At 39.7% G+C, this 144,179-nt stretch overlaps 5 protein-coding genes and 1 long non-coding RNA gene across 7 annotated transcripts in view; 4 read left to right on the forward strand and 2 right to left on the reverse strand.

Moving 5' to 3' along the window:
• The first annotated feature begins 6,551 nt into the window (after nucleotides 1-6,551).
• rfwd3.L (ring finger and WD repeat domain 3 L homeolog) lies at nucleotides 6,552-19,649 on the forward strand. The gene is made up of 13 exons (XM_018258069.2): nucleotides 6,552-6,711; nucleotides 7,761-8,142; nucleotides 10,919-11,151; nucleotides 11,661-11,776; nucleotides 13,523-13,717; nucleotides 14,147-14,238; nucleotides 14,360-14,474; nucleotides 15,076-15,304; nucleotides 15,605-15,755; nucleotides 16,462-16,638; nucleotides 17,225-17,436; nucleotides 18,600-18,817; nucleotides 19,104-19,649. Exons 2-13 carry the CDS (start codon nucleotides 7,769-7,771, stop codon nucleotides 19,245-19,247), a joined length of 2,256 nt encoding a protein of 751 aa, XP_018113558.1. The 5' UTR covers nucleotides 6,552-6,711; nucleotides 7,761-7,768; the 3' UTR covers nucleotides 19,248-19,649.
• A 4,419-nt stretch (nucleotides 19,650-24,068) lies between these two features.
• LOC121403030 lies at nucleotides 24,069-28,873 on the forward strand. Its single transcript, XM_041590247.1, has 2 exons — nucleotides 24,069-27,909; nucleotides 28,592-28,873. Exon 1 carries the CDS (start codon nucleotides 24,645-24,647, stop codon nucleotides 26,400-26,402), a length of 1,758 nt encoding a protein of 585 aa, XP_041446181.1. The 5' UTR covers nucleotides 24,069-24,644; the 3' UTR covers nucleotides 26,403-27,909; nucleotides 28,592-28,873.
• Nucleotides 28,874-34,003: 5,130 nt separating this feature from the next.
• glg1.L (golgi glycoprotein 1 L homeolog) lies at nucleotides 34,004-92,626 on the forward strand. Its single transcript, XM_041590248.1, has 26 exons — nucleotides 34,004-34,414; nucleotides 55,853-55,885; nucleotides 57,622-57,708; nucleotides 58,990-59,205; nucleotides 59,508-59,711; nucleotides 60,996-61,067; nucleotides 62,237-62,420; nucleotides 63,939-64,153; nucleotides 67,279-67,400; nucleotides 69,094-69,195; nucleotides 70,145-70,298; nucleotides 70,733-70,870; nucleotides 75,910-75,996; nucleotides 77,122-77,184; nucleotides 78,236-78,349; nucleotides 79,589-79,677; nucleotides 79,892-80,009; nucleotides 80,681-80,773; nucleotides 81,226-81,363; nucleotides 81,793-81,916; nucleotides 84,883-85,025; nucleotides 86,303-86,404; nucleotides 86,481-86,588; nucleotides 86,776-86,896; nucleotides 88,790-88,896; nucleotides 89,748-92,626. The coding sequence occupies exons 1-26, from the start codon at nucleotides 34,124-34,126 to the stop codon at nucleotides 89,913-89,915; spliced, it is 3,393 nt and encodes a 1,130-aa protein (XP_041446182.1). The 5' UTR covers nucleotides 34,004-34,123; the 3' UTR covers nucleotides 89,916-92,626.
• Nucleotides 92,627-100,487: 7,861 nt separating this feature from the next.
• On the reverse strand, nucleotides 100,488-104,940 carry LOC108714146. Its single transcript, XR_005966984.1, has 2 exons — nucleotides 104,401-104,940; nucleotides 100,488-102,351 (listed from the first exon to the last, which is right to left on the reverse strand). It is a non-coding gene; the product is annotated as an uncharacterized LOC108714146 (long non-coding RNA).
• A 371-nt stretch (nucleotides 104,941-105,311) lies between these two features.
• Nucleotides 105,312-137,511, forward strand: pdpr.L (pyruvate dehydrogenase phosphatase regulatory subunit L homeolog). 2 transcript variants are annotated; one of them, XM_018258071.2, is made up of 18 exons: nucleotides 105,312-105,427; nucleotides 110,499-110,774; nucleotides 113,700-113,833; nucleotides 113,935-114,016; nucleotides 114,590-114,753; nucleotides 115,471-115,592; nucleotides 115,805-115,922; nucleotides 116,978-117,127; nucleotides 117,295-117,487; nucleotides 124,630-124,754; nucleotides 125,305-125,460; nucleotides 126,707-126,840; nucleotides 128,919-129,067; nucleotides 130,965-131,077; nucleotides 131,503-131,597; nucleotides 131,779-131,868; nucleotides 132,249-132,431; nucleotides 134,584-137,511. In XM_018258071.2, exons 2-18 carry the CDS (start codon nucleotides 110,560-110,562, stop codon nucleotides 134,956-134,958), a joined length of 2,598 nt encoding a protein of 865 aa, XP_018113560.1. In that variant the 5' UTR covers nucleotides 105,312-105,427; nucleotides 110,499-110,559; the 3' UTR covers nucleotides 134,959-137,511. The 2 variants fall into 2 exon arrangements, with proteins under 2 accessions (XP_018113560.1, XP_018113559.1); XM_018258070.2 differs by lacking the exon at nucleotides 105,312-105,427 and adding an exon at nucleotides 107,090-107,244.
• A 4,118-nt stretch (nucleotides 137,512-141,629) lies between these two features.
• The window catches only part of LOC108714147 (fibulin-7), an 8,648-nt gene continuing 6,098 nt past the window's right edge, over nucleotides 141,630-144,179 (reverse strand). Inside the window, exons 6-8 of the mRNA XM_041590249.1 lie at nucleotides 143,919-144,056; nucleotides 143,694-143,832; nucleotides 141,630-142,089 (exon numbers count right to left, since the gene is read on the reverse strand). Coding sequence (XP_041446183.1) covers nucleotides 141,732-142,089; nucleotides 143,694-143,832; nucleotides 143,919-144,056 — 635 coding nt within the window. The 3' untranslated portion in view covers nucleotides 141,630-141,731. The remainder of the gene's footprint in view (nucleotides 142,090-143,693; nucleotides 143,833-143,918; nucleotides 144,057-144,179) is intronic.

Below are 144,179 nucleotides of genomic sequence, written 5' to 3' on the forward strand. Positions count from 1 at the left end.
CCAGATAATTTCTTTCCACTGTAGCAAATTACATTGCCTAGCAATGTGAAGTACTATGAGAAAAGTAAAAGCTGTGATACAAATTACATAACAGAAGACAAATAACAATAACAAATAAAAATGCTGTCTGAATCAAAAAACAGGGAATAAGGAAATGCATGGGTGAGCTGTGGCGGAGAATAAGTTTGGAACCTCTAGGTTAAAAGCGACACTATGAGATGCTCCAAAAAAGAAAAGAAAAATGATTTGTTACGAATACCTCTGTAGGCTAGACAAGGGTTCCAGACTTTATTGTGACGTTTCAGTTTACCAGTGCGACGGCTAGTTAATTGTTCAAGCACAAGAAAAGAATCCAGTTTAACTTTTACCATTTGAACGTCTAAGAAAGGGGATTTCCAAGTTTTAGCAATTATCTGCTTTGGGGCAAAGAATATATGTTCTGGTAAATTTATTTCCCCCTTTAATATGTTTATTGAGGAGGGCTTCTGCTCAATCTTTTCGTAATGGAAGACCAGTAACATTAGTGATCATAGAATAGATTCTGATCCAGAATCTTGAGACTTTTGGGCATTCCCACCAAATGTGCATAAAAGAGCCAACTTGTCCGCAATTCCTGAGGCAGAGAGACGATGATGATGGGTACCATTTAGATAAGGTGGTAGGAATTAGATACCATTGATGAAGCACCTTTTGGGAAGTCTCCTGAATCAGAACATTAATAGAACAATGTGTGGAGGCAGAAATAATGTTGGACCATGTACCGTTGTCATAACAAACTTTCAATTCTTCTTCCCAGCGACGGACAAATGGCAAGTCTTTAATGTCAGTTTGATGAACCATATAGTTACTGTATATAATGTAGAGATTGATTTTTTCTGAGGAAGAACTTGCAGAAACATAAGTTCAAATGGGGTTGGGCGAGGAAAAGTACTTTCTTTCCAAACAGACCTTATGTAGTTGCGAATTTGGAGATAATGGTAAACTTCTTGGGAAGGCAAGTCATAGTGATCTTTAAGTTGTTGAAGGGTAGCCAAAGATGTTCTTTGTCAATGAATAAATTGTAGTCAGGCTGTGTTGCTTCCACCAGAGAAAGTCTTTTCGAGAAAGTCCTGGTATGAAATTTGGGTTTGCAAAAAACTGAGAGCAGGGTTAGAGATAACATATTGTATCGGGTCCTAAATCTCTGCCACAGGCTCAAGGGAATGAATAATAATCGGATTACAGGGCCGGAACTAGGGGTAGGCAAAGTAGGCACGTGCCTAGGGCGCAAAGCTGGGGGGGCGCCAGGCACGCACCTCCTCTGTCGCCTACCCCCAGTCCGGTGCCTGACTCTTTGTGGTCTTTACTTCTTCTTGCGCTCCTGCGAATGCGCCCGAATGTATTTCCAGGCAATTTGTGCATGCACACATTCGCGCATGCGCAGAAGCGCAAAAGAAGTAAAAACTACTGCTTTTCTTGCACATGCGCACGCGAGCGCCACCTTGCGCATGCGCACTTGGGCTAAGCCGGCGACGCGTCCGCCGGCTTGCCTTGGGCGCCTGTGCGGCGCGGCGCGGCCTGGCCCTGTCGGATTAGCTTGATTACTTATAGGTATACATTTAAGCCATAAGACATTTTCAGTGTATCCAGAATTCAATTCCTCTAACTCAATATCAGCCCCCCCCATGCCATATGGTCAGTTGGCTGAATTGCGCTGCTAAATAGTATAGATGGGGGATATACCAAGACCTCCCTTTTGCCTATTACAGGAAGCAACAGTAAAGCTAAAGCGGGCCTTCTTATTGTCCCAGACAAATTTGTTAAAGGAATTTTGTAAATGTTCTAGCATGCCATTGGGAGGGGCAACCGGGAGGGTTCTGAATAGGTAAAGCAGTAGGGGAAAAGCTGTCATCTTTAGTGCGTTCACCCTACCTAGCCAGGACAATCTTAATTTTGACCAAGAGGCAATCATGCCTAACACTTTCTGAGAGACGCATTTGTAATTACCTGAAGCGAGGGAGCTATAATCTGGAAAAAGGTGAACCCCCAGATATTTAATGCTCCGCTTTTGCCATTTAAAGTGGAAATTTATTTCAAGCAGTTTCACTATATTATGGTACCTATGAATTTTTTAAGAGAAAACTTGCAGATTCTACTCCCTCACACTTTTAGGTATTTATTCTAACTAAGCCAGGTTTTTATTGCACAATTTGGTATGGTTAATACACAGCTCACTCAACCGAATTTGAAATTGCCCCATCTCTACATAAAACAACATCTACAATGTATATTCCTGTTGCAATCCACTTCCCTGCCTGTTCACAAAGACTAGAAGAAAACGCTGATAAGTGTCTCATATCTCACAGAGAAAGACTGTGAGGAGGCCATTAACAGAGCTAACCATAATTTATTTTCCATAAGGGATAAACTTATCCTGTTAAAATGGACTCATCAATTTTACCTCACAGCCCATACGAATTGAAGTCTGTGTATATGTGATAAGGAAGGGGCAGAGTTTCTACTTAAGGCCCAGTCATGTCCACAGGTAGCTCAGTTCAGGTCATGACCCTTCTAGTGGACAAATTATCTTTTACTAAAGTGTTAACACCCCACGTGTGCATACTTGGGGTTCTAGATGAACTGATTTCCATGAACCATGCAAGTTAGATATAGGACATGCCAGGAAAATTACTGCAATGATGTGGATGGTACCCAAGCTTCCTACATTACAAAACTTGCTAACATTGTTAAATTATACCCTATCGCCGCCCTATTAAGCTAAACCTATTAACCAGGGCTTCCTTCAAAAGATTTGACAACATGTGGGTGCATGGTGGGAAGCTGTATTGGGAGGCCAAGGATCTTCTGGACTGAGAATCAAAATAGGCCCTGGCATTTTAGGTACACAGAGGTAGAGTCTTGACCAGACCCCGCGACCCAAACCTGTATATTTACCCACTTAAATCCGCTACTGGACCTCAGCCAGCAACTACCTTATCCGCAATCCACCGGAAGTGATATTATCAAAAGAAAAAAAAAGTTTTGTAAAGTTTTAAAAAGAGTAAAATATAGACTATTTAGCATAAGATATAAAATATAGATGAGACCTGAAACCCACATCTATACCCAAAAGAATGGTAGGGACTGGATGACAAAGCAGACATGGAAAGCACAAGATGGACTGTGTTCTAATGAATAGCTGGACTTTAGATGATTTAGGTGGGGAATGATATATGCAGGATGGCAGAACTGGAAATAGGGTGTGCAAAGGCCTGGGATAACTGGATAGGTAATGAAACATAATGCAGAAACTCAGGATTCTTTGGCACATAAAAAAGAAATAGAAAAGAATTAAATAGCCATGGTGTGGTTGTACTCTTCATGGGCCAATACTTTGATAAATGTATAGAATCTAGACCCTACAATCTCAGAATTTGTAAGGAGTGTCAGTGATACAAACATGCTCAGTGTGCTCTAGGCAGCTGTTGAGAAGCTAAGCTTAAAGGTCACCGCAAACGATTAGCAAAAAAAAAAAAAAAGGTTTGCCTGTCAAAGAAGCGGCTTATCATAAGCTAATAAAAATTTCACTGGGTTCTGAGCTATTGTGTAACACGAAGCAGGTGATCTAATGGGGGCATCTTCAGAGGCAAAGATCTTCACTACTAGTTTAGTTTCCGGTCAATAATATCCTAATTAATGACTGGAGCCCAAAACCGTACTGCATACTCAAATTGAGGCTTTACTAGGGACTTATATAAAGACAAAATTGTTCACCTTTGAGTTAACTTGTGGAGGCCTATTTATTAAAGGTAGGATTTAAGTGGTTTTAGAGGTTTTTGAAACCACAACTAAACTCACAAACTTTAAAACTACAAATGTCATGACATTTATTTAAAGTTCTGAATAAAAAAAGTATGAACGGAAAATTACGCTGAATGACCCCATCCAGGGGCACCCTAGGCAAGGGCTCGAATCAGCGTCCTAACCTCCCCCCCCATCCTGCATTAACATTTTCCACCTTACCATTACTTTTTTTAATAAAGAAAACACATTAATGAAAGAAAATTTTCATTTATGTAAATATAAATACAAACAAAAATAAGGTACCCAAAAAAATGTAGAAAAAACAAAAGTTTTATCCTGTTAAACAAACAAAGTACAAATAAGGGGTTCACTTAACACCAATACTGGAATGTTTTTGCTTTTAACACAACTCCTATGAGGAAAAGTACCTGTGCCAGCAGCCATTGCTCATTAGCCATCAATATTGCCTCCAAGGCCCAAGCCCCCCATCTGTGCCAGTAGTCTTTGCCCAATAGCCATCAATATTGCCCTCAAGGCCCAAACCCCTATCTGTACCTGCGCCAGCAGCCATTGCAAAAATTAGCCATCAATACTGCCCCCAAGGGGCCCAAGCCCCCATCTGTGCCAGCAGCTATCACCCAATATGCCCCAAGGCCCAAGCCCCCCATCTGTACTTGTGCCAGCAGTCTTTGCCCAATAACCGTCAATTTTCCCCCCAAGGCCTAAACTCCCCATTTGTACCTGTGCCAGCAGCTATTGCCCAATAGCTATCAATACTGCCCCCAAGGCACAAGCCCCCCATCTGTACCTGTGCCAGCAGCAATTGGCCATATTAGCCACCAATATTGTCCCCAAGGAGCCCAAAGCCCCCATCTGTACCTGTGCCAGCAGCTATTGCCCAATAGCTATTACTACTGCCCGCAAGGCCCAAGCCCCCCATCTGTACCTGCACCAGCAGCCATTGGCCATATTAGCCACCAATATTGTCCCCAAGTAGCCCAAGCCCCCCCCCCCATCTGTACCTGTGCCAGCAGCATCACAAATCGCATCAATAGAAAAGCCCAGCAGGTATTCTGTGTTTCTTCATAATGAGCCGCGAACTCCGTGATGTACTCCGTGATGTACTCTCTCTGCTGGCCAGATGTCTGATGCATGGACGTGCCACAGCCTACAGCGCATGTGCGCCAGCGTATTATCACATAGTGTCAGAGTGTTATCACATAGCGTCAGAATGGAAGACTTCAAGTACATGCCAGGGGACGGGTGGGGAGCACCTTCAAAACACTCAGAAACAGAGGCCAAGCATACCAATGTGTAATTTTTTTGTTTTTCCCCTGAGAATTGCCCCCCCCCCGATGACTGCGCCCTAGTCGGGTACCTACTCTGCCTACCCCTTGTTCCGGCCCTGACCCCATCTAAAAAACAAATACTTGCAAAATCTTCTAAAAGTCCAAATTAATTTAAAATAATTCCAATAGGATGAGCGCAGCTCCCGCTGACTTCTATAAAACCTATAGACATTTTGTATTAGTGGTATTGTGTTTTTTACACTTAATAAATCTCAAATGTTTACAGCTTTTTAAAAAAGATCGGAAAACCACACATTTTTAGAGATTCGTAGAAAAAAACAGAATTCGATTGTTAGTAAATGTGCCCCTTAGTATAATGTAGAGATTTTTTATTATGTGTGTGTTTTGAATTATTTAGCTTTTTATTGAGCAGCTCTCCAGTTTGCAATTTTAGCAGTCTGGTTGCTAGGGTCCAAATAACTCTAGCAACCGTGTACTGATTAGAATAAGAGACTGGAATATGAATAGGAGAGGCCTGAATAGAAAGAAGAGTAATAATAAAAAGTAGCAATAACAATAAATTTGTAGCCTTACAGAACATTTGTTTTCAGATGGGGTCAGTGACCCCCATTTGAAAGCTGACAAGAGTCAGAAGAATTAAAATAAAAAAAAACTATAGAAAATAAATAATGAAAACCAATTGAAAAGCTGCTTTGATTTGGACATTCTATAATATACTAAAATGATGAACTATCCTTTTAATGTCTAAATAAAAAAGTCTTTTTTCTTCTTCTTATTTTGTATTTTTTTTCTGAAGTAAAAAGTCCAAAAAAGTTATTGGCATACTGGGTTTCAGGCAACTTTTGTACAGGTCCCAGCAGTGGGTATAATACCTCAAGCATACCTCCCAACTGTCCCTTTTTAGGAGGGACAGTCCCTCTTTTGACAGCTCAACCCGCAGTCCCTCATTTGTATTGGAAAGTCCCTCTTTTCTATGCACTGAACAGCCAGAAAAAGAAACAAAGTTTCTCACTTAATTGGCTTTTAGCCCAGAACAGGTGCAAATAAGATACTTTGAAACAATTTTGAGACACAAAAACACAGTTTAGATAAGGAGAAATATTTTCAAACTTTCATAACCCAAATTTTGTAAAACAAACATGGTAATTAGGGGGTGTGGCCACAGAAAGGGGTGTGGTCAAAAAATTGCTGTGCTACGTGCGGAAAAAAATTTTTTGTCCCTCTTTTTACTTCCAAAATGTTGGGATGTATGCCTCAAGGGCTTCCGTAGAGACCTGTCACACAAAGCTTTTTTTGCCGGTGTCCCTCTGTTTTTAACTAACAATATTACCAGACAAAAGCTGTAGCTAAAACACGCACACACAAAATAATTCTTGCGCCAGCCAATAAGCTCTCACTCCCTGTAGCCTCGGAAGTAAATGTCGCCGCAGTGGCTTTCTTTCTGTTTCCGAGGAGATCAAACTGACCTCAGGATGTGTTTTGTGTGGTTGGCCAATCAGTGATCGGGGTAATTGGTAGGCGGGACCAAAGCGGTTGGCGGGGAGAATAATCTGATCTAATGGGAAGGTTTTTGCAGATTGCCGGGCTAATGGTTTGGCATTCGGGCACCCGCAGTGAGGTTAGTAGTGAGCTTGCTGCTTTATACAATCGAGGAGCTGCAGAATCATTGCTTCGTTACTAGTCTGTATCCGCTGACAGTGTATGTCATACCGGCCTTGCATAGGCTGGCGCTTCTCTCTGCCACAGCGGGCTGAGGATTTCCTACTCCTTGCGCTTTAGATCTATTTGGCTGAACGAAACTCGGCCGATCGTTTGTGCCTAGAGCAGCAAGCGAGTGCAGAGGGCGTTGTTGTTCGCAGGGACCTTGCATTCCTCTAGCATAGGAGATCGCATACAGGACATGGATTTCCCCTTTCGATGTCCTAAAATGCGTTCCGTACAGGGACTTTAAATGTACCTCGAATGTGGCCAGCTGATTCGGTCGGCATTACGTAAAGCTTATAGTATAAGACTACTTGTTTCACTTATAGAACGATAATTTACTGTAGTCAGGTGAGATCTAATGGCCAACCTTAAATGAGTAGCTATAGATTGTAACTGGTGTGTGTAAAGCTCTACAGCAGATCTGGACTGAAGGTCAAAATAGGCCCTGGCATTTCAGGTAGACAGAGGCTCAATTAGCCCACACAGAAGCCCAAACAGCCCACTAAATACTGACTGTATATGGCACCTTATAGCAGCCCCTCTGGCATTTGCCAGAACTCACAGATTGCCAGTCCGGGCCTGCTCTACAAAGCAGACTTCCAATAGGCTGAGGCTGCGTCATACAGGATGTTTCATTGGTCAGCACAATGTCACTCACAACTTAGATCTGCTGGAAGCTGTGTTGAGGCTCTCATATATTAATAACAGCAAGGCAGGTGAAACCTTTAAAGGAGTGATTAACTTGCCCATTGATCTATGTTGATTGGCAACACATGGCACAGTAATTGTGTAAAGAGCTTAGCATCACATATCCCAGAAATGGTTCACCTTATGTGATACTGTTCACATGTTAACAGTTAGTTGCCATGGTTTAGTGCACCAGGGCAATTTAGTACATTATTATTACATATGGGGGGTAGTGCCTTGCTAAATAGATTTATGAATTTGAATATTTTTTTCTAGCCCTGAATATGGCACAAGAAGAGATGGAGGTGGATCTTCCAAACTTATTGGGTCCCATGGATTCAAACAGAGTGAGCACATCACATCAGCCCCTTGGGAGCAGGCAAGTTCTTTTCCTGCCACCCCCAATTACGTATTCAGATGACTCCGAGGAGCTTTTCTTAGGACCAACGGAGCCACATGATGTTATTGTGTTAGATTCTGGGGAGGAGGCCCCTGCGCAGGTTGTAGCACCAACTAATCCTCTACAAATGCTCCACGGTGCTCTTGAACAGCTACGGCAAGCTGCTGAGCTACGCTCCTCTGTACGTCGTACAAGGGTTCAAAGAAGGAGTACCAGGCGGCAGCAAAGAGGAGGGTCACAGCGCACAGCTGGAACTAGGTATCTGCTGGCAAAGCCCATTTTACTGTGTTTATTTTTTTTAAAAATGTCAACACGATTTCTAGTATTATTGCCTGTTTCTTGTCAGATTTAATTTAAAGAGGCGGTTCACCTTTAAGTTAACTTTTGAGTACTGTATGTTATAGAATGGTCAATTCTAAGCAACGTTTCAATTGGTCTCCATTATTTATTTTTTATAGTTTTTGTAATTATTTGCCTTCTTCCTCTGACCTTCCAGTTTTTCAAATGGGGGTCACTGACCCCATATAAAAAACACTCTATTGTTGTTGCTACTTTCCATTACTAATATTTCTATACAGGTCATTTCCTATTTATATTCCAGTCTCCTATTCAAAGCAATGTATGTTTGCTAGGGTAACTTGGACCCTAGCAACCAGATTTCTGAAATTACAAACTGGAGAGCTGCTGAATAAAAAGCGAAATAACTCAGCCACAAATAATAAAAAACATTTGCAAGTTGTCTCAGAATATCAATCTCTACATCATATTAAAAGTTAACTCAAATTTTAACAACCCCTTTGAAGGGCAGTTAAAAAATAATTTACCATTAAGTTAAATAACCCTAATTAAAGTTTACTTTTGTTTTGTTTCTAATGATTTTTATTACAACTGGGACAAAGAGCTTTAACTTTTCTATATATTTGTATTTATATGAATGGCAGTTTCTATACTACTTAATTAAAAGGGACCCGTCACCCAAAAAAAAATATTCCAAATCCTATTTTATCTCATTAGTCAAGCAAAATGAACTTTAATTACACTATATAAATTATTTGTTTCCTTTGGTCTGGGAACTCCTAATTATAGCTAGGAGGCAGGAGCCATTTTCTGGGCACTGTTATTTAGACAAGCCTTGTATCATCTCAGAAACTTGTTTGTGCACCAGAATTGGGGACCTGATGTTCCTGCCTCCCCATGCACCGGTTACAAAATTCAATGAAGAGAGCAAGGGAAAGTGGGGATTTGCAGTGACGTCTAGTAAGTACTGAATGGAAAGTGAAAGCAATTCTCTGCCTCACCTCTATGCCTAAGGCATAGAGACGTGGCAGGCAATATTTTATTGACAGCCGAGATTTTCAAAGTAGTTTACAACTATAAATGCTTTAATAATATAAAATGTCATGTTTAATTTGAAAAGTATCTTTATTATACAGTTTTTTTTATGTCTGGGTGACTGGTCCCCTTTAAAGGGCAATTCTCATAAAAACAAAAATTGTAATGCGATCAATTAAAAACAATACCCTTTCTAAAATAATAGTTACAGTTCATTATCGGCAATCTCTGTCTCTACGTGCAGGCTTTTCATTAGAGCATGAACAAAGTATGCTTCTGGCATCAGAGTACCCTTGTTTAATCTTTCTAATATAAAGAATAAATCACTGATCAGTAATTCTCGTGTACTTTTAGTTTTTTTTTTATTAGGGATGTGCTGAATCTATTATTTTTAGCGATGCACCAAATCCACTATTTTGGATTCAGCCAAACCCCCAAATCCTTCGCGAAAGATTCGGCCTTCGTTCTATACTTCCCGTCAGTAATTTGCATATTCAAATTAGGGTTCGGCCAGGCAGAAGGATTCATCCAAATCCGAATCCTGCTGAAAAAGGCAGAATCCTGGATTCGGTGCATCCCTAATTATTTTGAGATTTCACTGAATCACAAATTCTCTGCAAAAGATTTAGCCGAATATCAAAACAATCTGAAACAGATTTGCACATTCAAATTTGACAAAACCTACAAACTTGTGAATAAAAAAAGTCCAATCAAGTTGTTCTGGACTTTAAAGGAGAACTAAACCATACAAATGAATTGCTAGGAGTGCTATATTTTATGTATTGAACTTTTTGAGCCTAAAGGTTCAGTATCTCTATAGTAGTATTGATTCAGGCCTTCAAACTTTTCACAAGAGTTTCCCATCTTGGATTTTGTTATGAGTACATGCACAGTGTTCTGTGAGCAGTTAGGGGTTGTCACATTTTCAAGCAGAAAATGAGGTTTGTCTGCCATATGAGCTGAGGCTACAGGGCTGATTATTAAATTCTGTCGCTCATTGTGCTGCCATGTACCAATAATTTACTAATCAGCCCCAGCTTTTTATTGTGACATTTTTTATTTTATATATATATATGTATATATATATATATATATATGTATATGTATATATATATATATATATATATATATATATATATATATATATATATATATATATATATATATATATATATATATATATTCAGTATTTGTGTCTGTCCCTAAGCCAGCAAGTGACCGCAGCACAGAGCATGTGCAGTGACTCAGCAGAAAACAAGATGGGGAGCTACTGGGGCATCTTTGGAGGCACAGATCTTGACTGCTAAAGGGTTGTTCCCTTGGGCTGGTATAAAAGACCCAAACATAATGTACAACTTTTCTGCCTTCATTAACTAAGCTTTAGTTCTCATTTTAAACTGTCATTACTTTAAGGATTGGATTCTGTTTACCGAACTCTTGGGATTTGGCCAAATCTTGCAAAAAGTGCTAGGATTAAGCCAAATCTTGTATTTAGTGCATCCCTAATTGTTACAAATAGATATTCAGAGTGTTGAAGTTCTATTCTATTAAAATACCTTCAAAATTTATTAGAAAATTTTTTTTTTGGAACTTCTCTACCAAAGGCATGGTTATAGGACTGAAAATGTAAAGATTACATTTCATTGTAGGTTAAGAGGTGCAAGATCTAATAATATGAATGTCACGTATTTTGTGTTCACAGTTCTCGTGCTGCATTGAGTAGCTTCTTCCAGATAAACAGAACCCAAGGCTTGGCTCCTACCTTAGAAAGAGAGGAGAGGAATACTGTTTTGAGGACAGAATCTTTAAGAACCTTACCAGGGGACAGTTCCGATGAGACTGTGGAACTGAGTGAGGAAGAGGAGGGAGAAGGAAGTTCCACGGATGTTGATGAAGTAGAGATTAATGCAGGAGCTGCACCACCTGCAGAGCCAGGTCTGTCTATGTCTTAGCTGCAGACTCTGGTTATTCTTCACATTACAGCTCAAAGGAGGTCTCATGCGAATGCAGCACAATGCTGGTTATTACACCGAAAGCAATATTCACAAGCAGGTTGTTGCTTCCTGATGCATCTGCATCGTGTCACCTTATTTTCTTTATGGTTGTTTTTTTTTTCTTGCTTATTAATTTTTTACAATTTCCTATTTTCTATGGGTAATTCCAGTTTTTGGTGCTTTCTGCATAATGGGTTTCCTAATAATTCACTCATACCTGTGTAAGCCCTGGCCTCAATTTTCATAACGATTAAACATTTTCTAGTTTGACTGTTAACTCCTGCTAGATAACCCTAAAATAAAATATATAAATAGACCTATTGCAGTGGGCTGTTACCATCCTAGTAATTCTTTTAAATCACAGTTTATTTTATGTAATTTCTTACTACAATTTATCATTGTGCTTTGTTTTGTTAACAAGTGGCTGCTTTTGTTTGATATTTTTTTTAGCCCCTGAGGAACTCCAGATTAATGTTGTAGAGGTTCAAGCAGAGGCCTCTGCAGTGTCTGACTCATTACCTATTCCTGAAAGAGTCACATTACCTCTTCAAATACAAACAAAACAGGTAAGCATCAGTGACCCATGTGTTATCCCTAAGTACTATTGGCATACAAATGTGTATTTAATTTGAGTTTATATTATTTTCAACTTATTATTACACATTGTATTAATCATTTACAAAAACAGTGAATGGGGGTATATTTATCAAAGAGTGGAGTTAGAGGTCGCCACAGTCCTCTAGAGTGAAATTCCGCAACGCTCCATTAATTTCTATGGGATTTTGAAAGGTGTATTTATCAAAGGATGAACTTTCACCCGTTGATAAACACTCTTTTAAAAATCCCATAGAAATGAATGGAGAGTGTTGGAATTTCACTCTAGTTGACTGTGGCGACCTCTAACTCCGCTCTTTGATAAATATACCGCAAGGTGTCTAAGAGCCCATGTTACCCTTCCCTTTGAAATATTCTGTAATTCTTTATCCAAAAGAGGGGCAGAAGAACAATTGGCTTAATAACAAGTTGAGCACTCCTTATCAAAAGAAACCTTGTTGCCCTCTCACCCGTAGAAGTACTTTTGCTATCCTAGAGCCAGATTTTCAGTCTTCTGTTTCAGTAGGACATGTAAAACATGGGCTTAATACCCACTCTTAGCATGTTATGTATTAGACAATGCTATGTCTGATTGTATGTATGATTGGCTAGGGTCTTCTGAATTATTTTATATGCATATAGCTTTCTGTGAGGAATCCCTTTATCTTTTATGTCAGCAGCTGAGCCTTCAATAAGGGGGGGGGGCATTTCTACCAAGCCACATTTAAAAAAAAATAAAAAAACAAACCCTAACCCCCACCCCATGTAGGCCCTCCCCCCCCCCCAGCCTAGCTGCCCCCCGGGGAAATGCCCCTAACTCTATACTTACCCCTCGGTGCAGATTCAGGCTTTGGAGTTTTCCGCAGTCATCTTCCGGGTCTTCGTGTCTTCTTCTGGCTCTTATGCAATTTCCGTCTATTTCGGCGCATACTCAGTTGTCGCAAACCGGTAAATTGCTCCAACTGAGCATGTGCTGTTTCTCCAGTATCCCACTTGACTTACTGAAAACCCGGAAGATGGCTGCAGTGAACTCCAATGCCTGAATCTGCCTCGTGGGGAACATATAAAGTTAGGGGCATTTCCCCAGGGGGCAGCTAGCTGGGGGGCAGGAGGGGTGTCTACGTGGAGTGGGGGGGTAGGGGTTTTTTTGGTAAATGGTTGAATTCTCCTTTAAATACTGATTTAGAAGTTTTGATCCCCTGTTTTTTCTTTTAAATACACTAGTCTGCTTCTAATACTACTGAAATATGTTTGTTGACTAGTTTCTTCCTTTAGCCTTGTACTGCATCACTTTTTGGGGGCATAAAAAAAAAGAGGATTTTATCCTTACCAATCTGTCTTTTCTAATTCCTACTGCAATATAGTGGATGGAACCTCCCTGTTTTTAAACTCATGGTCAGGGGTGGCATGTATATGGTTTAGAGAGGAGTGCTTTTATGTTCATGTACATTCTTCTATACATGTGGGGGTTTTACACCTGTTCACTTCTGGATGATAAAACATGTGGGAGAGTGTCAGTGGGTAAAACAACGTATTTAATGAGCTGGGATGGTCTCCATAGGAATGAAATCACATTAGGTATGACCGATTTTAAGACAAGGGGGTTGTTCCGTTGTTTTTGATGTTCAGCTGTTAGAACATGGAGCTATGCTGTGTTAGCTATTTTTGCTTCCAATGTGATTTTTTTTTTTAAATTTTTTTTTTTTACATTTTTGCAGAAAACACCAGTGAAACTGTTGTCGCCAGTGAAACCTCTGCCACCTGAAGAAGATGAAGGGGACACATGTGCAATCTGTTTTGAGCCATGGACAAATGCTGGACAGCACCGTCTTTCTGCCCTGCGCTGTGGTCATTTGTTTGGCTTCACCTGCATAGAACGTTGGCTGAAGGGCGGTGCTTCCAAGTGCCCACAGGTCAGCGAATATGCTATTTACATTTGTTACTTGAAATGTCTGAACTTTTGAATTTAAAGAGACAATTGACTGACTTGCATTGCTTCTAAACTGCCCAGGGATTGCTAATGGAAACATCATCGGGGTTTTTAGACTTAAAGTTCAAAATAAATATTTGTTATTGTACTGCACTGGAATAGTCTGAAAAGTAGTTTTTCCGATTAATCTGGCCTCAAGGCTGCCAAAGTCCTGTATGACGATATAATGGAGAGTAGGGAGCATGAGAGTTTTTTATTTTTTATTTTAATTAAAACTAAAAATGGAGGAACATTTTTTAAAAGTGATTTTTAGCACATTGCTGTGAAAAAAATGCTATCTGTAGTTCTTTATATTCACTTGTATGCACTTTAAATTCTTTAAAGTATCTTTTCTTTGGTTTTGTATTTTCAGTGCAATAAGAAAGCGAAACGCGCTGATATTGTTGTCCTTTATGCACGATCACTGAAAGCCCTGGACACAAGTGAGCAGGAACGAATGAAAAGGTACTTTTGCTTCACTTTGATTGCAGAACTGTTATTAGGAAAGGAAACATGTGCTTCTTGTGTTTAATTATAAATAAAGAAATTCATTGGCTATTCTATTAACAAATCTTCCATCTCTTAGCTCCCTGGAGATGGAGCAGAGTATGCGCAGGAAAGCACAGTTGGAATCTGCACAGTGCCGACTGCAGGTTCAGGTGCTAACAGATGAGTGTGGAAAATTGCGCAACCAGATTCAGGTATGTGTGGCAAAATGTTTTTGAAGTTCATCAAATAATATGATTTTGTTATGACTGACCAGGGAAAGGGATCTGGTTAATCTATAGCAGTGATCCCTGACCAATGGCTCGTGAGCAACATGTTGCTCACAAACCCATTTGATGTTGATTCCAGAGGCCTCAAAGCAAGTGCTTATGTTTGAATTCCTAACTTGAAGGCAGGCTCTAGTTGCATTAAAACCATGTGTACTGCAAAACAAAGCCCCCTGTAGGCTGTCAGTCCACATAGGGTCTACGAAATAGGCAATCACAGCTCCTATTTGGCAACCCAAGAACTTTGCACATGCTTATGTTGTTCTCCAACATCTTTTACATTTGAATGTGGGTCACTGGTGAAAAAAGGTTGGGGATCCCTAATCTATAGTATAACATGAGATGGGTAACAACTTGTCAATCGTAATACAGCAGAACAAAAGCACAGAATGGCCAATAAAAGTAAATTCTGTAGTATGAAGGGCCTTGTTTACAAGTAATTTGGTATGAAGGCACTGTGCAGAAGACCTGAAAAAGAAGCCCACAAGTGCGGAAAAGGATCTAAAATAATTTCTTTAATTTCCTCCAGGAGTTGAAGATGCTGATTGCTCAGCATGGCACCGGTACCTCCGTGCAGGCTTCTTCCTCTCGATCCACTATCTCTGGTAGCCTGTCCTCTAGCCAGGGCCAGCACAAGTACAGCTTTGAGAAAGCCATCCTAATCTCTCAGACTGGGAGCTGTCGTGTCATGTCTTACTGTGAAAGCATGAGCTGCCTAGTGGTATCGCAACCTTCACCTCAGACTACACTTATTCCCGGTAAGAAGCAATTTAGATAGGGTCTATCATAAATCTTGCTTCTTATTTCTGTAGTTGAAGTTAAAGATAATCTTACATTGCATTAATTGTTGCAAAAGGAGGATTCAGTTACTGAACTGTTGCTATAATTATTGCAAAAGGGTAAATTCACTTTTTTTCTTTCAATTCTTTTTTTATTCTGAAGCAATCGGCTCCGGTAGGTTCACTAACCCTAGCAAATGTGGTCTTCGATGCTATCCACTGCTAATTTTGCTCCACAAATAGGAACTAATGTTGCTCTGGTTCTATGTGTTTTTTCAGGTTGTGGAATTAAGAAGCTCAGTGCTGCAAATCTGAAAAGCAGCCAGTATGTTCCCATTCATTCAAAACAAATCAGAGGCCTTGCATTCAGTAATCGTTCTGAAGGCCTGTTGCTCTCAGCAGCTCTTGATAATACCGTAAAGCTCACCAGGTGGGAATTATGCACATTAAGAAAATCTGTGTTTAAAAAGCTGTGTACTGCATATGCAATCTGGTTAATTATACTGCTGTTAAAGCAAGGAAATTGTTACTATGAGATGTAATATTTAGTTTGTTTAAAGGAGATAGGAAGCTACCAAGGCAGTTTATTGCCAACAGATTAGCCACAATAGTGCAAACTAGAATGCAATTTTAATTTTTTAGAATGCTTTTCCATACCTGAGCAAACCACTCTAGACACTTTCTGTTAGTTTAGGATAGTAGCTGCCATATTAGCTTGGTGTGACATCACTTCCTGCCTGAGTCTCTCCCTGCTTGCTCAAAACTCTGGGCTTAGATTACAGCAGGTAGGCAGGAGGGAGGGGAAGAGCAGCAAACTGAGCATGCTTAAACCCAAACCCCAGAGGTTTAAGATGAAAAAATTAAGTCTAATCTAGAAGCCCATGTTCACAATAGAAGGAAAGCAATGTGGTGTTTCTTTTGACAGAGGGCTCTGAGCAGCATTACTTTGAGGTTTTACTAGTGCATTTATATAGACCTTTTTTTATAAAGCTTACTTAGTTTTAACATTTCCTTCTACTTTAAGGGTTAGCTCAACATGTGTTTTCAAAATATGGTGATTAGTTTTAACTTCCACTAATTTTGAACATTCATTTTTAGTCTGTGCACAAAGGCTAATTTCTGCTTGTTTCCCATAGCTTATTGACCAATACTGTGGTGCAAACATATAACACAGGACGACCAGTCTGGAGCTGCTGCTGGTGCTCTGACAATAGCAATTATGTATATGCTGGATTGATCAATGGTTCAGTGCTTGTATATGATCTCCGAGACACAAGTAATTGTGTACAAGAGCTGGTGCCACTAGGGTCTCGGTAGGTAGCCTTTTTCAATAATTTTGTGAATTTTAATATATTATTGTCATGGGAAAACATGTTTTTTTTTTTTTTTTTTACAAAATTTATCAGTTAATTCTGCTCCTCTAGAAGAAGCATTGAAATCCATTTTTCAAAGAGCTAACAGATTTTTTTGATTTAGGGCTAGACATGTTCTTGGTTTCCCATGTGCCCTCAGCCATGTGACATGTACTCTTTTGTCACTCCTTACTGCTGCAAAGTGACCCCCCCCCAAGCAGCCTATCATCAGAACAATGGGACCTCTGCATTGCTAAAAATACCCACCTAGCGGTAGATATGAGTAAATCATTCAATAGTAAAAATCCAAGTCCAGCCAATATTCCAGGAGAATAGGAGAACCAATAGCTTATCTGAAAGCAGCTCCACTGAGCAGTGCTAGCTGAGATGGCTGCCTACATGCCAATATTACAACTAAAAAACAATACATTTATTGGTTAAAGAATACAATTAATTACTTGCAATGCAATGTAAGTTAGTAATAAAAACTATACAATAAAAATCATGATAAAATCCCTTTGTCATTGGAGTGTTTTTTTCTTTTCAGGTGTCCTGTGGTATCTTTGTCTTATGTGCCACGGGCTGCTTCTGAAGTTTTTCCTTGTGGAGGTGTGCTGGTTGGGACCTTAGAGGGTGCATGCTTCTGGGAAATGAAAGATGATCAGTATCGACCACATGTTCTTCCTTTGGAACCTGGGGGGTGCACAGACATACAGATAGAGAGCAACACAAGGCACTGTCTTGTTACTTACCGCCCTGGTAAGTGTGTGTTTCTAAACTATTGTTACTTCAAATTTCAACAAATGAGTATTCGTTACTGATTTTTGTTAATGGGACTCTTTAAAGGGGTTGTTCACCTTCCAAACACTTTTTTCAGTTCAGTTGTTTTTCGATTGTTCCACAGAAATAGACTTTTTTCAATTATTTTCCATTATTTATTTTTAAACTTAGATTTTGGAAAAACAGTAAATGTCCCTGTCTCTGGTGTTTGAGTCTGGCAGCTCAGTAATTCAGGTGCAGACTCTAAACTGTTACAATTTTGCAACATTTAGTTGATACATTTCTCAGCAGCATCTCTGGAGTAATAGCAACAATTGTATCAATTCTAACAGCTGCCTGTAATAAAAACCCAGAGATTCTGCTCAGCAGGGACAAAGAAGAAATGTAGCAACTAAGTGTATCCATTTAGAACAGTTTACAGGGTCGACAACCCCCTCCCAGAGCTGCTTCAGAAGGTGAAAATGACAATTTACACTTCAATATTGGAAAAACAGTCGCACATAAAAAATAGAAAGTCATTGGAAAAAGTCGTTATTTCTGGTGATCTATCTGAAACCAACTAGTTGTTTGAAGGTGAACCACCCCTTTAAGCAGTTCTGTAACAATCAAAGTTCATAACACGAGTTCATATAATTTATCTCTGAACTTTTAAGCAGCTCTAGGGTCTAGGCTCTTCCACTGAATTAAATATTATACTATTTAAAAAAAAAAAAAGAATAGGCGTTTTGGTAAGGACCAGCACTCCAGTTTTTCTTCAACATGCTGTATCCAATGTTTCGGTCCCCATCGGGACCTTTTTCAAGGAAATGCCTATAATACAGATTGACTGTGTAGCAAGAAAATGCAAACACTTGGACTAAATATATACAGGGTCGGACTGCCTTGGCGGGACACCGGGAAAAAACCCGGTGGGCCCTGACCTGCATGGGCCCCCGCTGGGCCAGACCATCTCCCAATATCCGGAGCTTAAAAAAAAATATATATATTTTTTTTATATATATATATATATATATATATATATATATATATATATATATATATATATATATATATAATTTTTATATTTTATTTATATACACACATATATTAAGCCTTATATTTATGTAGAAAAAATAGCCTTTATTTGTGTGTATATTTTACAGGTAAAAACTATAATTTTGTACGTGGCGTGATGATGGAGCTGACCAGTAACCGGCTGAATGACTCAGAAGATGAGTACAGTTGTTCCTGTTACCCTGTTCAAACTTTTAATGCTGGTAGCACTTGCAAGCTTCTCACCAAGAATGCCATATTTCAGAGCCCTGAGAGAGATGGCACTGTTCTGGTTTGTGCTGGCGATGAGGCTTCAAACTCTGCAATGGTAAGTACTGCATTGTAATTTAGGATATGGAATACAAGGTTGCATGCAGTAGCCATAATGCTACAATTAAACCTAATATAGTGTCCACACCTGTGTCTTTCTCAAAATCCAGCTAGTCACCCTAGTATCCCTTCATCAGAGTTTTAATTTTAGTCCATACTAACAATGCTTGTGCAGCAAAGGGATACCATTATTATTATTATTATTATTATTATTATTATTATTATTATTATTATTGATACCTTACTCATTCAGCCATACAATTTTGTTTTCTTTTTGTTGAAAGCTTTGGCATTCAGGAAATGGTACTCTTCTTCAGAAGCTGCAAGCGGACCAGCCTGTTTTAGACATCTGTCCCATGGAAGTAAATCAGAGCAGTATGCTGGCCACTTTAACAGAGAAAATGGTAAAAATCTACAAATGGGAATAACATGTCCCTTCAAACGTTTACTTTTTCCTTATCTTGCTGGCAGCATGGTAGTCTTCTAAGTCTTCATCCTGATCTTACCTGTGACACAGCGGTGTTCCAGGCTTCTAACCAAAATGTTCAGCTGAGATGCGCTAATTTCTGTACAGCGATCTTATGCTGCTTTTCAGCAGCTACATATTCCATTAAAATCCTGCAAAAACTGAGATTGTGTCACAGCATAAAATTGAATGGAATCATTTTGTAATGTTAAAGGACTTTGTTCCCGGGAAATAACTGTCCATGGGCGTTCTTTAAAAATGATGTATGTTTGTATGTCTCTTGTATATATTTTCATTGTAATTGTAAAACCATTTCCTTTTTCCCTTCTGTCACAATAAAGAATAACTCATTTTAATACCAAAATGGTATAAAATATGTTTTTAAGTATTTGTACAATGTTACTAGATATCTATTTTAATTATTTGCAATGATTAAAAGGATGTTTCACCTTTAAGTTAACTTTTAGTATGTTATAGAATGGCCAATTCTAAGCAACTTTTCAATTGACATTCATTTTTGTAAAAGTTTTTAAATTTGCCTTTCCATCTTTCAAATGGGGGAGACTGACCCTATCTAAAAAACAAATGCTCTATAAAGCTACATATTTATTGTTATTGCTACTTTTTATTTCTCCTCTTTCTATTCAGTCCTTCTCCTATTCATAGTCTCTTATTCAAATCAATGCATTGTTGCTAGGGTAATTTGGACCCTAGCAATCACATTGCTGAAACTGGTGAGCTGTTGACTGAAAAATATAAATAACCCAAAAACCACTATAAAGAATGAAAACCAGTTGTAAATTGTCTCGGAATATCATGATCTACATCATAGTAACAGTTAAATTAAAGGTGAACAAATCCTTTAAAGGGAAGCAATGCAGAATGAAACTCCACTGGAACAAGCACAAATGAATGTGAACTAAAATATTTTACTGTTTCCTTTAGGTTGCAAAATGTGTTTAGTAGCATATAGGCAAAATATCACCTCTCTATATTATATGGGCCATCTTTGCTAAACAACCAGTTCCAGTGAGACATTTATTTTGTGGGGGGTTTTCGGGTCACTTCTGCCTGGCTGTCAACAACTACACATTGGTGTAGCTGATCACAGCACTGTCTCTCTTTATTTGGAATAGGTAAGTGCAGCACAACTACAGTGAGTGTCACATGTGACTTCAAATGTATTTGTAGTACTACAATGATTCTGAAAAGCTTGTGCTAGACAGTGATCCCCAACCTGTAGCTCGTGAGCAACATGTTGCTCCCCAAACCCTTGGATGTTGCTCTCAGTGGCCTCAAAGCAGGTGCTTATTTTTGAATTCCAGGCTTGGAGGCAAGATTTGGTTGTATAAAAACCAGATGTACTGCCAAACAGAGTCTCCTGTAGGCTGCCAGTCCACATAGGGGCTACCAATAGCCAATGACAACCCTTATTTGGCTCCATCCAGGAACATTTTTCATGCTTGTGTTGCTCCTCAACTCTTTCTACATCCGAATGTTGCTCATGGGTGATAAAGGTTGGGGATCCCTGTGCTAGAGCTTCCTTAGAACATGATATATACAGTATGTTATATTTAAAGAACTTTCTTCCTGATTCCTGATGCTTCAAACATCGTTACAATGTTTGACTTCTAATAAAAGGAAACGAACCGAAAAATGTTACTTGTGACCAGTTTTACATTTTTACAAGTTGTGACCCTCCAGTATCTGGCACAATATATTGTACCTGATTGTAACAGGTGCAATTAAAATGGAATTCTTAGATGGAATGTTAAATTGTAGGATTAAATTATGAGAAATTGCACCAGTTTTTGCATTGATTTAGTAAATTGCAGGCATGGGATCATTTATTCAGAAACCCGATGACCACAAATCTCCCTTATAGTTAATTTTAAGAAAACAAATGTTTGCTCTGTAATAATAAAACACACTGTGCTTGATGGTAACTAAGATGCATAAATCCATATTGTTGGCAAAACATCTATTGGGCTTGTTTAATCTACATTTTTAGTAGATTTAAGGTCAAGGTGATCCAAGTTACAGAAAAAAAACAACCCATACAGTACCTGTGTGTTTAAAGCAATAGTGGAGAGAGAGGCCATATTCCTCACAGTATTTGCATTGTTTTAAACGTGTTCTCCAATTTCTCTTATGTTGAGAGGGCTGGCAGAATATCCCAATCTCTGTTACACCTATTCCCTTGGCAGTAGTAGAATCAGAAGTATAATAATAATAAGGTGAATGGATTACCTCCTACCTTCATTGTCATCATACTTTTATTTGGAATTACTAGACCCTGCGTCGGTCATTTGGCATAGATTAATATAGTGCTCAAGTAATTATCATAAACTTTTATGGACCAACTCATCTTTCAAAATAACAGGCCAATATAGAACTGGTGTATTAAAGCTGCATCATTTCATAAAGCAGTAGGTTGTTCCTATTTGAATTCAGTGTGCTCTCCAGATAATACATAAAGTACTGCTCCCACCTTCATTTCCTCAGAGTATAAATAGCATTATGAACTGTCTTCCATCACCAGAAAAGTGTTCTGGTAGCTCCACTATGGCATGTGAGGGATTGCTGGAGCTGGAATTTTGTATCAAGAACTGCAGCTGGTGCTGCAATGGCAATCTTTGGAATTGTGTCTGCATTTGCTGACAGCCCCTTGTAAACCGCATCAGAAGGCTTCATGGTGACATGATAATGACAAGTTATACAGAAGGATGCACATTGACGCACCGGTGCTACAGGTGCAGGTTAACTTGCCTGCACCAATGCAGGCACACCTGGTACATACTAGAAATTACATATAATAGATTAACTTGTGCATTACAAAAGTACTACCAAAATGGGGTTAGCAGTAATGTACACTGTTAAAAAATTGAGATTCAAGAAGGTGGTATAGGGCACTGAAGATATCTGCATTTGATCAACTGTACTTCAGTCAATCAACTGTAGACTGCACTGGGGGTGTAGGATTTCCATTTGGCCAGCTAGGTCCTTGTAATATCATGACAATTTGAATGGCGCTGCACACATGCATTTATATGCAGTTGGTGGTGTAGGATTTCCATTTGGCCAGCTAGGTCCTTGTAGTGCAATGACAATTTGAATGGCGCTGCACGCACATTTATATGCAGTTGGAGAGCTCATTTATTAAGCCATTATTATGACTTAAATTTATTAGGCTGTTAACTTTACCTTAATCGTTTTGCTCTCCCCACCAGCAATTCTTATCTGTGAAGGGAAAGGTAAATGCCATCAGTGTTATTGAAGACAAACATTCTATAAAAAAACATGTGAGACTAAAATTTTCTTCTAGACCTTTTGGAAATAGTGTGCCAAGTCACCATATCCAATATGCTTCACACTTTAACAGGGAAAACTTAACATCATTACCTGTACTTCTATTCACAACCTCCAGAATGTGCCATCTGAGCTGAGACACACCATGTTGGACTTTTTCATCCCATTAAGGACTAATTAGACAATGAGGGACTCTGGGCTAGGGAGGCAGAAACTTCTGTTGCTTTATGTGCACTTGATTGTGATTCTGAAAAGTTGATACTTTGGTTAATTAGTAAATGGGGTAAGCTCCCCAACTGCATAAAAAATGTGTGTGTGCAGCTCTGTTCAAATTGTCATTCCATATTGATTTTAGCTTGGCTAATAGCTTTTTTGCATGATTTATTGGCCTCCTTGTACCTGATAAATGTTTTGGCTGTCCCAGCTAACTTAAATTTTTTAAAACACATCTTTTCTTACCCACTTCTATTGAACCACAGAGGTTTTGTTTTGCAATGATGAACGGGGAGTGACTTAACCTCCCCTAACATGGGAGTGCGGCAGCTCCCCCCCCCGTTTGATGTATTTTTTTTTACTTACCTCGTGTAGTTCTGTGGAAAAAACTTACCTCTCTTCCGATTGGTCAATTTTCAATCCCAAGCCTTCTGATTGGTCGATTCAAAAAAGGGGCGTGGCTTCACAGGAAAAGCCGCGAAGACCGGCTATAAAAGGACGAACCGGCGAACACTCTTCATTCTTCGCCGGCAGCCGACGTGAGAGGATCGTCTTGGAAATGGCTGAAGAGAATCCCGACGGCAGACTTCGCGACATCCTTCGATGGATCCAGGCGGAGGCGGGACATGAAGACATCCAGACGCTCCTTCAGCAGTGCCAGCTCGCATCATCGACGACGACAGCGGTGACATCACTTCCGACTGCAGAGCCTCCAGGATCGCCGTCAGAGGAAGCTGCGTCATCTTCAGGAGCCGCATCTGACGTCGCCATCCAGCGCACCCCAGCTTCACGCGGACCAGGAAAGAGGCGGATCGTCGCCGTCAAGAGGAACACCAGAGGGAAACAAGCGGCGAAGAAGAGAACCCAGATGACGTCAGCGGTCTCCGCCAAGAAGAGGATCGTCGCTGACCCGCCGCAGACAGGAGTTTGGCCGTCGGCTTCCCCCCCTTCATCGCGAGTGAGTTCCGCCGCTGTTGCAAGTGGTGGGCCGCTCCATCAAAAGAGCTTTAACACTTCAGGGCCCTTTCCTTCCACAGGGTCCGGGGGAGGTCCGGCAGCTCCTATGAGGGGCACCAGGTCAGCAGGGGCCCCCAAAGCCGCCCAGAACCGGGGCCCTCCAGCTGTAACACTATAGGGCACCCGGTTCTGCCACCTGCCATCAGGGGTCATACATCACCATCTGTCACCCACAGCGCACCCCAGCCTGCTGGTTTTACCCCTCAGGAGGAGAGTCAACCCATCCAAGTGATTGGTAACTATGCTGCCACTGATGTCATAAAATCTTTGTTAGCTTTGTTAACCCCTGGTGCGGCGTCAACGCATACAAGCACAGGGGCTGTGTCTTCTCAAGTAGCTGAAACTGCTTTTAGAGATTCAATACTCTGTGATGCTACACCTTTGGGTTTGCACTTGCCACAGGCCATAAAGGAAAAAATCACAAAAGGGGAGTATATTGACATGCTCTCACTGTTGCCATCATCAAAGGAATTTTTAGGCAAGCAAGTTAAGCAGTCAGATCCTGAAATGGACAGACGCAGGCCTGTGGCAAGGACATTCACTAATTGGTTACAGGCATTTTGTATTTATTCAAATGTATTGTGTGAAAAACACCCACAATTAGGTCCAGGCCTATTTAAACACATTGACATTATTCTGGAAGCATATAAAGCCTATGGGGGTATTTCCTGGTTTTTGTATGATGATAGATTCAGACAGAAAATGTCCATTCAGAAGTCAATATCTTGGGGTTCAAAGGATATTGACCTTTGGATGGGAATGCTTATTCCCAAACAGCCATTAGTTCCATTACCGGGGAACAAGACTCCTGTGAAATACAATGCTTGCTGGGCATTCAATGAGTCAACTTGCCGCTTTCAGGCAAACTGTAGATATAAACATGAATGTGCTCATTGTGCTGGCAACCATCCTGCCTTTCGTTGCATCAAACGATTTGCTACAAAGCACAGTGGTAGGGACTCCAGTAAGTCAGATAACCCCAGTGAGGTTACCAGAAATGCGCCAATACCTAGAGCTATATCCAAAGCGCCAGATGGCCTGCCTCTTAGAGAAGGGTTTTGAAGTTGGCTTTTGGATACCATCAGCAGATCCTGTAACCCTCATATCATTTCCCAAGAATTTAAAATCAATTGAGCTAAACCCAAAAGTAGTTAAGGAAAAAATTGAGAAGGAGCTTAGATTGGGCAGAATTGATGGCCCGTTTGATGATCCTCCATTTGAGGATTTCAGAGTTTCGCCTTTAGGACTTGTACCGAAGAAGGAGCCAGGAAGCTATCGCTTAATTCACCATTTATCATATCCTTCGGGGGCATCTGTCAATGATGGAATTGGTCATGAATTATCTTCAGTTTCATATACGACTTTCGACCAGGCAATATCGATAATTCAAGAATTTGGTCAAGGTTCATTATTGGCTAAAAGTGACATTCAATCGGCTTTCAGGCTACTGCCCATACACCCTGACTGTTATAAGCTTTTAGGCTTTCATTATGAAGGCAGTTTCTATTTTGACAGATGCCTCCCAATGGGCTGTTCCCTTTCCTGCTTTTATTTTGAAGCCTTTGCATCCTTTTTGCAATGGGTAGTTCAATGGGAAACTGGTTCTAAGGGGGTTATTCATTATTTAGATGATTTCCTATTTGTCGGTCCTGCAGATTCTAGTTCATGTGGAATTTTGTTAAGTACTTTTACGTGGTTTGCTAGGAAATTTGCCATTCCACTAGCTGTTGAAAAAACAATACCCCCTACTACAACTTTAGAATTCCTTGGTATTCAGATAGATACTGTAAATCGTGAATTTCGCTTACCCGAAGGAAAAGTAGCTAAGCTGAGAAGCATTCTAAACGCAACTTTAAAATCTAAAAAGGTTAAATTAAAACACATACAATCCTTGATCGGACATCTGAATTTCGCTACACGGGTTATTCCTATTGGTCGGGTTTTTAACAGGAGACTTATTGCACTTACGTCTGGCCTAGATAATCCTAACTGGCACATAAGAATCCCTCAGGTGGTTAAAGATGACCTGATTGTTTGGCAGGAATTTCTAGAGAATTTCAATGGCATTTCTTATTGGCAAGGAGAATTGTTCGAGAATGCAGCTTTGAATCTGTATACAGACGCCGCGGCTTCAGCTGGGTTTGGTGCTATCTTTGGCACACATTGGATTGCGGATGCGTGGCCATCTTTCTGGGTAGAACTCAAGCTTACCAAAAATCTAGTGTTACTGGAATTTTTTCCACTGTTAGTTGTTTTGGAAGTGTGGGGCCCCCAATTGGCTAACAAACGTATTGTTTGGCACTGCGATAATATGGGTGTGGTGCAAGTTGTTAATAATCTATCTTCTAACTCCCCCCCAGTACTGAGATTACTTAGGCAGGCAGTATTCCGAGCTCTTAAATTTAACATTTTGATTCAAGCAAAGCATATCCCTGGTTGTACCAATGTTGTGGCTGACGCATTATCTCGATTTCAGTTCAACGAGCTCTGGGAAATCGCCAATTATTTGGACAAAGAAGGAACACCATGCCCCCAACATCTGTGGAATTTAGTATTGCCAGAATTTCAAAATGGTTAAGTATGTCATTGGCAGACAAAACCTGGCATGCTTACATCGCAAGCTGGAATGAGTGGATGAAGTTCAAAACAAGTTTTCCTAAAGAGCATTATCAAAGGGACAGTGACGTCTTATTGTCTTTTGTACTGGAGCAAGTTGAGGCTCAGTACTCTCTTTCAGCTATAACTAAAAAATTAGCAGGCATATCTTTCTTTTTAAAGGTTCAAGGTGAGGCTGACATAACTAAATCCTTTTTGGTTAAACAAATTCTTCGGGGTGTTGGTAGGATTACACGATCTGTAGACATTAGGAGACCCATCACATTATCATTGTTGAAAGATCTCGTTTCGGTCCTACCTCAAATATGCTATTCTCGGTTTGAAACAATGTTGTTTACGTTGTTATTTTCTGTGTCGTTCTTTGGTGCCCTTCGGGTAAGTGAGTCGGTCTCTCAGAGTAAAAGATCCCCAGGGGGTATTGGGAGTGAAGACATTCATCTGGTTGAGGGCAAATTAAAGATTATATTAAAAAAATCAAAAACGGATAAAGTAGGAAGAGGGACAACCATTTGGCTTGGTAATAGCACGGAACAGTCAATATGTCCAGTATTAGCTTTTAGACATTATCAGCAAGTCAGACCCTGCCTTCCTGGCCCTTTCTTTATACACAGTGATGGATCTTTCCTTACAAGATTTCAATTTGTGAAAATTCTCAAAGGAGCTGTCAGTAAGCTAGGTATACCACCTGACCATTATAACACACATTCTTTTCGCATTGGAGCTGCCACACAAGCCTCATTGATGGGTTTAGGAGAAGAGTTCATCAAAAGGCTTGGCAGATGGAACTCCTCTAGGTATCAACTTTATGTCAGACCTACCCTGGTTTAGTAAGTGTTACCTTTTTTCGTTACAGTTTCTCCTCCTTTGGTCTGGATTATTGGACACTCTTTCGTCCACAGAGCGAGAGCTAGAGCAGAACAACGAACCTACACAACTAATTTAGGCATTAAAGATGTTAGAATTGTCTGGATGGGCATTCGAGGCCTTAAATGGCCAGATTTATTACCAATAATTTTGCAAATGAAATCTCGTTGGGGTTTCCCAGCAATTATTCTGATCCATTTAGCTGGAAATGACATTGGAAAGGGTAGAAACATTGATTTAATTCGTAATATAAAAAGAGACCTTGCTCAGATCAGATTTATTTTTCCCAATACTGTGATAATTTGGTCTGAAGTTGTGCCCAGATTAGTCTGGCTTCAAGATGCAGGCTTTCACCCCCTTGAGAGATGCCGCAAAAAACTCAATTTTGCTATCTCAAAATTTTCCAAGACAGTTAATATTTTGGTTTATAGGCACTATGAGTTGGAGCAAGGTTTTGAAGGCCTGTATCGTGCGGACAGGGTACATTTGTCAGATATCGGTTTTGACATTCTGAACATGGGATTCCAAAGTGCAATTGAAAGAGCTTTACATGTGTGGGGAATGGCCAAGGCCAATGTAATGGTTTAATTGGCCTTGACGTGGAGGTATGCTCCTGGCTAGGTAAAAAAATTGGCGGGGCTTAAGGATATTTGTGGTCAAGCTTTAAGGCGGTCCGCTGCAGAGATCTGATGCAGAGGCTGGCTGGGAAGATATGTATGAACAGGTATTAGTATCATTAGCAATATTAATGTTCTGATTGATATGATATTTAATAAACAACAGCTGCGGCCATTCTCCACCATGCAAGTGTCCGTGTCTATGATTGGTTGTTGTAATTGGGGTTTTGTAAGCAAGTAATGCTGTCTGCAACTCCCATGAACGGGGAGTGACTTAACCTCCCCTAACATGGGAGTGCGGCAGCTCCCCCCCCCGTTTGATGTATTTTTTTTTACTTACCTCGTGTAGTTCTGTGGAAAAAACTTACCTCTCTTCCGATTGGTCAATTTTCAATCCCAAGCCTTCTGATTGGTCGATTCAAAAAAGGGGCGTGGCTTCACAGGAAAAGCCGCGAAGACCGGCTATAAAAGGACGAACCGGCGAACACTCTTCATTCTTCGCCGGCAGCCGACGTGAGAGGATCGTCTTGGAAATCCCACCCACCCACCCTGTTATGGTATATAATATATGAATGCATATATAATAAAAAAAAAAAAAAAAAAAAAAAAAAAAAAAAAACAATATTGTCGCAGCAGTTAATTGTTGTTTATAGTGAAGTTTCATGTGGAGGTATGCTCCTGGCTAGGTAAAAAAATTGGCGGGGCTTAAGGATATTTGTGGTCAAGCTTTAAGGCGGTCCGCTGCAGAGATCTGATGCAGAGGCTGGCTGGGAAGATATGTATGAACAGGTATTAGTATCATTAGCAATATTAATGTTCTGATTGATATGATATTTAATAAACAACAGCTGCGGCCATTCTCCACCATGCAAGTGTCCGTGTCTATGATTGGTTGTTGTAATTGGGGTTTTGTAAGCAAGTAATGCTGTCTGCAACTCCCATGTTCCTTGCTTTCAAGTGGAATATACTGACAAGTATATTTATTAATCAGAATTAACCCTGTGAAAAGCCTTTCCCACTTAATATGTTGCAGAGAACCCTACCCATACTGTCAAAGTTTGCACGTCTAAAATTTAGGGGCAGATTTATCAAAGGTCGAGGTGAATTTTCGAATGAAAAAAATTAGAATTTCGACCGCCATCTAAAACATGTCGAATTGCTGTTTTCGCCTATGGAGGACCTACTAGAACCTATTTGGAGTCAATTGGTGGACTTTGAAAAATCAATGTTTTTTTTAGGAAAAACTTTTAATCGAATTCGATCGAATGCACTATTCCTTCGATTCATATGATTCGAATTTGGCCGAATACAGACCTATTAGATTGAAAACTGACCTATTCGAACAAAAAAAAACCCGTCAACTTAATTTCGGTTGGTCTTTTCTGTATTTTTTTGGTATTTTTAGTTATTATATGATCCAAAAGAGAATCATTCCTAGTAGGTTCTTGAACTAGCTGGAAAAAAAGTTGTCATTCGGCATATTAACAAACCTACTAGCGTTTTCCATCTTGGCAACCACATTGCCCTAGTCAATGTCTTGATAATTGAAGTCACCCGTAATAATAACTTGACCTAATTTCGAAGCCGCTTCTATTTGTAAAAGTAGCTGGGCTTTATTCTCGACACTTAAACAAGGTGGTTTTTAGCATACACAAATGATAATTTGCTTTGTAACCTTTTGCCCAGTCTAAATCTCTACCCAGAGGGATTCCACACCCTCCACAGTGCCATCTATGGTTATTTATTAATGCATGGCTTTAATTCAGGCTTTACATACAAACACACTCCTCTACCGTTTTTAATTCCTCTGTCCCTCCTAAAAACCGGGTAACCATTTAAATTCACAGCCCAGTCACATGTTTTATCCCACTAGGTCTCAGTGATACCAACTACTGTATATCAAAATTTTTAGAGAATGCAATGAACTCTAGCTCTCCCATTTTACTTACCAGACTCCATGCATGTGCCAGCAAACAGCAAAGGTTACTACTTTTCCTTTTGAACTTTGCATTGCTTAATGGAGAATTATATCTTGGGTTAGTATTAGCCTGTTTTCCTTCTAACAGAGGGACCTCCTTAGCTGGTTAACTGCATGCCTACCTTACTCCACCACCATGACCCCTTACTACTTACTAATTCCACTGCCCCATCTACTCTAGCTTCCTCATAATTATATATGTCACCCCCCCCCCTTGCCTAGTTTAAATATTCCTCCAACTTCTTAGCCATTCTTTCCTTTAGCACAGTGGACCCCCTTCCATTGAGCAATCTGTCAACTATATAGGTTGTACCTATGAGGAAAAATCAGCCCTTCCTTCCTACACCAAGACTTGAGCCACGCATTTAGCTCCCTAAGCCCCCACTGTCTTCCTAAACTTGCACATGGTACGGGCAAGATTTCAGGAAAAATGACATTGAAAGGCCTTCCCTTAGATAGAAGATAGAACTCCACGAGTGTTTTTCGTCTGATCAATGCTTACCCGATCAACCACATGATGAACCCTGGCACCAGAAAGACCGCAAACTGTTTGGTTGTATTGATCCAGACGACAGATTACCATATCCACTTTCCTAATAATTGAATCCCCTACATCCACAATCTGCTTAGGTCTTGCTCTGCTCTCCTCCCCACCTCTACTAGAGAAACTGGTCTCCTGGCTGATAGAGAGATCAGCCCCATCTAGAACTGCCAATCCAGAGTGGCAATTTGCTCACAACCCCCACAGAGGTAAGCAGTTTAGAAATCTTGTTTCAAATCTGCATACATATGGCAGACTATGCACTGGGTCAGACCTTCAATCTTTCTAGAGCTCATTAACCCAGTTACAGATCAACAAACAAAACCAAACCAACAAAAAAAAAAATTAGAGACTATAACAAACTTTTGACCTAGTTTTGACCTCCTTTAGTTTGAAACTCCTGTGTTTGTAACTCCACTTACAGAGCACTCACTTAAAGAGCAAACACTTAAAGGAGAAGGAAACCCTGTAGAAAATAAACTGTAACCCCAACCCACGTAGACCCCCCCTCCTTCCTCCCCCCAGGCTAACTGCCCCCCTGGGTAAATGCCCCATACTTTATACTTACCCCTTGTTGCAGATTCAGGCAGCGGACCTCACAACATCCATCTTCCGGGTCTTTGGTAAGCTGATTGGGTGAGCAATCTCCGTAAATTTCAGTGCATGCGAAGTTGTCGCAAACAGGCAAAGTGCTCCAACTGTGCATTCGCTGACATACCGATCTCCCAGTCAGCTTACCGAGGACCGGGAAGATGGATGCTGTGAAGTCTGCTGCCAGAATCTGCGGCGAGGGGTAAGTATAAAGTATGGGGCATTTTCCAGGGGGAGGGGCAGCTGGCCTGGGGGGAGGAGGGAGAGGGGTCTACATGGAGTGGGAGGTACAGGTTTTTTTCCTACAGGGTTTCCTTCTCCTTTAAGCGCAGGAAACCACTAGAGCTGGCTCACTAGGCCCACTGCCGTTCGACGCCCCTGTCCCCTCCCCTTTATTCATGCAAATTGTCATCATCTGGACTGGAGCAATGGGGATTAGCACACAGGAAATTTAAAAAATGATTGTATCTCCAGTGCATCCCCAGTGTTTTTGAACCAATGTGGGTGTGGTTGGGCAGCATGCCGCCCCCCAATAATCCTGCCGCCCTAGGCCCGGGCCTAGGTGGCCTTTCCACAAATCCGGGCCTGCTGATATAGATTTGCTTATTTGACTAAAGGTGGCCATGTAATGTGCTGATAAAACCTGTCAACTTGGTCCCTCCAGCCTTGTGTATGGGGTCTTCAGGCAGGCCCAGACTTGCAATCTGTGGGTTCTGGCAAATGCCAGAGGGGCTGCTGTAATGCCATAGACAGTCACTATTTAGTGGACTGATGGGGGCTGTTTGAGCCTTAATGCTTTGGAATGCCATGGCCTATTTTAATTCCCAGTACAGACCTGCCTTCAGGCAGGTGCCTCCGACTGATATGTTGAGACAATTGCCCATATATGTATTGGGCTATTTTGAAAATTCTATTGGTTAAGTCCAACAGGTCTCTGTAGGATCACTGTATGATTGTTTTCCCTAGGGTAAGTGATCAAATTCTGCAATACTTTACTCATTCAGCAACCACACCAAACAATCAGATCTTAAAGGGATTCTGTCACGAGAAAACAGAATTTTTTTCAAAACACAGTTAATAATGCTGCTCCAGCAGACTTTTATACTGAAATTCAAAAGAGCAAAAAGATTTTTATATTTAAATTTGAAATCTGTCAGGGCTAGACATGATGTTAGTTTCCCCTGTGTCCTGTCATGTGACGTGTTCTCTGATAAACTTCAGTCCCTCGTTACTGCTACACTGCAAGTTGGAGTGATTTCACCCCTCCTTTACCCCAGCAGCCTAACAACAGAACACTTGGGAAGGTAACCAGATAACAGCTCCCAGGCATATATGAGAATAGCACTCAATAGTAAATCCAAGTCTCACTGTGAATCGTTCAGTTACATTGAGTAGGTGAAACAATAGCTTATCAAAAAGCAGTTGCATTGTGCAGTGCTAGTTCTTTCTGAAAGCACAGAATCAGGCAGAATGACCTGGGATAGCTGCCTACATTTACACCAATATTACAGCTAAAAAATACACTTGTTGGTTCAGCAACAAACTTTTATATGGTAGAGTGAATTATTTGCAGTGTAAATAGTATAATTTAGAAATAAAAATGACACTATAAATATCATTACAGAATCCCTTTAATGCCTCTATCCACTGTATCACCAAAACAACGTGGGCCAAATTGGCTTATCCATCACGAGGGGACTGCACCTACAGGCCAATATTGTTCTCACTGTACAGGATTTTTTTTTTGGCCAGATATTTGTCACACAAGACCAGTAAACTGCTAACTTGTATTGGTGAGATACCAGCCCTAATCAATGTATTGGAGTTGGTTTGCAAACGATTTCTACCCGTTGTCCTATTAACATGGAGATTACATATCTCCCAGCTGTCCCGTTTTTCGCAGGACAGTCCCGATTTTGACAGCTCAACCCGCAGTCCCGGATTGTTACTGAAATGTCCGGACTTCCTTTGATCTGCACTGAACAGCCAGAAAAAGGTACAAAGTCTCCAGGTGCGCTCCGCCAATGAGGCGAGCTGAGGCGCTCGCCTCAGGCGGCAGCGCCAGATGAGTTTCCAGGGGCGGCAAAAAGCCGCTCCTGTCACTTTAAAGAGCCGAATTTCCGGTTTTGAAACCGGAAATTTGGCTTTACTAGTGCGAGAGAGCGCAGTTGCGCTCTCCGCACTAGTGTTTCTGCGAGGGGAGGGGCGGCATTTAAGGAGCCGCTTCAGGCGGCGTCTTCATTAGAATCGGCGCTGAAAGTCTCTAAAAATGAATTGGCTTTTGGCAGAAAGCCCAGAATATGTGGTAGGTGCTCTTCAATACATTTGTAATAATTTAAGATGAGCAAAGAAACAATTGTAACTATTTAACATAAGCAGGTCTCTTGGGGAAACTGCAGCATAAAGGGCAATCCATTTGCATCTGCAAAACTGTAATAACACATAAAACCTGACCCTTAAAACCACAGAAACGTGTTCAAACTTTCATAACCTGACACATTTTGTAAATGGTATTTAGGGGGTGTGGTCATAAAATGGGCGTGGTCCTTTGTGTCCCTCTTTCTGTTTCCAACATGTCAGAACTTGGTATGTCTGAGATAATTGACACTTCTGAGCGAACCTGACTTAAAAAAAAACAAACGTTTTTCTTGTTTCCAAAATGTAACTGATTAGCAAAAAAGTAAAACAATTACTTTATTTTTTTTAAACATAGGAAGGAAACTCTAATTCAAGTTCAACGGGCCGAAAACCTCCCAATATCGTTTTCTGTATAAAGACACTGGCATTTCAAGGGCAAAGAAATTGTAGCCTTGGGTTGTTTCACCAGTAAAAGTCAGTTTGCGCCGTGATTCCTTTTTTTTTTGTTTGGCCTCCGGGCACAATAGATACGTCACACAAGACAAGCTTTCTTTTCTATACCAGCGGCCATCTTTGATAAGACCATGGAGAGCAATGCCCACACACCAACCCAGCGCGCTAACGCATCCACCTAGACAGCGTGACGTGATTGCGTCATCAATACGCGTGCGCGCTTGGATCTTCCCCGGTGGGTAGTAGCTTTGCGAACTGCTTCTTGACTAGCACTTCCCAAGATGGCGGCCTGCGGACGTGTCCGGAGGTTGTGGTACTTGTGTGTGATCACTGGGCTAATTTTGTTAAGCTCCGTGGGTTCCGGAGCTCAGCCTGCTTCGCTGGATGGAGCTGCAGTCGCGGCTCCGGTGGGGGGTGCTGCAGCACAACCTGCGGCCTCGCAAGCTCGTAGACTCCCAGGCTGGAAGCTTGCAGAGGAGGAGGTCTGCAGGGAAGACGTGACCCGCATCTGCCCCCGACACACCTGGAACAACAATCTGGCGGTGTTGGAGTGTTTACAAGATGTTAGAGAGGTGAGTGATTTTGTGTTAGTGTGTGCCGCTTGGATGCTGTACTTGTTTGTAGAATGCAATCCTTTCAACTGCAACTTCTTCCTTTGCTGGAAGTTGTAGTTCAGCAGCACCTGGCTTTGGTTTCATATTATACTCTTGCAACTGTCCAGCATGTGTTTAACCTGGAGCTGAATATATGGCCATCATCTCTCTGTGCCTTAGGTGGGATATTGGGAATAACTTTTTCTCTTCTGGATGTTCCATCTGTTCTTAAAAGATCATGCCTAGCACATACTTTCCAACAGAATCTCATAGAAACTGACCAGCTGATTGACAATAATCCCTAATTGTATATATTAATACGTTGACTTTGTAAAACTATAGATTGCTGTGGATTTGGTTGTGCAAAGCTTTCTTGCTGTGTAATATGTGCACAATTCTATTAGTAGCGTTGAAAAGTTGACTGCTTTTTCATTCTGCGCAAGCTTTCTGCCACGATCCATATAGTACGTCGGCGTTTTGTTAAATGTCTGCTGAAGATTTTTCTTATTACTATAGACGCAGCTACTCTGCATCCATAATTGAATAAGACTGATGTCAACCTTTCATTAAATATTAAATCGGTTATTAGAAAATGATTTAAAAAATGCAAGTCAGTTCTCCTTCCTACTACTTTGTTGAGAGAGCCCCCTCCCCAGTCACGATGCCAGTGCAGCCGTTTGGAGAAGAAGAATTTCTTCTGACCGCAAAACATTAAATCAATAACTATTAAGTTTAATAAAATATTATTACTTTTCATTCTTATAGGGGACTTATAACATGAGGAAAAAGTATTTGCCATCTATTGTAGTAGAAGGAGAGTGCCTTTAAATATGTTGAGGCTCATTCACTAGAGTGGGGTGCCATTTTCTTAGGTATCCCCAGTGATTATAATCTCTAACTTGTGACCCGGCCATCATGTTTCTATTCCAGGGACTGCTCTGGGTAGTGCTCATACGTAATAGAGTAAAAGTTTTGATTTACTTAACAAGATGGTGCCACTTAATAGTATAGTACTCTACATTAATGCATTTTTGGCAAAGCGGAGCAGCAGCCTAGTGTCCAAGATTAGCACTTATAATTTGGGTTGCCTAATTAAGAAATTAATACCCACTGATTAACCCTTTTTTGTTCCATTTTAATAATACAAAAACAACCCTAAAAACCCTGCCATTACCAGACATCTGTGCAACATCCTGGTGTTTCCCAGGCTGGAGAATCTGTGGATCTCAACACATCACAGTTTAGGATAGCAGCCAATCGGCAAGTAAGCAGATTTGGCAGGTAACTACAATTTATCTGTGTGAAGGCTACCCGCATCCTACTGTGTTTTGGAGCAAGGTTCCTTTGGACACACCCACCACCAACACACAGACAGGGACCAAAAAGGATCCATAGAAAGCTTTGATAACCATCCTTTTTTAGCCAAGAATAAAATGATGTGCCATTAATTATTCATCATGACCAATGATTTTTAAAAACACCAATGATTTTTAAAAACCCCAGAAAAGTCCTTATACCATTTCTGCTTGTTACTAATAAATAATATGGTACAAATCAGCAGTTAGGCTGACTTAGGAACTGAAGACTCTTTGCTTGTGTGGCTGCAGAGCTGTGATTGGCTGTCCCCTCTCCTATTTTGCTTTTGGTGGGGACAATTAGGACATGCCCAACACTCATTTGAACTTTGACTGTAACTGTAGCAGCTCTGTAGAGAGGCTCCAATAAAAGCACCAGCTCCATATATTATTCATTATTGCCTACAAAATTACTTTAAGTATTGGTGGAATGGGTGCATGCAAGGTGCATGGCATTGTGATTCCTTACTGCCTATGAATTAGTGATCTGTGGGCTAGCACGAAGCCCACGGTTCAGGTGGGTTTGTGCCAACTTTCGCACATTGTCTTTTGGGTGCGGGCTGAACTTTAGCCTAAGAGCACCCTGTCTGCAACCTTTTACTGCTGCTTCTTCGTGTGCCCCTTTTATATGCTTCCACCAGCCGTGCCACGCCCCCTTCTGTGACGGCATAGAAATGAAGGCGTGCAATGGGTTAGGGTCAGATGTGGCGCTGCTTGGCCAGGTTAGGGTCTGCTGCAAGTACAGATTTGGCGACCCGCACATCACTACTATAAATATAAATACCAGAGTGTACTAGACACACAAGGTGGAGCGGCATGGGGTCTGTATGTCATTTTTAACATTATGATCTCTCTAACATTTTAGGTTTTTATAATTGGTGTGGATGTTTTTATATATGATTTGGATAAAAAAAAACTGTCATGCAAAAGAGCATCTGCTGAAAAAAATGTACTACACTTTACAAATTCCTGCTTCAAGAACTACTGTAGTATGTAAAAAATGAAAATTAATCCTTTTAACTGACAGCAGTAATTTCTGACACCTTTTGGGTAAGAATTTAACCAAGTGTTTGAGCAAAAGGTTGATCTAGATGAGCATGTGCCTTTTCAACCTTAAACAATTCCTACTGAAATTCAAGATGACCCAAAAGATCTAGTTAAAGGAAGAGTAACACCAAAAAATTAGTGTTTTAAAGGAATGACAATATAATGTACTGTTGCTTTGCATTGGTACAAATGGTGTGTTTGCTTTAGAAGGAATACTATTATATAAACAAACTTCTGCGTAGCCATGGGGCAGCCATTCATGGACAGGATACACCGTAGATAACAGATAAGTTCTGAAGAATCCCATTGTTTACTACAGAGCTTATGTTATTTGCTGTGTATCCTGTGTCGTTTCTCCTTTCCAGCTTTGAATGGCTACTCCCATGGCTACATAGCAGCTACAGTAGTGTTTCTAAAACAAACATACTACAGTGAAACCTCAATTTTACATCCCCTGATTTTAAGTTTTCCCTCATTTTACATTGTTATTTTGTGGTCCCACCTATATATTATGCATAATACATTCCCTGATTTTACATTTTCCTGGATTTTACACCATGTTTTTCTGGTCCCCTGAAAAATGTAAAACACACAACAGTACATTATATTTTATTGTTTTAAGACACACTTTTTGGCTGTTCCTTTAAGCACAACCCCCTTTCTGGAACATGAATTGGACCTTCATGTCTCGCAGGGCCTCCCTCTGCCACTGGAGCTCCGACTAGACTCTTGTTGATTCTCTGTTTACTGGTTGCATAGTTGCCTACAATGAATATAGCTAGAAAAACTGTATTTATTGTACTAAGTTTACTGTACCAGCCCAGAGTTTTAGTAGCACTAAAACCATAATGATCCAGGCCTTTTAAATTGCCCTACAACAACTTCCCATCTTGTATCCTGTACATGCTCAGTGTACACTGGACTGCTGTTAAAGCTAATCTTAGTGGTTGTCTGTAAATTATCAAGCAGAGAATGAGGTTAGTATCCAATAAAAACTTGAATAATTAGCCCTGTTGAACAATTGTGATGCAGAATGCACTGGTTTCTGAGCTCCTATGAAACCAGATGTGAATTTAATTGATGTGAGTTTAATTACTATTAAGCCTTGTGTGATAACTTCCCTAGGTAACTGACAGCAGCCCAGAGGATGTGTTGTGAATAAATGAAAATGGGGAGCTACTGTGGCATCTACAGAGACCTGGATCTTACCTGCTAAAGGGGTTGCTCAAAACCTAATGTGTAACATTTTCTTTATTAAGCTTTGGCTCTAGTTTAGTTTAGGCATAAAGTATGTTCAGCACAAGCCATATTCATTAAAAAAAAAGAGGGTATACTACTCTTTTTAAAGCAGAACTAAGCCCTAAAAATGAATATGGCTAGAAATGCCATATATTGAACCAATGTTCAGCATCTCTATGGTAGTAATGATCCAGGTCTTCAGAATTGTTACATGAGTTTTCGCATCTAGGATTTTGTTAGGAGTATCTGCGATATCCAAATTCTTAGTGTGCTCCAGGCAGCTGTTGAAAAGCTAAGCTTAGGTGTTGTGGCAAATTATCAAGCAGAAAATGGTTTGCCTGTCAATTAAACTGATGCCACAGAGCTGATTATTAAATTCTGATGCTCGTTTTGCTAGTTTCTGAAATGACATGCCAATAATTATGTACTAATGAGCATTATATTGTAATGTATATTATGCAGATTCTGTAGTCGAGCAAGTGCACCGAATCAGCTGAAAAGAGGGTGGGGAGTTAGAGGAGTATGTTTGGAGACACAGATCTTCACTGCTGAAGGGCTGTGGTTGCCTTGGTTTGGTATAGAAGCTCAAAATATACTGTACAATTCTGCCATACTATAATAGCACTATCCAAGTCGTGCTTCCTAACCACACCTAATGGTAGACATGAGAATACCACACAAGCATGAAAAAAAAAATGTTGCTTCGTTGCAATTCTCCTGTCTATCACTAGGTGGCGATAGGGAGAAATGCAAACAAATCATTCAGCAGAGTTCTCAGGTAGTGGTGTGCGGGTTAAGTTTTTCTCGACCCGGCCCACTATGTCCACTCTATTTTTAAACCCACCCCTCCTTGTGGTGACATCACGAAAGGGGTGACATCTATAAATTGACAGGCCGGCAGTGTGAGGTTGCAAATGGGGAGAGTGGAATAAACGCTCAACCTGAACCCACCTGTGACCTGAAGATTTTTTTGTGTTAGACCCTGAACCCCCCCCCGACCCACTAGTGTCAGGTAGCTGCAATCAGGTTAGCTCTTCATTGTTCTGTTGAGAAACTGCTGATGGGTGATATCACACCAATTTGCATTGTAGTAGGGAAGAGTGACTGAAGTTTATCACAGCACAAGTTACATGGTTTGGGGGCACCTGGGAAACGCTCCTCATGTCTAGCCCCATGCCAAATTACAAAATTAAATTTGCTCTTAAAAAATAAATTGCGGTGCAGAATTCTGCTGGAGCAGCACTATTGTCTTTTGAAAAAAAATATGTTTTCCTGTGACAGTATCTCTTTAAGTATACCATTTCTCCTAGTGTTGGCCAGGCTCTTTTGTAAAGGGCCCAAAAATGTTAATGTATGTAAGTCATTTTCATTTTTTTTATTCATCTTTGAAGGCCTTGCTACTTCCATTCTAAACTTCATTTAGAGCTGAAATCCAGTCTACTAATGGAGCCTTAGATTTTATGTTATTTCCGTATAAGATTAAATAGAAAACTACCTACCCTTGCATATGCGTCATTAAAGAGATTTGGGGTAGCAGGCTGCTTCTGATAACATTTAGTTTGCAGAGTTTTTAAACTTGTCCTTGTGTAGGACAAAATGACGTTCACTAAGGTTAGCTACCAGGTTGCTGTTGGTTACTGCAAATTTACCTAGTACAAGTATGGAAGCTTTTCTTGAAAAACCTATATCCGGAGAGGCCAAATATGGGAAAGCCATCTTCCATAGAATCCATTTTCAAAGGATACAGGTTATGGAGATCCAAATTACAGAAAAAATAGATAACGGGTTCTATACCTATAAACCTATCTTCTAGGTTTAAAAGACTTCTGCAGTCTCTAAAATCTTCCATTTGTAACAAAACCGATTGCCTCCATCATAAAAGTAATTTCATATAAGTAACAGTAGTTTATAACTTGACCTAAATGGCTTAAAGGAATTGTTCAGTGTAAAAATAAAAACTGGGTAAATAGATAGGCTGTGCAAAATAAAAAATGTTTTGAATATAGTTAGTTAGCCAAAAACGTAATGTATAAAGGCTGGAGTGATTTGATGTATAACAAGTCAGTCAGGACACTACTTCCTGCTTTTCAGCTCTCTTGGTTTACACTGACTGGTTACCCTGGCTACCAGGCAGTAACCAATCAGACTTGAGGGGGGCCACATGGGTCATATCTGTTGCTTTGAATCTGAGCTGAATGCTGAGGATCAATTGCAAACTCACTGAACAGAAATGTACCATGTGGCCCCCCTTCAAGTCGCTGACTAACTCAGAGTTATAGAGTTGAAAAGCAGGAAGTTGGATTCTGGCAGTTTTATTAGACATCCAGTCACTCCAGCCTTTACATATTACATTTTTGGCTAACTAACTATATTAGAAACATTTTTAATTTTGCACAGCCTATTTATTTACACAGTTTTTATTTTCACACTGAACTGTTCCTTTAAAATATTTAAACTATCTTGTCAGAAGTCCGTTAAAGAAAATGGGGACACAATCATGGGTTGATCAATATGTAAGCACTATGGGGGCAGCAGTTTACAATTATTAAGAAGAAATACTACCTTATATTTCTATCAAGTAGATAGAAGTCTTGTCATGTCATAACCTCAAAGCTACTGCTTGAACATACCTTCTATACCTTTTCCCTTTGTTTATTTTATATATGAGCACACACTGTTAATAGTCACCTCTGATATCGTCTCTTATCAATGACCAGCTATACAGCTTTGTTCCGTCTTCATTTCCTGCAGTGCACCTGCTCCCTTTTATTGGCACTCACAGTGAGCTGTCACACCCAAAAACATATTGTATATTTGCCAATTAGACATTTAAATCATTTTGTATCCAAGAAGGGTTTTATTGCTTTTAAAATTAAATGTGTAATTGGTTTTGCTTGGGGGAATGGGATGGTTTAAGTGCTAAAAAGCACACTAGTTTAGCAGCTGCATTAGCTCTTTCAGTAAAGGATCATTGGAAGCGCACTTGCGGCTTACCAGGACATATGCAGGACTTATAAATATAGTTGCATAAATAAAACTCAAAATTTATTGGAAATTCAGGATAAAACCATTGCTGGATACAAACAAATACAACGGGCAGGGGAGAGCGTTTCGTGACTGTGCTAGTCACGTCCTCAGAAGCCTTTAGCTCTTTCAACAGTGTCTGTATGTTGTAACTACTTTTTTTTTTAAGTGTTAATTTTGTTTCATGTTTATTGTACATGACCTAAAGCCTAGAGGCTTTAAAGGTGTATTCTACATGATATTTGCTCCAGCCAGATGGATGAATCGTTTGGGTGTACTAACTTACCACTGGAAAAGACATAAATATTTATGTTTATTTGTCCACATATATAAAACCAGTTTTGAAGAACAGTGTAGAACTTCCTGTGTTTTATAAAGAAAAGTCATTTAAAATAGCTATATACATTGGATTCAGGATGGAACCCCATGTTTGATTTTGTGATCCAGACATCATTGCCAATATGGGGCAGATTTTGGCTAGAAAATTGTTCAACCTGCCTGTTTTTGGAGTGTTGGAACAAACCAAATCACCCATTTGAAGCTCATGCAGCATACCTCCCAACTGTCCCTTTTTCGGAGGGACAGTCCCTCTTTTGACAGCTCAACCCGCAGTCCCTCATTTGTACTGGAAAGTCCCTCTTTTCTCTGCACTGAACAGCCAGAAAAAGAAACAAAGTTTCTCACTTAATTGGCTTTTAGCAGAGAGCCCAGAACAGCCACAGGTGCAAATAAGATACTTTGTAACAATTTTGAGACACAAAAACACAGTTTAGATAAGGAGAAATATTTTCAAACTTTCATAGCCTGCCAAATTTTGTAAAACAAACATTGTAATTAGGGGGTGTGGCAACATAAAGGGGTGTGGTCATAAACATTGCTGTGCTACGTGCGGAAAAAACATTTTTGTCCCTCTTTTTACTTCCAAAATGTTGGGAGGTATGATGCAGACACAGAGAACATTCAAACTCCCAAGCTGGAATCAAACCCGGGACCACCAGTGCTGCAAGGAGCAAGCGCTACCCACAGAGCCACTCTGTTAAACTACACTGATGGTCTTTTAGGGCTCACTTTAAATAGCAGTTAAATGAATCATTGTTAACTTTTAAAATGTACTATTCTTAGCATCTCTTTAATTAGTCTTAGTTATTTTTTTTTTATATAGTTTTGTGAATTATTTGTCATTTTCTAGCTTATTTTCACCTGTCCGATGATGGTCGCTGACCCCCTTCTGCCACAATGCTGTTGTTCTTTGGGACTGCAGTGTTGTTAATGGTTTATTGTTCCCCATTTTATTCATGCCTTCGCCAATTAATTTTCCAATCCCTCATTGAAACCCGGAACTGTAGAGAACTGCTTCTCCATTTCTAAACTTGGTTTGCAACGCATGTCATAAATGAAGCTCGGTAATCAGCATTTTCTTACAGTCTACTGCAGTGTGCATTATACCGGCTGTTCAGGAGTTGATGTGAATTGCGAACCTTGTTTTGGTCTTTGGAAAGCCGTTATGGTGCTGGAGACTGAAGTAAATATTTGAATTTGTAAAGTTTGAATTTGTCTTGGCAAGATGTAGAGGAACAAGAAGATTGCTCAGCAGTTTCCTATAGGGGCTTGTGTTGACTCTTCCTTTTAAACAGGAGTTGTCTGTAAATAAGGTAGCCCTTCCTCTTCCTTTGGCAAGCGTTTAAGTGTTTACAGTAAACAGCACAAGGTGTCATTTTGTGTTGTCAAACTGTTTATTAACACTGATCACTCAGTCAAATACATTTTGTTCCTATGCACATGGGGGCTAAAACCAGCCTGCTGAAATAAACAGGGTGATTTAAGCCCCCGTGTGGCACTAGCCTAAAGAAAAACTACATTTTTATATCTCAATTTACTCTAAACAGCCCCCGCCAAACGAGCGGATCTTTCCCCGATATGCCACTAACGGCATGGCTATATCGGGGGTAATTTGAAAGTGCGGCCTTATGGTATTACGATACGCCAAGGGGCTTCGACGGGTCGGTCGGGTAAAAATCAAACCTTCCCGATCGATATCGTGGCCAAATATCGATCGGGAAGCCCCCATACATGGGCAGATAAGCTGTCAAATTGGTCTAAACGACCGATATCGGCAGCTTTATCTGCCCGTGTATGGCCACCTTAACATATATTTGTCACTGCATCAAGATTTATTTAGCATCTCTATTACAGCCAGTTCAACTGCAGTTTGTTTAGTTGCTTATGTTTTGTCCCCTTTTGCTTATTTGGATTCAATCACCTGTATACACAGTATCTTAAAATCGCTCACAAAGTATGTTTGTGTACACTGCAAAGAGAAATTAGGAAAAAATACCTTGTGACAGCTGCAGAGAAAGCAAAATGCTTGTTAAACTGAAATCAACTGATGGAGTGTTTTTTTGTTGTTTTTTTTGGAAAGAAATAAGGAAGGCCTCTTCAAACCCACTTCAAACTCAACCCTAGTATGTTCTCCTCAAAGCAGCTCCATATAATGGTCCGGGTGCTCAGCCTCCAGCGCTCCCACTGTAATTAGACATGGTCAGTGAAAATGAAAAAGGCAGAACTCCGGATAAAAGGATTGTGGTTTATTGCAATGAACCAAAATCCTTTTATCCAGAGTGCCACCACCTTCTTTTTCACCAAGCATTTTTTTTCCTGCTCTTGAAATAATCTTCCTATGTAATTTATTCTAAAGTTAGGTAAGTGGTTTTTATATATTTTTTTTTTTTTCATTCAAAAATGGAAAACAGACGAGCAGAATATGTTTTACTAAAATATATCAAATAGGCAAATAATTTCTTATTTTTTTTCATTTAAGGTGCTTTTATACAAATTAAAGGACAGGGTTTCTTTTTCATTTTCTCTTCTCACTTGTGCTAATGCGGATGCAGTTGTCAGATAAAAATATATTGGGGGGGGTTCTCTGTTACCTAAAGGTAAAGAACACGTTATCTTCCAGTTATACAGCCTAAGGGAGGGATGCTCAGCTTCTGATCAAATACCTAGGATAAAGGCTAGTTACAGCATGTTTGCTTTCCCTGTGAAAATGCCAAATGCCAATCCCTAGAGCTCCTGCCTTTATTACTCAGAATGAATTCAATAGCTCTCTTTCACACTTTCAAAGACTCATGATTTATGTGTTTATAGCCTTGGCCTTTGAGAACCAGTAAGTTTTGACTGTAAATTTAGCAGTGCCTAGAGGTGTGGGGGGATTTATCTTTGTAGAAAGCAAAGGTATTTATGGTGGAAGCAAACCCCCTCCTCCTTAGAACCCATCATTTATACCGGTACATGTGGTCCTGTAGCTGTTTGCACGCTAGTCAGTAGGGGCTTTTGACGAATAACTTTTTTGTGTTAAGTGTTCGTTGGTAGTAATAAACTCCAGTTCAGGGAAATTACTTTTAGGGCCTGTTACCTGGCACACGCATACACACACACACACACACACACACACACACGCACACACATATATATCTGAATACAAATTTCAAGTCACAGTTTTCTCCCGTTTCTCCACTTTTTGAGCTTTTTTTATTTTCGTCATGAACTCTATGGCTGTGTCTAGTGCATATGTACAACCCTATTTACAAAAATAGTAAAATATAAAAACAAAAGATTTGCAAATAATTCAAACCCTGTATTTAATTGCAAATAGTACAAATACAGCATGTTGAAACTGAGATTATTTTCTGAAACGTGCTCATTTTTGTATTTGATGCCAGCAACTTGTATCCAAAATGTTGGTGCATGTTTCCCACTGTGATACTTTGTAAATGTAAACAGAGGGACCAATTACTGTAGTTTTGAAAGTGAAAGCTTGACTCATTTTTTTTTCTGGTATAGTACCATCAGTTTGGGGTCTCCTTTGTTGTATCTTTTGCTTCACTAGGCACCAGATGTTTTCAGTGGGTGACAGGTCTTGGCTGTCAGGCCAGTGTAGCCCTGGACTCTCTTACTTAAGATTCATGCAGTTATAGTAGTAGGTACAGAATCAGGTTTGGCATCGCATTGCTGAAATAAACAAGGCCTCCTTTAAAAAAAAATAGATGTTGGCTGAATGGCACCATATGTTGCTCCAAAACCTGTAGACGTATATCATTCAGCGTAATGTGCACAAATACACATATCTTCACAGATGCTGGTGTGGAGTTTTTAGCGTAAATATGCACACAATGAAGCCAACATCCACCACACAACACCAGTATTTGTGGCTTTCAGCAGAAACGCCAAGGAATCCCCATACTACCACACCATGGGATCTACACTTTGCTGAAATACACTGCATATTGTCAATATGGTGGGCAAATTCCTCACGAGATGGATTGGGCATATGCATATTTGTGACATTGTATGCTGGTGACGGTTATGTTGCGTATTGACGATCAGCATGGCTACATTTTGCATGTAAATTGCTATTCCGCTTGGCTATTTTTCACAAAAGGTTACTAAAATTCTTCTTAGTGTAATTGTGGGGGAACAAGAAAAAAACCAAATGCATGTTGGGAAAAGAATGAAAGAATGAAAAATGCATGTAATCATATGTGTGTGGTTTCATTGGAGAATATAAACTCGACCACTAGTTTTTAAAAACGCAATGTAAAAATGCCCCATGTGACAGCCCGTAGTTATGTAAATGCTTCATTAGTTTAGTTATGTAAATATCCTCAATCCCACTTGCGCATGGTTCAGTAATTTCTGATTTATTTTTAGTTCTGCATCCTCAATCCAGATTAATGCTGTGGGACGTATTTATAACGTGCCATTTTACCAAACATTGCCAATTTAACCCCGTGGTACAAAGTGCAATGTGTGTGTGTGTGTGTGACCTAAGCAGCTCTTTTTATTGGATGTTTCCTCTATTGCAGCATGCAGTTTGGTATTAAAGTTCACAGGTTTTATCTAGGAACTCGGGGTTTAATCCTTTATTAAAAAAGAAAAAGTTATATTCATACTGAAAAAAGTATAAGGTTCCTTTCATGTTTCGGTAGAAATTCAAAGTGTGTGCCTGAAACCAGGCAAGCGCAATGGTTTTGTGTGCAGACATGCACTGGATTTTAATCTCAAAAAGTGATTTTTCGTTTCAGCACCAAAATCAGTCACATGTGCCTGCACCAAGCCCAACACAATGGGACTGATTCTTGGGATGGAATATATCTGGTAGCTGAAAAGAGCCACGCCTGACATTAGCCTAAACACAGCTTGCTAGGATCCCTTGTCTGCAAACTTCTGCTATAAAGTCCATCCTGTGTGATTCATAACTTTTAGGTCAATAACACACAGGGAAGTTTATGATGTTTTAAAATGACCCTTCATTGGCCCCTAGAAACCCTCCTCCTAAACTACAAGAAACTGTACTTACGAGGTTACAAGGTCATTCTTATCTGTCACAGGAAAATAAATATGGCCATTTAAAATAACCTATTGATAGTTTAACCTTTTAGGTGTGCAGAAAATGCATATCTTCACACAATTGTTGGTAAAACAGAATACTTAATAGGAACAATAATACCATAATCATATCTCTGCTCTGCTTACATGTTTAAACCTTCTGATTACTGGTTGTGCAGGTTCACCTTTCTTAAAGAGGTACTGACACCAGAAAATAATCTTTTTTTTTTTTTTTTTTTTTTTTTTTATATCCACCATAATATTTTTTTTTTTTTTTCTTTTTTTTTATTATCATTGAATACTATTTATAATTTTGCCATAAAAGTATTCGCCTGATGCTTTTCCATTACCTTTTTTACCCCCATGTTCCTCTGTAAGGGGGCTGCCATATTTGTGTAGCATCAGTCTGTTTAGAAACTCTTAACTGACAGGTTAAAAAGGGACAGTCAGGTTGGCAAAACAGTCAGGTTAAGGAACTTCAAGTAACAATTACTTACAAAAACTATCAGCAAAAATTATCAAGGTGACCTATAGGTAACTTGTAATGTAAGTTAATATTTTGAAAAGAGAACTTTTAGTGTCAGTATCACTTTAGGTCATGTCCTCCCAAGTGATTTCAAACTCAAAAACTGGCACTGTTGGACCTCTACATTGGTTTGTAGTACTAGTATAGCCGTGGAGAATATACCCCATGTGCTATATGCCTAAGTCTTTGACATGACAACCATTGCTCAGTTTCTGCTTTGTTGTTTCTACAATACTTGCTATGCCACAAGCCTTGACCTGTAAAACACACAAGCCTACAACCAATTTAAAGGCAAATATTGATCTTCCCGGTCTCCCTGTGTGCATATATGATTCAGAATGTTGACTCTGAGGGAAAACTGGGAAATATATGCTAATTTAAAGGAGATCAATATTGGACAGTAGAAAGGTATGAGGCATATGGTAGAAACCAGTTTAACACTTTCACTGCATTGCAGACTTTGGATCTCTCCCCTTGAAGGTGGGCGATATCAGGCTGATCTCTCCGTGGGCAGTAGGGCCCAACAATTGTATTATAATGAAGCAATGCATGTGGGCGGTCGGATTACGGGACCGCGTTAACAAACAGATGCGGCCTGCGATCCAACGGGATTACATTATTACAATTTTTCTATTCCTGCTACAGACGCCACAGTTTCTTTCATTTTAATTGGAAACCCCTATAGGAGGGATAGGTTAGATCAGTGATCCCCAACCTGTAGCTCGTGAGCAACATGTTGCTTACCAACCCCTTGGATGTTGCTCCCAGAGGCCTCAAAGCAGGTGCTTTTTTTTTTTTAATTCTTGGTTGCATAACAACCAGGTGTACTGCCAAACTGAGCCTCCTGCCAGTCCACAGAGAGACTGCCAGTCTACATAGAGGCTACTAAATAGCCAATCACAGCCCTTAGTTGGCACCCAAGGTACTTTTTTGTGTGTGTTGCTTTTTATATTAGAATGTGGCTTGGGGTTAAAAAAGGTTGGGGATCCCTGGGCTAGATATACCACTGTGGTGCTTCCTGATGGCAGTTAGGTTCATTGTTTGGACTGTATCTGTGCAACATGGAGAGTGGGGCAGTTGAATAATAGAATCTGAATGTGTGGATTAGAATGTGTGCTTTCCACCACAAGGCCACACAGTGGCAGATTCTTGGCTGCAGGCAGAGAATTAGCCCCTAGACTCCAAACAGGTTTTTTGATGTGTCTGCGCCTGGAGCCACTGCGTCAACATAATCAGAAAGCTGCAGGCCGAGAATTTGACACGTGACATTACCCTAAAAAGATGACAGGAGTCACTCTGGAATATTTCTGTACATTTTTAGATTCTTTTCTAGGCCTCACCATTCCACTTCTAGATGTGCTGATATTAATAAATTGAGGCATCTGCTTTCAGGACACTGAAGGTGGATGTGCAGGGCTGGTTTAGCACTTTTAAAATGTAAATTTTTCCCCAAAAAAAACGACAGCTTGGAATTTGCTCTGTCTGAATGAGTGTGCTTTGTAATATAGGGTTTATGTGCGATTCCTTGCTTATGTGACTAGCTCCTACAGCATTTGAAATCAATCTCTTAGCTTGTTGTTTATCTTGGGAGTTGGTGGGGATAGTCTGGGGAGGCTTCGGAGAAGGGATGGGTAAGAGGCTTTGAGGATAGATGGGAGAAGGGGGAAGAAGAAAGGGACAAGAAAATGGGATTAATAAATTCCATAAGAAAGGCGTTTTTCAGGTGGAACAACAGAATGTATGCTGGGTTGTTTGGGATAGCTGATCCCAGTATTTCCTCAGATTTGTAATATTCTTTTCCAGTATAGGTAAATTCTGGGGCATTTCCAGAAAAAATGGAACCATATTTTTGTTCCTTTTTTTTTTTTATTTATTTTCCTTGCAGTTGTAGTTATTTCCTTGTGTGAATTGTATCATCCAGGCAGTGTCTAGTCATCTGTCTTGTTTATATAAATGTTTATTGTTAACTGCCATTTTAGATTGCTTTTCAAAGGTTACAATTAAGATGTGTGAAGTAAATTGTCTAATGTTAAGAGCATTATAAAATTCTAAGCAGGAGGTCATCGTCCTGTTACTCATGAACAAGGTAAAGGTGCAAATCAACAGTATAAATTCAGTAAATTGCAAATAGTACATAGAGTGCAATGAAATTATATTCTGCCAAGCAATGCAAGTAATTTTCGATTAATATAGATATATATGTGTATGTATGTATGTATGAATAATATATACATACATACATACATACAAAGAAGTAAACTAAAACTGTAGGATGGGGGCACTTGGAAGTTTCCATATAAAGTTATTCATATTCATAACAGGACATAGTTTATTTTACGTTTAGAACAGGGCCTTTGGCATGCATAATATAAGCAAACTCAACTGTGGTATGAGTATTACACCTGCCCCCCCTTCCCCAACCGTGCATATTTATGTTGTTCCGGGTACAAAGATATTTTAGGTGACTTGTTCCCTGAAGGTGACAAATCACCCTGTGTACAGTCACCCAAAGAATAGCTGGCCATAGACTCAAAGATTTGATCGTACGAATCTCCGTTTTTGTGCGATTTTTGACCCATGTGTAGAGTGTCTCGTCATTTTTCGTGCCATGGCGATCGGTCGTTCAGTTGATTGGACAGGTTAGAAAAGTTCTGTCGGTTACCGATAATATCTCTGCATGTATTGCCGATCTGACAATATCAGTGGGAGTCTGTCACCGGCTTTTGTCAAAAAAAAACTTTCGTATGATTGCTGTCAGGGGCAGAACATAGTCTGATCTGTTCTTTTACTACTTTATTTGATCTGAATGGTTAGTGGCAGGTCTGGAGATGGCACCGAACAATCGTTCGTCCGATATGAAGGTGAATTTGCACGTCTATGGCCAGCTTAACTTTGCTAAAAGATTTTTATCATAATGACAAATCAGGAGTATGATACTGGTGGAGGGCAGGGTCTGCAGCTGTCAAAGTAATACTGCTTTGGATTCTGCATTGGATATCCCACATAGCGACTCAATTCATAGACCACCGCCCTACAGAGGAGTGCAGAGAAACATATCTGATTTTCTCAAAAGTTACTTAGCATAGCCTTTCCTTTCCCTTTAGCAAAGCCCATTAAGTAACTGTTTGGCACTTGTATATTTTCCATGTGATTATTATTGAACATAATGTCTTTCCAAGAAGGAACATTGGACAATTCAAGTGTGAGATGTTACTTTGGGACCTAAAATATTTTATGACCCATAAAGCTGTTTCTGTTTAATCTGCTTTGTTTTATGCTCCTCCTTTGTGCCTGTTAATTTCTGTAAATACATATAATCCAGCCTGTGTGAAAGAATATAGCATCTATGTTTGGTATAGACAGGCTAGTTTCCAAAGTTATTCTGTATACTCAACTAGGGCATGGACAGAAGTTCAGTGCATTTAAATCGATACAGACACGTTCCAATAAAAATCATAGGAACGTGTCCATATCTAGGAGGTGCTGCACGCCGAATAGTTTCCACTAAAAGCCCCCCTCCCCAAAGCCGCCCCCAGCCCCGTGAAACTTTGTGAAGCTGACTTTCTGACACAGCTAACGGATCTTCTGCATTGCTACAGTGATGCTGGGCTGGGGATGAAGCTTTGGGGGGGGGGGGGCTTTTGGTGGAAAATGTTCGGGGTGCAGCGCCTCCAAGATATGGACACGTTCCTGTGATTTTGATAAGAATGTGTTGGTATCGCTTTAAAGAGCATACATACAACATTGTTACAAACAAATCATTCACACACAATGGAACAAAGAAGCATGTGGAATGGGGTCAGAATGCCCTGCCTGTGAGAGATTGCACGTTAAAACAATAATTCACAACTGGGCTGCAAGGTAACCAGCCTTAAGCACAAATAGCATGAATCAAGGTGAAAACGTTGTTAAATTGGGTTGAAAAAAAAAGACCAAAAAGTCCAATCAGTTCAGCCCCTCCAAATGAAACCTCCAACTGAATTATGTATGCCAACATCTATATCAATTGTAGATTCTAGTATTACTATAGCTTTGTTTATTATCCGTGTCCACAAAATCATCCAAGCCACTCTTAAAGGCATCAACAGAATCCGCCATCACAGCAGTGTCCGGAGAGCATTCCACAACCTCAATGAAGAACCACCTACGCTGCTTCAAGTGAAAGTTCTGTTCTTGTAGGTTAAATGGGTGGCCTCTGGTGCAATCATCCTCTTTATGTAAAAAAAAAAAAAAAAAATCTCCCACCATTTTTTTTTTTTTCTTGGAACTGTGGCTGAACAGCAATTCACAATTAGTAGGACCCTGCTGCATATTGACTTTTTTTTTCTATCACAAATTGTAGATTCTCCAATTTTTCCCACAGAATGTGCCACGTTGTTGTGGGCTTCTGGCTTAGAAAGTGGTGCTCTCTCTTTATTACCCATGCATATAGTCTTCCCCCACATTTACAACCACAAACATGTGTTAGTTTGCTGCTGGTCTACTGATGTTCCTTGAACTCTAAAGCTGGCCATAGATGTTGAGATTTTTAAAAGATCAGATCCTGATCGTGAGACCACGATCTTCTCAGAACGATCGTACGAATCTACCATCAACTAAAAAGACCAATTTACCAGGAAAACAAAGGGGAGCTGCCTGCTTGGCCCTGCAAACATAGAGAGATTGCACTGGGACCGACAAAGATTTTTTGACCTGGCCGATCAATTTCCCGACAGATGTCGGCCGAAAAATCGTAAGATGTACGATCGTTCGAAAACCACTAACCGCACGATAATTTCGAAGGATTGGTCGGGCTTCCCTAAAAGCGGTCGTTCGGCAAGAAGAATCGTCGCGTCTATGGGGACCTTAACTCCAGTGCTTTAGTGAAATTAAAGCTGCTGCTTGACAGCCCTCCTGGACCCGTGTGTGGTTTCTTGACAAATGCCTCTGCAAAAAGTAAACAAATACACTTTGGTTTTTCACACACCTTTACCACATTTCTCTCTCTCTTTTTTTTTATTTGTTGCTTTTTGAACACTCGGGCACACACACACTCGGGCACACGCACACTTCCTTATTAAACATCCATTGAGCAGTAAGGCTGGACTATCATGCCATTTAACTACAATGAATTGGTCAAATTGTGCTTTCTATACTTTAAAAAAAAAAAAAAAAAAAAGATTTGGCTAAAATAATTGTTTACCCATGTTAAATTTTGCACAAAGTGAAATTTGTAGTTTTGCAGGAACTGAAGTTTTAACCATAGATTTTTATGAATTTACGGTTTCTAGAAATGTTCTTTTGTTGAATATTTAGCTGTCCCAATTTAGGCATGTGGAAAATAATGCTGTAAATATGACTTTTTTTGGAATGTGGATATATTGTTCACCTTTCTACACTTTTTCAGTTCAGGTGTTTTCAGATTGTTCACCAGAATTAAATACTTTTTACTGTTCTACATGGCAGATCATTTTCATATCTATGACCCTGCTAAGCAGAATCCATGGGTTTCATTAAAGGCAGCTGTTGGAATTGATACAATAGTTGCTAATTTTCAAGAGATGCTGCTGAGAAAGGTATCAACTAAATGTAGCAAATTGTATCAGTTAAGAATCTGCACCTGAATCTCAGAACTGCCAGACTGAAACACCAGAGACAGGAACATTAAAATTTAAACTTACATTTTTGAAAAATAGAAATAAATGATGGAAAAGAACTGAAAAAAAAAAACTTATTTCTGCTGAACTGAAAAAAGTGTTTGAAATATTTGGGAATCTGTTTTAATAACTTATGTTGCAGTGTGACACAAAATATAGGGGCATTTTATGGAATCTACAATGCTTATTTTTGGGAAATCTACTATACATTGCTTTTGGCGCACACAGTGGATGTGGGTCTTTCAAATCACTTGTGGTTTCATGCTTTTTTTTAAAAAAAAAAAATTACATTTTATTTCTCATGGAAAGTACAAGGTACCGTTTTATAATCAGAGAAAAAGGAATTCATTTATTTAAAATTACTACTTGCTTAAAATGGACTGTAGAAATGGGTTTAAATTTTTACAAGATATCAAATGTTTCTCTACATTTCTTTTAACACTACTTGGTTTCACTCATGACTGATCTTCTCAAATACAGTGTGCATGTTAATCCAACCAATCCCAGTCTTTCCTATAGCAGCTGGCAGGGCTATTTATAGTGGCTGCGTTTGAGCACAAGCCTAAAAATAACCACAATGTTTTGTTTAGAATTAAAATTAATTTTTTTTTTTTAAAGTCTTCTGTGTGACCTGGACAGAATCAAATCCTCTTTCAGCTTTGGGACTTAACGTCCAGGGGTTTTGGCTATGAAAATGATTTATTTATTTTGCCTATAACTTATTTGCATTAGGAATGCCATTGGCTTTTCGGTTTCAGCTCTGGTAAACTTGACCAGACATTGTTGCTGCAGTTTTCCATTCCATAAGGCAGTAAACACTGTTTGAATGCACATTATAAGTAGTAGATATCCTCATTTATGAAGTTTCCCTATTACAGGTGTGAGTAGGGGCGTAACTATAGAGGAAGCAGACACTGCTACTACAGAGGCACCCAAGAGATATAGGGGCCCCACAAGGCCCTAATTCATATACAGTTTCAATAAATATTGGTTAAACAAGCCAACTTCTAAATATTTTGGGGGCCTGAAAAATAATTTGCTGTGGGGCCCAGAGATATCTAGTTACTCCACTGGGTGTGCGATCTCTTATCCAATAGCCGTTGTTCAGAAACTCCAATTTAGGGGGAAGCCATTTCCCATAGTATCCATTGTACGCCAATAATTCTAATAATGATTTCTGTTTTCTAATAATAAAACAGAACCCTGTCCTTGATACTAACTAAGCTCCATAAATCCATATGGGTGGCAAAACAATCTTGTTGGCTTTATTTAATGTTTGAATAATTGTTAGCATACTTAAGGTATGGAGATTCAAATTACAGAAAGACTCTTTATCTGGAAAACCCTGGGTCCCAAGCATTATGGATAATAGATCCCATACCTGTATTAAACTACAAAGTATATACGCATCTGAAACCATGTGGATATGCAGTTTGTAAGAGTTGCACCCCTACTCTTTAATGCCAGACTTGATAACAATCTTCCTGCCGTCAAAAGATCTTTTAAAACAATATATTACGTTTGCCCTTGTTTACTTTATTATAACTTCAGTGCTCACTTGTAGATTGTAAGCTCTTTTGGGCAGAGTTATTGGTTGCTTTGTATATAATTCTGTATGTTCAATATACAAACCTATTTAGTATACAGTGCTGCAGAATATGTTGGTGCTTTATGAATACATAGTTACATAGTTAAATTGGGTTGAAAAAAAGACAAAGTCCATCAAGTTCAACCCCTCCAAATGAAAACCCAGCATCCATACACACACCCCTCCCTACTTTTAATTAAATTCTATATACCCATACCTATACTAACTATAGAGTTTAGTATCACAATAGCCTTTGATATTATGTCTGTCCATATACACGTCAGTAATAAATGATAATGGTACTTGCTCATTGGACAAATGTCTAATCAGACTCTCATTGTCTCTTGCAGCATTATGGGAGATGGATCCCAGACTTCTACTTAAAAAAATAAAGTTGTTGCTGTCTTCTTTATATGCAATATCCAGCTCTGTTTTCACTGCTTTATTATTAATGATCATATCTACATCCTCGTGACCATGTTCCGTAATTGCCAAAAATGAATCAATATTGTATGCCAACATCTAACTATTAAAGTCTATATGGCACAGGTTAAATAGTGGATAACAGATAACACCATTATGTTCTACAGAGCTTATCTGCTGTGTATCCTGAGCCTTTTCTCCTTCCCCATTTCTACACAGCAGCTTATTTATATAAACTATAGTAGTGTTTCTGAAGCAAACACAGCGGTTTTACCAGTGCAGGGCAACACTGCATAATATTGTATTACTTTAAAACACTTTCATTTGGGATCTTTCTGTTCCTTTAATATTGAGAACAGCACAATCTGTCAAGGGTCTCATTATGAAACCTAAAGATAAGATGGCCCAAAGTTCACACACTTATCTATGGCTCAGTATGGCCAAATTAATTTCATTTAATTAGATCCAGTGTACTGTTATCCATATAAAAGCATGGATAACAAGTGCAATGCTGCAGTCTTGTTCTTACTCTTATTAGGAACAGTCTGAACATATAGCTGCTAATAAGAATTTTTCTTGTTCCTCTGGTCTCTCTTGACTTTAGCCATGCAGTGTGCTTCATACTGTCGCAAGTCATATGAGCAACTTGTCAAAGTAGACAGACACTTTTTTTCTCATTCCATAGTTACATGCAGGGCCGCCATCAGGGGGGGACAGGGGGGAGAGTTGTAGGGGGCCCGAGGGTAAGGGGGGCCTGGCCATGCCACACTTACTTGATTAGCCAGGCCCCTCCTTCTTTCTGAGAGCTGCTGACTTCGGGAAGGCATGGACGTTTAAGGGGCCCTGGCCACCAATTTTCCTATAATGGGTGGGGGGGGGGGCCTGGCCACCAATTTTGCCACCAATTTTTTTTCTCATGTGGGGTCCTAGCCACCAATATTTTAAATGGGGAGGGCCCTGGCCACAAATGTTTTTTATGGGGGGTCCTGACCACCAATAGGGGGCCCAGGAAATTTTGTTGCATGGGGCCCTGCGATTTCTGATGGCAGTCCTGGTTATATGTACATGTATTTATAATTTCTGACGCTTCAAGTGATTGCATTTAAAAACTAAAATTAAAGATTGTGTTCCTTTTCAGGATTTCAAGGAGACCCATTAATTGCGTTTTTTGTTTTTTTTTTTGCTTTGCAGACTGATAATGAAATTTCCTCTGACTGCAATCATGTAAGTATTGAGATTTTGATTAGTTCCCATTTACACTAGGGATACACTTGTGTGCCATCAATCTTTGTAAATATCCGATACATATGCTATAGAAATACGCAATGGCATTTGGCCGTACAGAACTAGTCATTTAGTATATTCATATACATATACTTTTAAATATGTTTAGGTAGGCTTAAAAGGATCTTAACACCGACAAGGAACTGATAATATTTAGGGGGTTATTTAGTAAAATCCAAATTTATCTCATATTTAATTTAAAAAACAAAAAAACATGACCTAACTCCCTGTTGGTCAATTTGACCTTTATTTATTATTAAAATAACCTTAATGAATCGGATCGTGGAAAAACTCGATAAAACCAAGAAAAAACCCTAATCACTCGGGCTTTTTCCCCGCAAATTATTATTATTATTTTTTTAAATATAGAGTTTTTGCCTGAAAACCCCGCAAAAATCAGCTTTTTGGGCTAAACCCAGCACAGACCACAATAACTTCAAATTGAAATAGGTGCCTGTCCCATTGACTTACACAGGACCTCGACAGGTCTGAGATGGTGGATTTTCGGATTCAGACTTTTTGCCGCATCGGGCTATAATAAATCTCTATAAAATTAGAGGGAGTTCCCCCCCTCCCATAATCGAGTTTTTGCTCCAAAAAACACAGACCAGATAAATTCAGGATTTAGTAAATAACCCTTTTAATGTACAGGGTTTCTTTTAGGTTCGTGGCACACACTGTATTTTAGCAGATGTCAAATTTGTGTTCTCAGTGACTGGATTATAGGCCTATCAATGTGCCATAAACCAAATTTGCTTTTCCAAATTAAAATATTCATTGTAATTTTAAGCAAGGTATTTTCTGGCGTTTTGTAGCTGTGACAAAATGCACTGTGTGTCAATGCTCTTAGATTCCTGGTTATCGCCAGGTCATAAAATCATTGTATTTTAGGGATGTGTTAATGCATCCATTTAAAGTCCGAGTATAATGGGCCATTCTTTTCAGATTTGGCTAGCTTTAACAAATTAGAACCCTTGAAGCCAACTCCTGTCAAAGTCCTGCCAGATGCTTATTTATTTTAACTTTTGTTCACTTAAATTCATTTAAAGGGGTTGTTCACCTTCAAACAACTAGTTGTTATCAGATAGATCACCAGAAATAACGACTTTTTCCAATGACTTTCTATTTTCTATGTGTCACGGTTTTTCTAATATTGAAGTATAAAGTGTCATTTCTCTCCTTCTGAAGCAGCTCTGGGAGGGGGGGTCGCCGATCCTGTAAACAGTTCTAAATTGATACATTTAGTTGATACATTTCTTATCTTTGTCCCTGCTGAGCAGAATCTCTGGGTTTCATTACAGGCAGCTGTTAGAATTGATACAATTGTTGCTAATACTCCAGAGATGCTGCTGAGAAATGTATCAACTAAATGTTGCAAAATTGTAACAGTTCAGAATCTGCACCTGAATTACTGAACTGCCAGACTCAAACACCAGAGACAGGGACATTCAACTTTAAACTTAGATTTTGGAAAAAACGTAAAAAATAAATAATGGAAAGTAATTGGAAAAAGTCATTATTTCTAGGGAACAATCTAAAAACAACTAAATTGAAAAAAGTGTTTGGAAGGTGAACAACCCCTTTAATAGCTTTTATTTTATTTTTGTGTTGTGTTTTACTTGTACTTTAGTATTTGTTGCAATGCAAGATATATATTGTTTTTTTATTGTCTACAGCTCTTATGGAATTATAAATTAAACCTGACAAAGGACCTCAAATTTGAGTCCGTTGCAAAAGAAATCTGCAAGTCCACTCTGTCCATGGTAAGTAATATGTTACTGTCCTGAGCTGTTGGTTGATTTTATATTCAGCAATTTATTTGTGTCTTAAACCTAATGTTATTTTGCGACTGTGTGCAACATTGTTGTACTGTGAGTCATTGTATGAATTTGCCTCTACTAATTGGCTGGTTCCAGCATAGGTCAGCATCTAGCATGGTTCAGTTGTTTATAGTAGGCAGCCTTAAGTCAAGGAAGAACACTCATAAACCATTTATATATCAAATAGAATGAGAAAAGAATAATTAAAATGATTTTATGAAAAAGAATTGTTCATAATCTACTATAGTTCTGGGGCAGCTTTATATAAATGAGCTTCATGTTGATCAGGGTTAGAATATTTTTCAGGGCTGTTAAAATGGAATCTTGCAGGCTGGATGTGGCCCTTCAACATTTCTGTGATTACTGTTCTGCTCAAGTGCTCCATTGATTACAATTTTTTTTATAATTTGTCCTGGAATACGTAGTATAGTAAATAACTGATCCACTTGCAAAAAGTTGGTCAGCACTGCCCTAAGGCTGCTACAGTGCAACTATTTTACATTACCTCAACTGAAACGTCTTATCCTTTTTTACTGTCCAGGCAATAACAGTGTCACATTCAAATCTTGTAAAATGCATGGGAGGGAAAGGTATTTTCTGGCATTTTGAAGCCATAACAAATAGCACTGTGGGTCTTTGTCCCCCTGGTTTAGCCAACAGGTGTTCCAGTTATCAGCATAGAAGAAGGTTGTTTACCGTATCTAAAAACCCTGCCATAAAGCAAGATTGAAATAGAAATAATAAGTACCAAGAACAAGATTTCCCCCCTTGAAAACACATAATACCAATAACTTTAAAAACCATGAATGAATACATTTAAAGATGACATTGTTTTGCACAATATTTCACTATTTTCAGGTAAAAGAAAACACTTTTTAGTTTCACAGCAAAATCGTACGTGTGTGGATTCTCTGTGTTAATAAGAGGAGTCCTTTAAAAGGCAGACTTAAAAAATAAATAAATAAATAAATAAAAGTTTGGCCATAGATTTAAAGATTCGCTTATTTGGCGACTTCACAATACGAGCAGATCATTCACCAGTATTCTCACCTTGAGGCTTTTTTTTAGTATGTACAAAGGGCCACCATACAACCCCCCCCTCCCCCCCATGTATATTTTCTCTCCTGCTGTTCAGCGTTGTAGCTGATACTGTAACAAGCAAGACTGTTCTACTTGCTGCACAAGCTAGCGGTCATCACATAACCTAGTTGTATTTCCTTGCAGCTAACAGAATGTGCAAATGAGACTCCAGGGAAGGGATATATAGTTTCCTGTCTGGTTGATCACCGTGTTAACATCACAGAGTACCAGTGCCACCAGTATATCACCAAGATGGCTGCTATTATCTACAGCGATTACCGGCTTATCTGTGGATTTATGGAAGACTGCAAAACTGAAATAGATACTTTGAAGTGTGGCAGTATCAGACCTGGTGAAAAAGTGAGTGTGGCAACTGGAATTTATAATGACTTGATTATATGTTGCTTGGAAGTTCATATATATTATATGACTGTTACAATACAGACATTATTGGCTACAGTGTAGCCATTTTTTTTAATGATGCAAACCATTAAACGCGCATTTTGTTCTTCAGCCATCTTGTTAAATTCTGTCTGTTTTCTTGTGTGTGTTGAAATTTGTTGTTTACATTTTTTTTTTTATCTTAAAGGCTTTTTATTATTTGGTTTAAGTAACTAGGTGGTCTGAATGAAGTTTGAAGTCTAACTTGCTCTTACTTTTAGGACCCTCATTCTCAGGGAGAAGTGGTATCCTGCCTTGAGAAAGGGATAATTAAGGAAACAGAGGACGTAAACCCTCAGATGCACATTTCTGATAAATGCAAGCAGGCTATTTTGCGCGTGGCAGAACTTTCATCAGATGACTTTCATTTAGACCGTCACCTTTACTTTTCTTGCCGTGATGACCGTGAAAGGTTCTGTGAGACCGTAAGTATGTGGTTGGTGTTGTACAATCCTAAGTGTGCCAGATTTGTGTTTTTGAGGGTCAAAAAACGTTATAGTCTTTCTCGAGTTTTTTGAAATTGACTAATAAGCATTTGAAACATTACCGTGTTGCTTTCGCTCTACTGCAATTAGTATGTTTTGTGAAGAGATAGTTGGTAAATTTCACGTTTATATGGGTAGATTTTGACATTGGACTTTTTTTTATCAACAAAAAAAATAAGATTTATAATGAATGTAGGAGAAAGTTGGGGAAACATACATGCACCCTTTCATTGTATTTTACCACTAAATGTACATTGTAATAGCAATGCAAGTGGAGTGGATCGGCTCACCTGGTTTAACTTCAGTAATATCAAATACAAGTAATTTCACTTTGATTTCCATTGAAATTTTTAAGGAACGTTGCCATTTTTATTACTAAAAATTAATCCAGTTCTGTTTTTGTGATAAAACAATAGACAAAGGGTATGCTCTATTAGCCTCCTGTTGAACAAGAGACTATAATGCCCCTTTAAGGGTACTCCAATCAGAAAATGGTTTTGCACAGTGCAAGAAAATGTTAACTTGCCAGTCTATTTTAATGTGAAATTTCCAGTTATTTAAAAGTGTAATAGTGCTGAAAGCAGTATATGTCTGATTGTTTAGAGTTTCTGCACGCCAGGCTCTGGATCCTAAAACAATGTTACCAGCCAGCTGACTACAGCAGATTAAAATGCCTAAAAAAGACCTGACTCTTGTTATATTGTTATAGTTGAACCCAAAGAACTGAAAATGATAAACAAAGGCTGCATTTAATATCAATTAATTTTACAAATAACTTTAAAACCACTGACAGATTTTAATTTATGTATATTGGAAAGTTGTGTAAAATTGCTTTTTTTTTCATTTATTTGGAATTTTTGCTATATCAATAAGCTGATAATCGTATCATAGCTTCATCGTAACTTAGTGTCATAGTTGCTGAGATTGGAAAAAGACACATGTTCATCCTTTGATGAAACCGACCTTCCTTCTAGCTGATCTGGAGGAAGGGAAAATAGTCTGTCTGAAGACTCAAGGCAAAATATACCTAACTTTTGTGCTTTCATATAAAATCACAATTCACCAATTTTCCATACTGAGTTCAGAGCCTCATCAAACCTACCTTTCACGTTGTTTCTCATTGCTCCTGCCCTACAATAACTTGTTATAAAATGTACTGGTTGTCTGGCTGTCTCAACAAGCTTAAGTGACTCATTACATTATTATATTTTAACCACCCAACAGGTCCAAGCTGGAGAAGGCAGAGTCTATAAGTGTCTATTCAACCACAAGTTTGAGGAATCTATGAGTGAACGGGTATGTTTCTGGGAACTGCTGCTGAAAATCCATTAGACACATATATTTCATTCTAATCTTTCCCCTGCTAACAATGTAATGTAAGCAACAATTCTGTTGTTGGCATATAGGTCAACAGAAAATTGATGTTTTAAGTGAGTAGTAAGACATTATTGCTCCATTTATATCCATTGTATGCTAAACAGCTTTATGGGGATATCTTATCAGAAACCAAAATCCAGAGTTCTCAATTATAGGAAGGCTCGCATAGAGTTCATTTTAGGCAAAAAAGCTAATTTTTTAAGGAAGTTCCTTTTTCTCTACAATAATACAGTGCCTTTGTTCTCGATCCTAACTAAGGCTAAGTATTAATTTTATGTACATAAGCTGTGTTAGAGATTTTGAAGCAAGCTCATTCTTTTACAAATGCAGGGAACAATTACATTATACTTCAAGGGCCAGTAACACCAAATAGTGGACAAAATGTTATATTAATGTATTCATTATATTTGTCTCTGCCACGTCTAAAACCAAATCATTTCTTTGCAGCAACAGTCCTTATTTATATACAGTAGATAATATTTTCCTTATGTAGCAATGCAAAGAACCATGGATAACCGTGCATATTCACTGCTAAAACTTTGTATAGGAATGGGACTTGTTATCCAGAATGCTCTGGACCTATGGTTTTCCCATTAAGGGGTCCTTCCATAATTTGGATTTCCATATCTCCATACCAAGTGTACTAAAAATAATGCATTAGCCAACAGTGCTGTTTGCCTCCAATAAGGATTCATTATAGCTTAGTTGGAATCAAGTACAAATATTGAAAAAAGTACAAGGTACTGTTTTATTATTACAGAGAAAAGGGAAACATTTTTTACAAATTTGACTTATTTCATTAAAAATTGTGTCCATGAGTGGTGGCCTTCCTGTAATTCAGTACTTTCTGGATAATTGGTTTCTGGCTAATGGATCCCACACCTGTATTCTATCCTATCTGTTATTTGTCATACAATATGAGCCCTACATTACAGTGTGGCTATTTGCATTGAACACATTATTTATATATCTATGAAGTAATTTCATATTTTTTGTATATGTCGCATCATTTTTTTTTTTTATTTGCTGTTTAAACCCTTACTTGTTTTATGACTGTTTTATGACTGTTGGATGTTTTCTGTCTGCAGTGCCGTGATGCTCTTACCACAAGACAGAAGCTGATAGCTCAAGATTACAAAATCAGTTATTCATTGGCAAAGTCCTGTAAAGCTGACCTGAAGAAATACCGATGTAATGTAGAAAATCACCCTCGTTCACGAGAAGCACGACTTTCCTATCTATTGTTGTGTCTGGAGTCTGCTGTTCATAGAGGTATGCATAGGAGGGAAACCTGTTCTTTGGTAGACATAAAGTAGATACAAACAGCAGCTTCTAAGTTGAAGAGGAGCCTGATCAGTTTTCTCTGATGCTGCTTGGGGGAACACAACCATTATTGTAAAGCAAATTACACGTCTGCCCACTGCAAAGCAAAATAATAAAAACAGAAATGAAAAACCATTCTAAAATAGTAACTGCTTATCGTACAGTGAAATCATTTTATCAACTGTAGATTCCAGTCCCCTTGTATTCTTTTGGGGCCTCAAGCTAATCCAACGTGGTGGTTTCTACACTGTATGTGTATTTTAGCCAACCATGACAAGTCTGAAACCACATATAGTACAGTGCTAGTACAGGGGATTGTTGAATCCAAAACATGTGTTACAGCATTTTCATACTGATAGTTGACTACCAACTCTGTCAGGGTTTCCAGTTAATTAGAGAATTTGTTCTTCAAGTTCTAGTTTACATAATTCATTTGACAGAGTTCTATGGGACACAGGGACCATGCGTATAGCATCCGCCACTAAGAGGCAGGACACTAGAGACTAAAGGAGATGCCACTTCTGCTGCTGTACTCCTCTACCGTAGTATGCTCTAACCAGTTATTTCTAGTGTCCTCAAGGAGACGGGACCCTTTTCTGTTCATCACACCTGATTGAGTTTTCTGCAGCCAGGCTACTGACGGAACCAGGGATTGACATTTAATCTTTTTTTGTGTGGTTGGGTTGTGGGCAGTATATTTGTGAGTTCTAGCAAGTTACGCAAAGAAAATAGATCCTCTATTTAATCTCCAAACAAGCCTGCATTAATTCTGCCTTTTCATGTATTTGGTTTGCCAATATTACCTTAAAGGAGAACTAAAGCCTAACTAAATAAGTAGGCTAGAAATGTTGTACATTATGTTTTGGGGTTCTGTACCAGCCCAAGGCAACCACAGCCCTTTAGCAGTAAAGATCAGTGTCTCCAAAGATGCCCTAGTAGCTCCCCATCTTCTTTTCTGCTGATTCACTGCACATGCTCTGTGCTGCTGTCACTTACTGAGTTTAGGGACCAAAAAATACAGTACACATAGGATATAAATGTCACAATATAAGACTGATAAGTAATTAATTAATACAGATAATTACTACATGGCAGAATAGAAACCAGTGCAACTAGCATCAGAATTTAATAATCAGCCTTGTAGGATCAGCTTATATTACAGGCCAACTTCATTTTCTGCTTGGTAATTTGCGACGACCCCTAAGCTTAGCTTCTCAACAGGTGCTTAGAGCCCACTGTGCATGTGAGTGTCGCAGACACTTTCCAAGATGCTGAATCCCTGTGACAAGTTTGAAGTCCTGGATCATTGCTGCTATTGACAAGCTGAAACTTTAGACTGGTGCAATAAATTCAGTATATAAATTATAGCATTTTTGCCCATATTCGTTTTTAGGGTTTAGTTCTCCTTTAAACAATTGGTATAACATGGACCCAGTTGTTAATTTGTTTCTATCCCCATCCTTTCAGGTCGCCAAGTGAGCAGTGAGTGTCAGGGAGAGATGCTGGATTACAGACGTATGCTGATGGAAGATTTCTCTCTGAGTCCAGAGATCATTCTCAGCTGTCGAGGCGAGATTGAGCACCACTGCTCTGGGCTACATAGAAAGGGACGGACTTTGCATTGCCTAATGAAAGCGGTGCGAGGTGACAAAGGCAACATTGCAGAAAGGTGTCAGCAAGCAGTGAGTCTTCCTATTTGCAAATACTTGTATGAGTAATTATTAGTAGACAAGTTTGTTAGAGAGCTGCTCAATCAGTATTACCTGAATATTATATGTTTTTCACTTAATATTTCCATTAAATATACTGTGCTGTCTTTTCTCCTGTACTATTTATTGCAAAATATATAATACTGCATAGGTAAGTAGTGCCATATAATATATAGCTATACATACAATTTTGCACTGTATTGCCTGTTTTAGTTACTTATTTTATTTGTCTTGTGATAGTTTTCTGTAAATTTTTTTTTTTTTTTTTTTTTTTAATCCCAAATCAGCCTAAGGCAATGGGCAGATGGAGTGTTGGCTCTGCTGCTCTCAGCCTGAGAGAGAGAGCTTTTTATACTTACCATTAAATATTTTCTCTTGGAGGACACAGGCACCATGGGGATGAAGGTCCTGCAGCTGTAGAGCGGACACTAATATGTTAAAACTGACTCCTCCTCCTGCTGTGGGCTTCATCCCCTGTTCTCCTCCTACCGGTTTCAGTTGTAAGGAACAACAATAACCCAAAACAGAAAAAGGAGTCTCTCAACCCCCTCAGAACTGTCGTAACCATAAAGCTCCCAACGTGGAGTAACTTATTGAGTCGACAACTATAAGTTGTCCATTTTTATTTTAATCAGGGAAGGAAGTTATGTGTCCACAATGTAGGTCAAGAGAAAAAGATTTAACAGTAAAACTCTCTCTGGCCTATATTGGGGGGCACAGGCACCAAGAGGATCTCCCAAAGCAATCCCTGAGGGTGGCACACAATCCTTAAGGTGCTCAGTTAACCACCGTCTGTAACACCTTCCTCCCGAAGCTGTCTGTACGCCTGTACGTATAGCATGTGAGGCCCAAGTCGCTGCTCTGCAGACCTGTTCGCTGAAGTGTGGTGCCTTACTGCCCATGAAATGCTGAGCGAGCATGTAGAATGAGCTCTGATCTTCAATGAAGGTGCTTTCCCCTTCATTGCATAGGCTCTGATGATAGTGGAACAAATCCACCTCACAATGGTTATTTTTGATGCTCTAGTTCCCTTTTCTTGGGAAACTTGGGAGAATGAACAGGGCATCAACCTTCCTTATGTCTTCTGTGGCCTGTAGGTAGGTTTTGAATGCTCGGACCACATCCAACTTGTTCAATCTATTTTCAATTTGCCCTTTCAGCTCTGGGCAGAGTGAGGGTACTGCCATATCTTGTTTGAGGTTGAACTCTGGCACCAACTTTGGTAGGAAGTCCGGTGTTGGTCTTAAAGGAGAAGGAAAGCTACAGAGGGATTTTATTGCCAATAGATTAGCTGCAATAGTGCAAGCTAGAATGCTATATTTATTCTGTAGAATGTTTTACCATACTTGAGTAAAAAGCTCTAGAAACTCTGTTTGTTTAGAATAGGAGCTGCAGTATTAACATGGTGTGACATCTATTCCTGCCAGAGTCTCTCCCTGCTCTGGGCTCAGATTACAGTAGAGATGGGGCGGGGGGGGGAAGAGGAGCAAACTGAGCATGCTCTTGCCCAGGGCAATGAGGTCTAAGCTTGAAGGCAGGAAGTCTGATACAGAAGCCCATGTGTACACAATAGAAGGAAAGAAGTGTTTCTTTTGACAGGGAACTCAGAGCAGCACTACTTTGGGGGTTTACTGGTATATTTAGATGGACCTTTCTGATAAGGTTTCCATAGTTTTAACCTTTCCTTCTCCTTTAACACCACCTTATCCTGGTGTACAATAGTGAAAGGAGATTTGCATAAGAGTGCTGCAAGCTCTGACACTCTACGGACCGATGTGATCGCTTGGAGGAATGCTACCTTTTCCGTGAGTGTAGATAGCGGAACCTTGTCTATTGGTTCATACAGGTCCTCTTGTAGGGTTGACAGCACCAAGTTAAGGTCCCAAGGTTGACCGACATCTTTATGGGGGAACTAGTCTAGTTGCCCCTTGAAGGAATGTTCTCGCATTACTGCAAAGTGCTCGTTTCTCTTGGTAAGGAATGGAGTGAGCGGACACCTGCACTTTCAGTGAGATGAGGGCCAGACCATTGGCTAGTACTTCTTGGAGAAACGACAGTATGTCTGTCTGTCTCTCCTGCCTTCTGTGGGTCCTTGTTTTTGGACTCGCACCACCCAACGTCTTCCACACTCTATGGTAGATATTTGTAGATACCGGCTTCCGTACATGTAGCATTGTGGGAATGGCATCTACTGGTGCTCCTGTCCTCCTCGGGACTAAAGTTTCAAGAGCCACGCTGTTAAAGCCCACTGTTGTGAATTCGGGTGGGCAATCGGCCCTTGAGTTAGTATGTCTTCTCTCTGAGGGAGGTGCAGTGGCATGTTTACCCCCATGCCTACTATCGCTGTGACCCATGACCTTCTGGGCCAATAAGATGCCACTAGGATGGTCTGTGTGCCCTCCCTTTTTATCTTCTTGATAACTCTTGGTATTAGCTAGTGGAGGGAAGATGTATGCCATTATGAAATCCCTTGTGATCTTCTTGCTACGAATCTTGTGGTTGTTGCGTGATGGTATCTAGTCCACCCTCCGGGAGTCCCCACCTTTCCACCGTGGTCCAGGGTTTCCCTGCTTAGGTAGTTTGCCATCCAATTGTCTACTCCGGGAATGGGTATCGTGGAGATTGCTGGTATGTTGTTTTTTGCCCATACTAATATTCGGTTTGCTTCTTGTACCGCTGTCTGGCTGTGGGTGCCTCCCTGATTTACGTAGGCTACCGCTGCCACGTTGTCTGATTGTATTCTCACCGCACTCCTGTGGAGGAAGTCACGACATAAGAGGTAGAGGAGAAGAAAAAAATGGTAATCAGAAGCGGGGCCTAGGTCAAATGGTATCCAAATGGTACTCGGGCACAGAACAGATCCACTTCTCTCAGCCTGAAAAAAATATGCAGCCTGAGAGCAACCGAGCCAGTGCTCCATCTGCCCATAGCCTAAATATGTGATGAACAGCTTTGTGTTACTAGTACCTTCCTTTGCAGTTATTGCTGTATGCAGTCTTAAATATTTTGAATATGTCTGATGCAGTATTAATAGGCTGAATTACATTTGCTGTTGAAAAGATATGTACAGTTTTTGTTTAAATGTTTTCCCTATGTAGCTTCAAACACTGGTACAAGAGACAGACCCTGGAGCAGATTACCGAATAGACCGTGCTCTCAATGAAGCTTGTGAGTCTGTCATTCAGACTGCCTGCAAACATGTCCGTTCAGGAGATCCCATGTAAGTGCCCATGAGCTGCAGGTATACGACCACTTTTTTCTGTGTAGGTAGACGTTTTCAGTGGCTGTGAATCTGTGTATAATATATATATATACTGTATATATATCTATATCTATATATCTATATATCTATATATATATATATATATATATATATATATATATATATATATCTATCTATAAATAGATATATATATCTATCTATAAATAGATATATATATATATATATATATATATATCATTTAAAATGTTAAAAATGTTAAAATTGGCTTAATTTTCTCTTATTTATTTGATGGGGTAGTTCACATTCAGATTAACAATTAGTATGATGTAGGAAGTAATACCGCAAAAAAATTTACCCTAGCAACTGGTGGTTTCAGTGATTGGAAGACAAATAAGAGAGAGCCTTTAAACAAAAATAATCTATGAAAAGTATGAATTGCAATAAAATTTTAGCGAACATTTTTTGTTACTTTGACAACCCTTTTACGGGTATAGTTCTGAAATGCTGAGGCCTAGGGTTTTCCACATAAGGGGTCTTTCCATAAAATTGAGCACCATGCCTTGAAGGGGGAATTTTAATGCTATAAATTTGCACCCAAAGTGTAGAGAATGCTTAACAATTTTTCACAAGCAGATAAACAGCAAATCAGTTAAACATAAAGAATTGTGGTTAAAATAAATTTCCATATTTAAATTAAATTTCCATATTGTGGGGCTTTCTGGATAAAAACTTTATATAACGGATCCCATGCTTGTAATACAGAAGCTTCGACTTGCTAATATATATCAATGTAAGGCATGTGGAATGCTTGGGACCAGTTTTTTGTAATTTGGATTACTATTCTTTCAACTAAAATGATCAAACATTAAATAAACCCCATAGGATAGTTTTATCCGTATGGATTTAAGCAATTTAGTTACCATCAAGTACAAGATATTTTAAATGGACCCTGTGGGATGTGGCCTTCCCTGATTTCCTGAGCTTTCTGAATGAGAAATCTCATACATGTAATTGCCATCTTTGAGCTACATACCAATAATATGTCCATATGTGATGTACTGTAGAAAATGTTTGTTGAGACAAGTGGTATGGAAGCACATCCTGTCTTGTATATTGGCAAAAATATACAGAAAGAAGCGTTCTGTGTGTACACGGTTAGAAAAATTACACTTTGTTACTTGAAAGCTGATTCCTACCTGATTTTATTATGCTATAAAGCAAGTAAAGATGGCACATGGCTGAATTCTTTACTCTTCGGAATTCAGTTCTTTGAAACCAGCAAAACTTTTTTTTTTTTGTGAAGAATTTATAAATCCTTAAGAGATATTGATACTGTTTATGGCCATGTCACATCAGACATTTTCTCCGCTGTTTGAGCTTGAGGGGGAAAAAGCAGATCTGATCGCTTCTGCTCCCAACTTTACTGTGTACTAAGAGGCACTGTTAGTGCACAGACAGAATCGATTTCAAGCCAAAAATAAGTACTTTCAATTTTCACTGCAATATTGGCCATGTCTGTTCACAGGCCGGTGCTGTGCTGGTCAGGGCAGAAGGAAGTGGAACATTGTAGATACACTGGCGTAGGAAACACCTGGTGTGACATCGCTCAAAGAATTTTTTGGCAGTCACACCCCACGTTTAATGTTCAAGGATCCATGTGTTTTATATGTATTATTCTTTGCCCCTTCAGGATCCTGTCCTGTCTCATGGAACATTTGTATACTGAAAAAATGGTGGAGGAGTGTGAGCATCGTTTACTGGAACTACAGTACTTTATTTCTCGTGACTGGAAGTAAGTACTTTTGAATAACCAAGCAATGCATATGTGTGCACAGAATTATTTGCTCTCCCTAAAAAAAACAAGTGATATAAGTGATAGTAATCTAGCTAGGACAGCAGACAAACATGACCATACTTGCACAATAGTTGTGCTCACCACTATTTTTTAAAACCATTAGGCGGGAGTGCAATGAGGGTGTGACCACAAAATACATATAGTCAACTACAAGAGGTCCTCTGCACTCAACCCATTATCAATATATTTAAGACAGAGACATTTTGTGCATACTGCTACTAAAAAATGCCTTACCCTTTAAACAACACAGGGATTGTTTGTCCATATATTGCAATATATTTAAGCTGGCCAACTACGTAAAAGTCATCCCATATCTGGCCAGTCCTACGCTTAATTTTCATCTGATTCATTAAGAATTCAATTGCTTAATTATAAGTATGACCATACTTGTGTCTGTCTGTGCACAGTGGTGTCCACAGGATCAACGACTACATTCTTTAATTTGGACTAAGTAAATCAATTCCAAAGTATACGAACCTCTCTTTTTAAAATAAAATTGAATAAATGGGAGCTGCAGACAGATGTGCCTTTAGGTTGTATGTCACTGTATATCCATCCTAAATGTCATGTTAACATTTTATATAAATGTGAATAAAGTACCCCTTAAAATATAAGGATATTATAAGTTACTGAGGACCGAGTGTTTTTATACAGGTCATGGAACTCCGAGGTGACTTCTAATATCCTCATGTTTTGCAACAGGGGTACTTTATTTATTATAATACACAAGTTTTAGAGATTCATGTGACAGAAATGGCATCACTAAGCTCAGATTATAATAATTATATGACACAGGCTTTGCAAGTAAGAGGGGACTACTAGGCATGTGTTCTTATACTCCTTTCTGCCCTGAAATAACTTTCCATTTCTTATCTCCTCTTCCAAGACTTGACCCTGTCTTATACCGCAAGTGTCAGGGTGATGCTTCACGTCTATGTCATGCCAACTCTTGGAATGATACCAGTGAGAACATGCCAGCTGGTGCAGTTTTTTCTTGCTTATATCGGCATGCCTACCGTACAGAAGAGCAAGGAAGACGGGTAAGTAAGAAAAGTACCTGAAAAGTGCAGCACTTTATTCTACTCTCAGGTCAAATTTTATGGGATATTAAAATATGGAATTTTGGACTGCGTAAACGTTCCACTGCCTCTGTTTTATATAGATGATAAATAGTAATTGCATGTGTTTAATGTAAATGTGTTTTAATCTTTGCAACAATGAAAATATGATTATTTGTACATAAACTATATATACATCCAAGGAGTACTCCCCAGAACACACTCACAAACACATACATTTTTTGGGAGGTAGTTGTGCTTGCATGGTGCTGTTTGGTTGATTATTGTAGGAGTTTTATTACCCCCATTCATTGTGATATAAGCTTTGAAATTTCATAATGTACAAATTTTTTGTATTCTTATGCTATACAAAATATTAAACTGTACTATCTAATGCCCTGCATTCAATATCTCAGCTATCTCGTGAATGCCGTGCCGAAGTACAACGCATCCTGCATCAGCGTGCCCTAGATGTAAAATTGGATCCTGCCATGCAAGCCAAATGCATGACTGACCTGGGAAAATGGTGCAGCGAGAAGACAGAGAGTGGTCAAGTAAGTCTGATCCATTGGTGCACTAGAAATATAACACATAATTGCGGATGTTTTTTGTTTTGTTGAAAATTGATAAATTTTGTTTAAATTTATTTAGAGAGAAGGCGAAATATATAAGCTACATATTTGTCAAATATGTCCTCAAACCGTATTATATCAATACTTAGTTGAGCCTCCTTTTCTAAATGTAACAGCCTCTAGACGCCTCCTATAGCCTTTGTTGAGTGTCTGGATTCTGGATGGTGGTATTTTTTTTTTTATAACTCTTTATTTATTAAACATAGAGTTTTCATTTTCATCTGTACAACATCTATGCAATGACATTTATAGACCTCAGATCAGCACATTATTTCACAATATACAGAAAAAGTAATATAAAATAGAATAAAAAGGCATGGCATCCATAATATGGAAAGAAATCATATGCATCCTAGGTGTACCTGTTCCCAATAAAGGGAAAGTTCTTCGGGATAATTGCAAACAGTGTCAGCATTCCGTACATGTATACAGAGAGGAAAAGGAGAACAGAAACAGCAGGTAGGAGGAAAGAAAGAGTAAGGGAAGAAAAAGAGAAGGAAAATAAAGGAACATCATAAAAACAGCAAAAATGACCGAGCTCGGGGGTGAATTGAAAAAAAAATAAAAGGGTCCCTATCCGGGAACAAGTTAGCATGTCGTCGGGGGATGTAAAGTGTCCCAAGGAGACCAAACTTTCTCGTACATTGGTAAACGGGAGGCATGCAAGGCAGCCGTATATTCCATTCGTCGTATATCCTGGATAGCTGTTTGCAATTCGGTTGCTGTGGGAGGTTGAAGCTTCTTCCAGTTGCGGGCTATAACCCGTCTAGAGGCAGTTAAAATCAAATTAGCTAATTTTTGGCTATGTTTCTTAAGCCCAGGGAGTGGAGATCCGAGCAAAAAAGAAAGTGGGTTTCGTTGTATATCGGTACCAAACAGTAGAGCCAACATGTCCCGCACTTCTTGCCAATAATGAGCCATGAGAGGGCACGTCCAGAAAACATGGTAGAGAGTCCCCACACCGCCACAGTGCCGCCAACACTCCGGGGATACTGTCGGGTAAAACGAGTGGAGCTTACTCGGCGTCAAGTACCATTGCATAAGAATCTTATAATTGGTTTCCTTGTGAGTCACACATACCGAGGCCCTTCTGAGATTCTCCCAAATTAGTGACCATTGCGGGAGGGTTATCACTTCCCCAAGCGCCTGTTCCCAGGCCAGCATATAGCCATATTTTAAAAAAGAGGGTTCGGAGTAGGTATTGAGGGTGCCATAAATGTCGGATATAAGCCCCTTCCTGGATCCTCTAGTGGTCATAATCGAATCCAAAGGACTGAGCACCGAGGGGGCCTGAGAGCCCACCATTGCCAGGGCAAAATGTTTAATTTGAAGATATTGGTAAAACAACGAATTACTAAGCTCATATTTGGCTTGAAGTTCTTGAAAAGAATACAGTTTACGAGTGAGCGGGTGATAAAGGTCCCTGAGCTGAGTTAGACCGGCCTGTCGCCAGGGCTGTGCAAAAGAGTCCGTAAGCCCAGGAGGAAAGTAAGGGTTGCCCCAGAGAGGGCTTAGCCGATATGGCCCTGGGAATGTGTTAAACTGTACTTTAGCATAGTTCCATAATGACACAGTCAATTTTACCGAGTTCAGTACACAGTCCTTGACTTTCAGCAACTTCTTCGAATCCCATAAAAAAGAGGAGATGGCAAAAGGAGAAACAGTATCATTTTCCAAGGATACCCACTTCCCACAGAGTGTCCTGGCCGACCATGCCACTGCCTGCCTTAAATGCGCAGCCAGATAGTACCTAGTAATATCTGGAGCCCCCAGGCCCCCCCACTCCCTCGGAGATGTGAGCACCCTCTTAGATATTCTGTGGGATTTAGCAGCCCATATAAAGTTAACTAATTTAGCCTGAATCTGCTTCAATATTGTAAATGGGACTCGTATAGGCAAGGTCTCAAAATAATATAGCAATCTGGGAAGAGTTACCATTTTTACCGTGGCAATCCTGCCAAGATAATGAATGGGAGGTCCATTTATCGAGATCCGCACAAATCCTAGCAAAAAGTGGAGTATAATTTTCCTTATAGAGGGTGGCATAGCTTGGAGTCAAGCGGATCCCCAGATATTTAATATAGGCCGTTTTCCAATTATAATTAAAATTCAATTGCAGGAGCTTGAGTTGCATACAGGGGATATTTATAGGGAGATCCTCGGACTTGTCCTGGTTAATTTTATGGTTAGAAAGTCTACTATACGTAGCTAAGACAGCATGCAAATTAGGGAGAGATGTCATTGCTCGAGTGAGAGTAAGGAGTACATCGTCGGCAAACAACGAAATTTTGTGAGTTTCACCCTTATGAGTGAGGCCCATAATATTAGGGGAGTTCCTAATTGCAACAGCTAATGGCTCTATTGACAGTGCATAATGGATAGTGGTATTTTTGACCATTCATCCATACAAAATCTCTCCAGTTCAATTAAATTTGATGGCTGCCGGACAGCCAGCTTCAAATCATCCCATAGATTTTCCATGATATTCAAGTCAGGAGACTGTGACGGCCATTCCAGAATATTGTACTTCTCCCTCTGCATAAATGTCTTTGTAGATTTCAAGTGTGTTTAGGGTCATTGTCTTGTTGGAATATCCAACCCCTGCATAACTTCGACTTTGTGACTGATACTTGAACATTATCCTGAAGAATTTGTAGATTGGGTTGAATTCATCCGACACTCGACTTTAACAAGGGTCCCCGTCCCTGAACTAGCCACAGAGCCCCACAGCATGATGCAACCTCCACCAAATTTGACAGTAGGATAGGTGTTTTTCTTGAAATGCAGTGTTCTTCTTCCGCCATGCAAATCGCTTTTTGTTATGACCAAATAACGAATCTTTGTCTCATCAGCCCAAAGAACTTTGTTCCAAAATAACTGTGGCTTGTCTAAATGAACTTTTGCATACAACAAGTGACTGTTTGTGGCGTGAATGCAGAAAGGGCTTCTTTCTCATAACCCTGCCATACAGATGTTCTTTGTGCAAATTGTGCTGAATTGTAGAACGATGTACAGATACACAATCTGCAGCAAGATGTTCTTGCAGATCTTTGGAGGTGATCTTTGGGTTGTCTATAACCATTCTCACAATCCTCCTCCTATGCCGCTCCTGTATTTTTTTGGCCTGCCAGACCTGGGTTTTACAGCAACTGTCTGTAGCCTGATTACATTCCTTACAGTTGAAACTGACCGTTTAAACCTCTGAGATAGCTTTTTGTAGCCTTCCCCTAAACCATGATACTGAACAATCTTTGTTTTCAGATCTTTTGAGAGTTGCTTTGAGGATCCCATGCTGTCACTCTTCAGTGGAGAGTGAAACAGAAGCACAACTTGCCATTGGCCACCTTCAATACCTTTTCTCATGATTGGACACACCTGCCTATGAAGTTCAAGTCTTAATGAGCTAATCCAACCAATTTGGTGTTGCCAGTAATCAGTATTGAGCAGTTACATGAATTCAAATTAGCAAAATTACAAGGGTACCCAAATTTTTGCCCAGCGAGTTTTTCACGTTTGATTTAATTTCATACAACTGAATACCGCTTCACTAAAAATCTTTGTTCAGAAAACACCCCAGTACTCAGATGCTCCTGTTATCTTTTTTTTTGTTGAAAGTGGAGTAATTTATTACGCATGCTGAGAGGCGTTCCCGAACTTTTTCATATGACTATCTCCTCCAGATGCTTTCCCACTGGCAATAATGCAAATTGCAGATGGGGAAACCATATGCAATGCTTAATTTTTCTAAAATTGGCCATAGTTTAGTCGCAAGCAACTTCAGGTGACTTCGGAAAGCCAAAGCAACTTGTATGTTTTGACAGTAGAGGTTTAATTCTGTAGTGTATTTTTTCTGGTAAACGCACACACACAGTGACACACACACACAATCGTACACAATTTTTATACAGATCATAGAACTCTGAGGACATATTCTGAGGACATTCATTTTAAGATACTGGGTGTTCTCACTAAACACCAGTTATAACCAATGCCATGTTTAAACATATTCAAGTTTATAGAGTATTTATTGCTCTTGCATATTATATAGTGTATTGGGGTCTTTTTTTTTTTCTTTTTCTCCAAAATAAAAAAAATTCTAAGCATCTTTCCAATATGCATTCAAATTTTTTTCAGTTGTAGAATGTAAAGCTATACAAAAAATCAGGTCTGCACACTCAAACACGAATCTTTAGACTCAGGTGGTAAGATTGAAATATGTTTTACTAGTTAAAAAGAACAAGCAAACAAAAAGCATAATGTTTAACAAAAACAGAAACATTTCACATGATGCTAATATACATACCACCCTTAAGGTACAAGCAAGGCAGAAAAGAAGACTACAAGGAGCGAATACACCTGCCAAAATGAGAATAACCCCTCTCATTTTGGCAGGTGTATTCGCTCCTTGTAGTCTTCTTTTCTGCCTTGCTTGTACCTTAAGGGTGGTATGTATATTAGCATCATGTGAAATGTTTCTGTTTTTGTTAAACATTATGCTTTTTGTTTGCTTGTTCTTTCTAACTAGTAAAACATATTTCAATCTTACCACCTGAGTCTAAAGATTCGTGTTTGAGTGTGCAGACCTGATTTTTTGTATGTACTATATTTGGTTGCTCTGTAGGGGTGACCTAAAGGTTATTTTGCACCTCCCACTGCATTGTTTTCTTTTGTATATTTTGAATAAGGTGTGCCCTCCATTTATCTGTATTTCCGTAGAATGTAAAGCTAGCCATAAATGTATGGAAAATAGTTTTCTACAGTTCTGAGTACGCACATGGCACTGTAGAAGTACTAAATATTTGTTTGTTTGTGGTTCAAGCATGTTTAAAAATCTCCTATTACTGTCCATGTATGGTGTATTGGCAGATGAGGAAATGAAAAGTAGTTGCAACTCCTCCTTCTGTTCTGCTCGATCATGCTGTCTGTTCAAAATGTAAAGTTCCTACTTCTTTTCTCTGCAGGAACTGGAGTGTCTCCAGGATCACATGGAGGATCTTATTGTTGAATGCAGGGAGATTGTTGGAAACCTGACAGAACTGGAATCTGAAGTAAGCATAAAGTTAAAACTGTATTTTACCCAGTGTATTGTAGTGATTACTTTCTGCCGTTTCATTCAAAGCTAGGGCTTTTGTTACAATATCTGGACATAGCTTGCACTGACAAAAAATAGGTTTGCTTGAAAATTGTTGCCAGTTATCATTAAACTTGTGAATATTTGCTTGAATTTACTGCGTAATAATTCTGAAATACAGATACTGGAATGCCATTACTAAGTTGTAATTATCAGAATATGCTCCTTTTAGGTTAAAGGGATTTCGTTTTTTCACTATGTATCAGTGAATAGTGCTCCTTCAGCAGAATTCTGCATTAAAATCTGACATGGGGTTAGACGTTCTTAGTTTCCCAGGTGCCCTAAGTCATGTGACTTGTTCTCCGATAAACTACAGTCACTCTTTACTGCTGCACTGCAAGTTGCAATGATATTGTCCCCTCCCTATCCCTCCCTTCCCAGTAGCCCATCAGCAGAACAATGGGAATTAGTGATGTGCAGGCTGACCCCAAGCCCACAGTTCAGGTGGGTTAGGGTCATCTTTTCACAAAGTTTGTGGGCCGGTGTGACCTCCTAGCGCCCCACTTCTGCCAGAAGCACTTGTTTTTATATACTTGGACTCTGGCGTGCTCTGCCATTTCCATGATGTCACAGCGGGATGGGAGCAGGTATGTAAATATGAGTACATGGTAGGTTGGGTTAGGGTCGGGTGCGGCTCGAGTTTTTCTCTACCCGCACTTTACTTATGGGATGGCAACCAGATAACCGCTACCTATGCTACACCAATATTACAACTAAAAAAATACTTAATGGTTCAAGAATATAATTTTAAATGGAAGAATGAATTACTTACAATGTACACTGTGTTATTTAGTGTCAAAGACAACACCATTAAAATAAAGACCAAATTCCCTTAATATTGTTTCTGTTTACGGACTTCTTTGCCAAAGGAAGTCATAACCTATAGTGATCCTTGATTCTAAACATGTATGCTTGCTTACACATATTTAAACTTGATTGTGTCAAATGTTATAATTGAATAATACTGTGAACACTTAGGTGTAGCAAACACCATCTAAAATACACGAGTTTGTACTAATTAAAGTATGTTTTATATTAACAGGATATTCAGATAGAAGCCCTTTTGATGAGAGCCTGTGAACCAATAATCCAGACATTCTGTCATGTATGTATTGCTGTGAAAGACCACAAATTTAATTTGGGCAGCGCCTAGGTGTTTATATGCAGGCAGAGAAACAGCCTGGCTTAGAATTGGCCTTAATTAAACTGTTTATCTCAACATTAGGTATCACAAATTAGATCATGAGCAACTGTTGAGACTATCTCTGTGTACAGGTATGGGATTTGTTATCCTGAATGCTTTGGTCCTGGAGTTTTTCAGATAAGAGATCTTTCTGTACTTTGGATCTCCTTACCTTAAAGCTGGCCATAGATGTTGAGATTTTTAAAAGATCAGATCCTCATCGTGAGACCACGATCTTCTCGGAAGATCGTACGAATTTACCATCAACTAAAAAGACCAATTTGCCAGGAAAACAAAGGGGAGCTGCCTGCTTGGCCCTGCAAACATAGATAGATTGCACTGGGAACGACAAAGATTTTTGATGTGGCCGATCAATTTCCTGACAGATGTCGGGCGAAAAATCGTAAGAAGTACGATCGTTCGAATACCCCTAACCGCACAATAATTTCGAAGGATTGGTGGGACTTCCCTAAAATCGGTCGTTCGGCAAGAAGAATCGTCGCGTCTATGGGGAGCTTAAGTCTACTGAAAAACAATGTAAACATTAAATTAACCCAATAGGCTTGTTTTGCATGCCATAAGGATCAATTATATCTGTTCGCATCAAGTACAAGGTGCTGTTTTATTATTACAGAGAAAAGGGAAATAATTTTAATATTTTCAATTATTTGATTATATTGAGTCTATGGGATATATCCATACCGTAATTTGGATCTTCCTGGATAATGGGTTTCAGGATAAAGAATACCATACCTGTATTACTTTCTTTATGACTGGGAACAGTAAAAAAAAAAGGTTTTTGGAAAATCCTTCCCTTGTCTGAGACTATATCATTTTGTGATGAGTGTTGTTTGCTCCAAGAAGACAGTGGAAAACTTTGCAACACAATCAGCAAATATAAAACGGCTATATTTACTGTATATGTATGTCTGACAAGCTGTAACAGCAATTTGTGTATTCTGTTTCTTTACAGGAAGTGGCTGATAACCAGATAGACTCTGGTGATCTGATGGAATGTTTGATACAGAACAAGCACCAAAAGGAGATGAATGAGAAGTGTGTTGTTGGGGTTACACACTTTCAACTAGTAAGATCACTAATTGTTTTTAATCTCTCCTTTTTATCCTCTAGCCATTCTTTGGTAAAACTTAATTCTTCCCCTTTGTTATTAGTGGTTACATAGCTGAACTGCAGAGAGCATGGAGAGCCGTCCTGTTGTTTTGCTGCTAGCAGCTACTTCAGTAGTTCATATGTTCAAACGAGCTTGGCAGAGTAAAACAAGCCTGACATAGTAAAGTTCCTCCCCATAGAGGTTCAGCTTTTTATCAGGACAACTAGGTTGTGGAGGAAAATATTTGTGTATCAGTCATTCACAAATTATCCCAGGAATAGCTAGGACAAATTTTGTTTTTACCCCAACTTCCACCCCTATGGCCTTTCTGCATCACCTATATTAGTATTTTCCAAAAATAATTACATGACTGTAATTGCCTCTCCGCTCCACTTAAAGGAGAATTCAAGTCTTTAACAAAAAAAACCCATATCCCCCCTCCCTCCTCCCCCCAGCTTAACTGCCCCCCGGGGAAATGCCCCATACTTTATACTTACCCCTCAGCGCAGATTCTGGCATAGGAGTTCCACGCAGCCATCTTCCGCAAGCTGATCGGGAAATCGTCATGTCGGCACATGCGCATTTGGAGCAATTTGCCGGTTTGTGGCAAATGCACATGCACCAAAAAAATTGCCGAAACACTGGTAGAGGACGAAGACCGGAAGATGGCTGCCAGAATCTGTGCCGAGGGGTAAGTATAAAGTATGGGGCATTTCCCCGGGGGGCAGTTAGGCTGGAGGGAGGGGGTCTACGTGGGGTGGCAGGTACTGTTTTTTATTTATTTTTTTAAAGGGTTGAATTCTCCTTTAACGCCTCGTCAGTAATTTATTACAGCATGGCTGGTAAACATGATGGCGCTCTGTTGGATACTTTGGTACCCTTAAATGCTCTTTCTGCCCTGACCGGAAACCGTTTGATAATTTTCTTTCTTATAAAAATATATGTGGAAAAATGTGTTTATCATTTTTTACATTTATGATATTTTATAGCATTGCTTCTGCAATCTAACATTATTCTCTTGACTCAGTCCACTAATTTTCATCTAGTCTGTGCAATCTAGCTGCTGGATTTCTTTGGGAAAAACTCGTCACTTGTGAATAACTCGTCACTAGCTATTTTCAGACAATGCTTGAATTTTTAGCCTTTCTTTTACGAGGCCACCAAATGAATAGCAATGTTATTTTATGTAGTCATAAGCGTTTGTATTGTTTTCAGGTGCAAATGAAGGATTTCAGGTTTTCCTACAAGTTTAAGATGGCGTGTAAAGAAGATGTACTGAAACTGTGTCCCAGTATAAAGAAGAAGTGAGTGGGAACAATAGTTGTTTTTAAAATCTCATTCACATTCTAAAATGCCTTTGTTGCAGACGTGATATTTTGATAGCCATGATCTTTGCTGTATGTGTATGAAGAATCTTCACTCACAGTTGTGGAGTGTGTCATTTCATGTTTCTTCTATGAACCATGCTAAAAGAAATGAATTTTCTTCCTTCACTCAATGTTCCCACTGTTTTTACAGGGTAGATGTTGTAATATGCCTCAGCACTACTGTTCGCAATGACACGCTGCAAGAAGTTAAAGATCATCGTGTGTCCCTGAAGTGCCGCAAGCAGCTTAGGGTTGAAGAGTTAGAGATGGTAAGTGTGAGAAAAGGATGGATTTAGCTTTGTTAAAGGAACAGTTCAGTGTGAAAATAAAAACTGTACAAATAGGCTGTGCAAAATAAAAAATGCTTCTAATATAGTTAGTTAACTGAAAATGTAATGTATAAAGGCTGGAGTGACTGGATGTCTAACATAATAGCCAGAACACTACTTCCTGCTTTTCAGCTCTCTAACTCTGAGCTAATCAGCAACTTGAAGGGAGGCATTCAGCTCAGATTCAAAAGCAACAGATATGACCCATGTGGCCTCCCCTCAAGTCTCTGATTGGTTACTGCCTGGTAACCAGGGTAACCAGTCAGTGTAAACCAAGAGAGTTGAAAAGCAGTAAGTAGTGTCTGGCTATTATGTTACAAATCCAGTCACTCCAACCTTTATATATTACATTTTTGGCTAACTAACTATATTAGAATTTTTTTTTATTTTGCACAGCCTATCTATTTACCCAGTTTTTATTTTTACTACCGAAGAATTCCTTTAATAGGACAAAAAACACAATCTTACTATGCTTTATGTGCCATCTATTGAAAATCTGGTTGGTTATTTTTTGCCTATAAGAAACCATTATAGTAATTTAGACTAGTAACTTATATTTGCGTAAGGATCATAAGTAGACCTGTTTTATAACCATTGTATTTGTACCATAGAGTGAAGATATTCGTTTAGAACCAGAACTCTATGAATCCTGCAAAAATGATATTAAGTCACTCTGCCAGAGTGTACCTTATGGAAATGCCCAGGTAAGACCTTCTCTATTCTGCTGTTGCAGCAGTTTAACTTAACTTTACTTCTCTGTAGTGGTGGAACTACCGTGGTAGCAGGGGGTGCCAGGGCCCGCACCCCCTCAGGGCCCCTCGGCAGTCCGCGCCACTAACAAATGTGGCCATACGGAGGGGGCGGGGCCCGCCCCCCTCTAGGAACGCTACTGCTTCTCTGTGTCCTCTATGAGGGCTAAACCTTAAAATATAATTGCTGCCTTTTTGTGATAACAGAACATTTTTGTATCTTCTTTAATATTGCACTCTTCATATATTAAAACTGCTTTCTATTAACAAAAGCATTTCATTAATTTACAAATCTATTATTATGTACATCATGATGTCAATGTGCGGAATAGCTTTGTAGCTAACTAATTTGTAGTGACCATAGTGTGTTGACCAGGTTGATAACTTGTTTGCTTTTCTTATTGCAGGTAATTGAGTGTCTAAAAGAAGCCAAGAAACAGCTCAGTCCCTCATGTCATAAGAAAGTTTTTAAGCTACAGGAGACAGAAATGATGGACCCAGAGCTTGATTACACTCTCATGCGTGTCTGTAAGCAGATGATAAAGGTAAGCTGGAGATAAAGGTGTTTTCCCCCCTTTTTAACACCATACACATTTTTTTGCATTTTGGCCTGCTGAGAGCTATTTTAGTATATCTAATTACTAGGGATGCATCGAATCCAGGATTCAGCCTTTTTCAGCAGGATTTGAATTCGGCCGAATCCTTTTGCCCGGCTAAACCGAATCCTAATTTGCATTTGCGGGAAGCAAAATTGTGTGGCTATTTGTCATAAAACAAAGAAGTAAAAAAATTTTTCCCCTTCCCACCCCTAATTTGTATATGCAAATTAGGATTTGGTTCGGTATTCTGCTGAATCTTTCACGAAGGATTAGTGGATTCGGTGCATCCCTACTAATTACCACTATAATTCTATAATGCATTCCTATTCCAACTAACAAAAAGTTACAATTTAAATCTATTTGTGCTATTCTCAGAGATTTTGCAGTGATACAGATCCCAAGAACATTTTGCAGTGTCTGAAGCAGAGCAAAAATGCAGAGACAATGGACCCCAAGTGCAAACAGATGATAACCAAGAGGCAAATAACACAGAGCACAGGTATGCAAAAGTTCTGTCCTTAGTAGTGATTTGTGATTCCATATAATTCATTGAAACTTGTGGGACCTATTATCCAGAATGCTTGGGACCTGGAGTTTTCCGGATAACGGATCTTTCTGTAACTTGGATGTTCGTTTAAGTCTACTATTTAAATATTAAATAAATCCAATAGGCTGGTTTTGCTTCCAGTAAGAATTGATTATATCTTAGTTTGGATCAAGTACAAGCCACTGTATTTATTGTTACAGAGAAAAAAAATCATTTTTAAAAATTTAAAACCGCCATCCCATAATTCGGAGCTTTCTGGATAACTGCTTTCCGGATAACTGATCCCATAACTGTATTGTAAGAAACACACCCTTAAATATAAAAAGCTATGAGAAGTCTGCTTGTTGTTTTTGAATGAATTGACTGAATTCTTAGATATATATCACTTCAATTATATGTAACAAATGATTGTCTGAGTTAATCAAAAGAAAAAAAAACAGTTCTGCAAAGACTGGCTTAAAGGAAATTTAAACTTTTCCAGGGGACATATTGTGTAAAAAAAAAAAAAAAATGTTATTGCATTATACTTCTCTAAATATAGAAGTGCTTTATTGAAATCCACTATAGCACCAGTCATCCACTTCCTCCTTAATGCTTTCGCAAGCTGTTTAGCAGAGCCAGCAGCTCTCAGCACTTTGGGCTGCAGAATGCCAACAGCAGCTACATAAAGCTGCCAGGAAACTGCAGCCTATCTGTGCCTATGTGAATGCAGGGCTGTAAATGGCTACCAACCTCCTACTGTGCTTCTGGTAAGGACTGTTGGCACACACCTACCACTAATTTAAAACACAGGCAGGAATCCGAGAGCATTGATGGGAATCTACAGTAAAGGGGTTGGCACCATGTATTATTCATTACTGCCTATAACATAAAGGGGATTTGTGCCCTTTAAAATAAAGCTCATTTGGTCAGGGCCCTCTTTGCCTCTGTTATTATAAAATATATCTGGAACGGTCTAAATCCTAAGACGGACGAATGGCTAGTGTCAGAGGGTTGATAGTTGTCACCCCCACCCTCTATGACGCCATAATGCTATAGGGCCCAAGGCAGGATGGACTATAAGGGCTAATGGTCAACTGTGGACAATGGTCACTCATATAACTTATACTAGGCCATACAAATAAATGATCACCACTCTGTTACTTAAATTCCAGAGTGTCTGCATAGTGTCAGCATGTCTCTTATGCCCTTTTGCAGAAGTGTTGCTCAATAGCTGTCTGTACCACAATGGCTATGTTTAGCCAACAGATGTTAACGAGACTGTGGACAGTTGGAACCAGAAATCTCTTATGTTGCAAAACTGCACATCTTACAGGAATGTATAAGTTATTGGTTGTTTTTGTATGTTACTCTATGTTCCATGTTTGCACCCATTTTTTGTACAGCACGGTGGGATATGTCGGCCCTTCATAAATACTTAGGGGTTGGAAGGGGAAAACATTATTTACTTCCTTGTTTTTGACAAAAAGTCACGCAATTTACCTGCCCACCCCTAATTTGCATATGCAAATTAGGATTTGGTTCGGCCAGGCAGAAAGATTCGACCGAATTGGAATTATGCTGAAAAAGGCTGGATTCGGTGCATCCCTAATTCATTTTGCACCTTCTCATGTCTCCCTGGAGCAGCTTTTGGGGGGGGGGGGGGGGGGGCAGGGTGTCGCAGACTCTGTAAACTGCTCTAATTTGATATATTTATTGATACATTTATTAGTCCCGCTGAGCAGAATTCCTAAGTTTCAGTTGTTATAATTTATAAAATAGATACAATAGTTGTCCAAATTGCTAAGAAAAGTAATATAGCTAATTGAACCAGGTCAGAGTCTGCGCCTGAATTGATGAGCTGCCAGACTAAAACATTAGAGACCTTAAACTTTTAAAATTTAGTAAAAATGGTTAAAAGGAAAATGGAAAAAAGTCTATAGTTCTGCTGTACTATCAGAAAACAACAGAACTGAAAAATTAAATGTTTGGAAGGTAAACAGCCCTTTTTAAACGTTTACATTTCCTGTAAAATATACATAGTACACCGCCACTTTGTTTATGCTTCAATTAATGCTTATATTCGACAAAAAAATGGAAAGAGGACATAATGGGGGAAGAGAGATTAAGGATATAGGTGGGAGAGAGTGAAAAAATCAGGAATAAAATGTAAGTATTTAAGAATATGGAAGTAAATTAAGAAATTCTGGGTTATAAGAAACATGTTTATACATTTATAAACTGACACATAATATTAGATACAATAGATACAATATATATGTGGTGGGATGTATTGGCGCCAGTATATTTGGGAGATACTCTGTATCTGTGGAGAATCTTGCAGTTGTAAACAACATTTAGCTCTACATGTAAAATCAAAGCAGATGCCTCTGCTGCTGGTCTAAGCTTACTTTTTAGAAATCTGTATGCAATCGATTTAAAAAAAAACAACACTTTTTGTATCAGTTACATTTGGAGAGCTAGAATGGTCAGTCCTGACTTTTCCTTGCACTTGCAGCTATTTGCATCAAAATGAAATATAACTTTACTATGTCAGACATTGACCCTTTCCAGGAGCGTATGGCTAAAAGTGCTAGCCTACACTTTTCCAAGTGATTACTGCTTGACAGCCAGTGGTGTAGTTTCCAAGGGAGCAAGAGGTGGAACTCAACCAGGATCTTCTAGGAGGTCTGCTACAGTGTGGCAGAAATTCCCCAGAGACCCCATGAGCCCTGAAGTACTACAGGGCATGTGTTGGGTGTGACAACACTGCTGACATTGCCAGCATCTGCTATAGCCTCCATTTTTGGGATGTAGTTGCAGGTGGGGAAAGGCAATTTAATCACCACAGTTATTCCAGAGAGAGCACAGTGACGGCCCATGCACCATTAACACTATAAAGTAAGTGATTTTGTTTATTATTTTATGTCCCTCTTTAGATTATCGTCTAAATCCTGTCCTGCGGAAGTCTTGTAAAGCTGACATACCTAAATTCTGCCAGAATATACTGAGCAATGCCAAAGATGACGCGGAATTTGAAGGAAAGGTTATCTCTTGTCTAAAACTGAAATATGCAGACCAGGTGAGACTCTCAAAAGTTGGGATCAGTTCTAAGCACCTTATAAATTGGTGCTTATTGTAGAGCGGAGTATGTAATTCTACTTTTTCCGCTGTTTTCCAAAAAATATTTTCTATTAGAAATATTTTTTATCAGACTTGAAATCTTTTAAAATAATACAGACATAGTGTAATGTCCCCAGCCCAATCCTCTGTTAAAGGGTACCTGTCACCCAGACTTAAATGGATTCTGTCATGATTTTTATGATGTAATTTTTATTTCTAAATTACACTGTTACTTCAAATAATTCACTCTACAATATAAAATTTAATTCCTGAACCAGCAAGTGTATTTTTTTTTAGTTTTAATATTGGTGTGTAGGCAGCATCTTAGGTAATTTTGCCTGGTCGTGCTCTCAGAAAGAGCCAGCACTTTAGGATGGAAATGCTTTCTGATTGGCTGTTACTTCACCTACTCAATGTAACTGAATGTGTCACAGTGGGACCAGGATTTTACTATTGAGTGTTGTTCTTAGATCTACCAGGCAGCTGTTGTTATCTTGTGTTAGAGAGCTGCTATCTGGTTACCTTCCCATTGTTCTGTTGTTAGACTGCTGGGGGGGGGGGAAAGGAGGGGTGATATCACTCAAACTTGCAGTTCAACAATAAAGAGTGACTGAAGTTTATCAGAGCACAAGTCACATGACTGGGACAGCTGGGAAACTGACTATGTCTAGCTTCATGTCAGATTTCAAAAATTAAATATAAAAAAAACAAAACTGTTTGCTCTTTTGAGAAACAGATTTCAGTGCAGAATTCTACGGGAGCAGCACTATTAACTGATGCGTTTTGGAGAAAAAAAACTATTTTTTGATTAAAACATCCATACCTGTTAAGGTATTTGAAAATTTCAGTTGTCATATATTGCCTGTCTCTATGCCTCAGGCATAGAGTTGGGGCAGTCATTTAGTTTTTACTTTCCATTTCACACCTCCTTGATGTCCCTGCACTACTGAAATGCCCTTTCCCTCCTCATTGCCTATAATTGTGTAGCCTGAGCATAGTCATTAGGTCCCCAATTCTAGTGCATAACCAAGATTTTGGGATGATGCAAAGCTAATCTTAATAAGTGTCCAAAAAATGACTCCTGCCTGCTTGCTATGATTGGAAATTACAAGACTTGAAGAGACAAAATGTATTAATTGATATTGTGTATATAAAGTTTGTTTTGCCTGACTAGCGCAATAGAAAAATCCGCGATGGAGTTTAGCCCTGATTCTTTTGATTTTGTTTTCTCTATAGCGTTTGTCACCTGACTGTGAGGATCAGATTCGTGTGATAATCCAGGAGACTGCCCTTGATTACCGACTGGATCCGCAACTGCAGGTTCAGTGCTCAGAAGAGGTATGAAACACTGTATAAAGTGTTGAAATGAAGCATTATTTGTAAATAAGGTTTTTAACAAGTGTAATCTTTGCAGATAAATATCCTCTGTGGAGAGGAGGCAGCAGCGCAAGAGCCTACTGGGCAAGTGGAGGAGTGTTTAAAAATGAACCTGCTGAAAATCCAGTCTCCTGGTTGCAAAAAAGTAAGGACTGATGTCATCATTAGTATTGTCCTTGTAAGGGTATTTTGTTTATTAAAATTGCTACTGTACCCTCCTCCTTTAGAATTAATAATGTAATTGATATTTCCTATGTATTCATAATATTCATATTTCTTTAAATAAGTATTCTTGGCATTTATCTTACCTTCCTTTTTTTAATAAAATACAGGAAGTCCTAAACATGCTTAAAGAAAGCAAGGCAGATATTTTTGTTGACCCAGTCCTGCACACAGCCTGTGCACTTGACATAAAGCATCACTGTGCCGCCATTCCTCCAGGCAAAGGACGCCGTGAGTATCTTCTGCTATATACAGTGTCTACACACCTAAAACAACTAGTTGTTTTCAGATAGATCATCAGAAATAACAACTTTTTCCAATGGCTTCTATTTTCTATGTGTCACTGTTTTTCTAGTATTGAAGTGTAAAGTGTCATTTTTCACATTCTAAAGAGGGTCGGGGGGGGTCGCCAACCCTTTAAACTGTTCTAAATTGATACATTTAGTTGATACATTTCTTATCTTTGTCCCTGCTGAGCAGAATCTCTAGGTTTCATTAAAGCTACGTGTTAGTAATGATACATTAGTTGCTAATACTCCAGAGATGCTGCTAACTAAACTAAATGTTGCAAAATTGTAAGTCTGCACCTGGATCACTGAGTTCCAGACTCACACTAAAAACTTTAGGGTCTGGCCATATGGGCGGATTCGGGGAGACAAATCTCCTCTTCTTTGCGGCGACTAATCACCGCAATCTGCCTTTCGTTGGCTAAAATGTAAATCGCCTTTGACAAGGCTTCCAATTTACTTTATAAAGTGCTTATGTGCTAATTTAATATTATAAATAAATAACGTTGATAATTAAATTCATATGCATACAGATTAGCTACTAATTCATTCCCAGTACTATAACAACTTTACCCAAAGGGGTTAATTTAATAACCTTATATTCCAAATAAAAAGTGCCACAGTGCTAAACAAGTTAATAGAGTTTCAAATTCATTGATTTTTTTAAGAAAAATTTTAGGTCACTCTGATTCCATGGAGAAGACAGGAAAAAAGAAATAAAAGCGAATTGCGAAACGCGCGTCGGCTCTTGGTTTTTAAACAAACGGTTTATACCATTTTAGTGTAATTTTGAGGGGGGTTCTCTTGCCTTTAAAAGGACTTTTGCTGGATAACGATATTATTGGTTCCTCTTAGCTTTGATTAAGGAGATTTACAATCTTAAACCTTACAATCTGTTTTCACTATATGTGCTCTGGGGTTTGTGTTTTTTTTTTTTTTTTTTTATAGAAAGTTAGCTCTCTACATTAGCTAGGAAAGATTAAAATTTGAGGACTGTGGGGTCCCGCAAGCAGCCAAATGATTAGATAGACTATACGGAACTTCTCCACCTACCTTTTATTTCTATTTTCCTGTATATTTATTATTTCTATTTTCTCCATGGAATCAGTGACCTAAACAATTCCTTAAACAAATCAATGAATTTGAAACAATATCAACTTGTTTAGCACTGTGGCACTTTTTATTTGGAATATAAGGAATATACGGTTATTAAATTAACCCCTTTGTGTAAACTTGTTAGTACTGGGAATAAATTAGTAGCTAATCTCTATACATATGCATTTATTTATCGACCTTATTTATTTATAATATTAAATTAGCACATAAGCACTTTATAAAGTAAATTGGAAGCCTCGTCAAAGGGTGGTTAATTAAATTTATTGCACTGGCACTTTGTAGAAGTAATCCTTTTGGTAGGAATAAGGAATAAATAAACGCTTTATTGCTGAGGATTGGTTCTCAGTGGTTTCCTTCTTTTTTTGTTAACGGGGGAGATCCTTTTTCTTTCTTTCTTTTTTCAACAAATTTTACCACACTCCTGCTTATTATAACCTTGGCACCGTGATATGTGGAGAGGGGCATTTTCATTTCCTCTGTACTCCACTGGAGGGCAGCATTGGTCAAAACATTAATATGCTTATATGCATGCACTTATGTTGCTTGTGTGCTGTAAATCACATTAGGTTTCTCAGGGTCAAATTAGATAGTAATAAATGTACATCTCTAATATGCTGTATATCCTGTGATTTAAATTGGGCTTCCAGAAGTATCAAGCACATCGTAAAGGTCTAAATGTTTTGCCCCTGTTGAGACCACTTTTGCTTTCATTGCTCTGCAGAGATGTCGTGTTTGATAGAAGCATTGCAAGATAAAATGGTACGGTTGCAACCAGAATGCAAGAAGCGCCTGCAGGACCGATTAGATATGTGGAGTTATGCAGCCAAGGTAAGTACAAACTGTTGCCTGTTAAGTTGAACTGACTTTACAATGCTGTGTATTACATAGAGCAGTTTTTCAAAAAAATCTGGGAGCCAGCTAGTAACATTATGGGGTAGAATTTTTCTCGCCTATTTGGTGGAGGGTCGATAATGGAAGCCAGTGTTGACGACACCCTGGGTACCTTTTAATTTGGCTACTTTTCATTTGATATACGCACTAAACAGCACTTTATAATTATATATAATTCATTTAAGAATTGGCCTGGTAATTGATCTGGGAATTGATTGGGTTTATATGAAATTGTTGACGAGTTAAAAGACCGGCACTGACTGCACTTCAACTTAAGTATTACTACTTGTATAGTAGTGAAGTAATTTACTACTAGATATAAAATTAGGTGTTACCAACGGGGTACTATTCTATTCGAATTTTTTAAGTACTGCCCTTCTGACGGTTGTCACCCACCGAGATCTTTTTTTCTTTTCTCTGTGGTAAAAGAGTTTCTTCTTTTTTTATTTTTCACAATATGTTTTTACTGTTTTTTCTTCTAGAGTTTTTAACAATTTCACAATGTTTTTTAAATTTTTTTTTTAATTCTTAAAATGCTTTTCTGCAAGTAATTCCGCCTCTGTTAATGGAAATTGACTGTGCACAGACTTTTTAGTTTCACGCAAAACTCATGTGCCACATGCTCCATTGAAATAAACATTTTCCTTCATTATGTCCCCATATATTCTGCTGGGGGGGGACATCAGCATCAAAATGATTTAGGTTCCGTATTTCCTGCTGGCTCAGCCTTAGAATATTTTCTGGCTGGTTTATATAGTTTTCTCCCTGTAATTGTTTCCTCTTTGCAGGTGGCCCCAGCAGAAGGCTTTTCTGAACTGGCCATGCAAGTGATGAATTCTCCATCCAAAAACTACATCTTGTCCGTCATCATGGTTGGAGTGTGCGTGCTCTTCTTTGGAGGTCTGTTCTGTGGTCGAATCACCAAGAGGATCGCACGAGAGATGAAGAACAGGTAGAGCACAGGACCCCTTGACATCCCTCAGCGAGTTGTGAGAAGTGGGTGCACCGATGAAGGGAGGGCGGACCGGTCACCATGTGTACAGCTCTCTCATGTGGCTCAATCCCATCTTCTTTCTCCCACTCCTTTCAGCACAGTGGAATTTGGAGGGATTAATTGAAGCAGAAGGGACCGCCTTCCCTGCTCTCACCCTCTCCATAATCCACCCAACACACCTCAGCTGCTTAATCATTATACTCCCCGTCCATTCCCATAAAACATGGTTACCTTGACCAGCTGCAGACTCTCCAGCTCTCACCAACCTCCAACCACTTCAGATGGCCTTCAGCCCCTTGCACAGCCTTCCTCTTTAACTTAGTGCCGTGTTGCTCTGTGAATTGTCTGGGGTTTTGTTTTGTTTTTTGTTCTTTTCCCTCCATTTTTTTTGGGAGGGAAAATAGGGTATTTTGAAATTTGCCTCCTGGAGCTGGAAGCTGCACCGTGGAATTCCTCCCCTGAACCCAACTTGAGGAGGGATTTATGATTGTGCACTTTGAGACGCTGCCTGAGCCTAGGCGTCTGCAAAGAAGAGTTTGTACAGACCAATTGGCTCCCACCTGCCAAAACCTAGTGAACACATTGACTGTCTTTACTGCTTCCTGCTCATCTCTATGAAAAACCTTTGATTCCCAGCAATGCGCTTTAGTAGCAAGATTTGCACACAGATCAGAGGTGGTGGTTGTATGATCAAAGCTTGCCCACAGGCAAATGCCTTTTTTAAGGGTGCAACTCATCCACGGTTTTTCTCCAGAGCAAAAAAAAAATCCTCTAATTCACATTACTCCGACTTCTCAAACCATGTAGGTTTTTACCCAGGTTATTGGTGGTTGTCTTCCATTTCAATGAAACAAAAGTCTGAACACATTTATTTTTAACATTATCCAAATTTTCACAAATCGTGTTTTAAAAATAAAAAAAAAATGGGTTGCACCCTTAAAACATTTGTCCTGCTTACCTTGTCTTTAACTCTTTATTTTGCTCTGTAGACTATTTGATTATCCTTCCAACTGCAAATACATTGTGAAAAATGTCTATAATATTTATGTGTTGCTGAGCTCTGATGAATTGTAGAACTGGGAATTGCATTGTCAGTGTGCTGGCCACTGAGGCTTCTGTACAGAACTGAAACTGTATCTCTCCTGTTTAACCCCATGGCTGCCAAAGGCTCTCTGTGAAAAACGGTTTCTGTCTCTTGCTTCTGTCGGCTTAAAGGAACAGTAACATGACTTTTTTTTTTATAAAAAATTAGTTTGCCCTTAACGGAAAAAAAAACCACCAGCACACATTTAACTTTACATTCGCAAAGACGTTATTAAGAAATATCTTACCGATACTCCGCTTGTGCTCACAGCTGTTGCAAATGCATTGATCTAGAAATGTGTCTGGTTGTAAAGTGTTTTACAAAACACTTTTCAACCAGAAGCAAATCTCAAGCACCAAATCACATAACATCATGGTGATATTTTCGAAGTCACTAAAGGCTACTGGTAGTAAACGGCCACATTCAAATGCCGTCAGGCCAGGTTTTAAATAAATCCCGTTGTTTTTATTAAGCTACATCCACACAAGTAGGGAAAATTCTTCAGACAACACTTGTTTGTGGCACAAAATGGCTGGCGTCACGTGTTTACGCTATTATTTGTGCATGAGGACTAGCGCCAGCTATACATACACATGTTTATCCTGTTTGGAGGCTGTGTATCGCCATGCTTTAACTGTTTTGGTGTGAGAAGGTCGGCAGTGAATGCTGTGATGCATAACCTTTTTAATGGCAGTATCAGAAAATACATAGCTGCTTTTCCTCCCCCAAAGCATTAGTATGTGATCACATAGAATTTCTTTAACTCTGTGTTCCTTATTTGCAACTTTTCTCCTCTACTCGAGGCAAGAAACTCATTGGTTTTACCTTTTAACTGTGTAAGAATTGTATGTATATCGCATTCTTTACCAAATTGCTTTATGGCCTTCCCTGCACTGTTTTTACTTCTAGCTGATGTTAAATTCCTAATGACAGTTCCTTAAATTATTGCAACCTCGGTGGTACACACACCACATTGCTTCCTAGTTCCAATGATCAGTATTGATATTATTTATTGATTATAGGATACAGGTTCTCTCTACATCAGAGCTGTGTTTTTCATTTTGAAACTGCTTAATAAAGGGAAAATAAACCATATCTGACTTTGATCAAGTTTGAGAGCATAACTTGTTGTGGTTCTACTATGCCTAATCTTCACTTTCCCAATTAATATGCTTCAGTTGAATTTGACAATTTTTCCCTCTTCTGCTGATGTTCTCTCCTTGTACAAGTACAATACAGTGCAGTCATTTTGGATCAAATGATTGCAGCTTTTAAGTAGAATGGCACTCCAACTTGTATGTTTACATCTAAAAATACAGAGAAAGTATATTGTGTACACACAATGAGCGGTTACCTGCATCTGTATCTCATAATGTAAATGAACAACTCTACTCATATGGTATATTTTCCCTTTAAAGGAATTAGTGCTTTTCTCAATGCTGTTTAGCGACAGGAAGTTAATAAAGTGGCGCCATCATGTGCCCTGTGGAATGTGTTTGGATTCAGAACTGAAGAAAACGTCAACTTCTCTAGGAAGGCTTACTAATGAAATGATTTCCAGACGACTTTAAATAAAAACTATAACCCAACTTTTATGTGTATTTACTGATGTACCATCTTACAAAGACATTAGTGAATGAGGGAAACAATCTTGCCACCAAATGCTACTTTAAAGCATAGTTCCTATTTTTATAGGGGTGGGATACAAGTCATCCTGTTCTCCACCCCACCAAGAAATATGTAGAATAATTAGGCAAACTATTTGCCACATTATTATATTGTTTAAATGGTAGCAACCCACCCCCCAACACATAAGCCACCTTGCAGCTATTTTATACCATAATTCGCATCTGGATGAACACAGAAGTTGTTGCTTCCAACAGGAGGAATGGAACATACCTGTGCTTGCATACAGTGGTGTGAAAAACTATTTGCCCCCTTCCTGATTTCTTATTCTTTTGCATGTTTGTCACACAAAATGTTTCTGCTTATCAAAAACCGTTAACTATTGTCAAAGATAACATAATTGAACACAAAATGCAGTTTTTAAATGAAGGTTTACGTTATTAAGGGAGAAAAAAAACTCCAAATCTACATGGGCCTGTGTGAAAACGTGATTGCCCCCCCTTGTTAAAAAATAACTTAACTGTGGTTTATCACACCTGAGTTAAATTTCAAAGGTTATAAAGCCATTTCTAAAGCTTTGGGACTCCAGCGAACCACAGTGAGAGCCATTATCCACAAATGGCAAAAACATGGAACAGTGGTGAACCTTCCCAGGAGTGGCCGGCCGACCAAAATTACCCCAAGAGCGCAGAGACAACTCATCCGAGAGGCCACAAAAGACCCCAGGACAACATCTAAAGAACTGCAGGCCTCACTTGCCTCAATTAAGGTCAGTGTTCACGACTCCACCATAAGAAAGAGACTGGGCAAAAACGGCCTGCATGGCAGATTTCCAAGGCGCAAACCACTTTTAAGCAAAAAGAACATTAAGGCTCGTCTCAATTTTGCTAAAAAACATCTCAATGATTGCCAAGACTTTTGGGAAAATACCTTGTGGACCGACGAGACAAAAGTTGAACTTTATGGAAGGTGCGCGTCCCGTTACATCTGGCGTAAAAGTAACACAGCATTTCAGAAAAAGAACATCATACCAACAGTAAAATATGGTGGTGGTAGTGTGATGGTCTGGGGTTGTTTTGCTGCTTCAGGACCTGGAAGACTTGCTGTGATAGATGGAACCATGAATTCTACTGTCTACCAAAAAATCCTGAAGGAGAATGTCCGGCCATCTGTTCGTCAACTCAAGCTGAAGCGATCTTGGGTGCTGCAGCAGGACAATGACCCAAAACACACCAGCAAATCCACCTCTGAATGGCTGAAGAAAAACAAAATGAAGACTTTGGAGTGGCCTAGTCAAAGTCCTGACCTGAATCCTATTGAGATGTTGTGGCATGACCTTAAAAAGGCGGTTCATGCTAGAAAACCCTCAAATAAAGCTGAATTACAACAATTCTGCAAAGATGAGTGGGCCAAAATTCCTCCAGAGCGCATGTAAAAGACTCGTTGCAAGTTATCGCAAACGCTTGATTGCAGTTATTGCTGCTAAGGGTGGCCCAACCAGTTATTAGGTTCAGGGGGCAATTACTTTTTCACACAGGTTTGGATTTCTTTTCTCCCTAAATAATAAAAACCCTCATTTAAAAACTGCATTTTGTGTTTACTTGTGTTATCTTTGACTAATAGTTAAATGTGTTTGGTGATCAGAAACATTTTGTGTGACAAACATGCAAAAGAATAAGAAATCAGGAAGGCGGCAAATCGTTTTTCACACCACTGTATATGTAGGAAGCAAAGCTCCTTGGAATTGGTTTTTGCTTTCCAAGATGTGGGGCTAGAACTGCTGTAGGATGTATTTCACTGCTTAGAAATACAATATAAAGTGCTTTAGTTCAGCCTCTAGAAGATGTATAACGGATAGTGAAGCAAATATAAAATGTCTCTGCGAAGATCTTAAGTACCTTTTACAGCTCAATAATATGTTGTACTCAAGGAATATCCTTGCAAAATCAGAGATCATATGTTTCTATACTGTCAGCTAAACCAGGGGGCGTAGGGAGAAAGATGGGCACATAATGGGCATATTTTATATGCTAGAACATTTTCTCTGATAGGTGGTCTGTTATTCTGAGACGGAAGATCAATTTCCATAAGCCACATATCTTATGTTAACCATCTTTGATCTTCCGTCTCTTTGACTTTACTTTAATTGAAATATTCAGGCAGTGAGGAGTTTTGGCTTTTGCTGGAGCAGTTACTCTTTCTTCAAGGCTAATGACACATTAGGTCACTGCTTGCACATGTGGATTGAAAAAGCTTAAGTGTATTTCAGGGCTGAAGTCTGCCAGTTCCTGGGGTGACTTTTACGGAGAGTCAGAGCCGGTGGCACAGGGGATGTCCGCTGTTTCTCTGGCAGAAATACAAAATGGAAGAAAACTGCTGTGCCACTAGGCTAAATTTTTTGTTATGTGGAATGTCTTCTTACCATGTGTTTCACTGACTTTTCCCTCTGGGCAACACCAAGACAAAATCTGGCAATTGTAGCCTTCTACCAAGTACTGTCTCTCTGCAAAAAACAAAAACAAAGAAGGGGGCAGCTAAACAATTAGGAGCAGTAGGAATTTAGTTAAGCGAATGGAACGGACTAGTGGAGCAAATATAGTTAAACAAATAACACATGCTGTACAGTTATTTTTGTTTTAAGCAGAGTGTTTCATAACGACCTCATGCATTTCTTTAACTTGTGATTTACTCACAAGTTAAAGTTGGACAAAAAAAAGTTAGACAAAATCTAGTGCTGTTTGTTTTTAAGAGCAAATCACGTAAGCATGTTTTGTGCAAATCCTTTATATCCTCACTTGTCAGAATGGTCTTATACATTACATGATCAGATGATACATTACACTGGATCTTTATTTAATCAGGTGGTTTAGTGGACCAACTGTCAAAAATGTATTTTAAAGGAGAAGGTTATTTTAAAAATTTATAGAAATAACTGTAGCCTTTATGCAACCTGGGGTCATAACATTTAGAAGAAGGGTTGCATTTGGCCCATATAGTGCTATTTCTCCATATCCGTTGACATAATGGCCCTTGCATCTCAAGTCAGAAGTATGCATCACATTCTAATTGATATGACCAGGCACATGGGATTTTTGCAACACAAAAGTGTATTTTACTGTTAAAAGTTTGATTTGGTGATGTTATGTGAGAATCCCATGCATATACATGATACCGACATACAACATATCAGAACTCAGATGCATGTTGGAAACCAGTGGTTGAAGCAAAGAATATTGGCACAGAGCTCCAGCCTTGCGTTGCACTTCTGCACCAGTTTCAATACCCAATATATGTTCTGTGAATTTTAAAAAAAGTCCCATTTACTGAACAAATACATTTCTGAAGATCTGATCCATCAGAGCATGATTAAAGAGCTTTCACTGTGCAGCAGAGGGAGGGAGGTGTATTTTGCATTTTTTTTTTTTAATTTATATTTATTTTTATTTGCAGGCAAAAGAGACCGAGTAAAGAATTGTACACAAACATGGTTCAAGATTTGTAGTCACTGGGCATGTCCCAGCCTACAAAAATGTTAAGACACATAAAACATTCACCTTGTCATCTGAACCGCACAATAAACAACAATAAACAGTTTTGAATCAAACCTTTTTTGAGTACTGTCATATTAATTGTCATATCATTCAAAGGGTAGGGGTCATATCAATTTAAACATCAAGGCTGGTAAGAGGTGGCTACAATGAGGGCAAGAATACAGGTTAGTTGAGATTATGTCATCCCTTCCGGTGAGGGTGGAAGGAAGGTTGGGCAGTTAAGGAGGTAACACATTCCTGTACGCCATCCACGGTGTCCACATTTTGTGGAATTCTTTTTGGGAGGCTGTGTGGAAGCTGGTCATCTTTTCTAGGAGGAGCATGTTATCTAATTTGGTTTTAACCATATGGAAGTCCAGAGTCGAAGATTTCCAGGAAGACGCTATAACCTGTTTTGAGGCTGAGAAGATGTGAGTGATCAATTTCCGAATGTGCTTATTGCCTCCTGGGGTATTTTGCATTTAGCTTTGGCCAACACTTCTAATGCAAGTAATAGTGTTGGCCTGTCTACCTGTAGTAAGCAAGACATTCAGCTATCCATTATGGTAGTACTTGTCAAAGTAAGTGTTGTTTTTTCAATGTGGGCCTATTTTTAAAACTGCTCTATTTGATATTTGCATTCAAAGTAAGTGGTTATCTTAGAATTTCAACAAAACCAGATGGGACTTATCCTCCAATAGTATGGGCCCAATTATTTGCAAAATACACACATAATCGTATTAAGGAGTAAAGATAAAAGGCAATATTTATTTAACTACCATGCCACAGATACTTAAAACCATTTAAAATAAATAAAAAACAGCGCTGCGCTGGGTTCAGGGATCCCTTTAACCCCAAATAACCACTTATAAAGAGGACTCCTCTATGTAGGATTTGGTGGAAATTTGATTATGTCTAGGTGGCTCAACAGCCAGTATTCCAATCAAGCGTTAGTAGATACACATGTAAATCCAATTGTTCATGTGAGGGAACGAAAGTGCATCCTTATAATTCACATCCGCAAGATATTGCAGAGAAGAAAATCCTGGTTATATAACACTGAATAGCGTGCTGCAGCTTAGTGAAGGTTACTATCTCCCGCGGGTACAATAGTCCCCGTGATGGTTTGCGGTGCAAAGCCAGTATATCAGGTTTAATGTCTTTGCGGGTAACTGGATTTGCCAATGTCTACTGTCCCATCCATATATTTACAGCCGCCTATTGCTCTCAGTGGCCAGCTGAGAGGTTGCGGCTTCGTGATACTGCGATCACTGACAGTCACCGTATTGTGCCAGCCCAGGTGTAACAGTTATCCCGGCTATCACCAGACCCGAAAATAAAGGTATACAGACCACGTGTCTTTGAGAGTTTTTCACCCGATAATTTCCGCGTTCCATCAACTGGCAGGAGATCTTCTGTCTCTTGACAAAGCCACGTTGAGTGGCGAAACAGCTGTCGAGGCACAGCGCTGACACTGAGTCGTTTGGGATACCCTGCTCCCCTATTTTGGGAACTTAAGTGCGCAGACAGAAGATCTCCTGCCAGTTGATGGAACGCGGAAATTATCGGGTGAAAAACTCTCAAAGACACGTGGTCTGTATACCTTTATTTTCGGGTCTGGTGATAGCCGGGATAACTGTTACACCTGGGCTGGCACAATACGGTGACTGTCAGTGATCGCAGTATCACGAAGCCGCAACCTCTCAGCTGGCCACTGAGAGCAATAGGCGGCTGTAAATATATGGATGGGACAGTAGACATTGGCAAATCCAGTTACCCGCAAAGACATTAAACCTGATATACTGGCTTTGCACCGCAAACCATCACGGGGACTATTGTACCCGCGGGAGATAGTAACCTTCACTAAGCTGCAGCACGCTATTCAGTGTTATATAACCAGGATTTTCTTCTCTGCAATATCTTGCGGATGTGAATTATAAGGATGCACTTTCGTTCCCTCACATGAACAATTGGATTTACATGTGTATCTACTAACGCTTGATTGGAATACTGGCTGTTGAGCCACCTAGACATAATCAAATTTCCACCAAATCCTACATAGAGGAGTCCTCTTTATAAGTGGTTATTTGGGGTTAAAGGGATCCCTGAACCCAGCGCAGCGCTGTTTTTTATTTATTTTAAATGGTTTTAAGTATCTGTGGCATGGTAGTTAAATAAATATTGCCTTTTATCTTTACTCCTTAATACGATTATGTGTGTATTTTGCAAATAATTGGGCCCATACTATTGGAGGATAAGTCCCATCTGGTTTTGTTGAAATTTTGAAAAGTATATGTGGACACCTCCAATTAGGCCATTTCAAATTGGAGAGACACCTTGCGCAATCAATTTAAGTATATAAATGGTTATCTTAGAGCTACTGTATACCCGATGATTGGATAGAGTATTTTAGCACAAAGTGAATATGAGTCAAGGCAACACAACTTAAGACGTTACTGCACATGTCATGTCAAGTCATAACTCCTTTTCATATTGGCAGCCAGTAGGGTTACTGCATGCTCAGGAATGCTTGAATCCATGCTGCTGTTAGAACTCCAGACTTTATGCTTCTTGACTCTGCATGAGTGCAGGTGCCCCATGTCCACAATAGGAATGCAGCGGAGTGATGATTGGTTAAGCACTTATTATAAAGGCAATCATTTTTTTAAAAAAAAAGTATTATTCCACATTGGGAAAATGCTTACCTTGTAAATAAGTATTTGAAGATGTTCATCGGCTGTACCATATAACACAATGGGGCTCATTTATAAACACTGGGCAAATTTGCACCTGGGTAATAACGCCAGATTGCAGATGATTGCTTTTACTGGTCAACCTGCAGATGGCTGAAAAAAAACGAATCCCTGATTGGTAGCTATGGGTTACTGTCCAGATGCAAATTTGCCCAATGTTTATAAATGAACCCCAATGTACCTTAACCAGGTATATGAACAACGGCCTGTGCAGTTTTTATAAAAATAACATTCAATAATACATTGTGATGTTCTAAAACCATCTCCAAAAATGGGCAGACAGTACTGAACTTGTGGTACACATTTTCCATGACCAGGACTGCATGGGCTAAAGATCATCTCACTCAGTTCCCCTGAACTCCAACCCCACCTCTCATTGTAGAAACTGGTAATAACTATGTATGGCAAATGTGCATTATTGCCAGGGTATGCAGAAGAAAGCTAAATCCTGCTTTTCCTTCGATTAAAAAGCATCTTAAGGGCAGAGACACACCTAAAATTCAGGCCGTCCGGCTACAAATCTCCTCTTCTGTGGGGGCGACTAATCTCCACGAACTGCCTTCCCGCCGGCTAGAATGTAAATCGCTGGTGGGATGGCACTCGGATCGATTTGTTTTCCGAAGTTTCCTTGTGAGGCAAATTCTAACCACAGGGCAGGCAGTTTGAGTTTGTGGCTGGGCGATTAATCTCCCCGAATCTGAGCGTGTCTCTGACCTTATAAGTCTTAAGGTCCTTTAAGGTCAAGTTCCTTACAACATGTTTTCTTTTATTGGCAGAAACGGATTGTATCTTTGAGGACACTACATCTCCCGAGACTTGAAACTATATATGAAACTATAACCAGACATCTCGGCCTGAAGCCTTCTTTTGCTTTTGACTTTTCCTTCAACCTGCTTAAATTCCATTAACATGCGGAGAGCCCCAAGGGCAATGGCACCCCAGGAGATTAATCGCTAGCAATAAGTCTGCTTCTGCGGGTGACTAATCTCTTGTAAAAGCTTTCCCACCAGCTATAATGTGAATTGCTGCTGGTAGAACCCATGTGTTACTTCTGTCTCCTGAAATCTCTTGAAGTTTCCTCTTGAGGCAATCTTGTGGTGTGCCATTGTCCTAACATACAGGACTGCAAACTTGTTTTTTTTTTTTTGTTAATGGATTGGGAGGAATTGTGGGTCCATCAGCCCTATAAAAGCCAGCTTCCCACCCCTGTTCTCTGCTAAGACTTTAGGGAAACAACTTTATTATGACAGGTATGTCTTGCAGTTTCAGCCTGCTGCTCTACAGTACACTGGAGCATAAACCTGCCCTAATGAGGGAAAGATAACCAATGTCAAAATAAGTAAATTTTTACATTGTGTTGTGTTTGTTCTTTTTTTTTTTTGTAATTTTATTTTCCTTTATTTTAAGAAAACAAATTCAGTTTTCTCTTGTTCATGCTGTGTCATTGATATGTTAATGATGTTCTGAGCATAATGTGCTTTTTTTCTGTACAGATAAAATGGGAAATTTAATAAAAAAGAAAATGCTTCAGGCTTGGCTGTTTAATCTTTGACAACAAAAGACTGAATACACATAGCATACTTTAACATTTTAAAGTTCATTTATCTTCATGTTAAAAAATCAAATGTTCTTTTCAAAGAAGGTGAAGTCTCCATAACAAATATACACTGATGAGGGTGTTCTTTCTAGGGATGCACCAAATCCAGGATTCAGCTGAATCCAAGTGCCTGACCAAGTGCCTAACCCGGATAGTCACCTTACTCCCCTCTGTGCTGATGTGGGGGTACTGGGAATGGCTTGTGGGGGGAGCAGTGCAAGGGCCTTGACTAGGGGTAGGTGACAGAAAAGAGTGCATGCCTAGTGCCCCACCCAACACTGCACCCTAGCACTTTCCTCTTCTGCCTGCCTCAAGTTCCAGCCCTGTCTGGCCAAAGCAAATCCTTAATTTGTCTTCTAGCAGAGAAGGTGTTTTAGCTTTGACTGATTATTTTTTTATTATGCCAGACTATATTTCACCTACATTTGGAAATCTGGTTAGGTCCGCTGTTGTCTTTTATGCACCATAGCACTTATTGTACAAATATGGGATCTGTTATTCAGAAATCCAGTATCCAGGAAGCTCAGACTTAAAGAAAGGCAATCTCTCAGACTCCATTTTAAAGAAATAATTCCTATTTTTAAAAATAATTTTCCCTTTTCTCTGAAATAAAACAGTACTTTGTACTTGATCCCAATTAAGAGAATTAATCCTTATGGAAGGCAAATCAATACTATTAGGTTTAACTCATTTTTAAATGATTTTTAGGAGACTTGGGGTATGTAGATCTAAATTACAAAAAGACCCCTTATCCAGAAAAATGTACCTACACTTTTCATTGTTTGTTACAACTGTGATGTTTCAAATTACCCACCTTCCTTTCTAGCATACATTTCTAACTGTATGTATAAACTCAAGAAAGCAGTATTAAGAAATCACAGTATTAAAGGCTCAGATGCTGAGCAAATTTTAGCATGGCTATCTCTGCCATGAGAACCTTGACTCGGGTAACAAGCTCGCAGGGATGGCAACTAGATAATAGAAGGAGGATTACATGCAAAGCTGGCACTCGCATTGGGCTGGCAGTACAACAGTAAAACCCCAGTGGGGCCCTCGGATGCAGGCTGGCTTGACGGCAGCAGCACTTGCCCTTGATATTACAGGGGACCAGGACGTTGTAACCCCGGTGGATGCCAGATACCCCGGTCTCACAATGAATGCTGCCCATGACCCTTAAGATCGTATGGTTTTATTATATAAATAAGTTTCAGCTTGGCGTCCCCCAGAGCATACAAACATGGAGTTATAATGTATTAGTGTTCACAATCTGATGTTACGGTGTCAAAGCATATTGCAAGAAAAAGGCATGCTTATAATATATCTGTCACTGATTTACAGGTGTTGGAGGGATATGAGTTCAGTAATTAATAAATCGTATTGCAATCTTGGTCTTGGTCCGAATATACAGTGTAAAGTACTAGACAAGATAGCATTGTGTAAAAATGCCTATAGAAGACCAACTAACAAGATAGCTAACAAGTTGATGAAACTATATACAACATATCGTGTTGAATTGGCTGGACTACAACAAATAGTGCTAAAGATGAACTACAGAAAGTTTAAAGATATCAAAACAACATTACAAGGTGATGCATTGTCTTGATGCACATCATATTTACGTGCTGCAGCGCAGGCACGGACTGGCAATCTCGGGATTCTGGAAAATGCCAGACGGGCTGCCATAAGATGCCGTAGAAAGTCACTATTTAGTGGGCTGGTGAGGAGCTGATTGGGCCTCTGTGTATTGGAATGTCAGGGCCTATTTTGACTCCCAGTCCAGACCTGCCAGCGGTCATTGTAATAATGACCTGTAAAGAAAAAATGCACAGTATAAAGGTAAAAAGGATAAGCCAGTAGCCTAAAATAAGACACATTGCATGGATACTTCCTAATCAATCTGCTGAAGTTTTTCGTCATTACTGGTACAGTATAGGATCCCTTATCCGGAAACCCGATATCCAGAAAGCTCCGAATTACAGAATGTCTGTCTCCCATAGACTCCATTTTATCCAAATAATCCAAATTTTTAAAAATGATTTCCTTTTTCTCTGTAATAATAAAACAGTAGCTTGTACTTGATCCCAACTAAGATATAATTAATCCTTATTTGAAGCAAAACCAGCCTATTGGGTTTATTTAATGTTTAAATGAATTTCTAGTAGACTTAAAGCATGAAGACCAAAATTACAGAAAGATCCGTTATCCGAAAAACCCCAGGTCCCGAGCATTCTGGATAACAGGTCCCATACCTGTATACTGATAAATAACTTACTATCCTACAGCAAAATTTTGAATGAGCTTACAGAGGCACCCACTGTAAAAGAGAAAAAAATGGTTTGGAACATTAGCTGCAGCTTACATGCGCAGAATCGGTAAGGTAATGTCAACCCCCTATATTAAGTAGGGTAAAAAACCATCAGACTTAACACAAGTAGAAGAGCAATATACAGTATTGATACTGTGTTTGTGTAAATTAACTGTCGCAATGCCTACGCATAGCTGATCTATTTTATCAAGTTTAATGATGACCCTTCATATTGTAGTAACCTGCAGTGTCAATCCATGCAGGGAACCCTGTATGAAATATAGACTTGTATATTATAACTTTTAGTACCTTCTTATTACAAAACAGATACACTTTTGTGTGAAAACCGAGATTTGTTTTGTACACCCTAATTAAATTACAATGTCACTTTAACGATAGAGAGAGGTATAATTACCTGATTATATATTTACTGAAGTTAAAAAAGAGTAAAACCCCTCTCTGTCTAGTTGCCGACCAATTGTTAATACCACGTTAATTGCCAATATCTATATTGTTCAGTTCTTAAGTTTCTGATAATTAAGAATAATTTCAATAAATATTTAAAAAAAACCCTTGTGATTCGTTATTTCGTGATTAGTGTCTGAATCCAGGAAGTGATTGCCCTATTAGGTGCTTTGTGCCTTTAGTAATGGTTACAAGTTACTTAGGGCTCTTACACGAGCGTTTTTACCTGCGCTCCCCTGCGTTCCATTTTTCGGCGTTCAGCCGCAGGGGAGCGCCGAGTGCATTTTGTCGCCGGCCATCGATCCGATGAAAAAAGCTCATGGAGTTCTGCCCATATAACTACACACCGAGTGATTGCACCTGGTAGTAATGAAGAACTGCAGCACACCATAATTAAATGGGGAATATTCTTAACATGGCATGCTTAATATACATTAAATACACTGGGTAATCTCAATCTATTAGCATTGGTGAATTGAAAATAATAATCATCGTATGCATAAATATATACCAAGTATTTGCATAGATAATATACGGAGTGGTTGCAGACTACAGATTGCATAGTATTAACTTGCTGAGAAGCTATAACATGGTATTTACTTAATAGTTGCTTGCATCATGTAAGTATAATCAACTACAGCATTCACAGTATTAATATGCTGAGTATCTTGCAACACTAATATCATGACTACAAACGTGCAGTATTACATGTTGAGGATTTGTAACAAGGTAGTAGTGAACCTAAATGTCAAGTATAAAATACTATTAGTTGCTACCTTTTTCCATAGTGGCACTGCTGTCTATTTAAACACAGCTCTATTTAGATAATGAGCCTGGCCATCTTATCTTCTACCAAATGAACAGTTATCACATGTATACAGAGATACTGACAGTATAATCTATAGTGACAACCTGGTAGCATAATAACTTCAGAGAGGCAATGATATAAATTACTGATTGCTTGCAACAGTGACCGCAAGCATGAGGTGTTCTATGTTGAGTTAACATGTCCATACAGATGAACCGTTGATATACACTGTATTAACATTGAAATTTACATATAATATAAATATAGAAGTATTCATACCCGTACTTTGCATACAACATATGTTGTGGTTAAACACACCTTGCACACTGCAGGCAAATCGAAAGATGAGTCAGCTGGAAGATCAGGCAATACAGACTTATGATTCAGTTTAGGTCTCCTCTGTTAACAAGAGGTGATTTAACTTGCATACTGTAGGTAAATCTATTAAGCTGCATGAGCTGGAAGGTAATCAGGCAATATATACCTAATCTTCAGTTAGGTGCTTTCTTAACAAGATGCACAATATCTGGAACATTCCAGGTAAACCCTTGCCTCTGCAGAAGGGGCTTTTGGCAGGAAAGTGCTACAAGCAGTAGTGGCACCTAGATAGTCCTGCATACAGTTCTCACCTTAGTTTACAAAGAAAATCTCAGATGTTATGTTATAGTTCAATAGTTTTTTTTATAGCCCAACCCTTTTTTTAACCCTTTTTTTTAGGATGGCTCTGGGACATCTCCAGTCAGCTGGAAGGTAATCAGGTAATATAGATCTAGTCATCAGTTAGGTGCTTTTCTAACACCTGCAGTAGCAAAGGTTTATCGCAGGCGACTAAATCTCCCTGTGTATTTTAGCAGAGGTAATACTCAGTATTTGTCTATGCTAGGGTATTTTGTAGCCACAAGAAGTAATTACTACTAGTAGCTCCGGAGCTACTAGTAGAAGCTACTTGTGGCTACAAAATGCCAAACAAATACCCTGCCATAGACAATAATGAGAATTCCTTTCCTAAAACCACACATAGTGTCACTATTGTCTATTTTGTAGCCATGACAAGCTGCTTATTTGTTTATTTGGGGCTATACACTATACAGCTGTGATACTAGAGGTAGGATAAGATGGGCTCAGCTGTGTAGCCCTTGAACTTAACAGAGGAGCTGAAGAAGGTCATGGCAGGGAATGACAAGCAATGTTGTATAATAACAGATCATGCCCCACCCCCATGCCTCTGCTTCCAGCGTGATTAAGTCACAGCCCATGTCTTTCTGTTCTGTTCCAGCTAAGTCAAACTGTGACACTGCTCACGAAGGTTAGTGGAGCTGCAGCTTTCCCCTGAAGTGAAAGTTCTATTGAACCCCATTATTAGCATTAGATCTCATTCCCAGTACTTTTTTTTGCTTATATTCTACTGTGTGTATTACCCTGCCTTGTTAGCCAGAATAGCCAAAACTGTACTATTGCCTATTCTGGAGTAGAGTGGGTTTATACTGTAATCCTCTCACTCAGCTGGGCCCTCATGTTGAATTGTAGAGGAAGGGAATGGTGGTGTTGATCTACACCAATGAATCTTGGATGCCAGTGACTCAACCATTCAAAAGGTTTATTTAACAGAAACAAACAAAACATATTCCAATTGAGGTGCAGTAGTAGTAATATCCATAATCAGAGCAAATATGAGCAAATACACTGGTACCATTGTGGAGATAGGATTGGCAGGGGAGATCCTGGCCCCTCCACTGCCTGAGATAGCTTGCTGTTGCTGCCACCCCCATCCCCATCCCCCGTGCGCTCACCTTTTTGGGCTGGAGGGGTCCGGGGGGATCCACGAGGGCAGCGGAGCATAATTGCGCTCCCTGCACTAGAAGAGCCAGATTTCCAGTTTGAAAACCAGAAATGTGGCTCTTAAAGTACCAGGAGCAACATTTTTGTAGCCCCTGAGTCGAGTTTCTCAACTCGCCTCATTGGTGCAACGCCCCTGGGGATAGGATCACCTCATGGAGGACCATATGTACTATTGTAACTAGTTCGCTCTCCTGCAGTCACCAGAGGACTCTGCAATCAGAGGACTGAATGTATATTTTTTGAGTGTGGGAGGAAACCTATACATACAACATACAAACTCATTGCAGGTAATGTCCAAGCCAAAATCAACATCAGGTCCACAGTGAAAAGACATGTGCCTAGGGCGCAAAGGCAGAGGGGCACCAGGCACATACCTCTTCTGACACCTTCCTAGGGTTGCCACCTCACCCCTTTAAAACCGAATACATATGGAATACACAGCCTGCATGGCCAATTAACAATTCATTTAGATGCATGCTGCAGACTGAACTGATTTGTAAGCAGCCATGCATCAAAATGAATTCCTAATTAGCCATGCAGGCTGTGTATTCCATATGTATTCGGTTTTAAAGGGGTGAGGTGGCAACCCTAAACTTTCCCCTAGTTCAGACCCTTGTGCCCCCCCAACAGCATGTGTGCTCTTCCGCCGTTCCCCGGCACGTGCGCACGCTCGTTCATGCTTACTCAGTCAGACCACGTGCTTGTTGGCACAAGTTGGGCCAGAATGGCCAGCTGGGTTTCCTAGGGGGCCCGGTGGACTTGGTCCAGCACTGGTGACAGCTAGAGGACAATCTGCTCACAGTGAGGAATATACTTCCCTATTGTTATCCAATAGCATGTCAGCTGATGCCCCCCCAGCCCATACAGCAAGAACTGCCTGCACAGTACATAAGGGGGTGGCCCTGTATCTTTTGTCTAAGGTTGAAGGGAGTTGCGTCTAACAGCAGGAGGGCCCCTGCATAGAATAATAGCTACTAAGGGAGAGTGCAATGCCCCATAAAAGACTTATACATAGTTTAACATGTGCAAATAAAAGTGCTGGGAATGAGATCAGAATGGGACACAACACATATGTTTCCAATGAAATGAAAAAGCAGCAGCAACACAGTCTGATCAGAGAGGTAGGGGAGGGGCTTGGGCTGCTATTGCACAGTTATAGTTGTCACTCACAGTTATGATCACTTCCTGTGGAAGAATGAAAGGACACGCCCACCTCTCATTTCTGCCTAGACACGGAGAAGAGAGACTCTCTCTGCATCTCTGATGTAATTACATTTGTAAGAGGTAAAGCAGGATTTAAACCATTTTTGCCAAGGGCACTATATATTTAAATAAAGGGGTATATAATAGGAGCACGACACAGCGCGTCTCCTTTGGTTGTGTGGGTGACTGTCTTTACTAGCATTCTAGCAACATGTAAACAAAGTGATTAGAATCTAGCTGAGAGCACATCATGTTTATCCTGTAGTTAGAAGGAACGCTTGCATGGTTGCTTTTTGTGTCTGTTCATTTTGGAAAGTTGTGTGTGTGTAAAATGGCAACTTCTCCGTTTTTGTTCTGTACTGGGATAGACTGCCCATAGGCAGCAGCATTGTAACATTCCTTCAGCTCTGCATTACTTGTCTGCCTGTCAGTCCATAGATCAGGCTTGCAGGGAGTTTGTTAGTCCATAGATCAGGTTTGCAGGGAGTTTGTTAGTCCATAGATCAGGCTTGCAGGGAGTTTGTTAGTCCATAGATCAGGCTTGCAGGGAGTTTGTTAGTCCATAGATCAGGCTTGCAGAGAGTCTGTCAGTGCATAAATCAGGCTTGCAGGGAGTCTGTCAGTCCATAGATCAGGCTTGCAGAGAGTCTCAGTGCATAAATCAGGCTTGCAGGGAGTCTGTCAGTCCATAGATCAGGCTTGCAGAGAGTCTGTCAGTCCATAGATCAGGCTTGCAGAGAGTCTCAGTGCATAAATCAGGCTTGCAGGGAGTCTGTCAGTCCATAGATCAGGCTTGCAGGGAGTTTGTTAGTCCATAGATCAGGCTTGCAGGGAGTTTGTTAGTCCATAGATCAGGCTTGCAGGGAGTTTGTTAGTCCATAGATCAGGCTTGCAGGGAGTTTGTTAGTCCATAGATCAGGCTTGCAGGGAGTTTGTTAGTCCATAGATCAGGCTTGCAGGGAGTTTTAGTCCATAGATCAGGCTTGCAGGGAGTTTGTTAGTCCATAGATCAGGCTTGCAGGGAGTTTGTTAGTCCATAGATCAGGCTTGCAGGGAGTTTGTTAGTCCATAGATCAGGCTTGCAGGGAGTTTGTTAGTCCATAGATCAGGCTTGCAGAGAGTCTGTCAGTGCATAAATCAGGCTTGCAGGGAGTCTGTCAGTCCATAGATCAGGCTTGCAGAGAGTCTCAGTGCATAAATCAGGCTTGCAGGGAGTCTGTCAGTCCATAGATCAGGCTTGCAGAGAGTCTGTCAGTCCATAGATCAGGCTTGCAGAGAGTCTCAGTGCATAAATCAGGCTTGCAGGGAGTCTGTCAGTCCATAGATCAGGCTTGCAGAGAGTCTGTCGGTCCATAGATCAGGCTTGCAGGGAGTTTGTTAGTCCATAGATCAGGCTTGCAGGGAGTTTGTTAGTCCATAGATCAGGCTTGCAGGGAGTTTGTTAGTCCATAGATCAGGCTTGCAGGGAGTTTGTTAGTCCATAGATCAGGCTTGCAGGGAGTTTGTTAGTCCATAGATCAGGCTTGCAGGGAGTTTGTTAGTCCATAGATCAGGCTTGCAGGGAGTTTGTTAGTCCATAGATCAGGCTTGCAGGGAGTTTGTTAGTCCATAGATCAGGCTTGCAGGGAGTTTGTTAGTCCATAGATCAGGCTTGCAGGGAGTTTGTTAGTCCATAGATCAGGCTTGCAGAGAGTCTGTCAGTGCATAAATCAGGCTTGCAGGGAGTCTGTCAGTCCATAGATCAGGCTTGCAGAGAGTCTCAGTGCATAAATCAGGCTTGCAGGGAGTCTGTCAGTCCATAGATCAGGCTTGCAGAGAGTCTGTCGGTCCATAGATCAGGCTTGCAGGGAGTTTGTTAGTCCATAGATCAGGTTTGCAGGGAGTTTGTTAGTCCATAGATCAGGCTTGCAGGGAGTTTGTTAGTCCATAGATCAGGCTTGCAGGGAGTTTGTTAGTCCATAGATCAGGCTTGCAGGGAGTTTGTTAGTCCATAGATCAGGCTTGCAGGGAGTTTGTTAGTCCATAGATCAGGCTTGCAGGGAGTCTGCTGCTTTCAGCACAGTGGGACAATCATTAGCGCTGGTGTTTTTTGTAGCTCTGTGGTACTTGGGTTTGAGACCAGACAGGGCACTATCTGCAAGGAGTGTTCTCCCACTGTTTGCAAAATTTGTTTTTTCCCAAACTTCAAAAACATACAGACAGGTTAATTGACTCCTGATAAAACTGACTATAGTGTGTGAATAGAGAGAGAGAGTCCCTGTGTCCGTGGGATTGCGCTACTGTGCATGTGCCCCACGGACCGTCGTTACATATGTTCTAGCGCCCGTTAACGGGCTTAATGTCTAGTATAAATAATAATAATAACATATAAACAATGATAATAGCATATGCTGGCAGTGGAAGTGGAGAGGTGATGCACCATGACAGGAGGTCACCTGAATTAGGTTACAATGCCTTCATGCTTGAGAAGCTATGCATACATACATATATATAAATAGTAACAGCAGTTGCTGTTATTGGCCTATGTATGGGGCCCTTTTGACAACTAATTGATAGCTTACTAGTTTGAAAACCCCATTGGCCAACAATTGGATTAGCTCAAGTTGGCCATACACACAATATATCATTCATTATAATAGATCCCCATATAAATAGTTGGTTTCTTCCATAATAAGTATTTCATATAAATAGTTCAATGTGCTAATAAGTCAGTTATTTGATTTGTGGTCAATGTGTTTTACTTAAGTATTTTATTCCATTGAGGGGGTCAGTGCAGTGGCAATTTTTTTTAAGTTTAAACCCTAAACACCTCCCTAACCAAGTCATGCTTGATATGTAATTTGCATAAGTTTCTATGTAAGTCATAAGTTTTAATATGAATTACGTATGTTTTGATGTAAATGTATACACAAGTTACATAACTTTGCACTAGCCAACTGAGCCCACCCTTGGGTCAAAATTTTTACCAGGTCTGGAACAATAGTCCCTCCTGTCCCCACTTGATGGCCGACCTGTGCATCTACATATAAACCACAAACTCTCTATGTACAGTTGTTAAGGGGTGGGAAAGTATTTACAATAGAGTTGTCGCAAGAAAAAGAGGAGATTTATTGCAGGTGACTTATTTCCAGGTGTGCTATCAGCCCTTTGGCTTGGCCAGACACTCAGGAATGATCTTAATCTGAATCCTGTAAAATGCGCTGGGATTCTGCCAAATGATGCTGAATCCTAGATCTGTTACTGTTATATGAAGTGGCGCAAATAGCTTAAAACAAAAATTGGTGAATTAAATGAAGAAAACTTTTAATTAACTTGCCTCTTTTCTTTATCTCCAGGCTGTCTGCCTCTATCCTCTCCTCTGGATAACTTTTTCCCTTTATCCTCAACCCCACAAAAATGCATGCCCGTTTGGTCTCTGATCTGCAAGCACATGTTAGACGTTATGGATGGCGTTGTGTGTGTGCTCCTCACCGTGCAGCATCTACTGAGGTACAGCCATTGCCTCCTCGAGCCCAAGTGGTCATCTGTGGAGGAGGAATTATGGGTGCATCAGTTGCATATCATCTCTCCAAGCTAGGCTGGCATGATGTCTTGTTGTTGGAGCAAGGAAGGTGAGATTTGTCTGTGACTCAACTGTATGGCTGTAAATAGTATCAAATTGTAAATAGTAGCATATATAAATATTACAAACATTACTCCACACAGGATATATTAAAAGTTGTTCTAGTTTTGGTGCCAAAGGAAGGAAATTATATTGTATTTACAAGTTATGAATTTTGAAAACAGTACCTGCTTTTTTAGCACTTGTTTGTTGAGTAACAGAATAGTAATTCCATTTACAAAAGATGCTTTGTGTAAACAAAATATTGCTTTGAAGTATACAGCCATGTTTCATTGTAATCTGGGCAGGATAATAAGGATAGTTTCTTTAGTTACTCTCTATTTTCTATTTGTGGCCGTTTATTTGATTTTGAAGTGTAAAGTTTCATTTTTAACCTTTTAAAGCAGCTCTGGGAGGGGGGGGTCACTGACTTGTTAACTGTTCTTAATTGATACATTTAGTTGATACATTTCTTATCTTTGGCCCTGCTGAGCAGAATCCATGAGTTTCATTAAAGGCAGCTGTTAGAATTGATACAATAGTTGCTAATATTCCATAGACACTTCTGAGAAATGTATCAACTAATGTAACAACTAAATGAAGCAAATTGTAACCGTTCAAATGCTCCTGGATCACTGACTTCCAGAATGAAACCCCAGAGACAGGAAGAGTCAACTTTAAAATAAAATTTTGGAAAAAAATAAAAAATGGAAAGCAATTGAAAAAAGTCTTTATTTCTGGAGAACAATCTAAAAACAACTGAACTGAAAAAAAATGTGTGGAAGGTGACCAGCCCCTTTAACTGGTATGTGTGGAGGATATTGCATTTTACCTTGGCAGAGTAAGTAGCCTGATAGCCGTTACACATATTGGTATATGTACTGTTTACTTGCAGCTTGTTCAGGCTCCCAAATGTCTTATTTTAGAAATACAGTAACAATTTTCTTCACTGAATTTATGTTTGTTACATTTTTGAAAGCACTTGAAAAGCACGACACAAAATTAGTATTGTTAAAATGCAGTCTTTTGGAGGGGGAGAAATGGGATACAAGAAGGTGAAATAAGGTCACTGCATAGGTATACAATGCACACACTTGAATATTTTGTATCAGTAACAGATTTTGACTTAAGCAGTATTCACAACTGAATAAACACCTAAAACTGCCTACTAACTAGTTCCTATTTCAAAGTAGGCACTTTTGCCTTCACCCCAGCAATATCAATTTCTGGTTTGCTGGTTGTGATTGTATCTGATGAGTTTCCGCACCCCCTTCCGTTAATACTCCATACTGATTTCACAGCAAGCCCTGTAGTTAGGCATAATTTCCCTCCATGTTTGCTTACACTTCTACAGAGATTTGCACTAGGGAATGGGCAATTATTTCCTGCAATTGGGGTTGGCAAAAGAAATTATTCATTTGGGGAGATTTAATTTCAAAGTGTGAATATAATATATAATGAAATCTGGGTGTGTTATACCTGTTTGACTTAATGGGCTTAGTGGCAGACATATATGCAGTAAGTACCTTTTGCTTTTGAGAGTGCACCAATGAGAGCTTCAGAGGCTAGTACTCTTGCACAAATTGGAGCAGTATCTATTTGTTGTACTTGTTTCCTTATATACAGCTGTGACATAGTATGACCATCTCTCCCTGGTGTGTGACTATGTATTTTCTTTTTAAAAATAGATCAGAATGTTAGCCCCCACCCTCCTTCCCTTGGAAATGTCTTGTCCTATTTTATTGGCAAGCTTACTCTTGTTGCTGCTAATACTCATGCTCATTTGTGCCTGTTCTAGCACTGCTATATACTGGGAACAGACTATACTGGTGGTTTATTATACTCAATATACAGGAATCTTGATCTGTTTCCTAAAAATACAATTGACATCATCAGTATTCAGAGCAGAAAAACAAGGCTTTCCTACAATTTCATAATTCAAAACAGCACAGTACCTCTTAAATGGGCACATGAGGTAAAAAGCCAGGACAGACCAACACTACACAAAGAAAGACACAATTGAAACAACAAAGTGTGAAGATAATAGTGTATGTATAAGAAAAAAATAATAACTTCCCTTTCTGCATGTGGTTTCCCTTTTTCAAGTTCTCTGTGGGCTTAGTAAAAAGGGCCTTCTTCAGTTATAAATAGGGTTTCTGTTTGTACAGTATTGCAAATAATTAATCTCCTTTATGCCAGTATTTGACGCCACTCTAAACGTGGCATATAACTCACTGAATTCACATAGGGATGTACAGAATCTACCATGCTGGGTTTCGGCAAAATACCAGATCCACCACAAAAGATTTGTCTGAACCAATTCCGAACCCTTATAATCTCAATTCTGAAGTTTTGGATTATAAAGCAAATCATGAACCAAATCTAGAATTTGGTCCCTCCCTAAATTCAATAAACATGGGTTGTATGGCCCAAAGGTGATGGGTGCTCACTGGAGGAAATGACCTGGAAAATTTCCAAAGTATCTAGCAAAAAAGTAAAACCAACACTTTTCATGTTTGTCAGGGCCACATGCCTGCTTATGATTTTTTTTCTGTATGTATGTCTAATAAAGAACCCCATCATAACGGGGGCGTAAACATGCTGGGTTTAATGTTTAAAGTTTAACATGATTTTTGAGGCCTTAATAATAATTTTCTTATTTTATGTCCTGTGCCACAGAGAGCAACCGTACCTCTAGACCTGTACAGAAAGCCCCAATCATAAGAAACATAATTCCTTTGTTAATTCTGTCTTGCACATGAGTCTTCTCTTAACTACAGTCAGGCACTCTCCTCATTGCTTGCAGTACAGCATGGATCAGAAAGCTAATAAAGCAAACAGATGTGTGTTGAATGCTTTTGAACAGGTATATTACAACTAGTGGCAGGGATGCTAAGATTGCTAGAATGATACTGATAGCCGAAAGCTCTTGCAGGTTGTCTGCTGGCTCTACCCGGTTTTGTGCTGGAATGGTAAGCACAATCAAGCACATTTCAATAGAAACAGAGATGGCTGACTACTCGAATAAACTTTATCAACAGCTGGAAGGAGAAACAGGAGTTGCCACAGGTAAGGACATTTCATTTAACATTTTACTATATATACTGTGTGTGTGTATATATACTTATAATTACCGACAAACACCCAACCCATATTTCTTTGTCCTGCAGGCTACAAAAAAACGGGTTCCATAACACTGGCTCAGACACAAGATCGCTTGATATCACTGAAACGCATTGTGTCCAGGCTAAGGTAAGGAAACACTTAAAAAGATTGAATGTAATAAGAAACCCAATATACACAAAAAACTAGCAGTGTAATTTCCATATGTGTGCTTTTTAATTTTTTTTACTGGTTGCTGTTTTTCTGTAAGACAATATATTGTACTTTATATTATCAAGTACATATAAAGCCCAAAATTAACAGCCGTTTCATACCTGGTTGTATTGGCTGGATATATGCTGGGCAAGTTTGATAGTTACTTTAAATGAGACCTGCATTGGGGTATTGATGTGGCATTCTCTCGATGACCCCTCCTAGGCCTGCCTACATTATGATCTGATTGCTTGGCCCTGCATGTGAGTTGCCAAATAAGCCAATGGTCTGCTCATGTATGATCAACTTAAGTCAGTGTAAGACCATGTTGATGGCAAAAAAGTATTGTTTTTAAGTCATTTGAAATGTCCCAATTATTCCAGTTTAAAGAATCTTGGTAATTTGGTGGAATTTCTTTCAGCATGTATGACTACGTTTAATCATATTAAGAAGGGATATGGTCATGAAGCTGTGGCTGTAATTTTTTACGATTAATATGGTTTCTTGCAGAATGAAGGGTATCCCCTGTGAGATAATTACTCCAAAACATGTTGCAGAACTCCATCCTCTGATTAACATTCATGACCTGGTAGGGGCTATGTATGTACCTGATGATGCTGTGGTGTCAACTGCAGATGTGACCCTAGCATTGGTGAATGCTGCACAACAAAAAGGTGGGTACATAGATTTAGATTATTAATGCAGTTCCTTTGTAATCTCAGAAAAGAGCTGGAGGAACAGGGGCCTGAATATGTGCTTTCTGAGTGATTCCTTTGCAATATACTCAATCAGATAGCACTTGAGCCTTGAAACTGGATTTGCTAAATTTCTAAATTCTACTACTTAATATCATGTTGAATACCTTGCTGCAAAGATAGATATCTGTACTGGATTTTAAGTTTTAAAGCACTTTAAACCTCATCATGTAAGTATAGTGTAGCTGTCTTAGTTTAGGAGAATTCAGTCTGTACAACATTTGTACAGATGAATTAGTTGACATTTGATAAGCAAAAAGGGTAACATATGACTTACTCTGTGACTCACCGCTGTGCTTGTTTACTTCCCTCTGCCTTATCAGGAGCTCCTTGTCAAAAATTACATCCCTTCTTCCACTGGTCTTTGAACAATTTTACAATAATGCACAAATGATCAATTAATATTAATTCAGAAATTATAGACAAATGGAGCCTAACATCCCTTCAAGTGAAGTTAGTGTTTATGCTTTTCACATTTTGAATGAATTGAATTTTAGTGTTCTGGGACCCATTACTTCCCACTGCGTTGGCCAGTGATTAATGAATCTCTGAGCTATGATGTGACAAAGTGCAGACTTAATGTGCAGAGTAATATACCCTCTGTAGTCTATAAAGTTTAAAAGTCATGTCTTACAGGGCTCAAAGTTCATGAACATACAACAGTCAACCATGTGTTGGTGGAGAAAGGTCATGTGAGTGGAGTAGACACAGACCGGGGACAGGTGGAGTGTGAATACTTTGTCAACTGTGCAGGGCAGGTAATTATAAACTGGATCTATCTGTCATGGCATTGGTTACTCTTAATAATCTTTGTCTGAACAGCTCTTCACTTTTTTTTTTTTGTCAGCAAAGTCACTGGTGCTGCAAGTTACCTATATAGTTTTTCTTATGAAGGCAACTGAATTTTTTTTTTTGGGGAGGGGTGAGGTTTTGGATTTATTTTAGTTATTGTAATGATTATCTCTTGCAGTGGGCCTACGAGCTGGGCTTGTCTAATGAGTCACCTGTCAGCATTCCCCTTCATGCCTGTGAACACTTCTACCTTCTGACCCAGCCTTTGCAGTCTCCTCTACAAGATACAACTCCAAGTATGTTCATGTCTTTACTAATATGTTCTTAAAGTGAAAAAAAGTAGTTCCTGTACATTTTAGTATTATGTTAATGTCAGATATTACTATCCAAAGAATCCCTTTTCTGTGATTCGCTGCATGTGGCAATCCTGCGTAGATACAGATATTCTACTGCACAGCCAGTTTGTTTGGTATTAAAGGAAAACTATACCCCCAAAATGAATACTTAAGCAACAGATAGTTTATATCAAATTGAATGACATATTAATGAATCTTACCAAACTGGAATATATATTTAAATAAATATTGCCCTTTTACATCTCTTTCCTTGAACCACCATTTCATGACTCTATCTGTGCTGTCTCAGAGATCACCTGACCAGCAATACTACAACACTAACTGTAACAGGAAGAAGTGAGGAAGCAAAAGGCAGAACTCTGTCTGTTAATTGGCTCATGTGACCTTACATGTGGTTTGTATGTGTGCACATTGAATCTTACGATCTCAGGGGGCGGCCCTTATTTTTTAAAATGACAATTTTCTATTTATGATTACCCAATGGCACATACTACTAAAAAAGTATATTATTATGATAATGGTTCATTTACATGAAGCAGGATTTTACACATGAGCTGTTTTACTCAGTATCTTTTAATAGAGACCTACATTGTTTGGGGGGTATAGTTTTCCTTTAAGAGATGAGCAAAAGAATACATTCTCTGTATACCCAATGATTCTTTAATGCAGACAAATATAAAAAAGTGTCCGTTTTTCATTTACGCATACTCTGTCACACATGGAGGGACAGCATATTTGCGTTCTCAGCTATAAATGAATCAATTGGTACCTATATTTTGGTGTCATTATTTTACATGATATATATTTTTTTCATATTTGTGATAACACTGAAGAAATGTGCCTACTTCTAGACTCTTCTTCATTACATGTAGATGCTTTCATTTCAGTGGGGTTGTAGTTTTCTTGCATGTATTTGTGTATGCACACATACATGCAAGATCTTGATTCTTGATCTTTATTCTTCACAAACGATCTGTTTTTGTCTTCGTCTTAAGCTGTTGTGGATCCAGATGGGAGGATATACATCCGCAACTGGCAGGGGGGAATCCTTTCCGGCGGGTTTGAGAAGAATCCCAAGCCCATTTTCACAGAGGGTCGAAACCAGCTGGAGATCCAGAACCTACATGAGGACTGGGATCACTTTGGTATTCAGATCATTTCTATGGGCAGAAACTTAGGATGCAAAAACTAGGACAGTATAGTAAAAGGATTTGATATTTACAGAAGACTAGGGAAAGCTTGCAGAGAGGCTAGCTTGGGGTGCTAGATTTATAAAGAGGGAGAGAAATTACCTTTCATAATCTTTTTACAGAGCCTCTGCTTACTGCTTTGCTACGGCGGATGCCATCTCTGGAGCAGCTGGAAATCCTGCGACTGGTCAACTGCCCTGAAGCATTCACCCCTGATATGCGTTGTGTGATGGGAGAGAGCCCCACACTGCTGCATTATTTCACCCTTGCTGGCATGAATTCTCAAGGGTGCTCTTTGGGTGGGGGTGCTGGCAAGTGAGTAAGAATTAGTCATTGCTTTTTTCCTAACAAAATACATCTGAGAAATAAATGTTTAGGGGCAGCTTTATCAAAATGTGAGATTAGATCTCACCACATAAAAATTTGCTCATTTTTTATTCATTCCTATGGGATTTTTAGAATTGTATTTATCAAATGGTGAACTCTTATATTCACCCATTGATGAAAACAATTGTAAAAAAATCCCATAGAAAGTGAGTGAATTTTATTCTGGTGAGCTCTTATCTCACATTTTGATAAATCTGCCCCTTTCATCAACAGTTTGTCTGATTCCTAAATCGAATCTTAATTTGTTTATACAAATGAGAGCAGGGAAAAAAAAATCTTGATCTAAAAATTTGAGGATGCACTACCTAAAGTCACGTGATATTAAAGGTTTGGATTAGGTTCACCCCTAAAGGTGATATTTAGGGGCAGATTTATTAAGGATCGTATAGTAAATTAGAATTTTCTTTTTTATTTTTTTTTGGTGTCAAAATTCACACATTTGAATTTTAATCCCCCAATTTAAATATAAATTCGAATGTGACATTTATCACCCCTCGACCATGGAAACGGTTCTCAATCGAATATACGCCACCTAAAACCTGCCAAGTTCATTAACAAGGCAATGGCAGATGTCAGTTGAACCATTTAAATGTGTGAATTGCCTTCCTGACATTCAAGTTTTTTTCGGAGGGAAAACTCGATTCGAATTCTATTCGAATTTTCTGGTCGGGACTATTTGGTCTAATATTTGACGTTCACATTTTTTCTTAAATAACCTCCCATTTAAGTTGTGAGTATATTCAAATTTATTAGAGTAAAAATAAAATTGACATAATTCGAAATTCGACCTTTGATAAATCTGACCATTAATGTTCCAACATTTATGATTGACATGCTGCCATGGTTAAACAATAACTCCATCTAAAACAGTTTTTGCATAGTGAAAGAAAATGTCATTCTTAGCACCTTTCCAATATACTGTAATTAAAAAGAAGGAGATTTTGTGTACTCTCCGTTAAATCTCTTTCTCTTTAGTCTCTTGGGGGACACAGGAACAGTGGGGTTAGTTGGTGCCACTAGGAGGTAGGACACAACAAAGTAAAACTAGAACTAGTTCCTCCCCTGCTAACTATACCCTCCCCCAGCAGGCGGAGCCCCAGTTCAGTTTGTACCAAAGTCATCATAATGTAACTAATAATCAACCTTTATCATAAACCTTTTAACATAGAAATAACTTAACTTGGTGACAATTTACTGAATATTAAAATATTGAAAAGACCACGTCTAAGAGGTAGCGAAACCCCCTATCTAGGGAGGGAAGTTCTGTGTCCCCCAAGAGACTGACGAGAGAGATTCAGCGGTAAGTACACAAAATCTCCTTTTATCCATTGTCATCTTGGGGGACACAGGAACAGTGGGGATGTACCAAAACTGTCCCGTTAACATAGGGTGGGAAGGATAGGCTTACGTCTAACTAGCTACCGCAGCCTGAAGCACGTTCCTCCCAAAGCGTGTGTCAATGTGTCAAAATGGTAAAATTTTGTGAATGGGTGGATAGATGTCCACGTTGCTGCCTTGCACAGCTGTTCGGCTGAGGCTTGGTTCTGGAAGGCCCAGGAAGTGCTTATCCCTCTGATAGAGTGTGACTTTAGTCCCTGTGGGGCAGAATGTCCCTGTGCTGTGTATGCTTGTTCTATGGTTTAATCCAGTGTGAGATGGTAGTCTTGGAAGCTTGAGTGCCGGGTTGAGGCCCCGATGGTAGGATGAAAAGGGCGTCCGACTTTAATATCGAGTACCCTGTGAAGGTAAAATTTGAGGGCCTGGACCAGGTCCAGGGAGTGGAGAGCCACTTCCTTAGGATTGGAAGGTGAAGGACAGAAAGTAGGAATAGTAACTTCCTGGTTCAAGTGAAAAGAGACCACCTTCGGGAGGAAGGAGGGCACGTGCGAAGAACTGCCCTATCAAGGTGGAAGACCAGAAAGGGAGTTTTGCATGATAGCGCACTGAGTTCCGACACTCTCCTTGCAGAAGAAATGGCCACTAGTTACAAGGTCTTCCAGGAGAGCCATTGAAGGGACACCGAAGCTAATGGTTTAAAAGGTGGTTCTTGAAGAGCCCGCAGAACGAGACAGAGATGGAGGGGGGGCTCAAATCGGTGGAGCCTGAAGAAAAAAGTCTTGACGTCAGGTAGGAGATTCAATCTTCTTTGGAATAACACAGACAAGGCTGATACTTGAGATTTAAGCAACCACAGCGACAGCCCCATGGACAGCCCCTTCTGCAGGAATTCGAGCAGATTTGGAATGTAAAAAAAGTTCAGGCTCCTTGTTGTTCTGAGAACACCAATTCGGGTAAGTTTTTCAAACCCTATAATAGGTCTTGGCCAAGATGGGCTTCCAGGCTGCTCGCATAGTTTTAACCACTGCGTCAGAGAACCCCTTGTTTTTTAGAATTTGGCCACACCATCAAGTTGAGGCTTGCTGGTTTTGGATGGAGAATGGAACCCTGTGAAAGCAGGTCTGGTAGAGGAGGAAGAGACCAAGGTTCTTGATGGAAAGATTAAGTGGGTCCTAGAACCAAGTTCTTCAAGGCCACTTGGGAGCAATGAGGATGAGAGTGGTCTGTTCCCTGTGCAACTTCCTGATCATTCTCGGTACAAGTGGAAGTGGAGGAAACGCATAGCCGAGTGCAAAGTTCCACTCCGATGTTAGAGCGTCCACACTCTGTGCTAGAGGATCCTGGTACCTGGCGAAGAAGTTGGGTACCTTTCGATTCTGCCGGGTGGCCATGAGATCCGCGTCTTTATTCCCCATCTGTCTACTATCTCGTCTAAGGCTTCCTCTTTTAAGGACCATTCTCCCGGATCCAGGGACTGCCTGCTTAGGAAGTCTGCTTCCCAGTTTTGGATTCCTGGTATGTATATGGCAGACAGTAGTGTCTGATTGCTTTCCGGCCAGTGAAAGATTAGCTTGACCTCTTTCAGTACCTTTCTGCTCCTTGTTCCACCCTGGTGGTTTATGTAGGCGACTGCTGTGGAATTGTCCGATTGGACCTTCACGGCTTGACCTGTGATTTTGTGTTGCCAGTGAACTAGTACCAGACGGATTGACCGAATGTCAAGTATAATGATCGAAAGTTTGCTCTCTTCCGTTGACCATAGGCCCTGAGCTGTTCTGCCGTCTAGTACCGCTCCCCTTCCGAATAAGCTTGCGTTCATTGTCAGAACGCGCCATTGAGGGTTTCCGAGCAGTCTGCCCTTGTTGAGGTTGCTGCTGTTCAACCACCAAAGTAGGGATGTTGGGGTCTTTGAGGAAATTCGGATCATCTGAAAAAAAGATTTATTTTTCCATGATGATGGTATATTCCACTCTAGTTCCCTGAGATGGAACTGTGCGAGAGGTACCGTTTCCATTGTCGACACCATAATCCCTAGAACCTTCATGCAGAACCTGGCCGTGTGAGCTGGTTTCGCTAAAAGGTTCTTGACCAGAGATTGTAGGTGAAGGATCTTCTCATGAGGCAAGATCTTCTGTGGGATGACTTCCAGCTTAAATATATTTCAATATATGGACAAACAATCCCTGTTTTGTTTAGGGTAAGACATTTTTCAGTAGCAGTATGCACAAAATGTCTCTGTCTTAAATATATTGATAATGGGTTGAGTGCAGAGGACCTCTTGTATTTGGCAAGATCTTCTGTGTCAGTGTATTGAATTGCATCCCTAGAAAGATTGTCGACTGACTGGGAATCAGAGAGGACTTGTTCCTGTTGATACACCATCCCAGGTCTTGAAGAGTCATAACTGTGACCTGAAGGGCCTGCTATGTTACTGTGACTGATGGAGCCTTGATGAGAAGATCGTCGATGTAAGGGGTGATTGAGATGCCCCTCTTGCGGATAACCTCTGTGGCCGCCGTCATGATCTTCTTGAACACCCGTGGGGCCGATGTCAGACCGAACGGAAGTGCCGTGAATTGGTAGTGTAGGTTTTTGTAGGCAAAGCGTAAGAATCTCTGGTGGGGAGGGAAAATAGGAACATGCAGGTATAGGTCCTTTATGTCCAGAGATACCAGGAACGCCTTTGTAGACATCACTGCGATGACTGCGCGGAGAGATTCCATCTTGAACTTGCGTGGGCGAATAAACTTGTTCAGCTCTTTGAGATCTTGAACTGGACAAAATGACCCATCCTTTTTGGGGACTATGAACAGCTTTGACTAATAGCCCTTGAATCTTTCTCCAGATGGAACCGGAATGATCTCCTCCTTTTGGAGTAGATTGGAGATGACTTCCCCCGAATGCCATGCGCTTGGAAGATGCCTGAGGAAGTCTGAACATAAAGAAACGTCGAGGGGCAGAAACGGAAAACTCCAGGTCATAGCCCCGATTCACTATCTCTTGTACCCATGGGTCCTGGGTGAGAGAAAGCTAGGATCTTGAAAAGTGGCGCAGCCTTCCCCCTATGGCCCCTTGGCAGGATATAGGACCGTCATGCTGAAGTGGTCTTATTTGTGGTTTTGGTAAAGGGTTTAACTTCATAAAATTGGTTTTAAACCTATACTTGTCTATATATATCCAACGGAATTGGCAGGCTGTCAGAGTGCGATTAATGACTTGTGTTTGGTAAAGGGTTTGCAGCTTTGCCAGAAAGATCAGGTCTTGCCCCCCCCCAACAGCCTTTCCCTGAGGTAGCATAACGAGAGGGTGATGATCATGATGTCTTGTTTTGGGAGCCCTGAAAAAACTTCCCTCTATGAAAGGAAGGGAGTGTTCTTGGTTGTGGCAGTAAGGTGCACTTGCCACCTGTTGCTTATGGCTTATGAGTTTGTGGAGGTCTGTACCAAAAATAAGTTTTACATTGAATGGAATGGAAGTCATGGATTTCTTGGAAGACATATCAGCGGACCACAGTTTGAGCCACAAGGACCTCCGAGCAGCCATCGTCAATGCGGAAGTGCGGCTGATGACCTGGACGGTGTTCATGGCGTGGGACCCCCGATTGAATGGCGTCCAGGAGAGAGTCTGACCATGTTTGGATGGCTCTGCTAACCCATGCCGTAGCAAGGGCTGGACGAAGAGATGTGCCAGAAACAGAGAGCGCTGATTGAAGAAGACCCGCAAGCTTTTTATCCATTGTATCCTTGAAGGATGAGCATCAGGAACTGGCAATTTAAGTTTTTTTTTTTTTTGTTTTTTTTTTTAGAAAGCCGTGATACCGGAGTATCCACGGATGGCGGTGTAGTCCATTTCTCGTCGGCTTCGGTAATAAAGGGGTAGATCTTTAGAAACCTCCTGTTTGGTTGGAAACGCCTTTCGGGTTTATCCTACTCTTGTTGAATTATCTGATCGAGTTGAGAGTGGGAGGGAAAAACTGGAGACACCTTACTGTGTCTCTCGAAGAGGGAGCTAGAAGCTCCCGAAAAAGTTCCTGGAGATGTAGAGTAGCTAGAACTGAAGACACTAAGACGTCTATGGCCTCCAATGAATGAGTGTGGGCCCCCTCGTCCTCCTGGTCACTCTGGGATAGCTGTCCCTCAGAGAGAGCTGGGTCAGGGGGAGGAAGGGACTGTTCCAGTTCATTGTTGTCCCTCTCGTTCTCTGAAGAAGAGGGTGGAGCTCTTCTTTTGTGTGCCTTGATAGTGGGACTTTCAAGACGTGATAGAAATTTGTCTAGGGATTGAGCTAATTTTGGGATCCCGGTTGCTAATTGGGAGGCCCATTGCGGCATATCCTGAGAGTCTTTCAGGGAGGGATCTGTGGGAGAGTTCCCTGAATGCCCCTGGAAGTCTAAGCCCCTTGAGGATGAGCAGTCTCTGGGGGATCGGAACTGACAGCCGATGAATTACAATTTGAGCAAAGGGGTTCCTTGTGACCCCTAGTTAAACGTTTGCAACATTTAGCACAAGCTAAGTATTTAAGAGATGTGGCCCCCCCTAATAAAAAGGGCCTCACTAGCCCCTTCAGACATGGTAAGACAATACCTAGAAAGCCTAAATGGCTTGAAGGTGAACATGCCTTCTCTCTCTGTGGGGAGTGATGGGCTGTTCTGAGGTCAGTGGAAGGTATAGGAGTCAGGCAGGAAGACATGCATAGTTTTGCACCCCACTGCTGTAATTTGATTATGTGTGCTTAAATAAAGAAGCCAACTTTGATATTATAAATGCCTCCCCTGTATTGGATCAGCGCACAGAAGTGAGGATGTTGATATGTAGGAGGACATACAAAGCTGGGTGATACTGCTGAAATATATGGCAGCAGCTACCCCACTGATGCACCGTGTAGTTCCCCTGCTCAGTGAAGGAGGTGCTAACTCTGTGCTGCAGGTGCAATGAAAACTTGTATATCAGGGCTGGGAGTGAGAGCTAACTGCTAGTACTTACGTGCAGTTCTGTAGCACCTGCAGAGGAATGGAAGAGTTAGGAGACTGGATGGCTGGTGGTAGTAAAACACACACTTAGTACCCCGGAGACAATCCTGGTCCTGGGACTCTCCAAGAGTATAAGTCGATTGTAGAAAACGAATTACGTCCTCCCTCCTGAGGACACAACAAAAAACTTAACTGGGGCTCCGCCTGCTGGGGGGTATAGCTGGCAGGGGAGGAGCTAGTTCTAGTTTTACTTTGTTGTAACTACCTCCTAGTGGTACCAGCTAACCCCACTGTTCCTGTGTCCCCCAAGACGACAATGGAGAAAAATTCAGTTAGCTGTAATGTAATGGAATTTTGCCATTGAAAGCAGTAGCTTTCTGGCTAATTACATTGTCTGCATTTCTGTTTCTGACTCCGGATAAATGTAACGGCAACCAACCAGACCTGGAAGTGAACTAACTTCTATTAGATTGTTTTAAAAGTCATAATTAGAGATCAGAGAAAACTTCAGGAAAGGTGTCAATTACATTTCAAATAACTTTAAACTACTGAAATGTTTTAATGTTTGAAAAGTAAAACATTAATTGCATTGTAGAGTCCTGAATTTGTACAAAGAATTCTGTTTTAAATGACTATGGGCTGCACAATGGGCAAAGAAGCAAATACAATGGCATCCATGTGGCTATACATTGTTAGTGCTTACTTATTTCTACAATTACCTAAATATCTGCTAAACACAGACACACTGTGTTGTTCTTCCTAGATTTCTTGCTGAGTGGATGGTCTATGGCTATCCCCTAGATAATGTGTGGCCTTTGGACATAAAGCGATTTGGGGCTTTGCAGAGCAGCCGCACCTTCCTGAGGCATCGAGTCATGGAGGTTATGCGTAAGTTCTATTAAAGCTTTTCACTGAAATAACTCAGACTTTTAATAGTGCTATGTAGTACCATATACAGAGATGTAAGTCTAATACACCAGCGACCTCTAAGAGTGACATTTGTTTTAATAATGTAATTATTTTCCCTTGGATTTATTAATTGATTATTCTGTCAGTCTTGGGAAATGTGGTTTCAGAAAACCATGATTAAAAACCATGTTTAATTAACATCAACAAATCAAGCAAAATGTAATAGAATCTACTTTAGAAATATATTTTACACATTTTATACATATGTTAGTTACTCTTATACTGGTTACTGACAAATATACAAAGTCTGTAGCAAAACCTAAACTTTACAGAAAAGAATCATTGTAATGTTGTGACAAATGACCAGCTAGAATCTCAGCGGAGAACTAAAGAGTACTACTGTTTTGTGAGAACACTATAACGGTTTGAGTAAGTAACTGAGTTTGTTTTTGCAAAACAACTCCTTTTTAACAGGATACAGTGCTTTCAGACAGACGTTTTAACTTTTGGTGCTCATGTCCTTTTCCAGCTTTGATCTATGACCTGAAGGTACCACGCTGGGACTTTCAAACAGGACGTCAGCTTCGGACATCTCCGCTCTATGATCGGTTGGATACACAGGGGGCACGGTGGATGGAAAAGCATGGGTTTGAGAGGGCAAAGTACTTTGTACCTCCTGGGAAAGGTTTGTAGAAATCATAAGTTACTACCTGTTGGCTTGTAGTGGTGACATATAGTGTCCAGAGAATTTATTATGTATTGACTCTTCAGAACTATGTGATTCGCATTATTATTGCCTATGCAATTCTTAAAATAGCAATTGTTAATTTTATCCAAACTGATTGGTGACTGACAGGTACCAGGTTATAGAGCTGCAGAGGAGGAATTAGTATTATGGCTATTACATTGACACCCATTCGCCTCAGCCTTTATATATTACATTTTAATTAACTATCTGTATTGACAACATTTTTATTTTGCACAGCCTAGCTTGACATTGAGCAGTTCCTCATAAGATGGCTTAGCATGGATAAGTGGTTTTGTCACTCACAGGTCCTTCAGTATACCGAAGTAATGTTCACATTTGCACCACGCTCTGTAGAAGGATCACACCATCCCTGACTAACATGAACACAACTAGCTCTTTCTCCTCAGTGCTGTCAGCGTATCAGGTGTCGTAACTGAATACAAATACTGCTTTGCTGTTAAAGGAACAGTTCAGTGTAAAAATAAAAACTGGATAAACCGATATGCTGTGCAAAATAAAAAATGTTTCTAATATAGTTAGTTAGGCAAAAATGTAATCTATAATCTGAATGTCTAACATAATAGCCAGAACCCAACTTCCTGCTTTCCAGTTCTCTAACTCTGAGTGTAGTGTTCTGTTCTGTTTGACATCCAGTCACTCCAGACTTTATACATTACATTTTTGGCTAACTAACTATATTAGAAACATTTTTTATTTTGCACAGCCTATCTATTTACCCAGTTTTTATTTTTATACTGAACAATTATTTTAATAACTATAGTTACCATGGGAAACTTGTGTGTACGAAGGCAATTACTTACTATTCTTCCTATATAGTAATGTAGTATAACTTGGGGGCATAGAAGTAAAATCGAATGATTCGAAGGATTTAAAAAAAAAAAAACAAAAAAAAAACTTTGACTTCTCAAAACTTGCCCAAAAACCTCAGGTTCTATGAGGTCCCCAATAGGCTAAACAGCAATTCGGCAGGTTTAAGGTGGCAGTGTCAAAGTTTTTTTAAGAGTGTTCGAATATTCAAAGTTTTTCCAATTCGAATCGAAGTCAAATTTGGCCTATTCGATGGTCAAAGTACCCAAAAATACTTTGAAAATTCACTTTGACCCTTGATAAATCTGCCCTTACTTTTATGCAAATACGATTAATATACTTCTGCTTTCCCCAGATTTGTTGGCACTTGATCAGAGCAAGACCTTCTATAAACCTGACTGGTTTGATATTGTGGGTTCAGAGGTGAAGTGCTGTAAAGAAGCCGTGTGTGTCATAGACATGTCCTCTTTCACTAAATTCGAGATAAGTGTGAGTTTACTTTGACATGCAATTTCACATTTTCTTAAAAAAATATATTATTTTGTCTTTTTCTTAGACATGTATTTACCTCAAGGGCAGAGACACACGCGGAGATTCCGGGAGATAGTCGCCTGGAGAAAAATTGCCTCTTCTTTGGGCGAGTAATCTCCCCAAACTGCCATCCCGCCGGCTAGAATCTAAATTGCCGACAGGATGGCATTCGGAGTGCTTTGATTTCCGAAGTCGCCCAAAGTTTCCTCGTAAGGCTAGATTTTCCCGATCTCCACGTGTGTCTCTGCCCTAAAGCACAAGAAAAGGTAAAGTCACTGGTGTGCCATTTAGGCATCCCCCCCAATGACTTATTGCACAACTGCTTAGAAATGTTTGGGTCATACATGAACCAAAGCCTGAGCTGGTATGGAGCGTTGCTGGTAAAATGGAGGCTGCCTGCCCTGCCATAAACTACCCCATGCCCATTTGATTTTTTTTTTAAGCGGGATACCATAGGTATAAATTAAGCAGATAATGTCACAGGGGAGAGAATAAAAATTGGTTCCAGTGACTTTACCTCTCATCTTCCATAAAAGGGGTAGTTTATGTTTAAATTAACTTTTAGCATGATGTAGACATAGATGTACAGTACAGATTGGAGTGCTGCTACTAGTATATACCTGTTTTGCTTCTAGAGTAGACCTAGATGTAGTGATTTTCCGACACAATTCACAACTGTTCTTCAATTTCTGTTTTTTTCTGGCTATTGAATTGTTTATTTACTCCAATTTGTTATTTCAACAACTGCCTTGCTAGGGCCAATTTACCCAAGCAACCAGGCAGCGGCTTGGACAAAAGACTACAATATGACTAGGAGAGAAAGTTCAGCATGAGAACATTTCTTTAAAGGAGAAGGAAAGCTACGGAGGCATTTTATTGCCAATAGATTAGCTGCAATAGTGCAAGCTAGAATGCTGTATTTACTCTGTAGGATGTTTTACCATACCTGAGTAAAAAGCTCTAGAAACTCTGTTTGTTTAGGATAGGAGCTGCAGTATTAACATGGTGTGACATCACTTCCTGCCTGAGTCTCTCCCTGCTCTGGGCTCAGATTACAGTAGAGAAGGGAGGGGTGGGGGGGGGGGAACAAACTGAGCATGCTCTTGCCCAGGGCAATGAGGTTTAAGCTGAAGGCAGGAAGTTTGATACAGAAGCCCATGTGTACACAATAGAAGGAAAGAAATGCAGTGTTTCTTTTCACAGAGGACTCGGAGCAGCATTACTGGTATATTTAGATGGACCTTTCTGATAAGGCCTACTTAGTTTTAACCTTTCCTTCTCCTTTAAGGGGGTTATTTACTAAACCACAGTTTTTTCTGGTCTGGGTTTTTTAGGCAAAAACTCAAATTTTTGTGAGAAAAAAAAACTCTTTGCAATTTTTTTAAACCCAAAAGAAGCTGAAAGTCCAAATCTGAAAATGTGATATCTCAAACTTGCCAAGGTCATGTAGAAGTCAATGGGAGATTTCCCTTTTACATTTTGAAAATATTGTGGTTTGTACTGAGTTTCATCCGATAATCTGAAAAATTCCGGTTATTTCAGGTGATAATCCAGATAAAATCGAGCAATTCGGGTGTCAAATCTGAAAAATGAGTACGATTCGGGGTTTCGCTCAATTTTACAGAGTGTTTTTCCTCAAACCGACTTTTTCAAGTTATTGTATTGATATTGATAAGATAAAATCGTGGATGGGAGTTTGGTCAAGCTTGGTTTAATAAAAATATGAGATAAATTCAAGTTTTAGTAAATAACCCCCTAAATGTTACAAAAAATAAAGTGTCAGTGCCACACTTCTGCCTCAATTCTAAAACTTGGACTGGGCAGTAATTACTAGAGAGATGTTGTGGCTTTCTCTGTCTTTCTTCCTCTCTGTCTCTTTTTCTCTCTTCAATAGTCCTACCTTGTATAATGAGCACTTTTTAATACCTTGCCAGTAACTGTTGGTTTCCTCTATGTATCTTATTTGCTTTGTTTTCTTTTTGCCTTATATTGTCTAAATCTCCATAGCTTAGTATGACTGTGTGTCTGTCTTTCAGTCCCCTGGGGATCAGGCTCTGGAAACTCTGCAGTACCTTTTCTCCAATGACCTTGATGTTCCTGTGGGACACATTGTTCATACTGGGATGCTCAATGAGGGAGGAGGATATGAAAACGACTGCAGCATTGTGCGGATAAATAAGCGCAGGTAACTGTGCAAGTATTTCTAGAGAATCGGTTGCTGTTAAAAAAATAACTGGACTGTAGTTAATACTGAAATCTGTTTATTAAAAGAAAAAATACTTTTTTCTCTTGCATTTGCACATCCATGTTTTTGGCTTACAGTGTGAGGTCGATGCAACATTAAAAAATGTGTTCACATTTAGCATTTTTCTCCTGAATGTCTTAATGACCAACTCTTTACGTGACAGACATGTGCAACTCTTGAGGTGACCCAAGTTCTCTACAATGATCCCAAGCATTATTGTATTACCAATCTCTGGCCAAATAAATTTACTTGCTAATGAAACTAGCCAATAAGGCCCAGATTTAGTCTTCTATCAGATGCCTGAACAACCAGATGCATTAACCCCATGGTCCCTATGTCCCACTGTGGACTAAAGAGAAAGCATTTTTCAGTAGGTATTGCAAACAGATTCCCTTATACAAGTAAAATAATAATATGTGAACAAAGTAACAGAACATCTTGCTGTTAATCTGTAGAAAAATGTAAATCCCCAAAATGTGCTGTTAAACATCAAATCAAAATTTGAGATACACAATGGGATGTTGTAAATAACATATAAATATATCAACCACGTAAGTAATCTTGTGAATAATCTTTGTAGAAAATGAATACCAAAATGCGGTATTAGAAAAAAATACTAGTGTGAAAGAGAGATGTATAAAATGGAATACACAAAAGAAATGCTACAAGAGATTGCCGTCAGATCAAGCTGACTTACTGAGGCTAGGATGTGCATAGTGTGTCTGGGATTCATTATTTTTATCCTTTAAGTATTAATGAAATGCCTTCTTAGTGCTTTAGTGTTCAAAAGTAAGTGAGAGATTCACACTGAGGCTGTTTGTGTATTCTGCATTTTTATGTTGCTTTAGAAATGCTGATCTCCTCTTAGGTTTATAACTATGCCAGCCAAATTTGCTTTAGAAAGGTGGGTCACCTTTAAATTGACTTTTAGTATCTTATAGAATGGCTCATTCTAATCAACTTTTCAATTGGTCTTCATTTTTTTTATGTATTATAGTTTTTTATTATTTGCCTTTTTATTCTGACTCTTTCCAGCTTTTACATGGGGGTCACTGACCTCATCTAAAAAACCAATGTTCGGTAAGGCTACACATGTATTGTTATTGCTACTGTTTATTACTCATCTTTCTATTCAGGCCTCTCCTATTTATATTCCAATCTCTTATTTTAATCAGTGCATGGTTGCTAGGGTAGTTTGGACCCTAACAACCAAATTGCTCTAATTGAGCTGCTGAATAAAAAGCTAAATAACTCAAAACCCTCAAATAATGAAAAAACAAATTACAATTGCAAACTGTCTCAGAATATCACTCTCTACATCATACTAAAAGCTCATTTAAAGGTGAACATTATTTTAACACTAGTGTCATGCAAGGTGTTTTTTTCTGCTGGAATAAATAAAACACAAGTCTGTTGCCTTCCATCTGGACTTTGCTAAACTTCTGTATGCACAGTGTATAGTAAATACTGACACTAGCCTCAGGTTTTATGGTCTCAGTACAATATTATTGTCTTTCTGTTTTGTGTATATTAGGTCTGGAGGTTGTATGTTTTATTTCATGAAAGCTCTGTGAATATTTTCCCCCAATAAACACAAACCAGTCAAGACCTGTTGTAACACTTGCTTATAAATAACCACCCATTGCTAATATTCTTGTCTACTAGTAACAAGTAAAATAGCCATGCCTAAGACGTGTTGTGTTTCAGCACCATATACATACTATGACATATAAATGTTTGGTGTGGTTTCCTTGTTTTGGTTTGTAGTCTTCCTCCTAATTTTAGATGCACTATTCATTTCTGTGGCGGTTAGGTAACGTCCCCATTTCTCTTGCAGTTTCTTCATGATTTCCCCTACAGATCAGCAGGTCCACTGTTGGTCCTGGCTGCGGGAGCACATGCCCAGTAGCAGTGATTTATTCCTTGAGGATGTGACCTGGAAATATACAGGTATCCTAAACTGACAATAGTGAGGAGAAACGTATGCCTGTAAAACTTTATCTGAAACTCCCCATCTGAGATGTAAAAACAGTTCAGTAATAAAAGAGCACGGGATCTCAGTCCTGTGCTTTCTCTACAGCAAAAACCTTCAAAGCTGCAGCTGAACTTCAACTTCTAGCATTTCCCAGCAAACTGTTGCCTGACAGGGTTGCCATGATTCTTGTATTTCAAAAACAGCTCTTGACCTACAGTGTTGACATTATTGCATTACAGAGGTTTCATTCTCTTTGTTGAATGTAAGTTAGTATACATCTCATGCCAAAGGTTTAGGTTACTTATAACTATAAAGCAAACTACAACTATGTCCCAGACCTGTTGGTTTGCCAATTTAACCTGTATTGAATATTTTACTGTTTGCTATATCTTCCTTGCAGCTCTTAACCTAATTGGCCCCCGTGCTGTTGATGTGCTCTCTGAATTATCCTACGCTCCGATGACTCCCGAACATTTTCCATCTTTGTTCTGCAAGGTGAGGTGCCGTTTTAAGAGAGTGAATTAGTCATTTCACTCTTCCATTGGAGATTCTGCTAACACTGGCTTAGGAATCCGTTTCAGAAAGTGTGGCCAGAAATCACTCTTTGACCACCTTTCTTTTTTTCAATTTGTTTGTATGACTTCTATACCATTTTGTTTTATCTGCCTTTCTGTAGGAAATGAGTGTGGGATATGCCAATGGGATCCGCGTTATGAGTATGACGCATACTGGAGAACCTGGTTTCACTTTGTACATCCCTATTGAGGTGAGTTGTAAGGCAAATATCCAATACCACGTGGCATTATATGTAGTATTTTTTCAGAATTGTCTGCAAATTAATATTTAAAGTTGAGTGTCTCATAATGTATATTTATTTGCAAATACCCAAACAGTACAGTGAATTTTTTTGGGTAATTACACACAAGATGATTTACTAATTAGCATATGCATTAAAACTAAATATCGTGTTACTTCTTGCAGTTAATGAATTTGTTTCCATTTTGCAAACAATGCAGTGTATTTATTTATTGATGTAAATTCATTAGCATTATGTTGTATCTGGATAGCCATAATTTGCTCCTTAGCAGAGCAGATATTGTATATTGTGCAAACATAGTAACTCACTTGCATCCCTTATTCTCACAGTATGCTCTACATGTTTATAATGAACTCATGAGTGTTGGGCAGAAGTATGGAATCCGAAATGCAGGTTATTATGCCCTGAGAAGTCTGCGCATTGAGAAATTCTTTGCCTTCTGGGGCCAGGACCTGGATGCCTTCACAACCCCACTGGAATGTGGGCGAGAGTTCAGGGTCAAGCTAGATAAGGTAAGAGGATGAGCACAGAGCATATTATCTTATGGTATTCATTAGGGCAGAGACACACGCTCAGATTCAGGGAGATTTAGTTGCCCAATGATAAATCGCCACATCTTCGGAACGAATAATCTACCTGAACTGCCACCCTGCCAGCTAGAATCTAAATCGCTGGCTGGATGGCACTCGGAGCGCTTTGTTTGCCGCAGTCTGCCAGTTTCCTCGTGAGGCAACTTCGGAAAATAAAGCTCACCGATTGCCACCCCGCTGGCGATTTACATTCTAGCTGGTGGGAGGCAGTTCTGGGAGATTAGTCGCCCAAAGAAGAGGAGATTTGATGCTGGCCGACTAATCTCTCCAAATCTGAGCGTGTGTCTCTGCCCTTAAGGTTTATGTCAAAAAGCTGCATCCAAGGTGACTGTTATTGTGCCTGTACACAGACATGCAGTAGCTGCTGACTCTCTTGAATGGACCTCAAATGATTGCCTTCATTTATGAAAGGAGAGGAATTTGCTGTAGAAAATATTTCCATATGTCATGCTTGGTAGTTTCCTCCCCTTGCCCACATGTGTTATCACGCAACGCTGTGCTTTATTGTGTATAAAGCAGGAGCAAGTTAGAGGCATTCTGTATCTGGAGCATTTATACACCTTATACTTTCCAAGCAAGTAACCAAGTAGTAAACCTTTGGTATCTTTATTGCAAAGTTATGAGGAGCAATACCTGTTAACACAGCATTTGTATACTGATCAGACCACTTATTAACTGCTCCAACAAAGTCCATGTAGTAGGATGATACATCCGATATGCCACACATTTGTGAACAAGGTTATGTTAAAATATCACTTAACTGTGCCTGTGTGTTTTAGCTTTCATTTATTTATCATGTAGCATACCTCCAGGTCTGGGCTGAGAATCAAAATAGGTCCTGGCATTTCAGGTACACAGAGGCCCAAACAGAACACATAGAGACTCAAAAAGCCCCGCCAGCCCAATAAATAGTCACTTTCTATGGCAACTGACAGCAGCAACTCTGGCATTTGCCAGAACCCACAGAGTCTGTCTCCACATACCTCCCAATATTGTCCCCTTTACTCATTTAGCACTTTAATCGATGATGTTTTTGGGTTAAGATTCAGTTTGGAACAGGAACAGGAAAATGCACTTTGCACTTTATTAGTACATAGCCTCTGGGATTCATCCAAATGCTAATGTCAACAAAATGAAATAATCAAATAAACAATATTGTGCAGATTTATCTGTAATGGAGAGAGTCATACTTTAATTAACAGATTCCTGGTGCACCTATTAATTAACATATTAACTTTCTGGGCAAACCACTAGAAAGAGACTTCTTTTGTGAATTCAATACCCAAACGCTGGGTCACCTTACCTTAGTGTGACAAATATACTATACTCAGAGTAGGGGAGGGTAAAGGGACTGTATACTTCTGTCTGCAGCTGTCACGGTGTGTTCTGTGTGGGTAATGGTCATATTTGTTCTTTTTGAAGTGTGACTGTTAACCACATGAGACCACAAAGCTTTATATTAATGAATGCGTTTGCTTACATTGATCCACAAAGGCTGATATGGGTTAAGACAAGAAGCTGACTTGTACTTTTATTTTAGTGCTTTCTCATGTAACCTTTAGACCCAGTCCATCTTGGAGGAATCCACTGCTTTTTCTAGCCACTAGAAAACAATTACATTTTAAGCTTTGGATGTGGTGAACATTTAAAGTGATACCAACACTAAAAAAAAATGTATGTAAATGAAAAGTTACCTATGGGTCAAGTTTTTTGCAGATAGATCTGCTTTTGTAAGTAATTGTTACTTGAAGTTCCTAAACCTGACTGTTTTGCCAACCTGACCGTCCCTTCTCAACCTGTCAGAGTTGCTAATGCTAACGGACTCCTGCTGCACAAATATGGCAGCCCCCTCATAAAGGTACAAGGGGGATCAGATGAATAATGTAAAAGCATCAGACAAATATTTTTTGGCAAAATTATAAATAACTTGCAAAGACAATGTTATGATAGAAGTAAAAGAAATTAAATTTCTGGTGTTGTTATCACTTTAAGTCTAACTAAAAATATCTATGTCTATGATTCGACCATTATTTTTAGAAATCGCTACTTAACAAACCGCTTTTCTTTTTTTCAGGGCTATGATTTCATAGGCCGGGAGGCCTTGTTAAAACAGCGCAAAGAAGGGATTTTCAAACGCTTCACCATGTTTATTCTGGAGGACCATGATACAGACCTAGACTTGTGGCCTTGGTGGGGTGAGCCAATCTATCGCAATGGGGAGCATGTGGGCAAGACCACTAGCAGTGCATACAGCTATACACTTGGCAGGCACGTCTGCCTGGGCTTTATACATAGTAACCAGCAACCTATTACTCCTGAGTTTATTAATAGAGGAGAATATCACATTGATATCGCGGGCCAGAGATTTAAGGCCAAAGCCAAACTGTATCCATTCAGTTCTCTCTTCACTTTGAGACGCAGGAAAGATGAAATGGATATTGGATTTTAATGCAAGCGCTCTGAGACCCTGAGAAAAGGACAAACACAATATATAAAATGGGTGGGGTATCCACTGATGTCACATAAAAGGACAATAACTGGTGACATTCAAGGAAAGGAGAAAATGTTAAGGAAATATTCTAATATAATGGGCTGAGTGCTAAGTCAGATATCGAGCTTGGCCATAAAAAATAAATTTAACAACAGTCCCGAAGCCTCCATTTATAGTAGATACAGTGAACTAGATACGTTCAATCCAGGGACAGGAAATATGCAGAAACAAGCTTTGGATTACTGGAGAAGAAGAACATCCAGGGCTGAACTCATGCAAAGAATATGGCCTTAGCAAAGAAAGGCAAATCATATTCCACCTCTGGGTTTTGTAGGATCTGCAGGTAACAAATGAGTTAACCAAGGCTTCCAATCCACTATCCAATATCCAGAGCTAACGAGCAACTGAAATCTCTATGCACATCATTACAATAAACTTGCTAGTAATGTAGCTTTTTTTGGGAAAAGTCTTTTCGCTCCAGTTCTTGATTTAGTTAAATTGTTATTCCTATTTAGATTTTTATTGAAAGGCATGTGCGCTGCTCTCTTCCTAAGAAACCCCACAACAGGACGGTGAAATGGATACATGGAAATAGTAGACACACTGGCTTTCTTATTCATTTTTTTTAGTGGATTCTATAACTGTGCAGGCAAATTCCCTCATACCAGAAGGACATAATATCTGTATCTTGAACCCTATATGAAGTATGTCTCCTTGTGGACATTGTCTAACATTATTGTGGGCATGGTTGGGTTAGAGGAACCAGTAATGGATGGAGAGGTGCATATGGGACAAAGTTAAAACACACTAAGAACAGTGTTCTTATTTATGATGTCCTGCATAAGTAGCAAATATTTAGTGAGCCTTTATATCTCAATTGGGCAAGACAATGCAAGTCATTTATTGTCAAGAAATGTAATATTATTTTTATCATTTTTAAATAACCTCTTTATTTTACACTGTGAGGAGATTAACAATTCATAGGACTATATCAGAAGCCTTTGAAACATACATGCATTCTAAACACTAGTTAGGATTACATAAAAGTACAAGTGAACTACAATGTGGGTGCACATTTATTTACAATAAATCCAGTTTACTTTGTTAGCAGAACATAAAATGAGTCTTACATACTGTTTATTCTTTTAATTAAAAATAACAAACACTGTGTCATTGTTTGCCATGTCTACCTTTCCCTTTAGTCATGAGACTTTGTTTTAAAGAAATTGTTCAGTATAAAAATAACAACTGTGTAAATAGATAGACTGTGCAAAATACAAAATGTTTCTAATATAGTTAGTTAGCAAAAAATTTAATGTATAAAGGTGAACGGATGTCTACCATAACAGAATACTACTTCCTGCTTTTCTGCTCTCTTGGTTTCCTTGAGGAATCTGAACTGCATGCTAAGGATCAATTGCAAACTCGCTTAACAATTATGTCCCATATGGCCCCCCTTATGGTTGCTGACTAACTCAGAGTTAAAGAGCTGAAAAGCAGGAAGTAGTGTTCTGGCTATTATGTTAGACATCCAGTCACTCCAGACTTTATACATTACATTTTTGGCTAACTAACTATATTAGAAACATTTAATATTTTGCACAGCCTATCTATTTAGCCAGTTTTTATTTTTACACTGAACTGTTCCTTTAAAGGAGAAGGAAACCCCCTGGGCGCAAAAATCCCTCCCTCCTCCACCCTGGCCTACCTGTCTCCCCGGACAAATGCCCCTAACTTGTTACTCACCTCTCTGCGCAGGTCCTGTCCACGGAGTTCACAGGCGCCATCTTCTCCCAAGCGGTCAACATTTATTGACTGTTGACAAGTGTTATTGGGGCTTTGGCGCATTAGAAGAGTTAATTTCCATCTCTGTGGAACAACAACCACAATCGATACTCCATGAACCAACAGCATTTTATCGTAAAGCTCAATGCTGTCCAATATTTTCCCATAGTGAAGCTAGATTATTATAATATGTCAGTTAAAGATGTCTTAGGAGACCATAAATATCTCTTAAAAGGCCACATCCAGCCCACAGGTTTCTAGTTAGTCCTGTTTCATCTAATGGCAAGTATGTTATGTGTGTATTTGTGTAAGAATGACAACACAACACTTTTGTTTTCTCCAGTCATACTTGGATAATGTGCTTTCCCATTGGCTCGAAAGGGAATCTGCTAAATTTGGTATGAAATATTTTGATCTCAACAGTTTACCCTTTGACAACCACTGCAATTAAAACACCACGTCCACCACTGCCCTTATATGTTGCCAATTGGATTACCACTGCAATGGGTTTTGTTTTTTATAACCAATAGCGGAGTGTTCTGCACAACTCGGTTGTTCTGCTCTCCAGTTTGTTCTGACAGTATTTTAGAATAATATACAGTTTTTCTGTTAGGCGGAGATCAGGAAACGCACAACTTGTAATGAAAGATGGAATTAAACGTAGACCGATGTTTATATGACTTTTTTTTGCTATTGTATATATGACAATAAAATCATTGTACATGACATTACTGAATTGCTATTCGTTTGTAGAGTGGGGAAGCAGAGGGTTGACTGCTGGGGGCAGGAATGGTAGAACATGTTTGGGAAGGCAGTTATAGAGGGAGGTGTTAAATTGTACACACTCAAGTGCATAAAGCACCAGTATGATTTCACCTTTATATTCAGTCAGATTTTGGTATGAAAATAACCGCTTGATTCGGACAGTAAAGCAGTAGGCTGGCAGAATGCAAGGGATCTAGAGGTGGGAAGTGGGTAATGGGCAGATTTAGGGACCAACATACAGAAAGATATTGGAAGTCTGGTTGAAATACAGAAATGGGGAGCTAAAACTCGAATGGTCAGAGTGTTTCAGTAACACTCGATAGCAAATAGTGTGTGAAATGGAGAAGAATATGGGAAAACTGAACTGAAGGAAGCTGTATGAAAATGGAAGGACATGAGGTAGAGCACAAGGAAGGCTATATACATAAAGGACTAGATTTAAAGGGTATCTGTCACAGGAAACGTTTTTTTTCCAAAATACATCCGTTAATAGTGCTACTCCAGTAGAATTCTGAGCAAACAGATTTTTTTATATTTAATTTTGAAATCTGACATGGGGCTAGACATGTTAGTTCCCAGGTGCCCTTAGTCAAGTGACTTGTGCTCTGATAAACTTCAGGCTGCACTGCAGGTTGGAGTGATATCAGCACCTTCCTTTCCCCCAGCAGCCCATCAGTAGAACGGTGGGAAGGTAACACGATAACAGCTCCCTAACACAAGATAACAGCTGCATGGTAGATCTAAGAACAACACAAAAATCCACGTCCCACTGCGACTCCTTCAGTTACATTGAGTTGGAAAAACAATAGCCTTTCTGAAAGCAGTTTTATTATGCAGTGCTGGCTCTTTTTGAAAGCTCCGGATCAGGCACAATGACCTGAGATGGCTGCCTGCACACCAATATTACAAATAAAAAAAAAAAATACACTTGTTGGTTCGGGAATAAAATTGTATATGGTAGTGTGAATTTTTTGTAGTGTAAATAATGCCATTTGGAAATGGAAAAAAACACACCTTAAAAATCATGACAGAATCCCTTTAAGGATTCATATGTCTGTGAATAATTAACAGAAAGCTGGTAATGATTTGTTTGTGCATGAATGATGATAGATTAGATAATGTACTTATAAAAGTACATATCAACGACATGTACAGCGTACAAAGATTGGATAAAACACTAAATTCAGGCTCAAAGGTTAGATAATAAAACTTTCCATACACCAATTTCGCCTCTCCAGATTGACCAAGCTGGCCACTTGGAGCACCTTATTAGCCCTTTTATAGGGATCTAGAAATCCCATTGGGGAGCTTATTGAACCTTGTCTAGGAACCTGGAAATGCCACCAAGTGCACATCTAAAGGCATCAATTATTATCTGATTATCCCCCTGGGGTAAATGATCGCATCAGCACAATTTAGCCGACCATGTGGGTGGCCAAACTGGACAAAGATGGAACCCCTTCCCCAAAAACATCTATTTGTGTCCAAGCACAAGACTTATTTGTGCATGAAAATGACTTTGGAGGAATAGCAGAGGGAAATAAAGTGTTAGGTCAAATCACTGTAGATGTGTGTGAGTATTGGATTATTATGTCATACATTCCCTGCTCATAATTATCCAATGTGCATCAGGTCTTGCCCTGACCTGACTTTGTACTCAATGTCTTGAAATGAAATGGTCATGATGAAGTAAATGAATTGCTTTTTTGACTGTGTAATGTCATCAGGTAAGAAGGAGTCAATAGTTGTTATGCAGAAAGTGTTTTTCCTGGAATCCAGTCCTGATTCATGTCCTGCCTGGCTTAACTTTCTGTTTACATGAAAAATTAACCTTAAAGGTGGAAGCCACAGTTACTAACATACAATCCTTCATTTTTATATACAATTCTATATGGGATTTGCTGTCAATTTATAGTTTTTTTCTATTGTTCACATTTTGTTACTTTTGGGCTACAATAATCTAGCCCCCCCCCCCCCCACAGGGGTAGAGGCCCCTTTATACTATTATGGATGTCTGGACCAGGCCTGTTAAATAGGTTTATTATAGGAAATAATCAAGAACGGCGAATGCTGCATAAAGCCTTGAAGTTTTGGGTTAGCAATGACTATATGGATTTAGCTGCTGTAGCATCTCCTGAATAGTATCATTCCTTATTCCCTGCATGTTCATAGAGCTTGTCTGTGTTCTTTGTGGCTTCTCTCCCTTACTTATAAAGTGCTGGCAGGTCTGCCATCTTTTTAAATGTATTCCATTTCTGACTCCATAAACATACTGCAGTCAGACGTGGGCCAAGCCATATTTTGTGAAGTTTTTAACAGAGTAAAGAAGTGTATTTACTTAAATCAACTGTTTATTTAAAGCAAAGAAATAAACACTGACAAATCAAAGCTTCTCTTAATTCCCTTCGAAATGGAAATCCTATCTGTAAGGGCTCTTACGGGTGTTTTTTTGCTGCGTTCCGCTCTCTTCCGCTCAGCCGCAGGGGAGCGCAGGAGTAAACACACTCAATTATTGTCAATGGGGCTGTACTCACACAGACACATGTAAGCACCAAACGCAGGTGGGACACAGCATGTTGCATTTCACCTGCATTTGGTGCTTACATGTGTCTGTGTGAATACAGCCCCATTGACAATAATTGAGTGCGTTTACTCCTGCGCTCCCCTGCGGCTGAACGGAAGGAAAGCGGAACGCAGGGGAGCACAGCAAAAAACGCCCGTGTGTAAGAGCCTTTAGTATCATCTGTGTAGAATTTCCACTACCCGGTTACTCCATGAGAATGACATACTAAAGCAGGCATGCTCTACTCTAGGCCCAGGCCCCAGGGCCCTAGTTGGTTAAGTATTCATTTTACCCTCAATTAAGTGATTCAGACCTATTAGTCTTGTGGCCATGCAGAGATAAACATAGTGAAAATCTGTTAAAGAGGTGCTTCACCTTTAAGTGAACTTTTCATGTTATAGAAGAGCTAATTCTATTCTAATTGGTCGTCAATTTATTTTTTTAAAGCTTTGGTATTATTTGCCTTCTTCCTCTGACATTTTTCAGCTTTCAAGTAGGGGTCACTGTAGGGGGACTCTGTAAGGCTTTTGTTATTGTTACTTTTTATTACTAATCTTCCTATTCATATTCTAGTCACTTGGTTGCTAGAGTTATTTGGACCATAGCAACCGGACTGCTGACATCGCAAGCTGCTTAATAAAAAGCTCAAACCACAAATTATAAAAACCAATAGCAAATGATATCAGAATATCATTCTCCAGTGTCGGACTGGCCCACCAAGAGTTTTCCCAGGCATCAAAAAAATGCTTAATAATAGAAGAATACAGTAGATATAAAAGACCAGGAGAATAAAGAGGCTGAGTGAGGAGAGGAGGAATAATAATTTGGAAAGTTCGCCCATGGGCTAAGATTTTCTGGTGGGCCCCTGGCATCCCAGTCCGATACTGTCATTCTCTACATCAGTGGCTCGCAGGCAACATGTTGCTCCCCAACTCAGAGCCGGGCCAAGTCGGGCAGGCGCCCTAGGCTGCCTGCCCGGCTGCTGCGCCGTCTGGTTGCACGCATGCGCACAAACTAGATGTTTGCGTGTATGCGAATAGGGGATTCTGCGCGGAAAGAATCTTCTGCGCATGTGCAAATAGACGCTCGTACGCATGTGCACTCGCTCAGATGAAAACAAGTGGGCGGTCGGCAGAGAAGGGACCGGACTTGGGGTAGGAATAAGTAGGTGCCTGGCGCCCCTCCACCTTTGCGCCCTAGGCACGTGCCTACTCTGCCTACCCCTAGTTCCGGCCCTGCCCCAACCCCTTGGATGTTGCTCCCAGTGGCCTCAAAGCAGATGATAATTTTTCAGTTCCTGGTTTGAAGGAAAACTTTAGCTGCATAAAAAAACATATGTACTGCCAAAGAGAGCCTCATATAGGCTGCAAGCCCACATAGGGGCTAACAATAGCCAAATCCAAGCACATGATCAAAGGTTCAAATACCCCTTACTCTCCTACACGCAGGACGATTGCCTGGCTCCGTCTCATTTGAGCTGCACATAATAAAGAAATGTGTGAGGAACCTGCAGAACTGTTTTATAATAAACCAGGCACTACTTTATTTTCTGCTTCCAGCTGCTAGTATAAAGCAAACTAAAACTAAATACATTAAGAATGCTTTGCAAAGAACATCTTTAGAATGGATACTTGGAGACATAGATTGTGACAGAGAAGATGTGTTTTCCAGGCAAACCCTGTGAGGACGTTTCTGCCATTTCCACATCCACATGTATCTCTGCAGGACCACTGAGTTGTTTGCTAAGGACCAGCTCCCAGCGGTGTCGGCCTGCTTGACGTACTTCCAGCCCACGACCTTTCCCTCTGGTAATGGAGAAACGCTGGCTGTCTCCCAGTGAGCGAGGGGCTGACATGGTGAACAATACCCTGGGGGCAGGGAGCTGCGACTGCAAGGCAATGTAGTGGAAGGAGATGGAGTGCGGGGCTTCTAGGCAACTCTTGCTTCCCATGAGGCAAGGGGACTTTTCACACTGTCTGCATAGAGAGAAATTGCATATCACATGCACGGCTTATCGATGTCAATATCAATAAGAACCTCCCAAGGGTGTATTTATAAAGGTGTATAAAAAAGGGTTACATCTACTTTATTTTAGGCATGTACCAAATCCAGGATTCGGTTTGGGATTTGACCAGGATTCAGCCTTTTTCAGCAGGATTTGATAGAATCCTTGTACCTAGCAGGACAAAATCTGAATCCTAGTTTGCATATGTAAATTAGGGACAGGAAGGGAAATGACGAGACTTTTCGTCACAAAATCAGGATGTAAACTTTTTGCCCCATTTTTTCCTTTCCCAGCCCTAATTTGCATATGCAAATTTGGATTCAGTTCGGCACAAAGGATTCAGGGATTCGCCAAATCCCAAATAGTGGATACACATAGGCGGAGGGTGATTTTTTTGTTTGGGTAATGTCTAATGTTACTTCAACAGTTTCTTTACCAGCGATTATCCACTGGCGGAGAAACAGCTCATATTCTAAGCACCAGCAAACGTTGTAAAGTTGTGTATCTGAGCACACAGGGTGGATTTTTGTTTATAAATGCACTACAATCTGAAATCTGTCCCATTCATGGTCTGACTTTAGAGCTACTGATGGGCCCATAGGCTGCATGGTTAAAGGACTGAAATTGCTATTTATTAAAAAATAATTGCGCTCCTCTTCAGAAAAGTGACAGAGCGACGATCCATCGTGCGGTGCTCGATTTCTCCTCCCTGACTATCTCCTATAAGGAAGGCAGGGAGGGGAAATCGAGCTCCGCATAATGGATTGCTGGATCGCCTTTTCTGAAGAGGAGAGCAGGCGGAGTTTCGGTAAGACTTAGCGATTTCAACGTTTCATTTGTCTTTGTGTTTTTTTTTAGTTGTATACTAACAATTTTTTTTTTTTTTTAAAAACTGATGTTACTGGTCCTTTAAGTACTAAGTAATGTTCCACTTGCCATGGACAAAGCCCAGTTTATTTTGAAAGTAATAGTCAAATCACTCTCTTAAAATAATATCAAAAGTTCAGTTCATCCACATTACTGGAAATTGGGGCTAATGATTGGGTTGTTCAACATTAAAAAACATGTTTATTGGTCTACTTGCACATAAAACACAAGTGATATGTTCACTGTGCTGTTTATTGGAGACCTTACATATAGAAAGTAATGCAGATATATTTTGGTCCCCTTGCAAAAAACAGTAGCTGCTTTTTTACTGCAGTTTCAAAAGTAATACAATATAAAAGTAGATGAGTTTGATTGGCTAGCTGACCCAGAGGAATTTTTAGTGCAAAATCTCATGATGACATCACTGGAGTCACCAGATAGGGATCTTTTTGTAAAGACACTAGTCCACAGCACCCAGCCACCCTCCCCCAGACAAGCTCAAATTGATACATTGGCGAGACAGAGGATTTCTCTCTTTATTTTTCTTTTCCTTTTTCTTATAATTCTTTAGGCACACAGGTTTGGGGAGGCTTAGCCTCTCCAAGCCTTAATGAAAATCTGCCTATGTGGATTTGGTACATCCCTACTTCAGTTTGACCCAAGTCTATCAGTCGATTACAGCAGGGCAGACAGAATAGAGACACTCACTGGACTGATGTCTTGACGTAACTGGTGTTCTGTTTAGGTTTTGGACACTCTGGTTGGACACAAATGAATCCCCCGTATAAATTCACACACAGACCCCCTCTTGGACAGGAATTCTGCTCTAAGCTGCATTCATCAATATCTGAGAGGTAAGAGAATAAGGTCAGTAAATGGTCTCAGTACAAAAATACAGTAACTTCTTGCTCATAAAGGGCATGATGCTCTTACCCTGGCAGGTGTTTTGGTGAGGGTTCAGCACATAGCCTTCTGGACAGACGCATAAGTAAGAACCAGCGGTGTTAATACATTCATGCACACAGATCTTTGCCTCTGCATTTTTTTGGAACATGCTGCATTCATCTACATCTGTAAGTGGTAGCAGGAAAATAAGGAATGGCCTCATCAGATACAAAATAATACTTTGGACAGAATTCAGTTATGTTTATATTTTGACGGATGTGTAAAAGGCTGTATATAAGTGGTATAACA

This window comes from Xenopus laevis, chromosome 4L, assembly GCF_017654675.1.
Source record: "Xenopus laevis strain J_2021 chromosome 4L, Xenopus_laevis_v10.1, whole genome shotgun sequence".
Lineage (NCBI taxonomy): Eukaryota > Metazoa > Chordata > Amphibia > Anura > Pipidae > Xenopus > Xenopus laevis.

What these genes read in the sequence shown, in the direction of transcription:
- rfwd3.L (XM_018258069.2), top strand. Translation starts at nt 7,769, where the DNA reads ATGGCACAAGAAGAGATGGAGGTGGATCTTCCAAACTTATTGGGTCCC. An exon ending in CAGCGCACAGCTGGAACTAG is followed by an intron (nt 8,143 to 10,918) that starts GTATCTGCTGGC and finishes TTGTGTTCACAG; the next exon opens with TTCTCGTGCTGCATTGAGTA. An exon ending in AGGCTTCAAACTCTGCAATG is followed by an intron (nt 18,818 to 19,103) that starts GTAAGTACTGCA and finishes TTTTGTTGAAAG; the next exon opens with CTTTGGCATTCAGGAAATGG.
- LOC121403030 (XM_041590247.1), top strand. Translation starts at nt 24,645, where the DNA reads ATGCTTGCTGGGCATTCAATGAGTCAACTTGCCGCTTTCAGGCAAACT.
- glg1.L (XM_041590248.1), top strand. Translation starts at nt 34,124, where the DNA reads ATGGCGGCCTGCGGACGTGTCCGGAGGTTGTGGTACTTGTGTGTGATC. An exon ending in CAGAAAGGTGTCAGCAAGCA is followed by an intron (nt 64,154 to 67,278) that starts GTGAGTCTTCCT and finishes TTCCCTATGTAG; the next exon opens with CTTCAAACACTGGTACAAGA. An exon ending in CAGAAGAGCAAGGAAGACGG is followed by an intron (nt 70,299 to 70,732) that starts GTAAGTAAGAAA and finishes TCAATATCTCAG; the next exon opens with CTATCTCGTGAATGCCGTGC.
- pdpr.L (XM_018258071.2), top strand. Translation starts at nt 110,560, where the DNA reads ATGCATGCCCGTTTGGTCTCTGATCTGCAAGCACATGTTAGACGTTAT. An exon ending in TTGTTGTTGGAGCAAGGAAG is followed by an intron (nt 110,775 to 113,699) that starts GTGAGATTTGTC and finishes AAGCTCTTGCAG; the next exon opens with GTTGTCTGCTGGCTCTACCC. An exon ending in TGTGACCTGGAAATATACAG is followed by an intron (nt 131,078 to 131,502) that starts GTATCCTAAACT and finishes TCTTCCTTGCAG; the next exon opens with CTCTTAACCTAATTGGCCCC.